Genomic DNA, 114,385 nt, shown 5'->3' with positions numbered 1-114,385 from the left:
AGGGTTTTCAAATGAGTAAACAATATTGTCATAGAGGAAAATGTGGCAAACTTAATATGAGTTAGAGTTCAAATTTGAGTTTAATTTGTTCGAGTCTAGATGTAACCACAAACCATTCTAGGCCTCGACGCACAGCCCATACCCCTTGGGTTGTGCCTTTGTGGGTTTTTAAGGTGACTCACGTGCTTTTTGGATTAACTTGCCAAAAATTTTTTTTATATATTTTAAAAATTTTTTATGGGTCAACAGGCCTTTTTCTCAGGTCTTGACATGACATATTACTATATTTATTCAAATCAAATAATAAATTTTATTTAAATCGATTCGGATTGAATTCATTTCTAACCCAATTTGACTCGTTTGATCAAAGCTTAAGAAACTCAAATCGAATGCAAGTTTAGTTATAAGTATAATCGGTTTTAATAAAAAGTTTTAAGTCTGAATATGTAGATATTGTTCACTTTATACCTATCTCAGGAAATTGATTCAAAAACTTTTGTTTGATAATTACCATTGATTTTAAAACCAGATCAAACCAATCGGTTCAATTGGTTAAACAGGAAACTGGCTCCAACCAAGTTCGGTTCAGTTAATATAAAAAATAATTATTTATTTTGAAATTTTAATTATTTTTTAGTAATTTGATTATTTTTTATTAGATTTGATGAATTTCTAAATGTTTGTGAGGAAAAATAAGTTCAAAAAAAAAAATATCTCATATCCATTGAAATGTTTTTTATAGACAATAATTTATAGAATTATTTTTTTCTATATAATGAGATTGAGACGCTTTTTATTTTAATTGTTTCATTAAAATCAAATGAATAATTATTATTCCTAAAAAAAGATATGTTCTAATCTTCATAGGTGTAAGTATCTTAATTCATTTTATTTCATATAAAATTTTAAGTAAAATTTATTTATTATAATTTAATAATAAGTTGAACCGGTCAATTTTTTAGTTAAATTGATCGAATAGATTAAACTATGAATCAGTAAAATGATCAATTTGATTATCGATCTAGTTTTAAAAATATTGATAATTACAATCAATGTGACAAATTTGAATAAAAATTGATTTATTGTACTTATTATACGATGTAACCTAATTTCGTGTCAAATAATGTTATGGAATCAAAATTATACGATAGAAAACTGTCCAACCGGCGATGATTTGGTGGGATGTTGATTTTATAATGCGAAAGAAAATTGAACCCCACAAACTTGTTTGAGCTCACGTTTGAGGAGGGCCACAAAGCAGAGATGTGGAGCACTAAGAGAGAGGCACTAGTGTGAAGAATTGTTCAAACGAAAAGGACTTTTTGAGCGGTCAATTCACGTTTATAGGACGAATTCATTTCATCTATTTTTGCGTTACAACATTTAATTTGAATATAAATTGAATTAAATTCATATTGAAAATATTTAATCTGAATACGATCCATTTGGCTTGTTTCGAAAACGGGTTCTAATGTAACATCATTTATTTTAATAAAAAACAATATATTTTATTTTTTTTCACTTATATATAAACTTATGGCTAAAAGATTATTTCTCACTTAAGTTTAAATACGTTTTTAAAGTCACATTCATAGGGTTTGAAAAACTAAAAGTCTCATTCATCCATTTAAAATCTTAATTAGAGTTAGAAGTAAAATTGTCATTTAATAAAAAAAATTAAAAAAACTATAATTTTATTACGTTTACTCTCTTAGTTTGGAAATTTCACAATTTCTCTCATCCAAAGTTTCAAAAATCAATATTTTTCCCCTAAGGTTTGTAAACCGTCACTAAAGACAACGAACTTCACTGTCTCTGACAACAATTTGTAAACCCTAGAGAAAAAAAATTGATTTTTCAAAATTTGGGGTGAAGGAATTGTAAGATTTTCGAACGGAGGAGGGTAAAAATAATACAATTTTAATTTTTTAAATTTTTTTATTAAATAACGATTTTACCTTTAATCATAACAGAGATTTTAAATAGATGAATGAAACTTTTAGCTTTTCAAACCTCACAGGTGTGATTTTGAAAATGCACTTAAACTTGGATGGAAAATAGACTTTTGGCCATAAACTTATTGATGAAATCTATCATGTATTGACACTAAACAAACAGTACAACTAGAACATAACATGATATTTATGGGTTGTGTTCTGGTTATAAAGGGTTTATCTGAACACGATTTGTTTTACAAACTGGTTGACATAAATATGATTAGTTTATTATTATTGTAAAAAATACTCAATTCAAATCCTTTTTTAATGTGTCGTGCCACAAATTGGATAATTTGTTCAAATGAGTTGAAATTATTTGATGATTATATGTTGTACTAACCTTTATTTTTTATGTGTGCCCTTATGAGATTAAGGTTGATCCCATATGGACAAAAAATTGAACTACCTTCCAATGATTTATCAATAATATGATTATGAACTTCCTAACACATTTGAAATGTTTTCAATGTAAATTGCTTTTGAAAAAAAGCAAATGACAAAAACTAAATCACTTCTAATGTGAAAAGCGCTTTGGAGAATCCAACACAAAAAAACATTGAAATTGTTTGGATTGGCAACTTGTAACAATGTCAAAGGCTGCCACAAACGTACTCAAATTTATGTTGAAAAATTATAAATCCTCTCAATGGACCCATTATGGTGGTAATAAGGGTAAATTTGTCATAGGTTGATTGCTCATTCAGTGCTATATGCCAACAACTTTTTGAGAGTCACTTGAAAAAATCTGTTGTTTCTAGAGTTTAGATTGGCTGCAGTGCCTCTTCGGCTTTGACTTGTGGGTTCAACACGCGGAATTGAGACTGGACACAAGACTATGCTATTGCATCTATTTTAGATGGGTGCAGGTTATATGCATTAGACAACTTGTGTCTAGTTCAAAACTGGTGGTGGAGGAGCTTAACATAATGTAAAAATATATACAAATAAATTAACATAACATCATATGATTAGATGATTTAATTATTTGTTTTGATCTCTTATTTTACTTTTTGGATACTTGACAGTTTGTACATTAAGTATTACGGATAAAAATATTGTATATTCATATTATTGAATTGTCAATTTTGTCCTCCTAACCAAAAAAAGGGGAACTCAAGCATGTGGTAGGGCATCTTGGCCAAAATCATAATTCAAGCCACTCAGGCCACGGCACATGCAGTTATTAATATTTATTATTTCACCAAGAATCTGCCATAAATGAAGAAATTACACAGCCTCTTAATTTAGTCTTTATTATACATTTCCCTACTTTATTATATTTCGTTTTACCCCCTCTGCTGTGTTAATTATGGTATGGGTCCTGGGTAATTAATAATCCATGCTTAAAAGAGAAGCTAGCAGATTATTATCGGCATTAGTTCCCAGTGCCCTTTTGGTAATACCAACATTATCATCGATTTAGCTAAATAATATAAATAATAATATAAATAATTTAGATCAAATTTAGCGTGATCTTTTATTATAGTTGAATCGTGCAATAATGTTTAGTTGGTAAAAAGTAGGATTAATTTGATGTTCCAGCTAAAAATGGCTAGGATAAGATGAGTTAGGTTATTGAGAATGTGACTTCTGCATGTGATTTGGCTGAAAAAGGCAGAAAAAAAGTGGTTGATTCATAAAAATTCCCCAAACAAAATTACATTATTATTTCTTGTTATTTAATATTTACATTTTTGTATTTCTATAATTATCAAGAAACTTATTTATATATATAATAATAAGTATCACATGTATACTTAATTTAAAAAATCTAATTGGGTATTTAAAATATATTATCATATAAATAAATAAATTTAAATTTAAAATAATATTCAATTATATAATAAAATATTATTATAACATCAATTAAATATTTAAAATAGAATATACTCAATTTTATTGATATATAAAAGAAGTAAAACAATTGATTATTTGAGTATAAATGAGTTTTATGATTTATGTTAGACCTAATTTGAGTTTATTTAAATTAATACAAAGTATTGTTGAGAGGATGAATAATACTATCGTAAATATAAATAAGCTGAATTCGAATCGAGTTATTAATTGGAACTCCAACTCAAATCTACATCTTATACACATCAATTATTCAATTTGTTTATTTCCATTAATAATGATGGTTTGAAAGGCTAATTAGGAGTGTTTTAATATTAATATTATTTTGAATTGACAGATAATTTGCGCATGGAGTTTCGGCAAACTTTGTTTAAAGAATTCGCATCAGAAGAAAGAAGCCAACCATTTTGGAATTTGGTGGGTGTAACTTCCGTACCTCAGAAAGCTGTATTCACATTGTCTTGAGATCTAGTTTCAAGAACTGGGCCAAGCAAAGGCCTATTTATGAACTGGGCCTCATTGAGGCCTTTATATGAGCCCACTCATCAAGTCGAGTTCACCAAAACATCAATCTCACGTCGAGTTCGAAGATTTGAAACTCCTAGCTAATAACACAATGACAACATTAATGCAGCAGCAACATGACGGTAACAATGCCTCGCCAGTAACGTAACGGCAATAAAATTGACATGACAAAGTGCCAAAAGAGACATGCTTCCTGTGACTCTCTTCTCTACCTCTGCGACTGCGAGGCAGAGATGAAACTCTTAAGTCCCAAGCCCACATCAATGAAGGTCGACATGTGGCATCCTCGTGTGCAAGTGATTCCCACGTGTCACTTCTGTTTTTAAACACTCGAGCTCCCATGTTTCCCGGGCAAATTTTATTTCTTGTGTGGATGTATATCAAACAAAAACAGAGATAAATACACCAAGAATTTTATATTTTCCATGTTAGATTGTGTACATCTTAGACATAAAATGAAGTAAAAAGGTGAGGTAAATGATGAATAAATTGATGGAAGTTGGAAGAAACTTATCGCATGACCATGCCCAAGTGGTGCCCATATCGGTGTTTGTGGCCATTCTTTGTCTTTGTTTGATCGTTGGTCACTTGCTTGAAGAGAGCCACTGGGTTAATGTGTCCATCACTGCCATCTTGATTGTAACTTCTTACTTCTTTGTTTTTGTTTTTGCTAATTTTGTATTGGGTCGTATGAAGGAGGCCTGTTTTGGAGTGTTTTTTTTTTTGATATGTGTGTGGTCATAAAAGACACAGCAGTTTATGATTTCTTACTTCTGGCTTGAATGCAATTTCATTTTGTGCAGCTGTTAGAGCTAAGCGGCATTCTCACTGTTTTCTTCTGCGGGATTTTTATGTCGCACTATGCATGGCATAATGTGACTGACAGTTCAAGAGTTACAACCAGGCATGTATTTCAGGATTAGCATAACTTGAGCTAACTTAGCTTGCTTAACTTGATTTATATATGATGGCTTGACTTCTCACTTCTCTTCTGTAGGCATATGTTTTCAATGATGTCATTTGTAGCTGAAACTTTTTATTTCTATATGTGGGAATGGACGCACTTGACATTGAGAAGTGGAAGATGAATAAGCTGGGGTAGTAGTTTTATTATTTAGAAGATGAATAAGCTGGGGTAGTAATTTTATTATTTAAAATTCTGTCCACTTTTCTCCTAGAAACTTATTCCTCAAAATTCAAGTGCAATGGACCATTGAACATGCCCTTTGTTGATGTTTTGTCATGTGCACTGTTACACCATTTGTGCCCTGTCCATCCAGTTTTGGTACACTTTTAGTTAAGCCAGCATGTCGTTTGAAATCCCTATTTGCAAAAGGAAAATTTTCAAACAGAAAGTCATTTTCTAATGAAGATCGTCCAGTAAATTTATTAGTACAAACTGAGAGGTGAAGTCTTTCTCTAGTTAATTTCCATTGACATAAAAATCATGACACAACTATGATATGTTATCAGATTATCAGTTTCAGGCCTTGTTCTTGCCAATTGTATTGCTAATATATTTATCGACTGGAGTCTTCTAAGATTATCAATATGCTATAACTTTTTATTGGCTGCAATTTTGGCACTTCTTTGGTCATCTATGGTTTCTTAGTCTTATTGATATTGCTTGGACATGTGGCATTTGTGTTTCCACTCTCTGCATTGTCCAATTATATTAAAGGACGCAGGACACCTTCAGTTACATTCAGGCACCAGATTAGGCAGTTTAAGCATTTATTATGGTAATCCATTATGCAATTATGACAAAAAATATTCCATTCTTTGTTAGTCACACGCTTCTGAAGTTGCTATTTATCTAGATAGTCATCTGGTGAGCTGGCCTCATGAGAGGTGCAGTTTCTATGGCTTAGGCTTTTAAGCAGGTATGTTTTTCTTCTCCTAGAAGTTTGTCTTTAGTTCAAGATAGTTTACTGAAGTGATCTTGCTAATTGGTTTATGACTAATAACATGATTACTGTAAACACTTCGCTTCCTGGCTTAATACCTCTCTTTGCTTGTGAAGTTCACATACACCGGTGTTATGTGGGATCCAGCTAGCGCTACAATGATTACCTGCACCATAATTGTCGTTCTCTTCACTATGCTAGTACACTTTTGCGAAATGATTTTTTTTTTCTTTTACCATTTAGGTATTCCTAATACTGAAAATACCAATCATAATTCCATTCTGGGGTAGAATTTAGTAGTTCTGCTGTCTTATATATTACAACTGTTTATAGAGTTTGACTGCACTGCTTCAACAATGCAGCATATAATTAGAATTTTAATCTATGTTCAAATGCCTCTAAGTGGGAAAGCATTAGTAATATCATCAATTTGATTACAGGAGTTTGGTTTTCTGACAAGGCTGCTTATACAATATCTGCTTCCTCACCGTGAGACTAACAACAGTAGTAGGTGTGAACTGATGTCCCCAAAAGAAGACATGACCCTGCCTTCTCTCTCCCTGGAGGAATCGACTACAACCAACCTTCTTTGTGCTAAGAATAGTTTGTCTATGCTTCTAGATCGTCCTGTATATACCAATCATTCATATTGGACGAGGTTTGATGATAACTATGTGAGACCAATATTTGGGGGATCTCTCAGAGATCAGCTGGAATGTTAGACAGGTAATCTTATGTCAACTTCATTAAAATGGTGTAATACTCCCCATCTCTATCAATTTAAGTTAATGTTGAGATTCAGGTAGTTGCTAAAATTCTCCTGAGATAAGGTTAAGGGGCTTATATGGCGTACAAGTAAGTTGGGGCTGTTTCTGTATATGGTTTCAAATTAGATCAGATGTCTTCGATAATACTTCAATGAAAAGAGTAGCTGAACATTGCATGGTTCAAGCACACACCAGTCATTTTCTTGCTATATCCTCACCTCTCATTAATCTTGTTCTATTTATGAGACTTTCAATAGAGTTGCTACACAGCTTCTTTATAATGCTTATCTATATATATACGACTAGACAAGGCTTGTAGAATCCTTGAATATGTTGATATAAAGCAGATCTGCTGCCTCAATGCACTGCAAACAAAAAGAAAGAAAAGTATTACAGAATAAATTTTGACATAAGACTTAAGCAAAACAAGCAAATAAGATTACTTGCATTTGCATTCAGGTGATGTTTTAAGGTCGCATTTCTTAGGCATAGCCAAGGCAAAGATATTCTTGGGAATAATCCCAATAGCAGGAAGAACATTCTTGTTGCTACAAAGACAAGTCAAATTAGCCTTGCTAACCACCTTGCAAAGTTTCTTGCTTGGTGGTTGAGGTGATATTATGATCCCAAATGTAAGGTAGGTATAAAATTTGAATCTCACATTGGAAAATATGTGTTTCTGGTGTGAGATTTTATGATAAGTTTTTTTAATTTCAATAACTAATCTTTAGAGTGTGGTTCTTGTGTTAGAATATTTAGCTGCGTCACGGGAAGAATAGTGTGGTTTTGGTCACAAAAGAGTTGAAGAAAACTAAAATAGATTGATGCTTTCATTATGTAATGTGGAATTACCAGTGCTAGTTTGGTAATCTAGTTGAGAATGAATCCTTTTGATAAAAGGGAGAATAATTGTTCACAGAAAGTTTGGAGTTCACAGGCGGGCTGGTTGTAGCTGTACAAACTGATTAAAGTTTGGAGTTTGAGCCTCAACTCTATGATCTTGGGTTGAGTTTTGTTTGAGTTCAGTTCAGATTGAATCCAACACTAGCTGATCTTGAGTTAGGAATTGTTTGAGTTTGACTCAGATAAAATCTAGCATTGGTGTGCATTTAGTTGAGTGCTTTTTCATTAAAAAATATGTGATAAATGATTTTTGAGATTAAGATATTTGAGATGTTTTCCACTAAATACTGTTGATTAATTTTTGTCCGTTTAAATGTGTAAGAGGAACATTCTTCTAGGCTGACCCGATTCGTTCTTCTGCTTCTTTTCCTACTCTTCCAAGTGTTTCTTTGAGTGCTCAGGACAAATCAAATCATAGCATGTGATGGAAGAGATCATATACCAGAAAACTGGTGTGAAAGCGAATTTTAATGGCTTTAGGCATGTGAGAATCATATGAAAAAGCTTCATTATTCATAATGTTATCCAACACATACTAGTTTGGTTCTTCTAAACTCAGTCTTAATAAAACATTTGAGCTGTTCTATAGTGATGATTCAAATTTTGTAAGGGGTTTTTCAAATTCATGAAATATGAATTTTGAAAAGTGAAGACAATATAAACCTTTCCGAAAATACTTAAGTGAATGTAATGATTAGGACTTTATCCTAGTTTAGTTGAATATAGTAGATACAACCTATAAACTGAAACGACTTATTGTAATGTGGGTATGACTTGTTTTAAAAATGTGACCAACAAATATCCTATAAGAGAATGTATATAAAATAAGTGAGAGGATGTCACAAAATAAAGATAATTAAAATTAAGAGTTGACACAAAGAGACAAATAAATCTTTTTTTCTTTATCTTTATAATATTATTCAGTTATAATGAATTTTTTCCTCATTGTTTGTCAATAGTTTTTCTCATATAGGGGTTTTTCATGTAAATTTTTGTTTGTCTGTATTACGTATTTGGTGTATTTTTTTTTTTGTTTTTTCGGGTTTCCTGACATGAGCAATCTACTTAGAAGATACATATGTAAAGGTTCTGAGTTGCAGTGTACGAATTGGGGTTTAAATCTTCATATTTGCAACAGATTTCTGAATCTTAATTAGGATTTTAACTGGTTCAGAGGGCTTTCACTTTTAGGGGTTAATTGATGCGTATAGAAGAGAGAAATGACTCCCTACAACATAAGGCAAGTTCATTTGGATTTATTTGGTTTATCAGCTTGGTTTAGAACCTAATCAAATTGAATTTGGTTCTTTTTTACCTTGAAATTCTATCCACCTTGAATATTCAATTTGATTTCTAAAAATTTAGATCTACTTTGATTATCTGGATTTGAACACCCCTAATTTCCCACATGCAACCCCGTCTTCTTCTTCTTTGACCACCCACCGTGACCAAAGCCTTTTTCATATTTTTGGAACAACAATGAAATTATAGAATTTGTAAAAGTAAAAGGTTATGCCAAAAGCCAAAATGTAGTTATTTGTTCAAAACCCACGTGGAGGAAGCCAAATTTGGTCGGTTAGGTCGGTGGGGCTAGGGGGTTGAATATGTGACCAAAGATTTGTTGCCCATTAAGGCCATTTTTTAATGCAATAAAGCTACAAATCTTGTCATTTGAATGCAATATTCTAAAGCCATCATCTTTTCTTGGACGCATGAAAATGACAATCTTTTCAATCTTTTGCCCTAGATTTCCCACAATCACAATTGGGATTGGATTGGCATGAAAGAAGCTTGTCATAAAGAGGTGTGAATTCAATAAAGAATTCTTTTTGGGATTCATTGGGCCATTATTAGGAGAGCCCCACCTTATTATAGATTAGATTTATTTGTGACCATGGGTTTTGTTTTTCAATAATATTACACCTACTCTTTTTTTTTTATTGATTTGTCTTGTATTTGATTCAAGCTATTCAAACTTGAATTTGAGTAATGAGTGATTGAATTTGATTTTATAAAAAATTTAAGTTCAAATCGATTATAAAATTTGAGTTTGAATTAATTTAAATTAAATTAAAAATTAAATTATTTTTGAATCAAGAATTTATTTATCTCGAACTAGTTTTTTGGATTCAAATTGATCTTACTTTATTTATATTCAATTGTTGGAATCCGACTCTAAGTTCAAACAATATAAATATTGATGATTTTGGGTAATTTCTATAATTTCCTTTATATATATAAAATTTATTTATTGAAGTGTTAAGAAAGCATGAATACTACCACCTTTGAAGCTTAATGATATTCATATAGGTACAATGCATTAACACATACTTGAAAATTAATGGTGAAGCAATTACATTAGTACACATATCTAACCACCGTATAATATTCTTCTTAATTAATTTCTCCAATCTATTTAATAAAAAATAATTAATTTTACTTCAACAATTATCTCTGCTTATTACAAAAATTTTTAGGAGACGTTTAGTTTGAGAGATATTTTATTATCAAAATTAAAAAATTATCTTAAAGATAAGTTATGCTGAAGATTATTGTGTATAAATTATTATTATATTTAATAAAATTTGATAAAATTAGATAGATATAAATAATTATTATATTTAATTAAAAATAATAAAAAAATATTAGTATATTATTTTACTTAAATACTTTTAAGTGTAATTATTTTAAAATATCTTTATGTTATTTATTATATTAATTGAAAATAAAAAATTTTTTGCCCATAATTATTAATAATAAAAAATTATCAAAATATTTTATTATTTATTTAAAAGTAATATAAGTAATTGTCCTTTATTCAGACTTCCCTTTAACGATATTATAATAATATAAATATATAAACTATAAAAATCAATAATTAATAATAGCAATGTGTATTATATCATAAAATTATTTTTTAAAAATAAAACAATAAAATAATAAAAAAATTAATTATATTAATAATATATTTAATATTTTATAATATACATCATATTATAAAATATATATATTATAATATTAATTTAATATATTTTATAATATAATAATATTATTTTAAGTACCATTCCATTTATGTCATAAGTTATCTCTTTGGATAAGAATTCACGAATTCAGGCGGTTTTCCTTGTTAACCGATTCGGCAATTACAGTTTTCGGTTGGGTGAATCAGAATTAACCTCCCCTGAAACCGGAGAGGTGGTGAGACTGGTAAGTACAAAAGAAACGCAAGTGGTTCGGCAAAAATCCCAAGCTTTAACTACGTGTAAACCCAAATCTACTTATGTGTCACACAGAGATAGCGAGTCTTCTGTAAATGTACACTCGCAACTACCCTAATTATCATCAAATGAGTTTCAAAGCCAGTATACTCTTGGCTGTCTCTTACGCTGTTGTACGGGAATAAACCCGGTTTCGTCTCTTTCTCTCACTTTGCTCTTTCGCGAAGTAAAATTGATCCTTTCGCGTTCATATTACTTGTCTCATAAGATTCATCGAAGAAAAATAGTCAAACCTTGAAACACACTTAATATGAAATCTTGGTTCTAACTTTTATCAGGTCTGCTCATCTGGTTCTGTTTGTTTTCTGTTTTCCTTGATGGGTTTGGTTCTAGTTTTTGTTGTATTGAAGAGTAAATGCTCGTGTAGCAATGCGATAAATGTGTTTTTATAGGTGAAAGTTTGTTCCTTTATCGTTGTTCTGAATATATGTGTTGTAAATGTGATTGAACAGTGTTTTCATTGCTGTTTTCTTGTTGCTTAACAGTTTTGGTTGATTTGGTTATTGTGAAAGTGGGCTCTTTTTTGTTTTGGAATCGGTATTTTGTTCTGTATTTTGATTGAATATCAGTTTTTTTGTTTTTGGGCCCTCTGTGATTTTATGTGCTTGTTAACCAGTTCTGATAACTAAGAATTATTTAGTCATTGTTTTGTGGTTTATATTTGTGTTCATTTTGGGCCTTATTTCATATTATTTTTTCCTTTTATGTTTTTCATATTTTTGCGTTGGATTTTGGTGTTCATGCAAGCTAAGCCACATAAAAGGGTGATTTGATAGTGGGTTATTGTCTTTTTCCTATCAGCATAGGATCTGAGCCTGAGTTCTTCATTGTGAAATTGGTTTTCGGAATCTGGGATTAAAGATTCCTGCAAAATTTTGTCGAGTTTTCTGTTGTTTGAAGAAGTTAAGCGTATAGTTACTGGTCTCCGTGTTATCAATTCTAGAGGATGTCAAGCTATGTTGGAGTTCTTGTTTCAGATCAATGGCTTCAAAGCCAGTTCACACAAGTTGAGCTTCGCAGCCTCAAGTCAAAAGTAAGATTTTCTTGTTTAATTTGGTAGCTGTTTATTGCTTGAATTTAGGAATGTAGTCAAATTTGTTCTGAATTATATTTCGGAAACTTTTCTGGTGATTCTTTTGTAGTTTATATCGGCAAAGAATCAAAATGGGAAAGTTACAGTGGAAGACTTGCCACCTTTCATGGTGAAATTGAAGGCCTTTAGTACGATGTTCACTGAGGAGGATATCAAGGGGATCTTGGCAGAGTCATATTCTGACTCAAGTGATGAGATTGATTTTGAAGCTTTTCTGAGGGTAAGTTATGATACTGCATTTACATAGTTTCATTTGTTCATTCTGTGTCAACTTTGACGTTATGGAACGGGCAGGCATATCTCAATTTGCAAGGTCGAGCTAGCACAAAATTGGGCAATGCAAAGAACTCTTCATCGTTTCTTAAGGCTTCCACAACCACACTTCTTCACACAATAAGTGAATCAGAGAAAGCATCTTATGTTGCTCACATAAATAGCTATCTTGGGGATGATCCTTTTCTGAAGCAGTTTCTTCCCTTAAACCCAGCTACAAATGATTTATTTGAGCTTGCAAAAGATGGAGTTCTCCTATGGTATTTTAGCAGGGTCTGCTTATTTACACAATGCTTTGTCAGCTAAAGCTGATACTCCGTAGTGTCAGTGTTGATGTTATCTTGTCATTTTCTGCAGTAAGCTAATCAATGTAGCTGTGCCCGGAACGATAGATGAACGAGCTATCAACACAAAACGGATACTCAACCCATGGGAGAGGAATGAGAATCACACTCTGTGCCTCAACTCTGCTAAGGCTATTGGCTGTACAGTCGTTAACATTGGTACACAAGATCTGGTTGAAGGAAGAGTACGTTTAGCTTATTCAGTTTTTTTGGACAAATTCAAATTTAATTGTCGTGTTTAGTAGGCTGAGGTTTTTTCCGGTTTTCATTTGTTTTTTTGTAGTCTCATCTGGTGCTTGGATTGATTTCCCAAATTATAAAGGTATGCTGATAAACTTCACTCTTATTTTCACTCACATAGAGTTGTGTAATTTTTGAAACTGGAAAATTCTGTTTAAGGTCCAAGTGTTGGGACGTGTTTTCTCACATATTTGTTTGCTCTTGCTTACTTATTGTGGCATCTTCAGATCCAATTGTTAGCCGATCTCAACCTTAAGAAGACACCTCAACTTGTGGAATTGGTGGAAGACAGCACTGTAATGAAATTTTCTTTATTGATGTCAATATGCCCAATAAAATTTATTCAAGGAGACGTTATGTGTCCATCTCTGATCATGCAACTTATATTATGCAGGATGTTGAGGAGCTTATGGGATTAGCCCCTGAGAAAGTCTTACTAAAATGGATGAATTTCCATCTGAAAAAGGCAGGATACAAGAAGCCTGTCACAAATTTTTCTTCTGATTTGAAGGTAATTTTCTTCCTAAGCTGTGCACCTGGTAGCACTCTTGATCAGTTATGACTCATACATTTGTTACCATTTCTCCGCATAATTTTTTTATTATTTTTCCCTTTTTCTACTACAATTGGAATGATGATTAATCATCTTTGTGATACAAAAATAGTTAAATGTTAACCTAGGATGCTAATATTGATTTCTTCTGCTTATGAACTTGCAGGATGGTGAGGCTTATGCTTACCTGCTTAATGTCCTTGCACCGGAACACTGTAGTCCAGCCACATTAGATGCTAAGGATGCCAGTGAAAGGGCTAAACTGGTACTTGACCATGCTGAGAAAATGGACTGCAAACGATATTTAACCCCAAAAGACATAGTTGAGGGATCGACAAACTTGAACCTTGCATTTGTGGCACAAATATTTCATCAAAGGTGAAAATGAACTAAACCATAGCATATTTCATTCCTTTCATTTTTTCCCCTTTCTGATTTGGCTGGAAACATATGCAGAAGTAATTTTTACTTTGAGCATGATTTGTTGTGGACGTTCTTAGACTAGACTTTAAGCATGTAGTTCATACCTTTGTCATTAGCAATGTAGATGGTAAAGGATTTCTGCACTGTTGCAGGAGTGGCCTGACTACAGACAGCAAAAAGGTTTCATTTGCCGAGATGATGACAGATGATGCGCTTACATCTAGAGAAGAGAGATGCTTTCGACTGTGGATTAACAGTCTTGGAGTTGCTACTTACTGTAATAATGTGTTTGAGGATGTCCGGACTGGGTAAGTGTTTGTTTGTTAGCGATTGTCACTATTGTGCCTTTCACAGATAGAATATAGCATAATTCTCATGAGGACTGGATTAGTTTTTTGTTTTCTTGTTGTGGGTAGGATCACGTGACGGATCATTTATGGTTGATTTTCTTATAAACTCATCAGTGAACAGTTTGTATACCATTTTTGTGCATTCAGATGGATTCTTCTGGAAGTGCTGGACAAAGTTTCCCCTGGATCGGTTAACTGGAAGCATGCATCAAAGCCACCAATTAAGATGCCGTTTAGAAAAGTAGAGAATTGCAATCAAGTTGTAAAGATTGGAAAGCAGCTGAAATTTTCTCTTGTGAATGTTGCTGGAAATGATATTGTACAAGGAAATAAGAAGCTCATTCTTGGTAATGCATCCATCTTGTCTTTATTGCTGTATTACTTCAGATATTGCTTGCCCTGCCTGATGTTTCTGTGCCTTGTGAACTTGCTACAGCTTTCCTATGGCAATTGATGAGATTCAACATGCTTCAACTGTTGAGAAACCTCCGGTCCCGCTCGCAAGGGAAGGAGATTACTGATGCCGATATCCTTAATTGGGCAAACAACAAAGTCAAAAGTACAGGCAGAACTTTGCAAATGGAGAGCTTCAAGGTTAAACAAAGTTTGGCATTGTTTCTTTAGTATTCAACTTTCGTTTAAAACTTTGATTTATTTGTGCTTATTGGGATTCTTCAGGATAAGAGCCTGTCTAGTGGACTATTCTTCCTTGAGCTTCTAAGCTCTGTGGAGCCGCGAGTGGTGAACTGGAACCTTGTCACCAAGGGTGAAAGTGGTATGATATTTGTTGATGATATTTAATGCTCTATTATTATTATTGTTTTTTTGTAGAGTATTTTTTTTTGCACATCAGGATAGAAATCCCTTTTCTTAACTGAGAAAAATACAGTATAAGCTCATCAGAACATTTCATTTTCACTATGATTGATATGGTAGACGAGGAAAAGAGGTTGAATGCTACATACATTATTAGCGTGGCGCGAAAACTTGGCTGTTCCATTTTCTTGTTACCTGAGGACATCATGGAGGTACGGATGCTAGTCTGACCTAATGGTGTTGTTATCATGTTGCTTTGAACAAAACAATGATAGTTCTAGGAAATTTATCAACTTATCAACAGAGCAAGAAAAATGAGCTTATGACTCTATTTGCTCATAATGTTTTGGCAGGTAAACCAGAAGATGATCCTCACATTAACTGCCAGCATAATGTACTGGAGCTTACAACAGCAAGTGGAAGAGGCAGATTCGTCTCCCTTCTCCTCGCCTGTGCCTTCCCCAACCACGGCTAATGGTCACAGTATGGCTACTCCCAAGGCATCCTCCACTAATGGCCACAGTATAGCTACTTCTGAGGCTTCCCCAGGAACATCTATCAGTGGTGAAGATGAAACATCATCTCTGGGTGGTGAAGTTTCAAACTTGACTGTTGAGGATACTGCCTCCTCTTTGTGTGGTGAAGTTTCAAATGTGACCATCGATGATACTGCCTCCTCTCTGGCTGGTGAAGTTTCAAACTTGACCAACGACGATGCTGTCTCTGACTCCACAGTTGAGAACGAGGAGGCTCTGGTTGGATAATGAACACAGGATACTTCCATGGGATTGGACATGATAAAAGCAAGAAAAAAGAGTGAAATGAAACATATTTACAGTTAGGTAAAACCTACATCACTTAACACTATCTGGAGAAAGCAGGGGAAAGAATTTTGTGAAGTTTGGTATACTTTCAGAAAGAAAGAGATGCTGCCAATATATGTTTTGGTAGACTAGTTTAGATGTATTCTTTAACAATAATGGCATTTGATGATGTTGAATACTGTAAATTAGTAAACATAATTTTGTATGAACAAGAGTTACTTCATAAATTCTTGAGATTTCTTTGCATCAACTGCTATGTTCATCTCAGGATCAACAAAAGTTTTTATTTATACAAGTCATGTGCCAAATTGAACATCAATAGAGGTAAATTCGAATTGAATCGAATTTGAACAAGAGTTAGTTTGGATCTAGAACAACCAGGTTGAAATCAAGCTTGATTTGTTCGAATCGCCGGAAAAGAAGAAGAATTGCTGAATAGTAATAAGAAGAAGAAAACCCAATATAGGGGACTAAAATGACAGTAACAATAATTGTGTTACGAGTTTTAGTTATAATGGTGTTAATTATTTACTTTCATGTATGTCCCCAGGGGTGACATTTTTCTGGTTTTGAAACTGAAACCAAACAGGATGGTCAACAGCGTTGATGTTCAAGATGACAAGGTTAACAGGGAAACCCAACCACTAACCGCCGTTGGGACAAAACTAACTGAACACCATCATTTAATTACGAAAAGTCTTTTTTGCCCTTAAACTGTAAAATTAAATTTAAATTAAAAGTAATTATTAAATAAATGTTAAAGAGTAAAAATTTTTTTCTTGTACAATTACTTTGTTACCCTTGGTCTTCTCAAAGTCTGAAATGCACGTCCACGTCGCCCATCTGATAAATTAGCGGTCGAATTTCTTTTTATACTGTTTCCTACTCGATTCAAATTTTTAATTGCTTTCTTCCAGGCGCCCTACTCGAAGTCTCTTTCTGGCGATTTTGGTTTCAATTACTAAGAATAATAATTCGAGTTGTTAATCATCAGGTAAGTGCAAAATTTACTGCATGATTACTGATTTTTTAAATTTTTATTATTGATTTTATTTTCGTCTTTGGGTTATCAATCGTAGGGTTTCTGTTTGGTTGCTCAGAAAATTTCGGAAAGGGAAAAGAAGTGAAGGAAAGAAAGTTCGAGGGTTATTTAGCCTCCGTCACGTAAGTCTTCCTGTATAACCGCGAAATAAAAGTATTGCGAAATTGGGAGAAGAAAAAAATAGGGTGGAAGTATTGGCGAGGTGACACCCTAATTCGTCAAATGTTTAGTTTAGTTTGTTATGTAGAATGTATGTGATTGAAATAACGATTTTTAGTATTATCGAATTTTGATTATTATTCATTGTTTCAATGTTCCTTAACTTGCTTGTGAAATTTGAAGTTTGGCATGTGTTGGTTAGGTGCATTGAGAAGTAAAGGGTGATGATGGCATCTTCAGATGATGAGAGTGAGGTTGGGCCAGTCTCAAATTACCATTTTCTAGACGAGAAAGACGAGCCTGTATCATTCTCTGTGTTGCCAGTTCAGTGGGATGAAGGTGAGAATGCTACTGGTAACAGAATGCATATATTCTTGGACGGAACTGCTGATAATGGGCTCCGGAAGATTTATAAGACCGTAGTAGGTTGGAGATTTGATCTTACTAATGCAAATCCTGAAATATGTGTGCTTTCTAAAGAGAAAAGTTGGATAAAACTTCAGAAACCTAGGAAAAGCTTTGAGGAAATTATTAGGACAATATTGATTACAGTGCATTGCCTTTCTTATGCAAAAAGAAATCCAGAAGCAACTGGGAAATCTATTTGGGACCGTTTGTCTAAGGTCTTCAGGTATAATTCTAACTTGTGAAAAATTTGGGTTTCATCTCATTTGACCTTTTTCTATATTTTGCTGATAGTTTCATTTGGTTTGCAGCTTGCATGAGGTGAGACCTTCACAAAATGATTTGGTGGACCACATGGATTTAGTCAGTGAAGCGCTTAAAAGGGATGTGACCTTAGGAAAGTCTAAGGTTTGTGTGTCTTTTCTGACTCATTGTCATTTGAATTGTATTGTGTAACTAGTATCTTATCAAGCGTATGATGGTAATTATATGGTATGAACAGTTTCTGCTCAAATTTTTAGAAGAGAAACCGAGGAAGAGGAGACTATCTGATGAGGTTTTACTTTGTGCTTCTGTTTAGTTATTCTTTGTGCATTTGCCTCTCTGAACCTTTTTTACTCTTTTCCTTTAGTATTTATTTTCAAAATTTAATATTGTTGAGTAAGCCCTCTAACTGATTTTTCAGGAACTTCAGTCTAAGACGACATCTAGTTTCATAGTTGATGATCAAGATGATATGATCGATGATACAGGGGATGATGACTCGAGTGAAGAGGAAGACTTATTTGATACTGTTTGTTCGATTTGTGATAATGGAGGTGAACTTTTGTGGTATGAGATTTTGATTAGTTAATCATCTATTTATATTTTATTACCTGTGCTTTACAACTCATCATCTTGTATTTTTATTGGTCTCCTAAGTTTGATTGATATTTTGCGCTCCTCGGGGTATCCTTTCTTGATGTTTTCATCATTATTATCATTATTGTGGCCTCATCAATATCGATGTTGTTGTGAAACTTATTGGCATCATTCTCATTGTCATCATCAATGATGATGCTGTCACCACTGACAATGAGAATGATGCTGTCATCACTGTAAGGGTTTATCAGCTTGTTTATTAAATTATGTTTCTACTTGGTTCATGTTGGTATGTGTTCTGTACATTATAATTGTGATGTAGAACCTATTTTAGTTCTATCCGATCTTCCTTCTGGAAAATGTTAACATGGTTAAAAAATTAGATACAAGCTTCTCTCTACATTTTAGTTGTTTTTTTTTCTTTTGTTTTGTTTTGTTTTTTGGTGGTATGTTACTGCATAATTTGATGAATTTGATTTTGATATCTTACAGTTGTGAAGGGAGGTGCATGAGGTCATTTCATGCAACTATAGAGGATGGTGAAGAATCGGAGTGTGTATCTCTTGGCCTTACTAAGGATGAAGTGGAAGTATGCTTTTGTTTCATATTTTGAATGTCATTTCTTTGTTTTCTAGAAGATGTAGGAGTGTATTTTTCAACTTGTTTTCTCCCTCAATGTGGCAGGCAATTCAGAACTTTTACTGTAAGAATTGTGAATATAAGCAACATCAGTGCTTTATTTGTGGAAAGTTAGGTTCCTCTGATAAGGCTTCTGGTGCAGAGGTATGAGTTATGTTTTTGTGACTATTAATTTCTATTTCACATTGGTTTGTTCATGGATTTACAAAATATTGGCTTTTTCTTTTTTCTTTTTTATGTTGTTAGCATTATGATTAAATGTTATTTGTCCGCACGTCAATTTCATGTGTATGGTTCCTTTTACTTCCATGTTCAAAAGAACTAGGTTTAATAGGCCTCTCCAGGGTGGCAATTTTAGTTAATTTGGTGAAAAGAAAGTTTTGTTGGTAATCAACCACCTCCCTCTCTCAACAAAAAGAGAAAAAAATGAAAACCATAAATCAGATAACTTCTTGATTTAGGCATTTTGCATGGTGTTTTTTATTTGCTTATTGCTTTTGCAATGTTGTTGTATTGGGGATTCTTTCTACCATACATGTCTTAATCCATAGGATGCCTTTCCATGCTTTTTTTCTCTGGCTTTTTTTTTTTTTCACAATTTGTTGCTGAGTGGCGATTCTCTTGTTCTTATCACTTGGCGAGGAATGTGCTTCTCAATATATCTGTCCCTGGTTTTCCTGCTCCATTTTTTCTGTATATCATTGATATTATGGGAGCCTTGCTGACCTGCTATCCTTTATTACTTCATTTCTGGCTTCAATTTTCCATAGTATTTCATATACTCATAAAATAATACTAGTATTTTATCTCTGGCTTTACTTTAAAGAAGTGAGAGTTTGTGTCCTTTTCTTTGCTTTCCCAAATAGTTTTCTGTAGAAAAAGTTTTGCGTGTTTTGATTAGCCTCTGTTACCCTGAACATCTTGTTCATGCTTGAGTCACTAGCTTTACAGTTTCAAGACAATCAACCTTTTTTTAATTTTTTGATCCTCTATCCTTGATAAGAAATGAATTATGATTGTTTAGATTTATCTTTCAGGTCTTTCCTTGTGTTTCTGCGACCTGTGGTCGCTTTTATCACCCCCATTGTGTCTCAAAATGGCTTTTGGGAAGTGATGAAGTTGCTGTGGAACAGCTTTGGAAAAGCATTTTTTCCGGAGAATCCTTTACATGTCCCATTCACAAATGCTGTGTTTGTAAACAAGGAGAGAATAAGAAGGACAGAGATCTGCAGTTTGCTTTGTGCAGGCGGTGCCCCAAGGCATACCACAGGAAATGCTTACCAAGGTACTACTGATTTTTTAAAAACTTCTTTCCCATTAGTTAACAGCATATTTTGTTTCACGGGTATTGAGATGCTTTATATTTGAATGTTTTTGTCAGGGACATTGTATTTGAGGATGAAGAAGAAGATGGTGTAATAGCCAGAGCTTGGGAGGGTCTATTGCCTAATCGCATTCTAATATATTGCACGTAAGTATTTACATTTGTTGCTTTTCTTCTTCCTTTAGTTGGCTTTAAACTTGCTAAATCTTTTACTCCCTATTTTGGGACAGAAAACATGAGATTGAAGAAGAAATGGGGACTCCAATTCGAGATCATATTAGTTTTCCCGGTATGGAATTAAAGAAGACAATTGTTGAGGGACTGAAGCAGAAACAGACGTTAGCAACACCTGCAAACAAGGAGAAATTTGTGTCAATGAAAAGCACTCTCAACTCAAAAGCAGGCACCTCAGCAAAACCTGCTGTGAATGTGCTTAAACGTTTACCTTCTATTCTTGAGCAGGGTGAATCTACTAGAAAAATTCAGAAGCTATCTGGTGGATCAGACCGATCAATGAAAATTAATGCAAAAGATGCTCACAGAAAGACTGTGAAGGAAACTATAAAGTCTGTCGCACTGGAGGTAGATAGGTCCTACATGCCTGATGCAAAGAAAACCTCCCTGTCTCCTGTCAATGAAATTCAGAAGAGTGTAACTGTTAAACCTACCAAAATGAAGTTGAATGAGCTGCCTTCGTTAGATGCTGAAACCGAGAGGAGGTGACCCTATTGTGTTACTGCCTTCATTTACAATAATTACAACACTTGCATTTAACTTGTGTTTAACTTTATTTCAAAAGCACTAGGCACATACAGTGGCTGACTGACCGAGTTTTAAGTATGATCCTCATGCTGTTTTGTGTCTTATTGTTTATGTATTTATGGCAATGTAGGTTACTTTCCTTGATGAAAGATGCTGCTTCCAAAATAACTTTGAAAGACATTCAAAAAAAGCACAGAATTCCATCTACACATACAAACTCCTTAAAAGCAGTTGTTGATAAGGCCATCTCGATGGGAAAGGTGGAGGGCTCAGTTGAGGTATATATACTGATTTTTAAAGTGTGGCCCATTGTATAGCAGTCCTTCCCTTTTTGAACTTGTATATTTTGTAACTTTATATGCATATGCAGGCTGTTCGAACTGCTTTAAAGAAACTAGAGGAAGAAGGAAGCAGTATTGAAGATGCAAAAGCTGTTTGTGAACCTGAGGTTATCAATCAGATCTTTAAGTGGAAGGTGGTGTACAATTCTTATTTTTATTATCCTACACCAATAAGGATTTATTGGGTTTTCTAGCATAGTTTGTAGAGGATTTTTTTTTTTTTTTTCCGTTTTGGCATTTATTTGAATTTATTAATCTTTTCTCTGTACTAATTCATTCAATGTTTCATTTTTTTACTTTATTGTATTTGATTCTTTCTCAATGTGTTTTTGTTACTTTTTGTTCTTTGTAATTTAGAGCAAACTTAAAGTGTATCTTGCTCCCTTTTTCCATGCTGCACGATATACATCATTTGGTCGCCATTTTACTAAACCGGAGAAACTTCAAGAGGTGAGTTAATCTTGTCAATTCCTCTAGGATATTTTGTATTTATATTTTCTTTAGTATCTCTTTAATCTATTAGATGTTTGCTTATAAGTTAAACTGGCCCTTTATAGATTCTGCGCATATCTTGTTTACATGGCTACTTTCAGACATGTAAATTCTGTTTCAAACCAGAGAAATAAAACATGCCTCTTAATGATAAAATTATTGTAGCTTAGTTGTTTTTTATGATATAGTTATGAAAGCAAATGTTGACCCTTGAAATAGTTTTCAGATTCAATATAACAAAAAGGTTCCTTTATTTAAAAAAAAAAAATTCCTCGTATCTTGTTGACTGTTTCAATAAGTGTTACATTTTTTATGTTTTATTCTAAGTTGTGGGTAAAGAGAATAGACTATGAAGGACAATATTTGTGGCAGAGGGAAATCAATGCGATAGCTTTTAGAATACAATACCTTGTGGGCCAGGAACAAGGAAAGGACAGGAGAGTGTAGTCTTGGTGGGATGCATGCAGTATGTTCATGCAGGCTTTTGCAGTTTAGATTATCAATTTCCCATCGTCAGTATATGTTGAATATTTTACCTTATGCTGACTTTATATTTCGTAAGCTATTCTGTAATTGTTGTTTCTATTATGAGTCTTGCTATTTTTTCTATTATTATTATTAAGATTGAAGAATGCTGAAGTATGACATCTGATTCGCAGATTGTTGATAAGCTTCATTGGTATGTACAAGATAGAGATATGGTAAGAATTTGTAACGCACTTATTGTCCTTTTACAGATGAAAACTAGAACTTGTTTACAGGAATGTAATAGATTATAAGGCAATTACATAGCAGTAGCATTTTAGTTTGTACATGATATTTTTTAGTATTTCTTGTCTTTGAAAATTCCAGCTGTAATCACATAAGAAATTTCAGTGTTTTACGATTCAATCTGCTCCCAATCTAAGTAACATCTAGTAATTCTCATGTAGTTTTATCAACATTTATATTTGCATCAATATTTTTATGTGAATTGCTTGTTTATTAGTTCTCCTTTGAGCAGATTGTTGACTTCTGTTGCGGTGCTAATGAGTTTAGTATCCTATTGAAAAAGAAGCTTGAAGAAACTGGGAAGAGATGCTTGTACAAAAATTTTGACATTTTGCAGGCTAAGGTAACCTTCAGTTTGCTGACTTATCTATATTTGTAGCCAGTGTTTATATGTGGAGCCATTTTTAATACAGATTAACAGTGCTGTTCCAATCTATAATTTCCCCCTTCCTTTTTTATTTTTTGTAATTTACAAATATAAACAAACCCTGGTGTGAGTAGGATTTGATCCAAAGACCTTTTGTGTAGCCAAGAGATTCAACCCGCTAATCTAACATGTTTTGACAATGTTTATTGATCAGTCCTTGTATTTGTTGGGGTGATTTGGAAGAGGTAGAATGGGTTTTTAGCACAAAAGAATGAGTTGCGTTCTTATTTTGTGCATACTGGCAACACAGGCCTTAAGAATTTTCTGGTTAAAAAGCTTGCATTTAAAATAATTGGAATTATAATATTATTGGCATACTTCTTGAAATGTGCCCACATATTTTTATTCTGTATGATTCATTCGCCTAATACAAAATTTTGCAAAGAAATAGGTTTCTTTCAGATTAGGTATTAAATTTAATTTTTTCTTTGAACTTTTAGTTTTTGAGACAATGAAACAGTCAATAAGCATCGAGTCTCTGCTCCTGATTCTTGGCTTCCTTCTTTTGTTTTATAATAATTTAATTTTTGCTTGGTTAATGGTTGTAGTTAATCATTTTTGTATTTGATTATATTCATTACTTTGTTTTATGTGCTCTTCTTCTCTTTATTGTGTGTATGGGCATGTGCTTGTTCACTTAAATTGTTAATTTGTTGTTTATATCTTCTTTTCTGGCAGAACGACTTCAATTTTGAGAAGAGAGACTGGATGACAGTTAAACCACAGGAGTTAGCTCCAGGGTCCCAATTGGTAAGGAAAGATAATATATCTTTTCCAGGAATCAGAATTCAATCATTAGTTCCAGAAACTTGTTGCAGACTGCTTCACAATTTCTTATTTGTGCTTTTTCAATAGATTATGGGACTAAATCCTCCTTTTGGAGTTAAAGCAGCTTTGGCAAACAAATTTATTAATAAAGCTCTGGAGTTTAACCCGAAGCTCCTTATTCTGATTGTTCCACCAGAGACAGAAAGGTATTGATATGTTGTCTTGCATCTCTTTCTTTGTGTGTCAGTGATTGTCTGAGTCTCATATGCACGCATTTGATTCCTTCAACCAGGCTGGACAAAAAGAAAACACCTTACGATCTGGTTTGGGAAGATGATCAGTTTCTCACAGGAAAGGTAAACTAGGATGCTTTGTGAACTTCCTTTTGGTATACTTCTGACAATTATTTTCTTTAACACTGGAGTTTTTATGGTGGCTTATTGTGGCACCTTCCTTTTTCAGTCGTTCTATCTTCCAGGATCTGTTGATGAGAAAGACAAGCAAATGGATCAGTGGAACTTAACAGTGCCACCGCTCTATCTTTGGAGTCACCCTGATTGGGCTTCCAGACACAAGGTTATAGCTGAAAAGCATGGCCACATATCCAGGCAACAGGAAGCATCAGATTTGGGAAGAAACTGCAATGTGTCTAATATCCTTTATCATCCGATGGCGGATGGTCATGGTGACAATGGTGATGCCTCTATGGTGACAGATCTTCCTTCACAAAATGTTCATGGTGATTATGTTGAAACCTCCATGCCGGGAGAACTCCCTTTGGAAAATATTCTTGGTCATTTTGAGGGTACTACCAAGCTGGCAGATTTTTCTCAAAACATTGAAATGGAGGTACCCATGCAAATATCAGATACTGATGAAGGAAATTCCCCTGACAAAATCAGTGGGGGAGAAAGCAATGGCAGTGGCTCTGGGGAGAATCAGTCTAGGAAGGCTTCAATGAAGAGGGAGCTGGATAAGAAGGCTGGAAGAGGAATGAGTGAAAAATCTCCTTTGGACAGACATACTGTTGGAAGGAATCTGGGAAGTGAGACATGCAAGGAAATTCCTCAAAGTCCCCCAGCCAGCATGATTGATGGAAGATCCTCTATGGAACAACACACGTCCAAATGTGCTGAGATACCTTCACATGTCGGATTGCCTCACTGTTCTCCAGCCAATGTGTTTGACAGAATATCAATGCTTGAGGGTCACTCTTCCAAATCTATTGAGGGGCCTTCTCATGCTGGACTTGGCGATGATAGTTATCAACATTTTGGTGACAAGGGAATGTCTTACCATTCATCCCTCAACATGATCCATGGAATGCCTTCATTGGACAGCCATCCATCCAAATCCATTGACATACCATCACGTACTGGATTTGGCAACAATAGTTATCGACATTTTGAGCCTACCACCTCTGGTTCACATATGCAGTTTGGAACACTATACCATGGAAACACCCTGCGTGATGATATGGGTTGGAGATATGGATTGAACAATAATGAGCCGTATTCAAGTCATAGATTTCCAGATCTAGCCACATCTCCTCCTCATTACGGTCAGAGGGGAGCATTTCCGCCTCCTACTTTTGGACACTTAGGTTCAGTACCTGAGTCATCTTACAGGATGAACATGTCAACCATGGATCAATACAATTCTCGACTGGGTGGTGCAAACCACCAAAGTGTAACTCATTTACGATCAGAACCACCCATGTTGCCTAGAGCAAGCTTTAATGATCTTAGAGCACCACCCGATACCAGATTTCCTTCGGGCATGGGTTTCGCTTCTGGTCCTTATGAACCAGGTACCCGAGGTTGGTTGGATCCATAATTCAGATCTTTTGCTGGTGGACTCTTTAGAGGTACGATCTAGTAGAATTTAAGAATTTGTAGAGAAATGCTATATGCTCTTTTACCTAGAATAATTATCATGATGATGCTTGCCCAAAATGATTAAATTGCTGTGCCTAGATTGTGAGAAAAAGAAGTATATTGAATAGTGTTGAAATGTTTCGTTATTTGTGAAATTTTTTGAAATCATTAAGCATTGTGCATTGATGCCCTGGAAGTGCTATTGGGTGATTTTTTTATTGAAGCCATCACATGCAAATAGAATAACTTATAAAGGAAAAGTAAGAGTAAGAATAAAAGAATTCGCACAAAGTTGAATGGACTTTTTGGAGTTTGAACTATGACAACACCAGCTAGGCCAATTTAGTCGATCGCAGAGACGAGCTTTCCCATGGATGGTGAGATCAAGAACTTCATTCAGGTATGGACCTTGGCCATAACTTGTCTCTGCTATTGCTTTTACGTAACACCTAGAATCCCTTCTGGTCTATCGAGACTCCTTTCTCTCCTCCCCATCTTTTAGCTCTTCATAATCCTTCCCTTGAATCTCACTTCTACAAATCTCGGCGGCTTCACTGCCTTCCTCCTAGTTTGGCTTGCCAACTTCAAGCTTCTCCTATTCGCCTTTGACCAAGGCCCTCTGTCTCCAGCCCCATCTAAGCTCTTCCACTTCATCTCCATCACATGTCTTCCCATAAAGATCAAACGAGAAGATGAAGAGAAATCTCATCAAACTCCCAAGTCAACCACCATAAGTCCGCCACTCTCTAAGCCTGTTTTGTTGGGCATCAAGTTAGTACTTTTGAGTTTCATCATTTATGCATATAACTACAAAAGGTATTTGCACCAAAATGTTCTCTTGGTGCTTTACTGTTGCCATGTTTACCTTCAACTTGAGATCACTTTAGCCATATGTGCGGCTCCCATTAGAGCCATTTTTGGGTTTGAGCTTGAACCACAATTTGATGAGCCTTACCTTGCAACCTCACTCCAAGACTTTTGGAGTTGCAGGTGGAATCTCGTGGTTACAAGTATTTTACGCTCCACTGTGTACACTCCTATACGACGGGTTTCTAATCACCTGATTGGGCGCACATTGGCTCCTCTTCCAGCTGTTATTGCGGCATTTGTGGTGTTGGGTTTGATGCACGAGATACTATTCTATTATCTAACACGTGCACCTCCCACGTGGGAGGTGACCTCATTTTTTATCCTACACGGTATGTGTGTGATCATGGAGGTGGCAGTAAAGAGGGTATTGACAGACAAGTGGCAGTTACACCCTGTGGTTACAGGGCCTCTGGTGGTGTTTGTGGCCGTGACTAGCGTTTGGCTGTTTTGGCCGCAACTATTGAGGAACGGTGTGGATGGCAGAGCCATAAGGGAGTTCTTCTGTACAATAGACTTCGTTAAGAACAAATTCTATCGATGATGCGGCATTAATTAAAATTAAAACTAGGACAGGAACCATTTCTTTTTCATTATTATTTTCTCTATTTTTATTTTTATTTTTTTAAGGAAATGGGAATGACTCCATTGATATTTAATTCATATTGAATGCTCCAAATTTGCATGTGATGCATCTTGTCTCATTATTATCAATAAAACTATGTAAGCTTAGTTTTAAGTATTTGAGTATTCAAATAATATCTTATTATGTAATTATATAATTTTAAATTAAGAATAAAGTAATATTTAATCACATACTAATATATAATATAAATACTTAATTGGATATTAAAAAATAAGCAAATAACAATTAAATCATCAAACTATATAATAATATGTATGTTTGTTTATAAAATATGACCTCTATTCTTATGGCCATATGCACACAATGATTTATCAAATATTAGTAGTTCGAGATAAATCATCAAGGGTTTGTCTTTAGTAGAAGTATATCGGAAAACTTGTTTTAACTATTTGATTAGATTAAATCAGTATTAAATTATGGTTCAACAATCAAACCAATTCGATTATTATTTTAATGTCAGTAACAGTATGATGACATTATGACTAAAATTTGTTTTAAACCTTCAATTTTGTTATGTTAGTGTCATAGGTTTGATGACCAATCCACGAAGAAACCCTTTGATCAATTCAACTGCTGTTTTCATCTCCATCAACAGAATTTTTGATATTTCTCTTCAACTGCGGTTTTCATCTCTGTCAACAGTTTTTTTTTATACATGATTTGTGGTAAACCGAAGAAGTGATGTGATAGATTGAGCATCAAGCTGAATTGAATTTAAACCAGGGTAAGTTAAAGTTGAATTTGACTTTATAATGGTTAGCTTGAAATCATGTTTGACTCATTTAAATTTTTAGTTAGACGGGAAGAAGAAGAATCATAAAGTGAGTCAAGTTGAACAATAATTCAAACAATGATCAATCTAAGTTACTCGAGTTTGGAGCAAATTCACCATAAACATTAAACATGCAATTTAAGCCCATTATTCAAGAATAGATACCATTTTAATTGAAAGAGGGCATCATTAAAGAACTACTAATTGAAGTAGTTTGTTTGGTAAGGATGGATTCGATTTGAGTTGACGCGATTGATTTGAAATAAGCTAGCCTTGAATAATCTCAATTTAGTAAACTCAAGTCTAAATATTTTATATTGTCAGATTTGAGTTTAAAAGTGTTTGGTTTGTTAAACTTACAAGTCTTAAAAAGTTTGGTTTGAAAAAGTTAAATGTTACTTTGATTAATACATGTCAAAATAACGTTGTTTTGATTAATTTTAACTTAATTATAATATCGAATTAAATATTGAGTTTAGTTTGAATTTAACTTGACATTATAATTGAACTTAAGTTTGACTTTTTTAAATTAAGTTAAACTTGAGTTGGTTTAAATTTGATCCCTGAGTTTACTTGGCTCAAATTAGCTCCAAAAGCCTAGTTGACCTATAATGATGATGTCAACAATTATTTGTTGGATTTAAACCCAAGCAATGGCACACGGCTAACTTAAAATTGATTTTTATGATATGTAACCCGAATTTTGTACTTTACCATTAAATAACAAAATTATTTCGCAAAATTTTGTTTTTGACGATATTCTAACTCTATCGTCAGGCCTCTACTCTCTGATTTAAATATTGATATAATTTTTGTTCAATTTATTTTAACTGATTGATACATATTTATAACATTTTCGATTCAATTGTTAGATGGACCTAGGGTTAGATTCAAATCAAGTCAGTTCAAACTCGATTTGGTAGAGTCCGAAAAGAGCCGGCCTTAGCCGAGTTCGGTCGAGTTCGAGCTCGAACTCGAGATAATTATATATGAACCGAATCGAGCTCGACTCAGTTCGAATCCAGCCCTAGGTGGACCGACGTTAACCTAATCTTGGTTAAATCCCAATTTGGCATAGAAACTAGGGTTAAAACAGAGTCGAACCGAGCTCAAATAAGGGATGACTTGTATTGGATTGGACTCACTGATCTCACTTAATCAAATGTTTGTGATTGAGTTCGTGTTCATTGTTTCGGATTCGTCTAAGTTAAACTTATTTTGAGCCTAAACAAACCCACCTTGAATTTAATCCTATTTTTAGATAAGATTAAAAACAATATCGTTTGTTAAGATTTCAAGTAAACTGTGTTTAACTCGTGAGCCAAATACGATTTGAGTTCAAATTTAGATTTCGATTCATTTCTAGTTTTACTTTTCAACTCGTACTTAGGTTTGTATTCATTATCTCGAGCTTATGTTTGGATTCATTTAAACTAAATTTGTTTCAAATTTAAACAAACTTTTCAAAATCATCCCTAACAAAAATTGTGTGAGATGAACATGATAAGGTTAACATGCCCCAAGTATTAGCCGCCATTAGACAAAACCAACTGAACACCATCATATGACTACAGAAAGTCTATTTTGCCCTTAAACTTTAAAATTAAATTTTAATTTTAATGAATTAATAAATAAATGTTTAAGAGAAAGAGGGGAAAAATCCTTTAAAATTACTTGATTACCCTTGGAATTCTCAAAGGCTGAAAGGGGTCCTCACGTGTCCACGTCCGCCTTCCAATAAATTAGCGGTTGAATTTCTCTTTATCAACTTCCTATTCGATTCAAAATTTTAATTGCTTTCTTCCAGAAGCCCTACTCGAAGTCTCTCTCTGGCGATTTTGGTTTTAATTACTTAGAATAATAATTCGAGTTGTTTATCATCAGGTAAGTGTAAAATTTCCTTTATGATTACTGACTTTTTTATTTTTATTATTGATTTTATTTTCCTCTTTGGGTTAATCGTGGTAGGCATTCTGTTTGGTTACTCAGAAAATTTCGGAAAGGGAAAATAAGTGAAGGAAAGAAAGTTCGAGGGCTTATTTCGCCTTCGCCACGTAACTCTTACTGTATAACCGCGAAATAATATTGCAAAATTGGGAGAAGAAAAATATAGAGTGGAAGCACCGGTGAGGTGACTCCCTAATTCGTCAAATGTTTAGTTTAGTTTGTTATGTAGAATGTATGTGATTGAAATAATGATTTTTAAATGTTTTAATTTTCAAGTGTTTGGTTGGTGAAACCCTTGAGGTGGCTTTTTTTTTTTTTTTTCCTTTAAATACGGTGTTAGTGGATGCTTTTTGTTTAGTGTTAGCTAATTTTGATTTTTACTCATTGTTTCAATGTTTCTTAACTTGCTTGTGAAATTTAAAGTTTGGCATGTGTTGTTTAGGTACAATTGAGAAGTCAAGGGTGATGATGGCATCTTCAGATGATGAGAGTGAGGTTGGGCCAGTTTCAAATTACAATTTTGTAGATGAGAAAGATGAGCCTGTTTCATTTTCTGTGTTGCCAGTTCAGTGGGATGAAGATGAGAATGCTACTGGTAACAAAATGCATATATTCTTGGACGGAACTGCTGATAATGGGCTCCAGAAGATTTATAAGCGCGTAGTAGGTTGGAGATTTGATCTTACTAATGAAAATCCTGAAATATATGTGCTTTCTAAAGAAAAAAGTTGGATAAAACTTCAGAAACCTAGGAAAAGCTTTGAGAAAATTATTAGGACAATATTGATCACAGTGCATTGCCTTTCTTATGCAAAAAGAAATCCAGAAGCAACTGGGAAATCTATTTGGGACCACTTGTCTAAGGTCTTCAGGTATACTTCTAACTCGTGAAAAATTTGGGTTTCATCTCATGTGACCTTTTTCTATATTTTGCTGATAGTTTCATTGGTTTGCAGCTTGCATGAGGTGAGACCTTCACAAAATGATTTGGTGGACCACATGGATTTAGTCAGTGAAGCGCTTAAAAGGGATGTGACCTTAGCAAAGTCTAAGGTTTGTGTGTCTGTTCTGACTCATTGTCATTTGAATTGTAATGTGTAATGAGCATCTTATCAAGTATATGAAGGCAATTATATGGTATGAACAGTTTCTGCTCAAATTTTTAGAAGAGAAGCCGAGGAAGAGGAGACTATCTGATGAGGTTTTGCTTTGTGCTTCTCTTTAGCTATTCTTTGTGCATTTGCCTCTCTGAACCATTTTTACTCTCTTCTTTTTGTATTTATTTTCAAAATTTAATATTGTAGAGTAACCCCTCTGACTGATTTTTCAGGATCTTCAATCTGTGATGAGATCTAGTTTCATAGTTGATGATCAAGATGATATGATCGATGATGGAGGGGATGATGACTCCAATAAAGAGGAAGACTTATTTGATACTGTTTGTTCGATTTGTGATAATGGTGGTGAACTCTTGTGGTATGAGATTTTGATTAGTTAATCATCTATTTATATTTTATTACCTGTGCTTTACAACTCATCATCTTGTATTTTTATTGGTCTCCTAAGTTTGATTGATATTTTGCGCTCCTTGGGGTATACTTTCTAGATGTTTTCATCATTATTATCACCATGGTGGCCTTATCAATATTGATGTTGTTGTGAAACTTATTGGCATCATTCTCATTGTCATCATCAATGATGATGCTTCCACTACTGTAAGGGTTTATCAGCTTGTTTATTAAGTTATGTTTCTACTCAGCTCATGTCGTTATGTGTTCTGTACATTATAATTGTGATGTAGAACCTATTTTAGTTCTATCCGATCTTCCCCCTGGAAAGTGTTAACATGGTTAAAAAATTAGATACAAGCTTCTCTTTACATTTTAGTTGTTTATTTTCTTTTGTTTTGTTTTTTGGTGGTATGTTACTGCATAATTTGATGAATTTGATTTTGATATCTTACAGTTGTGAAAAGGGGTGCAAGAGGTCATTTCATGCAACTGTAGAGGATGGTGAAGAATCGCAGTGTGTATCTCTTGGCCTTACTAAGGATGAAGTGGACGTATGCTTTTGTTTCATATTTTGAATGTCATTTCTTTGTTTTCTAGAACATGTAGGAGTGTATCTTTTAACGTGCTTTCCCCCTCAATATGGCAGGCAATTCGGAAATTTTCCTGTAAGAATTGTGAATATAAGCAACATCAGTGCTTTATTTGTGGAAAGTTAGGTTCCTCTGAAAAGGCTTCTGGTGCAGAGGTATGAGTTATGTTAGTATGACTTTTAATTTCTATTTCACATTGGTTTGTTCATGGATTTACAAAATAATGGCTTTTTCCTATATTTTTTTTATGGTTATTCGCATTATGATTAAATTTTATTTGTCCGCACATCAATTTCAGAAGTATGGTTCCTTCTGCTTCCATGTTCAAAAGAACTAGGTTTAATAGGCCTCTCTGGGGTGGTAATTTTAGTTAATTTGGTGAAAAGAAAGTTTTGTTGGTAATCAACCACCTCCTTCTCTTCACAAATGGAGAAAAAATGCAAACCAAAAATCAGATAACTTCTTGATTTAGGCATTTTGCATGGTGTTTTTTTATTTGCTTTTGTAATCTTGTTATATTGGGGGTTCTTTCTACCATACATGTTGTAATCCATAGGATGCCCTTCCACGCTTTTTTCCTCTGGCTATTTTTTTTTCACAATTTGTTACCAGTGGCGATTCTCTTGTTCTTATCACTTGGTGAGGAATGTGCTTCTCAATATTTTTCCTGCTCCATTTTTTCTGTATGTCATTGTTATTATGGGAGCCTTGCTGACCTGCTTTCCTTTTTTGCTTCATTTCTTGTTTCAATTTTCCATAGTATTTCAACACTTTTAAAATAATATTAGTATTTTATTGCTAGCTTTACTTTAAAGAAGTGAGAGTTTGTGTCTTTTTCTTTGTTTTCCAAAATAGTTTTCTCAGTAAAAAAAGTTTTGAATGGTTTGATTATCCTCTGTTACCCTGAGTCACTGGCTTTCATGCTTGAGTCACTAGCTTTACAGTTGCGAGACAGTCAACCTTTTGTATATTTTTTAATCCTCTATCCTTGATAAAAAATGCATTATGATTGTTTAGATGTTATCTTTCAGGTTTTTCGTTGTGATTCTGCGAGCTGTGGTCGCTTTTATCATCCCCATTGTGTCTCAAAATGGCTTTTGGGAGGTGATGAAGTTGCTGTGAAACAGTTTCAGGAAAGCATTTTTTCTGGAGAATCCTTTATATGTCCCATTCACAAATGCTATGTTTGTAAACAATTTGAGATTGAGAAGGACATAGATCTGCAGTTTGCTTTGTGCAGGCGGTGCCCCAAGGCTTACCACAGGAAATGCTTGCCAAGGTGCTACTGATTTTTTTAAACTTATTTCCAAGGTGCTACTGATTTTTTTAAACTTATTTCACTATAGTTACGAGATGCTTGATATTTGAATGTTTTTGTCAGGGACATTGTATTTGAGGGTGAAGAAGAAGATGGTGTAATAGCCAGAGCTTGGGAGGGTCTATTGCCTAATCGCATTTTGATATATTGTACGTAAGTATTTGCCTTAGTTGCTTTTCTTCTTCCTTTAGTTGGTCTAAACTTGCCAAATCTTTGACTCCCTATTTTTGGACAGAAAACATGAGATTGATGAAGACATGGGGACTCCAATTCGAGATCATATTAGTTTTCCTGGTATGGAATTAAAGAAGACTATTTTTGAGGGACTGAAACAAAAACAGACATCAGCAATACCTGCAACCAAGGAGAAATTTGTGTCAATGAAAAGCACTCTCAACTCAATAGCATGCACTTCAGCAAAACCTGCTGTGAATGTGCTTAAACGTTTTCCTTCTGTTGTGAAGCAGAGTGAATCTACTAGAAAAATTCAGAAGCTATCTGGTGGTTCAGACCAATCAATGAAAATTAAAGCAAAGGATGCTCACAGAAAGAATGTGAAGGAAACTGTAAAGTCTGTCTTACTGGAGGTAGATAGGTCCTACATGCCTGATGCAAAGAAAACCTCCCTGTCTCTTGTCAGTGAACTTCAGAAGAGTGTATCTGTTAAACCTACCAAAATGAAGTTGAGTGAGCTACCTTCGTTAGATGCTGAAACCGAGAGGAGGTGATCCTATTCTGTTACTGCCTTCTTTTACAATAATCACATCACTTGTGTTAGACTTTATATCGAATGCACTAGGCAGATACAGTGGCAGACTGACTGAGTTTTAAGTATGATCCTCATGCTGTATTGTGTCTTATTGTTTGATTTATTTACCGCAACGTAGGTTACTTTCTTTGATGAAAGATGCTGCTTCCAAAATAACTTTGAAAGACATTCAAAAAAGGCTCAGAATTCCATCTACGCATACAAATTCCTTAAAAGCAGTTGTTGACAAGGCCATCTCAATGGAAAAAGTGGAGGGCTCAGTTGAGGTATATATACTGATTTTTAAAGTGTGGCCCATTGCTGTAGATGGGTATAACAGTCCTTCCCTTTTTGAACTTGTATATTTGGTAATTTTACTTCATATGCATATGCAGGCTGTTCGAACTGCTTTAAAGAAACTAGAGGAAGAAGGAAGCAGTATTGAAGATTCAAAAGCTGTTTGTGAACCTGAGGTTGTCAATCAGATCTTTAAGTGGAAGGTGGTTTCCAATGCTTAATTTTATTACCCTACACCAAGAAGGATTTATTGGGATTTCTAGCATAGTTTGTACAGGATTTTGTTTTTTGTTTTGGCATTTATTTGAATTTATTAATTTTGTCTCTGTACTAATTCATTCAATGTTTCCTTTTTATTATATTGTATTTGATTATTTCTCAAGTTGTTTTTGTTCTTTATAATTTAGAGCAAACTTAAGGTGTATCTTGCTCCCTTTTTCCATGCTGCACGATATACATCATTTGGTCGCCATTTTACTAAAACAGAGAAACTTCAAGAGGTGACTTAATCTTATCAATTTCTCTTGGACATTTTGTATTTATATTTTTTTTGGTATCTCTTTAATCTATTAGATGTTTGCTTATAAGTTAAACCGGCCCTTTATAGATTCTGTGTATATCTTGTTTACATGTCTAATTACAGACATGTAAATTATGTTTTCCAACCACAGAAATAAAGCATTCCTCTTAATAATAAAATTATTGTACCTTAGTTGTTTTTTATGGTTTAGTTATGAAAGCAAATGTTGACTCTTGAGAAAGTTTTCAGATTCAACATAACAAAAAGGTTCGTTTATTGAAAAATAAATATTCTTAGTATCTTGTTGACTGTTTCAATGAATGTTACCTTTTTTATGTTTTATTCTAAGTTGTGGGTAACGAGAATAGACTATGAAGGACAATATTTGTGGCAGAGGGAAATCAATGCCATAGCTTTTAGAATGCAATACCTTGTGGGCCAAGAGCAAGGTCGGGAGAGTGCAGTCTTGGTAGGATGCATGCAGTATGTTCATGTAGTCCTTTGCAGTTTAGGTTATCGACTTCCCATCGTCAGTATACGTTGAATATGTTACCTCATGTTGACTTTATATTTCATTAGCTATTCTGTAATTGTTGTTTCCATTATGAGTCTTGTTATTATTATTATTATTATTTTTGATATCTATAGAATCACTGCCATTTAGATTAAAGAATGCTGAAGTATGAAATCTGATTCGCAGATTGTTGATAAGCTCCATTGGTATGTACAAGATGGAGATATGGTAAGAATTTGTAGCACACTTATTGTTTTTTACAGATGAAAACCAGAACATGTTTACAGAATTGTAATAGACTATGAGGCAATTACATAGCAGTAGAATTTTAGTTTGTACATGATAGTTTTTAGTATTTATTGTCTTTGGTAATTCCAGCTGTACTCACATAAGAATTTTCAGTGTTTTATGATTCAATCTGCTCCCAGTTTAAGTAACATCTAGTGATTCTGATGTAGTTTTATCATCAAGTCTAACATTTATTTTTGCATCAATATTTGTATGTGAATTGCTTGATTATTAGTTCTCCTTTGAGCAGATTGTTGATTTCTGTTGTGGCGCTAATGAGTTTAGTAGCCTATTGAAAAAGAAGCTTGAAGAAACTGGGAAGAGATGCTTTTACAAAAATTTTGACATCTTGCAGGCTAAGGTAACCTTCAATTTGCTGACTTGTCTATATTCGTACCCGGTGTTTTTATGTGGAGCCATTTTAAATGCAGATTAACAGTGCTGTTCCAATCCATAATTCCCCCTCCCTCTTTTATTTTTGTAATTTACAAATATAAACCAAACCCTGGTGTGAGTAGGATTTGATCCAAAGAACTTTTGTGTAGCCAAGAGATTCAAGCCGCTAATTTAACTAGTACCCATGTTTTGACAGTGTTTATTGATCAGTCCTTGTATTTGTTGGGTTGGGTGATTTGGAAGAGGGGAGAATGGGTATTTGATTATATTCAATACCTTGTTGTATGTGCTCTTCTTCTCTTTATTGTGTGTATGGGCATGTGCTTGTTCACTTAAATTGTTAATTTGTTTATATCTTCTCTTCTGGCAGAACAACTTCAATTTTGAGAAGAGAGACTGGATGACAGTTAAACCTCAAGAATTAGCTCCAGGGTCCCAATTGGTAAGGAAAGATGATATATCTTTTTCAGGAATCAGAATTCAATCATTAGTTCCAGAAACTTGTTGGAGACTGCTTCACAATTTCTTATTTGTGCTTTTTCAATAGATTATGGGACTAAATCCTCCTTTTGGAGTTAAAGCAGCTTTGGCAAACAAATTTATTAATAAAGCTCTGGAGTTTAACCCGAAGCTCCTTATTCTGATTGTTCCACCAGAGGCAGAAAGGTATTGATATGCTGTCTTGCATCTCTCTCTTTGTGTTTCTGTGAATGTCTGTCTGTCTCATTTGCTTGCATTTGCTTCCTTCAACCAGGCTGGACAAAAAGACAACACCTTATGTTCTGGTTTGGGAGGACGATCTGTTTCTCACTGGAAAGGTAAACTTGGATGCTTTGTGAACTTCCTTTTGGTATGCTTGTAACTATTCTTTTCTTTTAAACTGGAGTTTTTATGGTGGCTTCTTGTGGCACCTTCCTTTTTTAGTCATTCTATCTTCCTGGATCTGTTGATGAGAAGGACAAGCAAATGGATCAGTGGAACTTAACAGTGCCACCGCTCTATCTTTGGAGTCACCCTGATTGGGCTGCTGGACACAAGGTTATAGCTGAAAAGCATGGTCACATATCCAGGCAACAGGAAGCATCAGATTTGGGAAGAAACTGCAATGAGACTCATATCCTTGATCATCCAATGGAAGATGTTCACTGTGACGATGGTGATGCCTTTATGGCGACAGATCTTCTGTCACAAAATGTTCGTGGTGATTATGTTGAAACCTCCATGTGGGGAGATCTCTCTTTGGAAAATATTCTTGGTCATTTTGATGGTACTACCATGATGACAGGTCTTCCTCAAAACATTGAAATGGAGGTACCCATGCAAATATCAGATACTGATGAAGGAAATTCACCTGACAAAACTAGTGGGGGAGAAAGCAATGGCGGTGGCTCTGGGGAGAATCAGTCTAGGAAGGCTTCAATGAAGAGGGAGCGGGATAAGAAGGCTGGAAGAGGAATGAGTGAAAAATCTTCTTTGGACAGACATAATGTTGGGAGGAATCTGGGAAGTGAGACATACAAGGGAATTCCTCAAAGTCCACCAGCCAGCATGATTGATGGAAGATCCTCTGTGGAACAACACATGTCCAAATGTGCTGAGATACCTTCACATGTCGGATTTGGCGAAAATGGTCATCAACATTTTGATGAGCAGAGGTTGCCTCACTGTTCTCCAGCCAATGTGTTTGATAGAATATCAATGCTGGAGGGTCACTCTTCCAGATCTACTGAGGTGCCTCCACATGCTGGACTTGGCAATGATGGTTATCATCATTTTGGTGACAAGGGAATGTCTTACCATTCATCCCTCAACATGATCCAAGGAATGCCTTCATTGGACAGCCATCCATCCAAATCCATTGACATACCATCATGTACTGGTTTTGGCAACAATAGTTATCGACATTTTGAGCCTACCACCTCTGGTTCACATATGCAGTTTGGAACAGCATATCACGGAAACACCCAGCCTAGCTTCCCTGATGGTACGGGTTGGAGATACGGGATGAACAACAATGAGTCAGATCTAGCCACATCTCCTCCTCGTTATGGTCAGATGGGAGCATTTCTGCCTCCTACGTTTGGACACTTAGGTTCAATACCTGAGTCATCTTACAGGATGAACATGTCAACCATGGATCAGTACAATTCTCAACTGGGTGGTGCAAACCACCAGAGCGTAACTCATTTGCGATCAGAGCCACCCATGTTGCCTAGAACAAGCTTTAATGATCTTAGAGCACCCCCCGATACCGGATTCCCATCTGGCATGGGCTTTGCTTCTGGTCCTTATGAACCAGGTACCCAAGGTTGGTTGGACCCGTAATTCAGATTTTTTGTTGACTGACTCTTCGAAGGTACAATCTAGTCAAATTTAACAATTTGTGGAGAAATTTTATGTGCTCTCTTACCTAGAATAATTATCATGATTATGCTTACCCAACGATTGTGAGAAAAAGAAATATATTGAGTAGTGTTGAAATTTTTGTTTTTTTCGAAATATTTGACATCATTAAGCATTGTGCATTGATGCCCTCGAAGTGCTATTGGGTGATTTTATTATTGAAGCCATCACATGCGAATAGAATAACTTAAAAGCAAAAGGAAGAGTACGAATAAAAGAGTTCCCACAAAGTTCAATGGACTCTTTGGAGTATGAACCGTGACAACACCACCCAGGCTGATTCAGATGATAACAGAGACGAGCTTACCCATGGATGGTGAGATCAAGAGCTTCATTCAGGTATGGAACTTGGCCAGAACTTGTCTCTGCTATTGCTTTTACATAACACCTTGAATCCCTTCTGGTCTATTGAGGCTTCTTTCTCTCCACCCGATCTTTTTCCTCTTCATAATCTTTCCCTTGAATCTCAATTCCACCAGTCTTGGCAGTCTTGCTCACCAACTTCAAGCTGCTCCTCTGTGCCTTCGAACAAGGCCCTCTCTCCACCCCCATCTAAGCTCTTCTACCTCATATCTCTCGCATGTCTTCCCATCAAGATCAAACAAGAAGATGAAGAGAAATCTCAAGAAACTCCCAAGTCAACCACTATTAGCCCGCCGCTTCCGAGGCCAGTTTTGTTGGGCATCAATTTAGCGCTTTTGGATTTCATCACTTGTGTGTATAGCTATAAAAATTATTTGCACCAAAATGTTCTCTTGGTGCTCTACTGTTGCCATGTTTACCGTCAACTTGAGATCACTTTAGCCATATGTGCAGCCCCCATTAGAGCCATTTTTGGGTTTGAGCTTGAACCACAATTCGATGGGCCTCACCGTGCAGCCTCACTCCAAGACTTTTGGAGTTGCAGGTGGAATCTCATGGTTACGAGTATTCTACGCTCCACTATATACACTGTTACACGACGGGTTTCTACTCACCTGATCGGGCGCACATGGGCTCCTCTTCCCACTGTTATTGCGGTATTTGTGGTGTCGGCCTAATGCACGAGATACTTAAATATTATATAACACGAGCATCTCTCAGGTGGGAGGTGACTTCATTTTTTAATCCTACATGGAATGTGTGTGATCATGGAGGTGGCAGTAAAGAGGGTATCAAGTGGCTGTTACACCCAATGGTTATGAGGCCTCTGGTGGTGGTGTTTGTGGCAGTGACCATCGTTTGACTGTTTTGGCCGCAACTATTGAGGAATGGTAACCATAAGGGAGTTCTTAAATACAACAGACTTTGTTAAGAACAGATTTTATCGATAAAGCAACATTCATTAACATTAAAACTAAGACATGAATTTATTCTTTTCCGTTATCCTTTTCTCTAATTTTAATTTTTTTTACAAAATGTGAATGACTCCATCGATATTTAACTCATGTTGAATGTTCAACTGTGCATGTGATTCATCTTGTTCCATTATTATCAATAAAATACATAAGCCGGATTTTAAGTATTTGGGTATTCAAATGATATTTGATTATATAGTTAGATGATTTTAAATTAAAAATAAAATAATACTTAAATCATTTAAGTATTCAACCGGATATTAAAAAATAGATCATCAAATTATATAATGATATGTATGTTTGTTTATAAAATGTAACGTGTTAAAATGTGACCTCTCTTCTTGTAGCCATATTCACACAATAATTTATCAAATATGAGTGGTTTCAAGGATAAATCACCAATGGTCTGTTTTTTTAATATAAGCATATAAAAAAATTTATTTTAACAATTTGATCAAATTAAATCAGGATTGAATTAGGTAAATAATATTAAATTATAGTTTGATAATCAGATCAATTCGACTATAATATTAATGTCATGTTAACATCATGATGACATTACATAACTAAAGTTTGTGTGAAATCTTTAGTTTTGTTATGTTGATGTTATCAGCCCGATTGACTAGTCAACGAACAAACCCTTTGGTCAACCCAACATTTGATATATATTCATAAATATTGGTTGTGATTATTAATTTGATAAATAATATCCACTTTTATTAACTACATCAATTAAAACATAAGGCTGAAGATTATCCTTTTTCAAGTGTCATATTATTATTAAAATTTATTTTGCTCTTTAGGGTTTATCAATTAATACATAATTTTTCACCAAAATTATAGACTTTCATAGATATGATGTAATTTCCAAACTGAATTGATAAGAACAATATTGAACACACAAAATCCTTGTTTGCAAACAAAATGGCAATTATATGAATTTGAATAAATATAAAAGTAATGTTATATGTATATATTTTTTAGTATACAAATAAGTATATAAATTATGTATCATTATGTGATTTTATATTACTTGATCTTTATTTTAAAATCAATCAATCATATTATAATATATTTTTTATCACTCAATGCAACCCTCTGTCAATTTTGAGTTGATGTCGAATTAGGGCTTGTTTAGGCTCCACCTGATTGAATCCAACCTTACCTAAACTCTGTTGTTTATTCCAAATCAGGCTATTGGGCTCTTAGGTGCAACGGGTGGAGGCCCAAAGGCTCAAAACCATATCAGAAAACCAGGCCCAGCCCCATTTATTTGCCCCAAATTAATCCATTAGGGCTAGAAGTTCTGGCTTCTATCATCTGAACCACCACAAAGGACAGAGAGCGAGCGAGAGCGATATAGAGATATTGAAGGAGAGGATTTGATCTACTCAATCACCTGCTCGATCTGTTCTTTGAAAGGTTCCATTTTTATTTCGTTTTTGCCTTATAATTTCTTATTGACAAATCATCAGCTTTTTTTCCGGTTTAATGCTGTAACATTTAGCTTAGTTTTGGATTTTTTTTTTTAAAGTTTTTGCAGCTTTTCCTAATCTGAGTTTATCCCTAAAATTGTTTTTTCTCTGTAATAAACTATTACTCCTAGCTTCAGCTTCTGGATATGCTTATTTACGTTCATTTGTGAAAGTTCTCTTTGCATAGGTTCTCTAATTTATTTTTTCCGTATCTTGTTGTATTGTATTGGTTGTTTACAGCTAGTAGTTCCAAAGACAGAATACAGATTGGCCCATAAGCTTATTTCTAATGCTGCCCCTGATATGTTCAGCTTAGTGTAATTTTAATTGGATAAATTGAACCAAATTTAAACCTCTTGTTTGTCTCTTCATTTCTTTGCTGAGGGAGCTATCTTGTTGCATTCGGATTTTACCAAGTAGAGTGTTGTTTGCTCTTGTCGGTAATGGAATTAGTTATCAATTTATGGGTTGAATCTTGAATCAGTTATGGTTTGTACTTGTTGTCTTTTGAAACTTTTGGTGTAATATATAATAGCGGCTATTTGTTTGTAGTGGTATACAATGTCTAAACTGCTTTACATTGGTTTTAATTGTAATATTGGTATTTTATTTTAATCAGAACTGAGACATACATGCCAACAAATTGTGTACTGGGATAATGGCTATTGAGGCTTCTACTAAACCAAACATAGTCAGTGATTTTGACGACGATGACGATGATGGTCCAGTAGTTTTCAAAAGGAGTAACACAGCTGCTAAGCAGAACCAAGTGAATTCTGAAGGTAAGAAACCGTCATCATCCACAGCCAATGGTCAAAATGCCAATACTCAGAAGGGTAAGACAACGGTTCCATTTTCCAAGGCATCTCCTATGAGATCTCCCCCGCCTAGTCTAAAAGCATCATCTTCATCTGCCAAGGGGTCACCAGCGAAGTCACCTGTGCTCACTTCAAAGACACCAAGTCCTTTGGATGATCGGTTAAAGCAATCACCACAACCAAATGCATCAAGTTTGGACAAGAAGGAAGATGGTTCAGTTAGTAATGGCCTTGAAAATGATGATGAGGATTTTGAAGACCACAAGCCCTTGAGTGCTAGACTTAAGGGAAACAACAACAATGCTAATAGAGGGCCCAGTGCTCCTAAAGCTGATACATCACCAATTTCTAGGATCAATGTTAAAAGTGCTTTTGATGATTCTGATGATGAAGCTCCATTATCGTCAAGGTTCCCAAAGTCCTGTGGTGGAACATCGGGTGGAAAGCATAGTGATCCTGATGAGAAGAAACCTCTGACATCAAAACTTCAGCAGAATGGTTCAACCACATTGGACAAGCGGCAAAAGTCTTCCTTTGGGTCAATTAAGAGACCCTTAGATAAGGTGAGTTCAACAGGCACATCATCAGCTAAAAAGCCAAAGGTTTCCAATACTTACACAGAAATGAAAGTTAAACAAGTATCGGTAAAAGCAGAACAGAAAGCAGACGATGACGACCATATTCCCATAGCCCAGAGAATGAAGAAATCAATATCATCAGATATAAAAGCAAATTCTACAAAGATAACAAAAGTAACAAAAGTTGATTCGTCTTCATCAAAGAAAATTAACAAGAAGTCCAAGAAAATAATAAAAAATTCAAAATATTCAAAATCAACCAAAATGCTCCCTAGCTCTGGTGATGGGCAGAAAAAATGGACTACTCTTGTTCATAATGGTGTCATTTTTCCACCTCCATACACACCTCATGGAGTTAAGATGCTCTACAAGGGGAAGACAGTTGATTTGACTCCTGAACAGGAAGAGGTTTCACATTCTCTCAAAGACTTCATTTGCATGCTTGAATTTTATGTTCATTCCTGCCCACAATTACATTTGTGAGAAGATATCTACATTGCTACATCATACTTGCTTCAAGTTCATTGTTTTACATATGATGTCTTAAATCTGCAGGTTGCAACAATGTATGCGGTGATGCTAGAAACAGATTACATGCAGAAACCAAAATTCAAAGAGAACTTTTGGACTGATTGGCGTAAATTGCTGGGGAAAAACCATGTAATTCAGAACTTGACGGATTGTGATTTTAAGCCAATTTATGATTGGCATCAGCAGCAGAAGGAGATAAAGAAACAGATGAATTCTGAAGTAAGTTTGTTGCACTGTAAACTTGGTGGTTTGACATGCAAAATGACAAAATGTTGAGTTACTATTAGGTTCCTCATCCCTTGCCTCTGTAAACATTTCCTTTTTTCCCTAGTTTTTAATTTCTTGCCTGTGTCTCTGATACGAACCTTAGGAGAATTACACCTCAAAAGCTAGCTATTGAGATGGGAGAACCCAAGACCATATAAACCCCACACTAGTTGCCCATATTTTCCAATGTGGGATCCAAATCCCATACCTTGCACTTGGGATCCTAACATACCACCACGCTCCGTAGCCCCGGCACCTATGCGGGCTGGCTGTGCGCTAGCTCCCTGCTAGCCCCGGGCGAACACTACAATGCCGGCGTCACCACCTGCGCCGCACGATTGCAACTGAGAGACATGGTGATGACTTTGATACCAAATGATACGAACCTTAGGAGAACCACACCTCAAAAGCTATCTATTGAGATGGGAGAGCCCAAGACCATATAAACCCCACACTAGTTGCCCATACTTTCCAATGTGGGATCCAAGTCCCATACCTTGCACTTGGGATCCTAACAGTCTCATTAGTTGTTTTTTATCTTGTTGACTAGTTTACTTACAGGGCATTGACCAATGACCTTGACCCACCAATACAGCACTTAATTTTTCATTTTATTAGAACATTTTTGCATTTGTTTATCCAGTTCAAAGCATTGGAGTAAATGGTTGTTTACTTTGGTATGTTTATTGGTTCATGAGGAACTATGCCTTTTGTTAGAATAATGGAACTATGCATACCCATTTTGAGTACATATTTATGTATGTCAACATGTGATCGAGTGATTTTGAATTAATGAGAAAGTAACATCTAATCACATAATGACACATATAAGTGTGTACTAATTTGTGTACTCAAAGTGGGTACACATAGTATTACTCCTGTTAGAAATCAAGCATTTTCAATGGAGTTTGCAGGCTTCCAATTGCCACAATGGAAGACACTTCCCTTAAAATGAAGCATGTTTGCATATTACTAAGCTAAAGACTGTAAATCAGTTCGGGGGTACATCATAAAATTCTTCGTTGCTTTAAGTAGGAATTTGCGAAATTGCTTATCTAAGCTTTTGACCCTTTTTAGATAGGTTATGTTTGTGGATAATGGACTAAATTTTTTTTTCTCTAAATAATTTTAATGCCATAATCTCGGATTCTATCTCTTATTTCTGGGTTACCTGCTTTTGGGCTCTGAAACCATCTATCTTGCTCCATACTTGAATGGAATCTGATTCCTTTCCCTGATCTTCCTGATTTGCATTGCAATGGTAATTATAAATGTTTTTAGATTTGGTTACATGTCAGTTTTCACTTTATGACTGCTGTTAGTAGTCCTGTATTAAAACCAAGATTTGTGCTTTAATCTTCTTATTCCGGCAGAATTTATATAATCGTTCAGTTTGATAATAATTAATGTAAAAGCTTCTGTTCTTGTAGGAGAAGAAGGCTGTGAGAGAAGAGAAAATGAAACAAGAGGAGAAGTATATGTGGGCTATTGTTGATGGTGTCAAAGAGAAGGTTACCATTTATCTTGCTTTTTTTTTTTTTTCCTGAAGTCTCAGTTTCTGACTGTAGAGTGATTTATCTATGGACTATTTGTTGTGTTAGCCATTTCCACTTCTAGTTTGTGTAATTAACTTACTCTAGTAGTAGTAGATGATGAGCCCTATTCAGAATACAGCCTTAAGAAATTTCTTCTGTGTTTGATTGATTTTTTCTTTTTTGAGGTAGACTGAAGCCCATTAGACTCCTTTTTGTGATATTAGCAACATTCTCTTTGGGCTAACAGGTGATGCCATTCTACCATGACAGCTGCTCGGTGAAGTCTATCTTTGTGAATCCCTTCATCCTATATCTTTCAACATTTACTGTTTTTTTACACGGTGCCTTTCTTTTTAAGGAGGCTTACTGTGTTTAAGGTTGTCTTTTTTAATCGTTACTTCTTAAATATGTTAGGATTGAGATGAAATGGTTCTTTGGCTATCTTCTTTAGTTTATATGATCTTTTTTGCTGTCACTTTTGTCATGGTCTAGTGCCCTTGCCCATGTGTTTTGATTGCTACTTACTACTACTACTACTAATAGTTAGCTAATGTATGTGCTGTTGTCTGAAGTGTATGAATTTATGTTTGAGTAGTTAATTTTTCTTATTTCTAGAGGATTGGTGCTGATTGATAATGTATATCAGGTTGGGAATTTCAGAGTTGAACCACCTGGGCTATTTCGAGGCAGGGGAGAGCACCCAAAGGTTCTGCTGACATCTTTTGATAAATGATTGAAAATTAAGAACTGTTTACCGAAAGAGTGATGGTATTTATACTTTTAATGAGTACCAATTTGTGTACCAATGATGATATGTTATTACATGATTGAATGATTTTGAATTAAGAATAAAGTAATATCCAATCATATAGTGATATATCATTATAAGTATCCAAATTGGTATTCATTATAAGTGTATATAATATTGCTCTTACTGAAATATCATGGGTATCAATTAAATTTGCACTAGTCCTTACTGCTTCTGAAGGAAATTGATTTTTTTTCTTTGTTTGTTTTTTTGTTCTTAATAGATGGGGAAGCTGAAAAAACGTATCCGTCCAAGTGACATTACCATAAATATTGGGGAGGATGCCCCGATTCCTGAATGTCCGATCCCTGGTGAAAGGTTTATTTCTCAATATTTTTCATGGGGGAAGGGAAGGGATAGGCTTTTTCTATTTCAGATATTTAGGAACTCTTATTCTTTAGGTTTTTGTAACTCCTGAGTTTACCTTGGCAGCTGGAAGGAAGTAAAGCATGATAACACTGTCACATGGTTAGCTTTCTGGAATGATCCAATTAATCCAAAGGAATTCAAGTATGTGTTCCTGGCAGCTAGCAGTTCCTTGAAGGGACAAAGTGACAAAGAAAAATATGAGAAAGCAAGAAAGCTGAAGGTATTCACCTGCGTGCTTCTTTTCTTGGATAGCCAAGTTTTTTCTCTATGCTATTTTTCTTTTGGTAATATGTAACAAGTTTTCTGTAGCTAACCCTATGCTTAATTGCAGGATTACATAGAGAGCATTAGAGCATCTTACACTAAGGATTTTACTAGCAAAGATGTTTCAAGGAGGCAAATAGCAGTTGCGACCTATCTTATTGATAAATTAGCACTTAGGGCGGGTAACGAGAAGGTATTCTATGTGTGTGTATCGTATATATAATTCTGTTGATAGTTTTGAGTATGACAGCTCTTCTGTTACATTGAATTGTGTGGTATAGAGGTGTGGTTCTTTTCCTGGGTGCAAAGATGTTATGAGCAGCTCCAAGTTTTATGACTAGTACCATTCACATCTTGATTTATTTTTTCTTTTCCTCTTCACATTGCAAGAAGCTTTTCCAAATTAAGTTCTATTTATATCGTTTCAACTAGATAAAAGTTTGAACTATTTTAACCTTGTTTTGTTTCTGTGCTTTTGGATTGTATTGAGTTATATTCAATATTTTGTCATTGTTAGGATCAAATGTGTATTTATTTTCTGTCTGAAGTGTCATATACCTTGGGCTTTTCTATTTTTGGCTGTTTCTTTTTCTTGTTTCCTTGTGTGTTATTGGAACATGTGCCACCATTCTATATGTGGTGCTTACATTTACCTTCTGCATTTTGGGCTGCCAAAATTCTGATAGCTGTTGCACTGTTTATAAGAAATTTATGAAGGTTTCTTTGTTTTTTGGTTGACTTCAACAGGATGATGATGAAGCTGATACTGTTGGTTGCTGTACATTGAAAGTGGGGAATGTAGAGTGTATCCCTCCAAATAAGTTAAAGGTATTGTTGCTAATGTCTGACAAGATTCAACATTAGTGCATTTTATTTTATAAATACAAGATTGGAAAAGTTATGAGAAGAATGATTGAGAGCAATTGGTACCCGTGCTGGGAAACTTAACAAAGTTTATAGAAGTTCAATTTTTCACCTCCTAGCTAATAATATTCCACACCCTTTGGTTTTAGCCTTCTAGCTGGAAGTGTTAATATGTCTATTCCTGTTTGATCAATCAGTTTGACTTCCTTGGTAAAGATTCAATTCAATATGTAAACACAGTTGAAGTTGAGCTTCCTGTGTACAAGGCAATTGGGCAGTTTCAAACTGGTGAGTAAATGACCAATTACATTGGGTTACATGGATTTTTTTTATCATTATTGTGTCTTATGCGTGTTTTTTCTTTTGTCCAGGAAAGAAGCAAAATGATGATCTGTTCGACAAGCTGGATACAGCTAAACTGAATGCTCATCTGAAGGAACTCATGCCTGGTCTGACGGCTAAAGTTTTCCGTACATATAATGCCTCAATTACATTGGATGAGATGGTAAGTTGTTAGACAGAGAATGGAATCATCTTTCTGCCTTCATTGAGTAAATATCTATGGTTTTTTAATTTGTGGGAAAGAAGTTATAGGAAAACGTGATTACTGTGGGCATATAATTGTGTTTTGGAAATTTCCAAATATTTTTGTGGATAAGTAAAATAGCGTTAAAAACTATTAAGTTGGGCCTTATGTTTTGTTTTGCCCTTAACTATTTCATTGAAAGATTTGTTTGATCATTTTATAATTTTACACGGACATTATTTAGTATTTCTATCTAGCTTGATCTTTATTGGGTTTTGTTTTTCAATTTCCTGCTATGATATAAATCCTTCTGAATATTGTTTTGCCTTTTACAGTTGAGTAAGGAAACTAAAGAAGGTGATGTTGCAGAAAAGATTGTTGTTTACCAGACTGCTAACAAAGAGGTAAAGACGGGTACTAAAACAAAATTACTTGGCAAATGATGATGCTTATCATGATTTACATTATGACATTGATAAATATGGCTTTTTCTTTGCTGTAGGTTGCAATTATTTGTAACCATCAGCGGTCTGTTTCGAAATCACATGGTGCGCAGATGACAAGATTGACTGAGAAAATAGAAGAGCTCAAGGTAATACCACGTCTGGATCAGTGGGAAATTTAGAGCTCTCATGGTTGAGAAATATCATTGGTGGAAAATATTTATTTTTTGGTTGACTGTTCATAAATTTTCTGATGAAAAATAGGGATGTGTTTGTATACTTGGTGTTGGATTGGTGCTTGATGCTTCCATGTTTCAAGCCCCTTCTAAACATGCTCTTTGGAACTTCATTGATTCCACTCAGAACTTGTCGTGGTGGAACTGACTTTGTAATTTTGCTTGTAGGGTGTTCTGAAAGACCTGAAAATTGATTTGGACAGGGCTAGAAAAGGGAAGCCCCCATTGAAGGATTCTGATGGAAAGCGAAAGAGGAATCTGACCCCTGAAGCGTAATATAACTTTGCTACCGTATTTTTGGGCTCTTAATGCATTTTCATATGATGTTAAATTATTGTTTATGATTTAATGAACAGGATAGAGAGGAAGATAGCTCAAACCGATGTGAAGATTGAAAAAATGGAACGAGATATGAAGACTAAAGAGGATTTAAAAACTGTGGCTTTGGGCACATCCAAGATCAATTACCTTGACCCTAGAATCACAGTCGCATGGTGCAAGCGACATGAAGTTCCTATTGAGAAGGTAAATTACTTCCACAATTGGATTCAGGTTTAAGTAAATTTTCTTTTCCAACAATATCAGCTCTCGACTATCTGGACACAATTATGAAATTGCATCTAGTTTCAACCATGGTAATGTATTACAGCATGTTGCCCTTTAATCGGTTTGTCATCGGTTATCTGTTATCTTGCAGATTTTCAACAAGTCTCTTCTAGCAAAGTTTGCTTGGGCAATGGATGTCGATCCTGAGTTCAGATTCTGAAATTTCAGAGCGGTGCTTGCCTCTACACCCTCTCTTGACCAACCCAAAGGACCCAAAAAAGAAAAAGAAAAAAGAAAAAAGTAAAAAAGAAAAATAGGCCAGCTCCTTACCGGCTTCTTCACTTTCTTATTACAGTTACTCAATTTTTTTATCTCTGTTCAACCAGAAAATTCATGTTGTATGGTCATCTAATCTAATGAGTTAAAGTTCTTCCTTCATAGATTTTTCTTTTTAGACTATTACTGAAATTGTTGTTATAAACTTTCTAACACCTGCTACTAACAGTAAATGTCAAAAGTACATTCTAAAGTGCTTGAAAACAAAATCTTCTGTGTATTCTTCAATATCAGAGATTTCTGAACATTCTTTGTAAAGCATTTCTGGTAGACCAGTTGTTCTCTACTGCAGTTGCTTAGAAGCATGGAGATATGACTGCTGATACTGATACAATGGAATTTATGGTAACATTGAAATTATTCTAGGAGTGAAGGAAGCCATTCAAATTTATTCACGCCCAGATTTGGCTACGGAAACCTTATTTGTGACGCACTGTTGTAGGCTTGCGGCACACAAAAGAACCCGACAGGGGGGAATTAGGGATCAGTCTAGTCATATCTATCATCATCATTCTTATTGTTGTCATCATCGACATCAATGTCACGGTCACCTCCATGGCCGTAATTGTCGTGATCTTTTCTGCCGTTTCCGATTTTCTGGTTGTTCTGGGTGTCGCGGTCTCCACAACTGGATTCAGTTCCACCATTCAACACCAAAATTGGACTCTTTCACATTAGTTTCTCCAGTGCTCTTCTCTGCAAAAGAGATCAAATAACATAGAAAACATTAGTACTAGAAATCAGAAGCTAAATAATTAAGCTTGATGTATTATCAATGGGTACAAACCCCTCGCCGGTTTCTATAAGTATCATATTTCTCAGATACCGTACCCCTCGGAGGGAAATAATAAATGTGAAAGACGAGTTATACTACACTATGCTTGTCTTCTAAATTGTCATCATCTGGTGTCGTGGTGTAGTTGGTTATCACGTCAGTCTAACACACTGAAGGTCTCCGGTTCAAGTCCGGGCCACGCCACTTTTTCAATTTGAAAATGTTTTTGCATGCCATATATCTTTTCCTGGACTCTTCTCTGCGAAAAGACTACATCGTCTGCTTGTGTATGAAAAATTTAGGACGTCTACATAATGTAATCTCCTACATTCATATTTCTTCGAGTGAAAATTAGAGAATTAGAGGAATTGATAGGAGGGTTAATAATCTTTGTTTGATTACAATGAAATGTCTTAAGATGAAATATATAAATAAACTAAATATAGAAGTGAAGAGTGTTCTTTTAAAACCCGGCTCAGATTAATAGATTGGATCCAAAATCAAGATCATATCAAATTTAATTTAGGTCATGACTAAATTAAATCAAATTGAAATCAAAAAAATAGTTTCGAATTGTAGTTTAACTATTTAATCATATCAATCTTACCGTCATATTGATATTATGATAATATCATATGATAACCATATTATACTAATATCATTGATTCAATCAATCGATTAGATTAATCAACCCAGTAAATTTATTATTTAATTAAGTCATTTTCCGATCTAGCGGTCTAGCCAGGGAGATCTAATTATATTTTTTTTATTTTAAACACGGAAAGAAGCGAATGAGTCTTATCGACTCTCTTAGCGAATCACTTGCATTAATTTATTACCACAAAATTGATTGCAGGTGAAGTTTCCATTTAAGCAAACTAATCTTGTTTGTATGCTATTTCATGGTCAAATATATCAATATCTATGCATATATATATATATATTTAGATTTTGTAATATTTTTGGAGTAATAATCTGATTAACTATTAAGGTATTATCTATTTTGGATAGACAATTCAAGGTGATTTTGTTTCTAGGTTTTGTAACCCAAAAATTATCTTGATAATTTTAAGAAGTTCATAAAGTATTTAATCAATCAAATTATTTCATCCCTAACTGATGTGTGATATACAAATATAGTACAAATATACTTAAGATCTTTTTGATATATAAGATTTGTTTAAGGGTATCACATATACCATCTTTTATAGGACTCAACGGTTGAGTCTCATAAAAGGGGTGTATGTGATATCTTTAGACAAATTCTATATCAGTAAAACATGTAAAAGATGTTGAGTCTATCTGTACTCTACTTGCGTATCTCACATTAGTTAAGGATGAGACGATTTGATTGGTTAAATAATTTGTGAGCTCTTTAAAACTGTCAAAACATGTTTTGAGTTGTAAAACTCAGAAGTAAAACTATTCTGAACTATATGTTCAAAGTGGACAATATCTTGATAATGAATCAAATTATTACAAAGACCCTTATGATGGATTATTGGACTATTCTCTCAACAGTTTACTAGCTTCAGTATAAACATCAGAAATAAGAAATCAATTTAGTGATAAATTGATCAAATGTAAGCTATCAATCACAGTGATAGAAGGATGAATTACGAATTTATCAATTAAACCGATTTACCACGTACGTTGTCCAGTTTATGTCTTTATCATAACCAATCTTTCAAAGATAAACTCTTGAATCTTCTTAAGCACCACCGCAAGTCTTCTCTACAAACAATAGGCTATTAATTAACTTCACATACATATTGAAAAAATACATAAAGTAATATAAGGACCCCTCTTGCTTGATAGATCTTTGACACTTGGAATAGGGTTCTAATATTTTATCACAATCAGAAAAAACCTATGCAACCTTTTCTTTCCAAGTGCCTTCTATAAATAGAGGTTGTTCCTTGCACATTCTTCACCAAGTTACCAAGCTATCTTTTATATTTTGTTTTGCAATTGCAGCTTGAAAAATATTTGCATCGTCAAAAATGGCTTTCTCCAAGACCTTCCTTCTTCTTGGCCTCGCCTTTGCAGTTGTCCTTCTCATCTCCTCCGAGGTGACTGCTCGTGAGCTTGCTGAGACCACCCGTAAGTTCATTTTGGTAAAAGAGTTGCATATATATGTTCATAGTTTTTCTTTGCTTGTATATAATAGCTTTATTTAACGATCTTTTTTGCAGAAGAAACCAACGTGGAGCAGTCTGACCACAAATTCGGCCACGGACATGGCCACAGTCACAAACACGGCCACAAACATCGCCACAAACACCATGGAGGGCACCCTGCCGATGAGACAAAGGAGGTCGAAAATTGAAGCTGGAGGGAACTAGAGAATCTTTGGTTTCTTACTTGGTCGAATAAGTTTGTACGTATGTGTGTGTCAATAATAAGTGTTCGAGGATGTGGACTTTAATGTATTACATAATAAGGAAAACATGTATACAGGTTTTGTCATGAGATGTGTTCTCCTATTTGCAATAACCTAATTGTTAAGTTGCCTCGGTTAGGCCAAACCAATTTTGAATTTGATTTTCAATTTAATAACTCAGTTTAAAATTATTTATTTTATTGATAATATTATTCATTCTTTCAATGATATTATTTATTTATTTTTGATAATTTTATAATAATATTATATATCAATTTAAATAAGTTTAAATTAGAAATTAGAAATTTAACTTAAACTTAGTCGTTAGAAGCAATAACACGACTACTTACTTTGCCTGTCGTCTAAATGAGCTCAACTGGTTGATTACGCAATGATGGAGCCATAATCACACACCCTAATTGCAAGGTATACACTAAAACTTGAGGGTGGACAGATAAAACAAAGGTAATAGAGGGGGCTATTTGTAATTACTGCTTCTCTGAAGCTTTCATGTAGAACTTGTAAATGCCAACCACGGCAAAATGGTTGACTTATGCTGTCAGGAGTCGGCGAAGGAAGGGCTGGGATTAAAAAACCAGCAGCACCTAAACCCCCACAAATATAAAGAAAGCGTTAATTTGATTTTCTCTATGTTTACTCCAAAACTTGGGGTATTGATTAAAATAACCCATTTTTTCCTCTTTCGTGTATATATATATATATATATATATATATATATATATATATATATATATATATTTAGAGTCACTTTTTTTTTCTTATTATACATATATAGTTTAAAATATAAAATATCTGCAATGTTCTTATGTTTTGTACTCATCCAGCCAAAACTCATTCAACCAAACACAAACTCATCCAGTTGAGACATAAAACCTCACTCACTCACCCAACCAAGACTGAAATATAAAATGAAATGAGATGAAAATATGAAAGAAAAGTTAGCCGGGTGGTTGGTCGAATGGCTGGCCAAGTGGTTGGTTGGTCGGTCGGTCAAACACCCATCTAATTAATTTATTTTTAAAAAATTGATTGATCAACCAATTTATTTTTAAAAATTGGTTGGTCGGATGTTTGGTTGGCCAACCAACTCATCCAGCCAACCCTAAAATCTTATTCTTTTAAAAGTAAATTCAATTTAAAAAAATGACTATATTTATATAATAGAAAAAAAAAGTAGTCATATATGTATAAAAAACAAAAGAAGATGACTATTTTAATTAATATTCCCCATAAACTCAATTCACTATATTGTGTCTTTGAAGAAACTGTTACAAAATTTTTTACAATTGTGTGACTTATGAAATAAAAAAATCACAAAACATTTTTTGAACTATTTAATTCTTATAAGAGTCCCCTAACCCTAATAGTCTCTCGCTATTCTATAAGTATCTTTCACAATTTGAGATTATTTCTTCTAATAAAAGGTAATATATTTATAAAGGAAAGACACTTACAAATCTTCTAAACAAATAATCTAAAATTTTCATATGGAATAATAGCAAGATTCAAGTTATAATCAACAGGAAGAGCATTAAATAATGTATTTAACTTGTGTGCTTTTTTTTTTTTTTTAAAAACTTGTACAAGGCATTTTGAATTGAAAAAAGGCCAAAGGACTATTTCCCACCCAAAGTATGTTATACTATCAACTTTTCACCTATTAACTATGAAAATCTTATTTACCCAGCTATGAACTTGTTAAAATTAAAGGTTTAAAGGGTAAAATCTTTATTTTATTTATAATATTAAAAATAAATTAAAATTTAATCTAGTATTCCCTCCTAACCCCTAAAAACTAACAATTTTTCCCTAGACCAAGTTTTAAAAAATAGCATTCTCCTCCTAGGGTTTAGCTTTCAATCCCCGATGCCAAATCCAATGTCATCGTCGACGACAAAGCTTTCCAGAGGCATTACCATGCTCTGACGGTTTTTCTTTTCTCCTTTGGAACATCGGTCGATCGAGATCTGACCTGACAAATCGAAAAGCTTCTTCGGGAGATGAAGTTATTTGTTTTTCACGGCTCCTCTAACGTCAATCGGGAGTCCAAATAGGTGGAGAAAGACTGTCAGAGGAAGAGCCAACGATAAAGGAGCCGGAGATGACATCAGAGATTTCGAAATGAAACCCTAGGGGGAAATTGTCATTTTTTAAAACTTAGGCTGGAGAAAATTTTTAGTTTTTAAAGTTTAAGGGGGTAAAAAGAGATTATATTTTAGTTTTTTTTTTAATATTATAGATAAAATGATGATTTTACCCTTATTACTGTTAATTTTAACTACTTATGAGTAGGTATTTTGGATTATCAAAGTTAAAGAGGAGAAACTTGGGAATACAGTATACCTTGGGTGGGAAATAGTCCTGTGACTTTTTATAATGAAAAAAAATCATTATAATGCTCACAACACTAGTTAAGTATCCACCATTTCTTAGAGCTGGTTTGACCTAAGGATATTAATGTGTTGAACTCAAACTTGAATTGAGATATTATCACACTGATGAGCCTGAACTCTCTATTAACCTATTTATGGAGATATAACTGTAACTAAGGGTATATAGGTTGAAGAAGATTCATTTTTAATCTATTAGATTTTAGGTTAAAAAGAGAAAAATAATGTTATTTACACTAGTTTTAAGTAACAATTGAGCGTAATTATCATATGATTAAATATTATTTTACTTTTAATTCAAAATCATTTAATTACATGAAAACATATTATTTAAGTGCCTAATTAAATAAGATTAAAATTGAATACACATAATTTGATTGAAAGAGAAACAACCTAGTTTTGTCCAACAAACTATGGACCTAAACATGCAAATGAAACCGTGTGAGGAAAGTAGAGTATAAGCCTTCTTGGTCAAGGTGGGGGGCTCCCATTGAAGTTGCCAGTGAGGCAAGCAATAACGCAATTAATTATTTTTTTTAATTTTATTAATATATTTTCTAATGATTTTTTACATACATATAATGATATTAATATTCTTTCACCTATGTGTATATACACACACACACACACGATTTAAAGTACAAGCATCCATGCAAACTTCTTTGCGACCTTCTTTTTAATTACCTTTCGAAGGATTATCAACCTTTATTATTGTACGCTCAAATCTATATGCAAGAGTATAGGGCCAAAGTTAGGTTTGCTAACTTTAAACTTAAAATTTAATTTCTTAACCAATAGTTCTACTTGTAATAAATTAATTTTTGGGCTTTATTAAAGAGTTTGTAGCTTTTGGGTGAGAAAATCTTGTTAGTCCATCATATAATATTAATCTTATGTTAATCTATTAGCAATAAAGTACTGGGATTTAATTTCATGAAATATACAACGATATTTCATGTTCAAAAAAAAAATTATTATATGATTAATTAGATTATTTAAAATTAAATATAAAATGAATAATTAGATTATTCAATTATACGATAAAACAATTTGTTTATATCATTATTATTCACTGTTTTTATATATAGTTTTACTCATTTTAATTCTAAGAAGTTAAATAGAATAGTATATTATTCTTGATGTAAGAAAAATTTTTCTTTTTAATATAAGACTTTCTTGATCTATTTAGGATATTAATATTTGCTATATATGATTTGAAATACATATGGAATGAAATCAAAATATTCTTGACACATCCATGCATTACGAGTAGATCAGTTAGCTAAGATGTAGCTTCTTAGGTATGAGACAAAGGATTCAAATTTGATTTTACACTTTCACAAATAGACTGAGTGTACACGTTAATATCTTCTAATAAATCAATGTTGAAGTGTGAGACTGTGGTATCTTTAGGTAAATCTTATATTGATAAAATATGAGAAAAATATTGGGTCTATCTATTCTTATATGTATATCTTATATCAATTAAAGATATAAGAATTTAGGTGGTTAAATAATCTATAAACTCTTTAAAACTGTCAATAAATGTTTTAGGTTGTAAAACTACTCTGGATTGTGTATTTAAAATAGATAATATCTTAATAATAGATCAGACTATTAGATTAAAAATGTTATAAATTTGATCCAAATGGAGTAATAAATCCATTTTATGGTCAATTCAAGACAGATGAGTTAAGCATCCTCAACTTAGAAAATAATATAATTTTAAATTTGATGGAAGTCTAAAATTTGGCATTTGACTTGGATGGGACCAAACCACGTACAAATTCCTGATGAAAATGTAATTAGCTTTCTCTTAGATATGTAAAATAATGTTGGCAATTACCTCGAGCAAAGACAGTTTGGCCGAGTGGTCTAAGGCGCCAGATTTAGGCTCTGGTCCGAAAGGGCGTGGGTTCAAATCCCACAGCTGTCATTTTTTAATCAATGACTTAATGACTTGCTTCTAACTTTGTTTTAAAAACTAATAATCTAACCCAAATAACTTTTTGTTGACTTTATGTGTTATAACACCTTAATTTTAGGATTTAAGACTCTTACCCCTACTTTGTATTTGTCCTGCTTTTAGGTTCACACTAAAACTAGATTTATCCCAACAAAATAATCCTAAGGTTTTAAAAATAACTAAAATCTCCTTGCATCAAAATAAGTTAATCCCTGGCAAACTAATTATACGTAGTACACATTCTCTTTTCATAAAAGAAGTTTCAAAGACATATAATAATTATAATACGGAGTCGATAGAACGTACAAATACTACCATGCATGCTTCCTTAATATAAAACATTCCACCCACATCCTCCACCACACTTATTTATTCACACACACTCTGAAAGCTTAGCAACACTATTTGAGCTTGTAATTAAGAAACTAAAATTTCTCTAGTTCCCTCCGCCTTTAGTTTCATCGGCAGGGTATCCTCCATGTCCGCCACGTCCGCCATGTCCATGTCCGCCATGTCCTCCATGTCCGCCATGTCCTCCATGTCCTCCATGTCCGCCATGTCCTCCATGTCCACCATGTCTACCATGTCCACCATGTCCCTTCCCGAATCCATGGTCCACCTCGCTGGTTCCATCTGCAAAAGAAATCATGTATGAATGAATGTACCGTCTAATTTCACAAGGGCTAGGATATATATATCGTCATGCAATAAAGCAACGCCTTTAAGAGCGTGAGAAAGAAACTTACAGGCTAGGGCGCTTTCACGAGCAGAGATGACCTCAGAGGAGACGAGGAGAACAGCAAAAGCGAGGGTAAGAAGGAGGAAAGTCTTGGAGAAAGCCATTCTTGTTAATGTATTATGTTTTTTAAGCTTTTTTCTAATGTGCTCAAGAGAGTGCAAGAAATGCCCTCTATTTATAGAACTTAATTTCTCTGAAAGAGAAGGGTCCACTAATTTTGTTTGATTGTGATAAAATAAAATAATAGAATCCTAGTTTTAGAATCAAAGATCAAGAGGGACCTCCTATAATTTTTTATTTATTTCTTTTGCTGCTTGCTACCGACGTGGATTCTACTCAAGTAATATAAATAGGGTTAACTCAAATTCAGAGTAGTTAAATTGAGCTAGAGCTTGATTTAATCAGTTGGCGAACGCTGATATTCAGGAAAAGATGGTAAATTGTTGAATGAGAAGAAGAAAAATAGTTTAAAAAAAAAAGTTAGAACTCTAATACAGTGACATTGATGAGTCTTGAAACTCAAATTCAATTTTTGAATTGAATTTTTATCTCACATTTTATTTATTTAAGTCAAATATATATACAAATCTGAATCGGCTCAAATTAAATTCACCCGTATTAGTGAATTGGGTTATTGTAACTAAGATGCATGGTAAAATAAATACTTGTCTTGGGGTGGCAAATCGGTTTTAATTTACAATTAAGTACCTAAACAATTTAATTATCACACTGATTGCTAAGTAAAATTCACATGACTCTCAGCCTTTCCCTTCAAAATTTCACCAAATTCATTAGAATATAATAGACACATATTGCCTTGTGTATATATCTCAATTTACATCCTTGTATGTCTTTCAAGCACGTATACAGACTACCCAAATGTTATTAACATCGTAATCTTGGAATCCTAATCACCCCATTACTTAATCATTCCTAGGCTGATTGACATAGCCAAATGAAAAACGAAATACAAGTTGCTGAGAATTAAAAATTATAAAGAGATATGTTACAATCTAATAATCTAATGAACTACCAAAATTTTCTCACCCGAAAGCTACAGCCTCTTTCATAAAGTTGAAATTATTTATTATATCTTGTTCGATAAATATTGGAAATGGATCCATGTTTATCCTTGCACGTCAAAAAAGATGGCCGCAAAGAAGTTTGCATAGACGAGAACCATGAATGCTTGTATTTTAAGTCATATATATATATATGTAGAATAGGTGAAAGAATATTTATATTATTATATGTACGTAGAAAATGGTTAGTAAATATATATTAATAAAATTTAGAAAAATAATTAATTACATTATTGCTTGCCTCACTGGTAACTTCAGTGGGAGCCCCCATCTTGACCTTGAAGGCTTAAACTCATACTTTCCTCACTTGGTTTCATTTGCATGCTTAGGTCCATAGTTTGTTGATCGAAACTAGGTAGTTTCTCTTTTAATCAAATTATGTGTATTCAATTTTAATTATATTTAATTGGATACTCAAATAAAAGATTATCATGTGATTAAATGATTTTGAATTATAAATAAAATAACGTATAATCATATGATAACATATCATTTAATATTAAATTGATGCTCAAAACTAGTATAGATAACATTATTTTTCTCTTTTTAACCTAAAAATATAATAAATTAAAAATGAAGCTTCTTCGACCTATATATCCTTAGTTACAAATATATCCTCATAAATAAGTTAACTGAGAGCTCAAGTTTGTCAATATGATAATATCTTAATTCGGATTTGAGTTTGACACGTTAATATCTTTAAGCCAAACTAGCTCTAAGAAAGGGTGGGTACTTAGCTAGCATAGTGAGCGTTATCATGATTTTTTTAATTATAAAAGTCATGTATTAATTGATTATTTGAGGCTAGGAGGACATCGCGTTGAATTGGCCTAAACCAAATATTTGTTTTGTTGAAATTTTTGGATTTTGGGGGGCAGGTTTTTTTAATCCGGTCTTCCCGCAATGATGCGGGTTTCTTGCCCATGGTTGCAAGTCTTACATTTATTTTTAACAAAACTGCGTACTCATATTATTAAATATTTAATTAGATATTTAGGTAATATATTATTATATAATAAAATATAATTTAAATATTTAATTATATACTTAAATCAATATTGCTCAATTAGTGCCGGCAACCTCAACTAAACACACTCATGATAAGGGTTGAATTTAAAACGAATCGAGTTCAAACTTAGCTTGATTTGTATCTAGTAAAACTTGAGTTCGAGTTTGAACTCATGAAAACCAAGCTCGAACTCAGTTTGACTTGTTTCGAGCTCAAGTTTTTAACTATTTCGTTATTAAAACGATATCGTTTTAATACATATTGATTGAAACAACGTCATTTTATATCGTAATTTTTAATTGATAAAATTTAACGAATAGCTCGAGCTCGAACGAGCTTGTATAAGACTAGCATATTTCAAACTCATTTGAACTGAATTCGAGCTCGAGCTTGAACAGACTCAGTTCAAATCCAATCCTACTCATGATATTACAACGTCTACCATTCTTACCAGTTCTTTCTAGAAGCTTAAGAGAAATAACAATATCAAGTAGCCCCTTTTATTCTCTTTTCTGCATTATCACCCTCAAGTTTTTACTATTTATCTAATCGGGGAATGAGATTATGTTTTATACTATATAGATGGTTCATCAACCACTTAAGCTCATTCAGCCCACAAGCATGTTCTTCCCCGTAACAATTAGAGATGAATTCAATTAAAACTAAATCAAGTGTGTTTTGGATTTGTTTAAACTCAAATTAAATCCATAATACTGAGAACTAAAATTCAACTTCATTCGAATTGATATATAATATTATTAAAAAATTATCAATAAAATGAATAATATTATTGAATAGATAAATAATATTATCAATGAATAAAAAAACTGATCTCTAACCAAGTTGCTAGGTTGAAACATTAGTTCGAGAGTGGTTTATTCGAATCAAATCAGTTCCGAATGAACACAACTCTACTACCAATAAGATAATTGCGACAGGAGAACACTTCTTATGAAACACAATTACATATGACAATATATGTATAAATATGCATGCTTCCTTATCATATGAAACATTAAAGCCCACATCCTCACACTCTTATTATTGAAACACACACACACGTACAATCTTATTCGAGCTAGTAATAAACCAAACTTCCTCTAGTTTCCTCAGGCTTCAGATTCCAGCGCCTGTGTTTCATCGGCAGGGTGCCCTCCATGGTGTTTATGGCCACCATGGTGGTGTTTGTGGTGGTGGCCGTGACCGTGGCCATGTTCGTGTCCGTGTCCGATTCCATGGTCAGCATAATTGGACTGCTCCGTGTTGGTTTCCTCTACAAAAGAAATCATACATAGGAATTATAACGCTGTTATAACAAGCAAAGAAAAGTTATAAACATATATATGCAACTATTTTACCAAAATGAACTTACGGGTGGTCTCAGCAAGCTCACGAGCAGACACCTCAGACGAGATAAGAAGGACAACTGCAAAAGCGAGGCCAAGAAGAAGGAAAGTCCTGGAGAAAGCCATTCTTGACAATGCAAATATTTTTTAAGCTGCAACTGCAAAAGACAAAATATGAAAGATAGCTTGGTAATTTGGTGAAGAAAGTTGCAAGAAACGGCCTCTATTTATAGAAAGACACATGGAAAGAGAAGGGTCCAAAGGTTTTATCTGATTGTGATAAAATATTAAAACCCCAGTGCAAGAGTCAAAGGTTTATCAGGCAAGATGGGCCCCTAGATCTTTTATTTTATGTATTTTTCAATGTGTATGCATGTGAAGTTAACTAATTGCCTAATTTTTGTAGTGAAGGCTTGCGGTGGTGCTTAAAAAAGATTCAAGAGTTTATCATTGAGAGATTGATTATGTAAAGACATAACAAACTGGACGTGGCAAATCGGTTTAATTCGTGAGTTGGTGATTCATCCTTCTATTACTGTGATTGATCAATTCATCGCGAAATTAATTGTTACTTCAAGTATTAATGCTCAAGAATATCCCCTTTGGTGACAAGATCTCTTCGTCGCACCACCGTGCGACGAAGAGGCCTCTTCGCTCCACCTAGACGACAAATGTCGACGCTTCGTAGTCTTTTGTCACTCGTCACGTCGTCCAGATGCGACGACAAAACGTCGTCCTTCGTCTGTTCTTTCAGATCTAGATGACGCTTCGCCGTCTAAATCTGAGCTACGAAGGGTCATCTTTCATCGTCCTTTGTATTTCATCGTCCTTTGTAGTTAGAGATGTGAGATCGATGGAATGCGTCGGCCGTTGGTGGTGGCCGAAGAAGGAAGCAAATCCTAGGGGTGAAATCTAAATTTTTTAAACTTTGAGGATGGGTTGAGTTGTTAGTTTTTAAAACCTGAAGGAGGGAAATGATGAAATTTTAAAGTTTTAATGTTTTAAATAGTAAAATATTGATTTTGCCTCTGCCCCTAACTGAGAAATTGAATGACAGTTTGGTCATTGGTGAAAAAAAATGTTTTTCATCTCCTGTGAGTATGAGTTTAAGATTGACCTAAAAAATGGATGAAAAATAGTCTTTTTCCCAACTAATATCTATAGAGAGACTATTTCAATAACCTATTGATTGGGCTTCCCACTTCATGCAATACTGATTTATTAAAAGGTGCTAGCCTGTATATTTAAATCTTTTTGTAGAAGTATAAAGTTTGAATCTGAATTTTTACCATACTCTTGAGATTTTACATCTTAACCAATTGTTCAACCTGTGATGAATATACTCAATAATATTCTTATTACAATCCGTATATATTTTAAAGGCCAAAGGACTATTTCCCACCCAAAGTATCCTCTTATCTCAAGTTTTCACTCTTTAATTTTGAAAATCTTATTTACTTACCCATGACGGTTAAATTAACAAAACTCTAACTCTTTAAAATTTTATTTCTCCCCCCCCCCCCCCCCTCTCAAAATCCTAAAAACTAATCATTTCTCTCATAGGTAAAGTTTTAAAAAATAACATTCTCCTCCTAGGGTTTAGTTTTCAAACTTTGACACCATTGTCAGTAGTTTCTCTCTCCCGAAGTTTTCTATCCCTCCGGTGATCTTTCTTCTCTCAGTTGGATGCTCGATCAACATCGAGCTTCATCAGGAAAACCATTATCTTTCCAGACGAAAATAAGCTCTTCGTCTTAGTCTTTCTAGACTAGATCTTCATCAACCAACGTTCCAAAAAATGAGAGAGAGACCGTTACAGTATGGTGATGTGTCAAAGAATCTTCATCGTTGGCAATGGCGTTGAGAATTAAAAACTAAATCTTAGGAGGAGAATGCCCTTTTTTTAAACTTGACATGAGGGTAAACTTTTAGTTTTTAAAGTTTTGGAAAGGGGGAAAAGAGATTTAATTTTAATTTATTTTAAATATTACAGATAAAAAAATAATTTTTCCCTTTTAAAATAACAAACTTAGCTCTCTATAAGTGAGTGTTTGAGATTTTTATCGTTAAGAAATGAAAATTTGGGATAAAAAGATACTTTGGTAGGAAATATTATTTTGGCCCTATTTTAAATAATTAACAACAGATATGCATGCACTAGATAACATTTTCTTTCAATTTATCAACTTATCCTCGCCAGGCTCATGTAATTCGAAAGGTAAGGTTGCAAAGAAGCTTGGATTGGCTGGTTTTGCATGTGATGACGTGCTTAATTTCAAATTTAGTTGAATAGATTATGCAGACGCTTGTTCTTATTATCAACAGCTGAATCGGCAAGCTCTCCAACCAATTTGACCTAAAATAATTTAGAAAACAATTAACTATGAATAACATTATTACTTACCTCACTGGTGACTTCAGTCTTAACATAAAAAAATTGATTGTTCTCGTTCAAACCCATCTTGATTTTGAAGGCTTAAAGACAGGGTGGGTTCTTAACCATTTGTAGATGTCAACTAATTGGTCTAGTAGAAAAAGAGTGTCAACAAATTATAACAGGTGATTCTGTGGGAAGTTTTATACGAGGAGTTTGTATCATATCTGGGGGAGCATTGTTACATCATGTGTATTTCTTTATTAAGGTTTTTACATGTGACACCATGGAAGTAAGACAAGTGATTACGCATATGTCCTAACAATAGCATAGAATAATATTATGTGCATATATTTTTAAGCATATAGTTGGATACATATATAATATGTCATAATTTAATTGAATATTATTTTATCTTTAAAATAAAACTATACTTATAAATAAATTGTACAACATTTTTTGTACAACCTGAGATAGTAGACTATGATTGGATAATGTGAATGTATACTTTTTCCCTTATTTTTAAATCACTCACTCAGATATTAACACATCAAGTTGTATATAAAAGGTTGTATAATAAATATATTTGTTTATGTATGTTATATTACTCTTATTTTTTATATAAAATCATATTTTATATATATATATATATATATATATTCAATTATATATTAAAAAATGTGTACACATAGTTGTATCAGTTAACATATACTTTGTAAATTCTACGTTTTCTTTGAATAATTGAGTGCTTCAGTGGAGTTTATGCACTACATATAACAATCAAATCTACAAAGTCATTAGATATAGTTTTGTCTTTTAAAATTTTCAATTCAAAATGCCTTGTACAAGTTAAAAAAAAAAAGCACACAAATTAAATACATTATTTAATACTTTTTCTATTGATTATACCTTGAATCTTGCTCTTTTATAGGAAAATTTTACAATGTTTGTTCAGAAGATTAGATGAAATAATCTTAAATGGTGAAAGACACCTACAAAATAGCCTGAGACTATTAGGGGACTCTTATAAGAATTAAATAGTTAGAAATTTTTTTTTTGTAATTTTTTTATTTCATAGGTCACACAATTGTAAAGAATTTTATAACAGTTTCTCAATAGACACATAATAGTGAATTGAGTTTTGGAGTAAACCTCAAGCAAATCAAATTAACACTTTCGCTATATTTGTAGGGGTTTAGGTGCTGCTGGCTTTTTAATCCCAACACTTACTTCAACGATATGGGACTCTTGCACATGGTTTGAACTCATACATCTAGTGCCAAGGGGCCTCAACTAAATAGAGTCGTGACAATTAGTGTTGGATCTGAACCGAGTTAGATTGAGTTTAAAAGTCGGTTCTCTTGATTCAATTTGATTTGAATTTATTTAATTTGAATTTGAATTGAGTTTAAGTTTGGAGATTCAATTCGTTTTCAAATTGAATCAAATTCGAGCTAGAGAGAGTTCAATTTGATTTGACTCGTAAGCTAGATAAATGACTTTATTAGATTCGAATTTGGCTTATGACTTGATTTGAATTATGTTAAATAATTGTTAAAAAAAATCATTTTGTTAATGAGTCACAAATTCAAATAATAAATCTGAGCTACATATTTGAATCATAGATTTAAACTAGAAACTCAAGTCAAATTCGAATCGAACTGAAACTAAATCATTTTTATTTGAACTGAACTCAAATTACCCTTAATATTAGCTCGATAAACTCAAATCGAATTATATTTCATTTAAACCAAACTCAAACTAAAAAGTGTTCAGATTCAACTCAGCTCATATCCATCCTAATGCCTAATGACAGCATAAGTCAATCATTTTGCAGTGGTTGGCATTTACAAGTTCTTTCTAAAAGCTTAAGAGAAGAGGTTTATTGCCTTTATTGTTTTTATTCACCCCCAAGTTTTTATATATATTATCATTAGGGTGTGAGATTATGGTTACATCTATGGGCAATCAACTAGTCAAACTCGTTTAAACGACAAGTAAAGTAAGTAATTGAGTTCTTATTCATAACAATTAAGGATGAATTTGATCTAAATTAGGTTAATTTTATGACTAACTCAAGTTTAAAGTAAATTTATAATGTTTAATTTAAAGTTATTCGAATTGATATACAATATTATCAGAGTACTGTTAAAAGAATAAACACTAATGTTAAAAAGATAAACAATATCATCAGTAAAATAAATAATTTTGAATTAAAATATTAGATTAGAAATCAAACTTAAGATCAGTTTGTTCTAACAGAGATAACTTAACAATTAGGTAATTGCAAATTGTAGAACACATCTCATGACAAAATATGAATTTATATGCATGCTTTCCTCATTATATGAAACATTGAAGTCCACATCCTCGCGCGCTTATTATTCACACACACACACACACACACACACACACACACACACACGCACACACGCACGCACACACACACATATACACACACACACACGTAAAAAGTTATTCGACCTAGTAAGAAACCAAAGGTTCTCTAGTTCCCTCCAGCTTCAGTTTTTGACCTCCTTTGTCTCATCGGCAGGGTGCCCTCCATGGTGTCCTTCATGATGTCTTTCATGGTGTCCATGGCCGTGTTTGTGGCCGTGGCCAAGACTGTGGCCATGTCCGTGACCGTGTCCGAATTTATGGTCAGAGTGCTCCACGTTGGTTTCTTCTACAAAAGAGATCATTGAATAAAGCTATTATATACAAGCAAAGAAAAACTATAAACATATGTATGCAACTCCTTTAACCAAAATGAACTTACGGGTGGTCTCAGCAAGCTCACCAGCAGTCACCTCGGAGGAGATGAGAAGGACAACTGCAAAGGCGAGGCCAAGGAGAAGGAAAGTCTTGGAGAAAGCCATTCTTGACAATGCAAATATTTTTCAAGCTACAACTGCAAAACAAAATATAAAAGATAGCTTGGTAATTTGGTGAAGAAAGTGCAAGGAACGGCCTCTATTTATAGAAGGCACTTGGAAAGAGAAGGTTGCAGAGGTTTTATCTTATTGTGATAAAATATTAGAACCCTAATCCAAGAGTCAAAGATCCATGAAGCAAACAGGGTCCTTATTTGAGCTTCTCACTTTAATACTGATATATTAAAATGTGGTAGTGAATGCATTCAAATATTTTAGTAAAAGTATAAAGTCGAATATATACTTGAAGATAATAAAGTCACAACCTACTAGAAGCTTTCACCAAAAGGTTAACAACTCAAATTATTAATTTGCCAGAGGTTGAACAACTGCTTAAAGTTTGAAGTTGTCGAGAAAAATAGGACATAGGATTGATTCTACACTCCACAAAAATATATACTTGAATATACATGTTAGCACATTCTGATATACTCATTTACCGAGTTGGTGCTCAGGTTTGTCAAGTAAGATTCTTCATTAGAAAAAAGAAAAACTCAAACTATTTAACATTTTCTTTCAGTTTATCTCTATATATCAACTTATCCTTGCCATGCTCATGTAATTCAAAAGGTAAGGTTGCCAAGAAGCTTGGATTGGCTGGTTTTGCATGTGATGACGTGCTTAATTTCAAATTTAGTTGAATAAATTATGCAGACGCTTGTTCTTATTATCAAAATCTGAATCGGCAAGCTCTCCAACCAATTAGCAAAACATTTAGTTAATGAATAACATTATTGCTTACCTCACTGCTGACTTCGGTCTTAACCTAAAAAATTGATTGTTCTTTTCCAAACCCATCTTGACTTTGAAGGCTTAAACTCTATTTTCCTCAAAACTAGCTCTAACAAAGGGTGGGCACTTAGTTCTAAATCATTTGTGGATGTGAAGAAATTAATTGGTCCAGTGATAAAAAGAGTGCCAACAAATTATAACAGATGACTTCCTGGGAAAATTTATACGAGTTTGTATTATATGTGGGAAGCATTATTACATTATGTGAATGTATTTCTTTGTTAAGGTTTTTACATGTGACAAGATGGGAAGTAGTACAAGTGACCAAACATGTCTTAATATTAGCATAAAACAACATTATGTATATACACTTTTAAATACATAATTATGTATATATATAATGTATTGTCATGTGATTGAATGTTATTTTATCTTTAATTCAAAATTATATTAATACTCTTTCTATTGATTGTATGTTGAATTTTGTTTTTTCGTATGAAAATTTTACATTATATGTTTAGAAGATTCATAAAAGTCTTTCTTTTATAAATAGGTTACTTTGTATTAGATGAAGTAATCTCAAATGGGGAAAAATACTTATAAAATGGCTAGAGATGATTAGGGGACTCTTATAAGAATTAAGTAGTTATAAAAAAATTTTTGTGATTATTTTATCTCATAAGTCACACAATTGTGAAAAATTTTGTAACAGTTTCTCAATATACACATAATAGTGAATTGAGTTTTGGAGTAAACCTCGAGCAAATCAAATTAACACTTTCTCTATATTTTTAGGGTTTTGGTGCTGCTGGTTTTTTAATCCCGGCACTTAACTTCAACGATGTGGGTCTCTTGCACATCGTTTGAACTCTTTTTTATATATATAGTGCTCAGCGACCTCAACTAACTACGACTCTAATGTTTATAAATATGTATAGTGCCCAGCGACCTCAACTAACTACGACTCATAACAGTTAGTGTTGAGTTTGAACCAAGTTAGCGTAAGTTAAAAGATGGTTTGTTCGATTCAATTTAGTTTAAATTTGTTTAGTTTTAATTTGAATCGAGTTTGAATTAAAAGATTTTATTTGTTTTGAAATTGAGTCAAATTTAAACTAGAGAGTTCAGTTTAATTTGACTTATAACTTGAGTAGATAGTTTGATTCGATTCGAATTTAACTTATGACTTAATTCAAATTATGTTAAGTAATTGTTAAATAACATCATTTTGTCAATAAGTCTCAAATTTGAACTATAAGTTTGAGTTAAACTTGAATTGAATTTAAATCGAATTATTTTCATTCAAACTGAGTTTAAATCACCCCTAAATGATATTGAAGGGATAAACAATACCACCAGCGAAATAATCAATTTTGAATTAAGTTATTAAATTAGAAATCAAAGTCAATATTGGTTTGTTCTAATTGAGTTAACTTAACAATAGGTAATTGCAAATAGGAGAACACATCTCATGACAAAATATATATTTATATGCATGCTTTCTTTGTTATATGAAACATTGAAGTCCACATCCTCGCACGCTTATTATTCACACACACGCACACACGTAAAAACTTGTTCGACCTAGTAAGAAACCAGAGATTCTCCAGTTCCCTCTAGCTTCAGTTTTCGACCTCCTTTGTCTCATCAGCAGGGTGCCCTCCATGGTGTCCTCCATGGTGTTTGTGGCCGTGTTTGTGGCCATGTTTGTGACCGTGGCCATGTTCGTGTCCATATTTATGGTCAGACAGCTCCACGTTGGTTTCTTCTGCAAAAGAGATCATTAAATAAAGCTATTATATACAAGCAAAGAAAAACTATAAACATATATATGCAACTCTTTTACCAAAATGAACTTACGGGTGGTCTCAGCAAGCTCACGAGCAGTCACCTCGGAGGAGATGAGAAGGACAACTGCAAAGGCGAGGCCAAGAAGAAGGAAAGTCTTGGAGAAAGCCATTCTTGACAATGCAAATATTTTTCAAGCTGCAACTGCAAAACAAAATATAAAAGATAGCTTGGTAACTTGGTGATGAAAGTGCAAGGAAAGGCCTCTATTTATAGAAGGCACTTGGAAAGAGAAGGTTGCAGAGGTTTTATCTGATTGTGATAAAATATTAGAACCCTATTCCAAGAGTCAAAGATCTATCAAGCAAGAGAGGTCCTTATATTACTTTACGTATTTTTTCAATATGTATGTGAAGTTAACTAATAGCCTATTGTTTGTAGTAAAGACTTTCGGTGATGCTTGAAGAATATTCAAGAGTTTATCTTTGAGAGATTGATTGTGATAAAGACATGAATTGGACGATGTGGCAATTGGTTTAATTGATAAACTGGTGATTCATCCTTCTATCACTGTGATTGCTAGCTTACATTTGATCATTTTATCAATAAATTGAATTTTTACTTCCCAAGTGTTTATATTCAAGCTAGTAAACTCCCGAGAGAATATTCCAATGATCCATAAGGAGGATTTCATACTTCAATGCTGACCTATTAGAAAATACTAACATGCTCACTCAATCTATATATGCACTTAGTCTATCTGTGAAAATGTAAAATCAAATTTGAATCTTTTGACTCATACTTGAGATTCTACATCTTAACTAACTGATCTACCCATAATTTATGGATATGCTCAAAAATATTCTGATTTCATTTCATATGTATTTCAAATCATGTATAACAAATATGCGTACCCTAGATAGATCAAGAAAGTCTTATATTAAAAAGAAAAAATTTCCCTGCATGAAGAATAATAAATGAGTAAGACTATAGGTACAAATAGTAAATAATAATAGGTACAAATAAATTGATATTTTAATCATATAATTGAATAATATAATTTTTTTATTTTATTTTTATTTTCAAATAATCTGATTAATCATATAATAATATATCAATTTTTTTTTGCGGGCATAAAATATCATTGTATATTCAACAAAATCAAAATCCAGGACTTTTCTACCAATACATTAACATGAGATTAATATTATCTGATGGACTGACAAGATTTTCTCACCCAAAAGCTACAAACTCTTTAATAAAGCTCAACTAACTTTGACTCTATACTTTCACGTATAGACTTGAGTGTACACTAATAAATGTTATCCTTCGAAAGGTATGTCCAAAGAAGGTCGGATTTGGTGGCGTTGCATGCGATGCAGTGCTTAATTTCATAGTTTGTTGAATAAATTATGCAGACGCTTGTTTTATTATGAACAGCTAAATCGGCAAGCTCTCCAACAGATTTGACGTAAAATAATTTAGAAAAACAATTAGTTAATGAATTGCATTTTTGCTTACCTCACTGGTGACTTCACTCTTGACCAATAAAATGATTGCTCTTGTCCAAACTCCATCAATGGCTTTGTCGGTGCATACTGGCTCTTCTTCCTCATGTGATTATCTTTGCTGGCTCAGGTCTTACCTTGCATCAGATATCAAAATAAGTAAAATTCTCTCTTTTATTTTTTGGTATTTAATGATCATGTGCTCACCATGAACCCTAAATTTTTTTATAATAGCTCTCTTGCTCGTCTTAATTTGTTCTTCAAAGGCATCAACACAGTAATAAACGTGGCTCAAAACCCACACCACAATTTTCTTTTACTTTACATAATTATCAGCCTTTCGAATTTGAAGAAAAAATTATATATAAACGGATAATTTATATCATTATATATATGGATATATAAATAAGAGAAAATGACTATTTTCCACCTAAGTTTTTATTGGAATTCAAAATCATACCTGCAATAAATGAAAAACTCAAAACCTCACTTATAACCCAACTTCTATTAACTTTTTCTGTTATAAGTAAGGTTAAAATGATTATTTTATTGTTTCTATTTAAAGTTTGAAAACTTTAGGCAGAGGTGAGATTGTTAGTTTGAAATTGTTAGTTTTTAAAACTTAAGGGAAAAAAAGTAATAAGTTTTATATCTTTTTAATATAAACAGTAAAATGACTATTTTACCTTTACTTATAACGGAAAAACTTAACAAAAATTGGATAATAAGTAGCAGTTTAAGTTTTTTAACTGTCATGATTGTAATTTTGAATTTTAATGAAAACTTGGTAGGAAAGTAGTCCTTTGTCCTATAAATAAGAATATTTGTATAGGTTAAGATGAATATCATAATTGTATATTACAAGGGCACGTCACTACACCCTTCTTCATAATTGATGAGAGTAGTTGAAGAGTTCAAATGTAATATTCTGCAAATGCATCCAAATACAAACGTAAAGTAGGGCATACAAGTAATACAGAATAGAAATGGATATATACGAGACTTCAAGATATGAAAATGACTTGACTCACACGGATTATATCATGCATATGCATTCTTTTATCTACACAAAAAGTTTTTTGAAATTATCTGATAATTGTTCATGTGCTTATCCTACGGCGAAACACATAAACTAATGATATAAAATATTGTGGTCCAAGATGTCAGGATTAACGAAAAATTGATTCTCTATTTATGTTTATCTTGATTATTAAATATGTGATTAGGGTTTGATTTAATCAAAACTGAGAATGAACAATTCCAACTCAAAATCCACTCCAAAATAATTAAACCTATGTATGTTACCTTTACTTATGTTATGTACTCACACAATTGTTATTCCTAAAAATAATTTTTTTTCATAATTAAATTACATTTTAGAAAAAAATATAAAACTAAAAAATCCTTAGAAATAATCCCAATGACGTAATACAATTCAAAGGAAAACAAATCATGTTGTTTGAATAGTTATCAAAACCTTGAAAAAAGAAAACCCTAAAATTATGAGCAATACTATGTATACCTAATTTTGGTATATAATTCGTATACATAGTGATGTGTCATCATGTAATTATGTGATTTTAAAATATGTATCATCATATGATAAAAAAATATTCAATCACATAATGACACATCATCTGTGTACACAAATTGTATATCAAAAATAGATACACATAATTTTATTGTAAAATTATATATGAACGGATAGAAACTAACAATTTTGTGCTCTTTATAATCTCAAAAATCTTATTTCAAATTTTCATTAAATTATTGATTTGCTCTATGAGTGATTTGGATAATATAGAAAAAGAGAGAATATAAGATAATGACAAGATGTCAAAATTATTTATAGATAATAGAAACAAAATTAATTTTAATAATTAATATAAGGATAATGTTGTTATTATAGTACTTGCACAAGGTACCAAATTATCATAATTACTCTATTAAAAAAAATAAACTTTATTTATTTTAATTAAAGAGTCCGAATTTTTAAATTTTTTATTAAAATAATTAAATTAAGCATCTTGTTTATAATACAAAACATAAAAATAATACTAATTATATTCATTTGATATTTTTAATAAAAAATAATAAAAGTTTAATCCATTAATAAAATAATCTGATGATTGAATTCTTTCAATAGAAAAAACCTACAAATTCAATCAATTTAATAGAAAACTCTAAATGTCTAATCATTTTAATAAAAAAAGAAATAAAAAGATAATTTGATACCTTTACATGTCCAAAAATAAGTGTATTTATAATGTTTAGTTTATGCTAGGTGGACTAAAATGGGAGATTTCAAATCCAAATTATCCTTATTTTTTAGGTCCATAATTTTGAAAATGGGATCCCAAAAAGTTATGTACGAGGTTAACATATGCATGTGGCAAACGTGCTTAGAAAAGGTCTTACATGGTCCTATAGGCCTAACTTCTAATGTTTGTTACTATAGTATTTGTGATATGCACATGACATAAATGCTTCTTGGTTTGGATGAAGAATAACTAGGTTTGAATTTAGTTTGGATGAAAATTATTTGATTTAAGTTCGAATCTAGTTTGATTTGAGTTAATGGTTCAATTCTAATTTTGTGGATTTGATTCATGACTCATTGATCAAATGATATTATTTTATCTAATAATAGATAAAATAATATCAATTTAACAGTTTCTTAACATAATTTCACAAGCCAAATTTGAACCAAATTAAGCAATCTACCCAACTTGCAATTCAGATCAAATTAAACTCTCTTTAACTTTATTTTGTCTTGGGTTTAAAACGAGACAAATCTCTTAATACAAATTTGATTTGAATTCATTTAGTTCAAATTCAAATTAAATTAAACCAAGTCAAACCAATTTGGTTTGAATCTAGCTTTAATCTAATTAGATACTCAAATAATATATTATTATATAATTAAATATTTTTTAATCATATAATGATGTTGAGGGCTTAAACTATACTTTCCTCACATGGTTTCATTCGCGTGGAGAGACACCTAAACAGTGAGAGACTCTTAAGAATTAAATAGTTGATGATTTTTTTTTTTATTTTAGAGGCACACGTTATAAAAAATTTTTGTAACTTTTCCCTGTTAAAAGTGACACTTCCTTTAATGAAGAAACAAATATATAATTAATATTTTATTATCGATAGATTAAATAGTATTATCAAATAAAAAAATAGATTAATTTGTTGAATTAAAACTTTAATTCAAAATCTACTCATTTAAATCGAATCAAATAAGATCAAATTACTCCATTAACAATTAGATTATAACAGGATAAGGTATCTCATGACACACAAATTAGGTACAATAATATATTTATTCATATGTGTGCTTTCCTTATAATATGAAACATTTGAGCCTACATCCTCACACACTTATTATCAACACGCACACGTACATTCTTATTCGAGCTGGTAAGAAACCATACTTTCTCTAGTTCTTTCCAGCTTCAGTTTCCACCTCCTGTGTCTCATCGGCAGGGTGCCCTCCATGGTGTCCACCATGATGGCCTCCATGGTGTCCATGGCCACCATGGCCATGGCCATGGCCGTGACCGTGGCCATGTCCGTATCCATGCCCGAATCCATGGTGAACATAATTGGACTGCTCCATGTTGGTTTCCTCTGTAAAAGAAAACATATAATAAAGCTATTGTTAACAATCAAAGAAGAAACAAAAACGTATGTGTGCAACTCTTTACCAAAATGAACTTACGTGTGGTCTCAGCAAGCTCACGAGCAGACGCCTCGGAGGAGATGAGAAGGACAACTGCAAAAGCGAGGCCCAGAAGAAGGAAAGTCTTGGAGAAAGCCATTCGTGACAATGCAAATATTTTTAAAGCTGCAACTGCAAAACACAAAATATGAAAAATGGCTTGGTAACTTAGTGAAGAAAGTACAAGAAACGGCCTCTATTTATAGAAGGCACTTGGAAAGAGAAGGGCCCAGAGTTTTTGTCTGATTGTGATAAAATAATAGAACCCTAGTCCAAGAGTCAAAGATTTATCAAGCAAGAGGCGTCCCTATATCTTTTGTTTTGTGCATGTGAAATTAATTAATGCTTGTCGATTGGGTGACTGTTTTTAGGCGTCCCTATATCTAATGGACTATCAACTTTTCCTCAGAAGAAAGCTACAAGCTTTTTAATAAACCTCAAATTATTAATTTACCACGAGTAAATAGCTAGTTATAAAGTTTGGAATGTCAACTATGAAGTTAGAAGACTTAGGTATAACTCTATATCACATCCCACAAATATATTTTGCAATGTACATTCTCATATCTTTTGATATGCTTGTATATCGGCTTGGTAATAGAAATTTTCCAAATGGGTTCCTCATTGAAAAAAAAAAAAAACCCTCAAACTAGCTATTTAACACATCCCTTCAATTTACCTCCATAAATTTAACTTATCCCGGCATGCTAATGTAATTCAAAAGGTAATTACAAAGAAGGTCGCAAAGAAGCTTGAATTCTTATTATCAACAGCTAAACATCCAACTGATTTGAGGTAAAATAATTTAGAAAAACGATTAGTTAATGAATTACATTATTGCTTACCTCACTGCTGACTTCAGTCTTGACCTAAAAAATTTATTATTCTTGTCCATATTCCAACAACACTTATCACAAGCATCAATGAGAGTCGGCCTTGGTTGGTGCACACTTAAGACCTTTTGGCCCTCTGCATTTTGCAGGGTACCGACAGCCCCTGTATATTTAGTTTTTGCAGGGGACGTCCCTGCATAATTGTACAATTTCATTTCCCCACCCTTTTTTTATTTTTTCAAAATTTCCCTTATAAATATTCCCTCAATCTCTCAACTCTCTCACTCAGTCTTTTAAACTCTCTCGTTTATTTTCATTTCTTTTTCTCTCAATTCTCAATACTATCTTAATCTTTCAAACTCTTTTTCTCAAATTCAATTTTTTTCTCAATTAGATACGTAAGAAGCTTAATTTAAAAATTAAGTCTAAGTTTTTTTTAATTTTTAATTATTATAATTAATAATTTAAAAAATAAATCAGAATAATGTATTAGAATTGATGGTTTAATATTGGTTTCAAACAGGGGTCATGAACTGAAACTGTCGGTTCTGAACCGATTACAAATCGTCCTGTAATGGTTTCGATTCAGGGTTCTTATTTTTTTGAATCATGAACCGGCGGTTTCAAACTGAAATCACCGATTCATGAACCGTGGCCAAGACTACAATAAGTAAAATTTTTTCTCTTATTTTTTGGTCTTTAATGATTAAATGTTCATTATGAACCCTAGAAGTTTTGAGAACTTATAGCTATCTTGCTCGTTTTAATTTGTTTTTTTACTTCAAATAATTATCAACTTTTCAAATTTGAAGAAAAAACTTATATATAAACCTATTATATCATTTTATATATGGATAAATAATTGATGAGAGTAGTTGAGGAGTTCAAATGTATTATTCTGCAAATGGGTCCAAATACAACTGTAAAGTAGGGCACACAAGTAATACAGAATAGAAATGGATATGTATGACAGTTCAAGATATGAAAATGACTTGACTCACGTGGATCATATCATATATCTGCATTCTTTTATTAGACATTAATACTATCACAAAAAGTTTTTTGAAATTATCTGATAAATTGTTCATGTGTTTATTATCCTATATGAAACACATGAACCAATGATATAAAATTTTATGGTTGAAGATGTCAAGATTGACAAAAGATTGATTCTTTATTTATGTTCATCTTGATTATTGAATATGCGGTTAGGGTTTGATCTGATCCGAATTGAGAATGAACAATTTCAACTCAAAATTAATTTCAAAATAATTTAATCTATATACGTTATCTTCACTTATGTTAGGTACTCACGTTACTTTCATTTATGAAAATGACTTGACTCACATGAAGTATATCATATATCTGCATTCTTTTATTAGACATTAATACTATCATGTCATTGTTAATTCTAAAAATAATTTTTATTTTTATAATTAAATTACATTTTAGGAAAAAAAAATATAAAGCTAAAAAATCCTTAGAAATAATCCCAATGACATAATACAATTAAAAAGGCAAACAAATTATGAAGATTGAATAGTTATCAAAACTTCGAAAAAAGAAAACCCTAAAATTAAATATGAAGTGATGGAAACTTACAATTTTGTGTTCTTCGTAATCTCAAATATCTTATTTCAAATCTTCTTCATTTGTTAAATTATTGATTTGCTCTATGAGTAATTTGGATAATATAGAGAAAGAGAGTTTATAAGATAATGACGAGGGGTCAAAAGTATTTATAAAAATAGAAACAAAATTAATTTTAATAATAATATAAGGATAAAGTTGTTGTTGTTGTTGTTATGGTATTTGGATAAGGTACTGAATTATCATAATTAATCTATTGAAACAACTAAACTCTATTTTTTTTAATTAAAGAGATCAAATTTTTGGATTTTTTTATTAAAATTAAAAAAAATTAAACATCTTACTTTTAAAAAGCAAAAATATAATATTAATTATATCTCTTCAATATCTCCGATAATAAATTATGAAAGTTTGGTCCTTTGTTAGGATGATTTGAAATTTGAATTCCTTTAATAAGAAAAAAAACTAAAAGTTTGATTTATTTAATAAAAAAACTCTGAATATTCAATACTTCAATAGAAAAAAAAAAATCAATTTATTCTATCAGAAAAATAATAATAGTTTGACACCTTTAAATGTCCTTGTCCATTACTACTTCATAATAATAGGTGCATTTGATGTTCAGCGTAAGGAAAGTAGACTAAAATGGGGGATTTCAACTTAATTAGCCATTTTTTTAGGCCCATACTTTTGAAAATGGCCTCCATTAGGCCCAAAAAATTATGTGTGAGGTTAACATATGCACATGACACGTGTCTAGAAAAAAGGTCCTACATGGTTCAATAGACCTAAATTGTAGATTTAACTTATGTGATACTGATGTTTGTTACTATAGTAATTGTGTTAGGCAAGGTTTTTAAAACTAGATCGGAGTAAAAATTATTTTAAATACTGGTTTTAATTGAATCGGTTGGACCATTTAGATCAATCAATTCGATTAAAATTTTAATTTTATTATATAATAACGTATAAAAATTATAACAACTTATATATGTTTTACATATTAAATTTTATGTTATGCAAAATATCAGTGAACAAACTTTGAATTTCTGAAAAACAAAGTAAATTGTCGCTTGCAACAAATCTCCCTCTACGTTTGGAGCAAGGAAGAAGAAACAATATGAAAGGTTTATTAAATAACCCTTTAACCCAAAGAAAAACTTTGTTGATGTAATTTAATGCTTGATTTGACGGGACGAAGACTTCAGATTACCTGGACAAATAAAATAAACTTTATTTTGTATGAAACTTTGAACCGGGAACCTAACAAACATAGTTGGATCACAAATATAAATCGATGGTTTGATCGCGGTTCAATCCAATTTTAAATCTAAAGCGGTTTTACCTTTTAAAATATCTATCTACAATGCTGGTTCATGGTCTAACCGAATGAACCAATTGATTTAGTCTGATTTTTCAATCCATGGTGTTAAGTGTAAGACATGATCAACATATCTAATTAAGGTTATATTTGATTGGATTTAAAATTGATTTTTTTTATATTTTTTGTTTTTATTGATGATTCATCTTTCTTTTTAACGACTTTTTTTCTTTTTTGATATTAATGTTTATTGGTTTGCGTAAAGCAAGCTTAAATTTGAAATGACCGTTTTAGACTTGAGCTGTCTTTTCTCCTCTTTTAACTAAATTACAAAATTTTGTTCTGAATTTTTAATCACGTTGCCAAAGGGCCCAAGAATCAGCCCCGGCCCATGATTTTCGCCCCCAAATTAAACTGTTGTTGCTCTAAGCTCTGGCTTCTATTTTCTGGAACACGACGAAGGGACGGAGAGCGAGTGTGCAAACGAACGAAAGAGAGCGTTTACAGAGAGATTGAAGGGGGCGATTTGATCTACTCCATAACCAGCTGGATCTGTTCCCTCAGAGGTACACTTTTTTATGGTTTTTACATTATAATTTATTGTTTACAAGTACCAACTTCTTAAATTTTCCCCTGTTCAAATCGGTAATGTTTCTGCTTGCTCCCGGTCTTTCCTCATATGGGTGTCTCTTCTTAATTGTTATCTGCGATGACGTTTGAATTTTAAGGTGATCGAACCTAATAAACGTTAAAATCTCGAGATGGGGTTTATTGTTACAACGCTCATCTTTGTGGTGATTGGAATCATTGCGTCGCTTTGTACCAGAATTTGCTGCAACAGAGGACCCTCTACTAATTTGTATGTTTTTTTTGTTTGATCGTTACTATTTGGATTAAACATTTGAATCTTTGTAAATGTATTTGGTTTATATGTTTGTGACGTTATGGATGAGTAGTTAAAAGTTTTTTTTAGTAATGTGATAATATGTTGATCATTGTAAATCTGTGCATCAAAGAAAAGTAGAAAACTGGATTTAAGATCAAATTAATAGGTCAGGATCAAATTAGTGTTTGACATTGAGGGATTAGTCTGTGTGCTCAAGCCTGTGGTTTGCTCCCACAAGTTTTCTAGTTTGATTATTGTGGAATCTCTCTTTTGAGGGATTGGGGGCTACTTTTCAAAATATTTTAGGTTTTGGCATTGGCTGCAGTTTCAGACTTGAGTTTGCTGAGTGGATTAATTGGATTTTCAGTTTAGAGAAAATAGTCATCAGATTAGTGATTTACGGAAATGGTAGATTCTCACTTTTGTTTAGCTGCTTGTTCCAGGTATTTTGCCATGAATATGCTAGAATGGATGAAAATTTTCATAAGTTTATAGGGTGACTTTTCATAAGGGGTCAAATGTTTTGTATCTTAGTGTGAGGGGACTGTTTAATTAGCAATTTTACTTCATGCAGCCATTTTAACTGTTATTCTATATCTCTTTGCTTTGGCAGTATATTTTTTGTTTAGGCAGTGCTTCTTCTCATCTTTATTGAACAATATAATTTTCTTTCGTAGATTATAGAACCTTGGATGCAACACTTATTTGTATTATATATAGGAGCCTCTACATTATGGAATGGTATTAGTCTTGTGCTGATAAGTGCTAAGCAACCAATTTATTTTTCTATTGATGACTTCATGCTTATAGTATTAGAAAGTCATTTTTAGATATGCATATTTATACATACATGCTCAAATTTTGGATATGTGTACTTGAGTTGTAATTTTGTTGAAAAGATCATCCTCAAATGTATCATCTATAATTTTGTATGTGAAAACATGCATGCCAATGATGCCATGCTTGTCTGCTAGACGTTTATGCATCACTTATTATCATCGTATAAAGAATATAAATGCATAGAAACTGTTATCATAGATTACTGTGGTTCAATTTCTGGTTTAGAATTGCCAACCATACAAGATTTCCTTTGGTCATTTGTGGTTTTGTCTTTATCTTTTAGAACAATATTTATTCTTTATGCAAAATGGCTAATATATATTTTTTACTGATGCAGGCTCCACTTAACATTGGTTATTACAGCAACAGTATGCTGTTGGATGATGTAAGTTTATGTTTTAGATTTATTTGTTCTATCTCAGACATTAACTAGTTTTGAACATCTAAGGTCTCTGAACTCAATGTTGTATTCTAGAAACTAACATGTGATTGTCTTAGTATAGTTTTTTTATCATTTTCTCTTAATCTCTTTGTTCTTTCACTTTATTTAGGTGGGCGATTGTATACCTTGCCCAGATGAAACCACTCATAGTCCCCATTCTGAGTGAAGGCGAATGAAATCCTTTATGGAGAAGTGTGGTGTCCAAATTCTTTACGGAGAAACATAGTATATTGTCGGTAATCCAGTGGTACCTATTGGATCTGTGTTAACTCAAATTGGAGTGCATGAACTTTCAGTTTGAGTTGTGTTTGTGTTTGATGCTGGTTGCCCTTGAATTTTTACATTCCTTCTCTCTTCCATTTCCAAGACTGTTAGTAGGCATTCAGCTCAACTTGTAATTTGAATGAAATAATTGCTTAGAAACAGTTTCTTGTTTGATTGATTATATAGAAATAAAATCTAATCCTAGTTTTGGGAAGTGAAAATCGTTTGCTGCAAGTTTTATCAAGTCAATTTATCATTCTTGAGAATGGGGCCTTTGGCTGCTTAACTGAACTTTATGTTCTTGTTTTAGTCAATGTTTTTTAGACTTGGATGAGTGTTGATCGATCTGTTTACTTGGTGATATGATTAAAATTTTAAATAGGCTTAGTCATATGATATCAACATAATAGTCGGGTTGACTTAGTATGACAATTAAATTGCGGTTTGGTACTATTTATCATATTAAACTTTGGGGTAATCTGATTCAATCATTAGAACGGGTTTTAGTTATAACTCGAACTGGGTTTAACATTGGTTCACAATTTGATATCGGGTTTTATGGATCCAAATTATCTATTTGGCTTTATCAAGAATATAGCTTATTACTCCAAACCTTAAGAAGTAGAACATGAGAGGGAATCATTTTTAATTTTTTCATCATTTTTCACAAATTTTTTGAGGTACTATTTGAGAAATGAGGATTATTCTATGTATTAATATGACTGTATAAAATCCAGTATCCAATTCGAAAATCAAGATGACAGTAAGGGTGTTATCAAACGACGTCGTTTGAAAAAGAAATTTGAGGAAAGGGTACACCCAATCTTTCTCAAAAGTCCATGTCTCCATGAACTCGACTCAACTCACTCGCAGGCGTCGGCAGGTGATGTAAAGCTGAAACTTGTTACTTCTTCTATAACCCTAATCTTCATTTCATTTTCATTTTCAAAAACAATTTTGCCATTAAAATGAAAACTTTTCAACTGACAAACCCAAATGAGTTACTTTCATCATCCTCGCCTTCATTTGCCCATTCATTTCACCTCGAGAAAAGAGTCTCACATAATCACAAAATAGTGCGTAGAAGCCTCTGGAAACGACCCCATAAAGGGAGTGTAAGCTGCTCATATTCTCCAATTGAGACTGCCAAAATTAAGGTTGTGGGTGTTGGTGGAGGTGGCAATAATGCTGTTAATCGCATGATTGGCAGTGGTTTACAGGTGGGTGTATCATAAAGTTTTCATTTTTATTATTTTTTAAATGATGAATTTTGAGTTTAATTTCTTGGGTTTGGCTCTACATGTGGTAAAATTGAAACTTGATTATTCAGTTTTTATGGTTTATGCAGTCTGTGTTTCTTATTTGAAGCCTATTGTCCATAGCTCTTTGAATTAAGATGGCAATTTGAGTTATAAGAAGAAAGAGGACTTGAGAATTTAGTTATTTGTATTGATACTTATGGCGCTCAATTTTGCTTTAATAGGGAGTTGATTTTTATGCCATAAACACGGATTCTCAAGCTCTTTTACAGTCAGCTGCACAGAATCCACTTCAAATTGGAGAGCTTTTGACGCGTGGGCTAGGTTTGCTACTCTTAATGAACATTAATGATTGTTTTGGGTGATTGTTTGTAGTCCAAATCGTTTCCTCTGTGTCTTCTTAGATTCTATGACTTGCTTCAAATTCAGGCACTGGTGGAAATCCGGTTTTGGGGGAGCAGGCTGCCGAGGAGTCAAAAGAAGCCATTGCGAGTGCTCTTAAGGGCTCAGATCTTGTGTTTATTACAGCTGGTATGGGTGGAGGCACAGGCTCGGGTGCTGCACCAGTTGTTGCACAGATATCAAAAGAGGCTGGTTACTTGACTGTTGGTGTGGTTACTTATCCTTTCAGCTTTGAAGGACGTAAAAGATCTTTGCAGGCAGGTGTAACTTTGGTTTTTGTTTAAGACCAAGAAATTAGCTTTACAATGTGTTTATATTATGCTATGTACAAACAATCAGATACACAAGTTACTGTTTTGAGAAAACGTATATTCTCATCCAAGCAATGTTTGAAAACTAGGGAGAAAGTGAGTGGAGTTCTTTGCTAGAATGCATAGGAGAAATAATTCCCTGTTCTTTCTTCATTGTGTAACTGTTATTTCAACCATTTTTGATGATTTAACTTAGTCGTTTCAGTTTTGAGTGTGATTTTTAATATTATACTTGCTTTACAATAAGACATGGAATTCTAAGGAATGAATTTTCATTAGTACCGAATCTACTTTACCGAACGACATGGCTTCTTTCCTCCACTTAGTCTTCAGATTGTGGGGTTTGTAGCTGTGTTTTGATGATTCACATGTCTTTTTCTTTTCCTAAGTAGTATTTAGTGATATCTTAGTGGAAATCAGTTGCTTTCCTTGCCATTTGTATTCTGGGTTGAAGTCATTACTTGTTCAGGATTAAGCTTACTGTTTACATTTTTTTTGCTGTATTCAGAGTATACAAAATCTTTTATTGTTCAAAGTTCTTCAAACAAATTTCTCATGTTTGCATCTTTGCAGGCCCTGGAGGCCATCGAGAAGTTGCAGAAGAATGTTGATACTCTTATTGTGATTCCCAATGATCGTCTGCTTGATATTGCGGATGAGCAGACACCGCTTCAGGATGCTTTCCTCCTTGCTGATGATGTTCTACGTCAAGGGGTGCAAGGAATTTCTGACATAATAACAGTGAGTTGTTTTTCGGATTGCTGAACTGTATTTTCCACACTTTGGCCACTGGGGCATTCAGTTTTTATTAATCATGGAAGGCCTGTTTTGAATATTTCTATCTACCTGAAGCTTTCATGGTCAACCTGGAGGCATTCTTTCTGCCATGGTTGAAAATGAAATTGCAATTGTGCATTTCTTTCAAAGTTTTGCTTAAAAATAATTTGTAAATCCTATGTTTGTTTGTATTGTCTTCTTCTTTTGCAGATACCTGGACTGGTGAATGTGGATTTTGCGGATGTAAAGGCAGTCATGAAAGATTCTGGAACTGCGATGCTTGGAGTGGGTGTTTCTTCCAGCAAAAATCGTGCTGAAGAAGCTGCTGAACAAGCAACTTTAGCTCCTTTGATTGGATCATCAATCCAGTCAGCAACTGGTGTGGTATATAATATTACTGGAGGAAAGGACATAACCTTGCAGGAAGTTAATAGAGTCTCTCAGGTACTGAATTTTTTAAGCTCTGCAGTGTGTGATTCTTGTAATTGAAGCTAATGGCTAGACAAATAATTCTCTATCTGAACTTCCAGGTTGTAACTAGTTTAGCAGACCCTTCTGCTAACATAATTTTTGGGGCTGTTGTGGACGAACGATACAACGGGGAGATACACGTAACTATTATTGCGACTGGCTTCTCACAATCCTTTCAGAAGATGCTTCTAATGGACCCAAAGGCAGCAAAACTGGTTGACAAAGTGGCTGGAGGCCAAGAGAGCAATGGAATACCTCCTCTCCCCAGGTCACCAACCTCACCTTCACCTGTTAACTCCAGACGGTCGCCAAAGCTCTTCTTTTAATTCTTTTGCACAGTTGACCTATGGTTGTACCTGGTGTTTTAAAATCTAGACCTGACCAGCCAGTCGAATTGTAATTTCCGAGACTCGAATCTGAATCTGTTTGTATGGTGGTAGATCTATCATCAAACCAAAATTGTTTCTTTTGTTGGATTAATTCAATTTAATAAATATGCAAAACCCACATGGCTCTTTTAACCATAAACATAATCTAAGTTTGGACGTGTATCTTTCCGGACTGTTAAATCATTTCATTCAAATATAGAAACACCCACAAAAACAACTTACCTCAATCGAATTTGACGTACCTCTCATACCATAATCATTTAAATCCCCGATAAAATTTCGCCCCTAATTCATTGCCGACGTTTCGCATATAAGGATTGCTGGAAAACAAATATTTTACCAATATAACCCAGGTTAAACCAATGGCCAAAGTCGTTGCCGATCTGGGATGTGAAAAAAAAGTTGAAGTATTGATTCAAGTTTTGAGAAAGTTGATATTTTGGTCTTCGGTTGCAGGAGTGTTACTGCTGTGTGGTGCAGTGAATTCAGGGTTTGAGATAGTTAAAGTTTAAAGAGCAAGTTGTTGTTTTTACTGCACTCTTGGGGTTGCTGCGTTCTTTTCAGTGGCAGAGACTGCTATCACCATGCTTCAGCCTTGTAAGCTATAATTTTCCATATGGGTTTAATTTGGGTCCGTTTAATGCCTGAGTAACTGCATCACTACAGCTTATACATTTAAATGTTTATTATTACTCAGCTCTTTGAAATTTATCAGTTTAGTTTGGATTCCTTTCTTGGTCAAAATGTTGAGAGATAAACCCAGAAAGAAAGAAGAAGAAGAAAAAGTCGCAAAACACAATCAAATACATATCGCAGAAGTATAAAATAAAAGAGACACGAGTTTTATCTGGTTTGGGAAATTCCCTATGTCCACATAGTGCACCGGCACTTCTTCCACTATCAAATTGATGACTACAAACTCAAGTCTCAGCTTCTCTCACTCTCAATCACGAATCTCTCTCACATTCTTAAACTTGTCAATCCAAGTCTAAAGCTCTTGGAGATCTCTTGATACATCACACATCTACTTTATGAGACGTTGAGCATGTGTATTTATAGTATAAGAGCAATTCATAACTGGTTTGGACTAAAAAACTAAAAAGAACACAAATTTGAAAAATCCGTGTAAACTTGACCATAGAACCTTGTTAAGGCGTGTGAGAGCTCTTTTTGCCGCAATTTTTAAGGCATTGGATTTATATTGAAATAAGTTTTCCAACAATATCTTATTCGAGTAAAACAAATTTCGTTTGACCTACTTACATATCAAAGTTTGACACTGTTTTAAATCTAAATTCTTTCAAAAATCCAAATTTTTTCAAGAGTCCAAATTCTTTCAGGAATCTAAATTCTTTTAGGTTTCATAATTCTAACACAAAAAGCCAAAAGTACAGTTTTAAAAAAATCTGGATTCATGAACCTTACACTTTTTGACAACCACCGAGGGCATTGTTATTGAATAAAATATGATAGTGTTCATAGACAAATCGTACAAGAAAAAGACAGGGTGGAAAAAGGAAAAAAATAATAAAGTAAAGAACTATTCTCCATTTGCTAGTGCATGACCAAGGCTCTGATGGAGTGGCTCTCACTAGTAGATGACCACTAAGACTTGGTTTTTTTAACTGAATCACTGGTGGATGAACAAGACTTGGTTTTTCTCTATTTATAATGCTATATCTGTTCTTGTGATTTCATCACAGAGAAAGATGGGTTGTCTATCACGGTCTTATCAACATCTCTTGCTCCTATTTTCGCTCTTCCATTCTCAAACTTCTGCAACACTCTGTCTTCATCACCAGAGTTTTGCTTCACTTCAATTCAAGCAACTCTTTTCCTTCCAAAACACTTATTCTTGGAAAGAGAATGTTGATTGTTGCTCATGGGATGGTGTCAAATGTGGTCAATTCTATCCAAAAATGATGTCTAGGAAAGAGGATATAGATTGTTGCTCATAGGATGGGGTAACATGTGACACAATATTGGGATTAGCCTCGACCTTAGTTATAGTTGGCTTTAAGGAAACATCTCTTTCAATATTAGCCTCTTTTCACTTTCTCTATTAAAAAGATTTAATCTAGTTTTCAATGAATTCAATCTTTCCTAAATTCTTCTAATTTTAGTCAATTGTCTAGTTTGACATACTTTAATCTCTTTGTCTTAAACTTTATTGATAATATTCCATTTGAAATCTCTCATCTGTCTAATTTGTTTTCACTTAACCTCTTATGTAATTATGACTACACAAAGAATGACAAAATTGGTGTGAGAATTGAAAAACCTGTTTTGTAAAGGCTAGTTTTAAATTTAACAGTGTTAAAAGATCTTGCTCTTGACTATGTGGACATGTCTATCATCTCACCTAGTTCATTGATGAATCTATCTTCGTTCTCTTTGCCTTAAACTTTATTGGTAATATTCCATTTGAAATCCCCTATTAGGCTAATTTGTTTTCATTTGACCTCTCATGCAATTATGACTATGCAAAGAATGACAAAATTGGTGTGAGAATTGAAAAACCTGTTTTGCAAAGGCTAGCATTGAATTTAACCGTGTTAAAAGATCTTGCTCTTGACTGTGTGGACATGTCTGCCATCTCACCTAGTTCATTGATGAATCTATCTTCGTTTTCTCTGCCTTAAACTTTGTTGGTAATATTCCATTTGAAATCCTTCATTTGTCTAATTTGTTTTCACTTGACCTTTTATGCAATTATGACTGCACAAAGAATGACAAAATTGGTGTGAGAATTGAAAAACCTGTTTTGCAAAGGTTAGTTTTGAATTTAACAGTGTTAAAAAATCTTGCTCTTGACTATGTAAACATGTCTGTCATCTCACCTAGTTCATTGATGAATCTATCTTCATTCTCTCTGCCTTAAACTTTGTTGGTAATATTTCATTTGAAATCCCTCATTTGTCTAATTTGTTTTCACTTGACCTCTCATGCAATTATGACTACACAAAGAATGACAAAATTGGTGTTTGAATTGAAAAACCTGTTTTACAAAGGCTAGTTTTGAATTTAACAGTGTTAAAAGATCTTGCTCTTGACTATGTTGACATGTCTGCCATCTCACCTAGTTCATTGATGAATCTATCTTCGTCTTTGATTTCTCTGAGTCTTCAAGGCTGTCAATTGCAAAGGAACTTCCCTGAACACATTTTCTACCTACCAAATCTACAAATACTTAGATTGGCAGGTAACTCTAGCTAGCCCCCTTAAGGTTTTAGACATCTATGGCATGAGTTTACCTAGAGAATTACCTAATTCATTTGGCAATATCACGTCATTGAACCGGTTGTTTCTTCGTAACTGTGCTTTTCTTGGGTTAGTTCCTGCCTCACTTGGCATCTTACACAACTAAGTCATTTAGACCTTTCATTTAACAATCTTCATGATCACATTCCATCTTTTCTTTCAAATCTTGACCATCTCAGTTATTTAGTTCTTTCACAAAATTATTTCAATGGTGCAATTCCATATTCTTTCCTTAACCTTACACAACTTTCTTTTTTAGATTTCTAATATAATCAATTAATTGGTCCAATTCATGATACTCTCTTCAACCTAAAACAACTGTCTTATTTAGATTTATCGTATAATCAACTACCTGGTTCAATTCCAGATACTCTTTTCAATCTAAAACAATTTTCCTTTTTAGATTTCTCATTTAATTAACTAGCTGGTCCAATTCCTTGTCAAGTGAGTGGGCTTCCAAATTTAGAATTTCTTATTTTATTTAATAACTCACTCAATGGGACTGTACCATCTTGGATATTCACTTCACCATTATTGAAAGTCATGTATCTAGGTTCTATCCAATTAAGTGCCTAAATTGATGAGTTTCGGAGTTACTCATTACAAGATATTCAATTAGATGGTAATAGATTGCAAGGTACACTTCCAGGCTTAATCTTTAAACTTGTAAATCTATTAGGTCTTGAACTTTCTTCAAACAATTTAAGTGGTATCATAGAACTTCATATGTTTTCAAAGCTCAAAAAACTTGAATCCCTTGATCTTTCTCATAACAATCTTTCAGTGAGCACTACATTCAAATTCAACTCATCCTTCCCCCAACTATGGTTTTTAGGCTTGCAATATCAGTGAATTCCAAGTTATCTTAAAAGGTTTAGATTGATTAGATATTTTGGATCTTTCTAAAAATAATATCCACTGTCAAATTCCTGATTGGATGTGGAACATTAGTCAGGATTCTGTCTTGGTTAAATCTTTCCCATTATTACCTAACGAACATAGAGCAACTTCCATGGAAAAATCTTCGATATCTAGACCTTTATTGCAACATGCTTTAAGGATCACTTCCAACTCAATTTCCTTATTTGAGATTATTTTTGTTGTCAAATAACAAATTGAATGGAGTGATACCTCACTTGATTTGTAATATGAGCTTCATTGAAATTTTAGATCTTTCTAATAACAGTTTAAATGGTATAATTCCAAAATGCATGGGAAACTTTAGCTATCTTCGTGCGTTGGATTTACGGAGGAATAGATTAGATGGCTCCATTCCTCGAACATTTTCAAAGGGCAACCATTTTAGGACTCTTAATTTCAACAACAATGAAATGGAGGGGCAAGTACCATGATTTTAATCAGTTGTTTAAAACTTGAAGTTCTAGATCTTGGAAGCAACAATATAAAAGATACATTCCTGTACTAGTTAGGGAATCTTCCAAAGCTTAAAGTTTTGATTCTTCGTTCCAATAAATTTTATGGTTCAAATTGGAATTGTTCTAAGATGAATAATTGTTTTTCAAAATTGAAAATCTTTGATCTCTCCAACAAGTTCAATGGTGTTTTGCCAATAAAATATTTCAAAAACCTCAATTCTATGATGTCTTTTGGTGAAGTTGAGAGGAAGTTGTAATATATGGATGAAGATTATTATCAAGGTTCTGTGATGGTGATATTAAAAGGGTTTGAGATTGAACTAGTGAAAATTATTATTTTTTTCACTACAATTAATTTCTCAAATAACAGTTTTCATCGAGAGTTTCCAAAAGTTATTGGGAAGTTTTATACACTTTGTCTTTTCAATTTTTCTCATAACAATCTATCAAGTTGGATCTCATCATCTTTTGGAAATTTGACCAATCTTGAATCCTTAGATCTTTCTTCAAATAAGCTTGTTGGGAAAATTTCATGGCAGTTGACAAGATTGAATTTTCTTCAAATTCTAAATTTGTCACAAATTTGTTGGGAAAATAAATCTGTCACAAAATCAACTCAAGGGACCGACACCTCAGGACAATCACTTTGATACCTTCCCAAATAATTCATATGATGGGAATTTGGCCTTGTGTGGATTTCCTTTGTCAAAAAAATGTGGTAATGATGATCTGACGCCTCAACCACCATCAACATTAGAAGATGATGAAGAGTCTTCAAATGGATTCAGTTGGAAAGTGGTGTTGATAGGGTATGGATGCGGAGTGGTATTAGGAGTGATGATGGGATATTTGGTTTTCTCAACAGGAAAGCCTCAGTGGCTTGTAAGGATAGTTGAAGGAGGAAAGCCAAGAAAGCAGAGAGTGCTGAACAACAGACATGGAGGAAGAAGTTAGTTCATCCAGGAAGTTCCTTTGGCTGAGCATTGTTGAAGCAATACTGGTCTTTATTTTCTTGCTTTCAATCTTGTGTTTTCTGTCACTACAAACTCTCAATTGCACTATGTAATGCATTCTTCAATAAAATGTCATACTCTTTAAAATAGCTAATCTCATCCAGTCAATTTTAACACTAAATTGTTTAAATGGTGACTATCAATCCTGGTTCAACATACTACCTTCAATATTTGCACTAATAAAAACACACAAACCACTTGTTTACAGGAACCATGGTATAACCAATAGCCAAAGTCACTGCTGAACTGAGACGTGAAAAAAAAATTGAAAGTACTGGATTCATGTTCTGAGAAGGTTAGGATTTAGATGAAAGGTAGAATGGCTTTTAAAAAGCAATTATTTGCAGGGTTGTGATCTTCAGATGCAGTAGTGTTGCAGTGAATTCAGGCATGGAGTTATTGAGGAGAGTATATTTCTCTGTAGATGATTTGAAGTGCCTAGAACAATCCATGGTACATTTTTTTATTGTTGTGAAGAGCACACTGTTAGAAAGAGTCGAGATTTTGTGTATTATATATATATATATATATATATATATATATATATATATATATATATATATATATATATATATATATATATATATATAAGACCATGCTAGACGATCCATCTTTCTTTACTATGAAATCTCAAGAACAGATGTGTTTTATAAATGGAAGAGAAACGGAGGGTCACTACTTCTAGAACTTAAAGCCTACAAATGTCATTTTCTAGGTGGTGCATAAGAAATTAAATATGGAATCTTATCATAGACTAGACTAAAATGAAGGTGATGGAGATATCTTATGCAGGAATAAGTGAAGTTTAATGTTATTTGTTTTAAGTTGGTTTTCTCAAACGAATTAACATACTGGTTACTCGGTTTAGATGACAAATTCCATGACTTCTATATTTGCTACTGTAAAGAGGCTTATTCACAGATCAGCACAGTGAATATTAATTAAGCACAGTGATAATCTGGTAAATGTTACACTTGTTGTGCAGTGTGGAACTTCTGGGTAGGCTAAAATTGGGGTAGAGGACGACTCCAATAATTTAATTAGCATAATGTCTTGGTTTCTCACTATAAGAAAACAAAAATGTCTGCATTTAATCAATTCTGTCACTTTCATCCTCATTCAATTTATAAGTAGTCCTTTTAGGTCTTTTCCTTGGTTGCAATATCTTATATCTAGTGTATGGTTTCCATTAACATTATTGGTTTTATTGCATATTTTCTTTATCTAAGAAAAATATCGTTGTAGTCAAACAAGACAAGTATTTCGAAAAGTCACCTTCTTGGTTGCAATCTTAGTCTACTGCTATTAATAATTCTGGCCACCATGTTGATTATTCATTGGCAAAGACAAACTTACAGTATACGTTCCTCGACTGCAATTATCATAGTTTGTTCTTCAGTTCATGCCGTGACGAATGGGCCAGAAGAGTTATTCCATAATTTAATTAGCGCAAATCTTGGTCAACTTGTTAGTAAATAATTGTAATCTTTTATATCTCTAGTATAAGGTTTATATCTGCACCAAGTTAAATTATTCGGTAAGTTAATTTTGTAATTGATACAAGAAGCAGGGAAAGGTTGATGAGGTAGAGGGCATATGTTCTTGCTATATATATTTGCATGGCTCATCAATTAACTTTCTAAAATACTCTTTAACATATACTCTACATTAGTAATTATTGAAACATCACATATATTGAAGTCCAAGAGCAACATAGCATAATGTACCAATTCTAACTTTTCCATTGGGGTTTCTGCTCGATCCATCGTGCTCTTGCACAGAAATTCCAATCATGAACATGTGAAAAGGAGAAAGGAAACTGATGAGTAAACTACATTGAAATTTGTTATGCTTCCGCGAATTCCTAACATTTTCAGAAGGCCAGTTTTTTAGAAAGATTACAATAACCCTTCAACATAAGTCTTCAATAGCTTGAGCCAACAAGGGAACTCTTCGGCAACTTTGTGTGAAACCAAAAACCCCACTTATTGTTTCTTTTGCCTCAACGGGGGACCTCTTCAACGGAAATTTGCGTTTAAATCCCTGAGTAAAAGCAACTCTTGGCCAGCCGCCGTGAGATCCTGGAAAAGTCTGAATGATATAAATGGAGTAGTCCTCACTGGATAAGATTGAAATCAACCTATATCTGTTTCATAATTAATACCACAACCCCAGGTTTAAATTCTAACAATTCTGAACCATAGGAAGTTGTAAATGATGTACCATCACAATCTTGTATCAATATCCATGTCGCCATGTTTGTTTGATTAGAAGCTTTTGGATCCCACTTCTTAATTGCTCTGGAGCCGCTTGATAAATGGTATTTGGACTCTGTAACGTTGACCAAGACTTATTAGGTGTAAATAACTAGAGTTCTCTTGATCTATTTATACTGTTATCTATTCTTGTTATTTCATACCAGAACTTAATGATGAATTGCTTAACAAGGTTTTATTATCTTATCTGTGCTTTCCTCTTATTGTTCTTGTTTTCCTTATCTTATGCAGAACTGTGCTCACCTGACCAAAGTTCTGCATTGCTCCAATTCAAGCAGCTCTTTTCTTTCACAAATGGTTCTTCCTTCAATTGCGAGTATTTCCCAGACCAACCTGTTTGTCAAGGAGCATGTCCTTCTTCTCCAAAAATAAAGTCCTGGAAGAAGGATACTGATTGTTGCTTATGGGATGGCATCACTTGTGATAACGTGACTGGTCACGTAATTGGTCTTGACCTTAGTTGCAACTGGCTTCTCGGTAACATCCCTTCCAACAGTAGCCTTTTTCTTCTCTCTCATCTGCAAAGCCTCAACCTTGCTTTCAATGATTTCAATTACTCTCAAGTTTCTTCAAGTTTCAATTGCTTCCCGAATTTGACACACCTTAACCTATCCAACTCAAACTTTTTTGATCAAGTTCCATCCGAAATCTCTCATTTGTCCAAGTTAGTTTCACTTGACCTCTCTTACAACTATTTAATCATCAAAACACCAGCCTTGAAAGGAATAGTTCATAATTTGACCAACATAAGAGAGTTTATCTTTGATCAGGTAGACCTGTCTACCATATCACCTCGTTCCTTGTCAAATCTATCTTCTTCTTTGACATCTTTGAGTCTTGGATCTTGTTTTTTGATTGGGCGTTTTCCAGATAACATCTTCCACCAACCAAACCTGCAAAAACTCAATTTAGGATTCAACAGCAATTTGACTGGCATTTTTCCAAAGAGTAACTGGAGCAGCCCACTCAGCTTTGTGAATGTCTCGTTCACAAACTTCCAAGGAGAATTATCCAATAATGCAATCAGCTCTCTCAAGTTCTTGAACACTTTGGATCTCTACTACTGTCATTTCAATGGTTCGATTCCTGCTTCACTTGGTAATCTTACCAAACTTGTTTATTTGGACCTAGCATACAACCATTTCACAGGTTCTATCCCGTCATCACTTTCCAATCTTGTGCAGCTGCGTCACCTAACTTTTAGAGACAACAGTCTCACTGGTGAAATTCCTGATATATTTTTCAACTTAACCCAACTTTCTTTATTTGAAGGGTCCTTTAATCTACTATCTGGTCCAATTCCTACTGATGTAAGTCGGCTAAAAAGTTTGGTCACTCTCACTTTAAGTTCCAACTTACTCAATGGGACAATACCATCCGGGCTGTATACTCTCCCATTATTAAAGAACATTGACCTCAGTTGCAACCATCTGATAGGTAACATCAAAAATTTTCAGAACTCATTGCGAGTCATCCAGTTAAATAATAATGGGCTGAATGGTTCAATTCCAAATTCAATTTTTGAGCTTGAGAATCTAACCGATCTTGTACTTTGTTCAAACAATTTGAGTGGTGCTCTAGAGCTTTACATGTTTACAAAGCTTAAAAACCTTCAAATTCTTAATCTTTCTCACAATAATCTGTCATTGAGCACCACATACAAAGTCAATTCTTCCTTTCCTAACCTCTATTGGTTAGGATTATCTTGTTGCAACATGAGAGAGCTCCCCTACATCTTGAGAAATCATAACCAATTGATGATTTTGGAACTTTCTGAGAACAAAATCCACGGTGACCTTCCCATTTGGTTATGGGAATTGGGAATGGAAAACTTGACTTTTCTAAATCTTTCCCACAACTCTTTGGAAGGTCTCGGACAGTTTCCAAGCGTAGGGCAGCTTCCATGGAAGCTTCAGTATCTTGACGTAAGTTCCAACTCCATTGAAGGATCCTTTCCAATTCCACCACTTGGCACGACGGTCTTTTTGATCTCAAACAATAATCTGTCAGGAGAGATACCTCAGTCAATTTGTGATACCAACACCATTGAAGTTCTTGATCTTTCTTACAACAATTTGAGTGGCAGAATTCCTGAATGTATGGGAAATTTCAGCATCAATCTTCAGGTTTTGGATTTGCGGAAGAACAAATTTTATGGCAAAATTCCTGGAACATTTACAGAGGGAAGTAATTTGAGAACACTTAACCTGAATAACAATGGATTAGAAGGACCAGTCCCACGATCTCTAATCAATTGTGCAATGCTCGAAGTTCTAGATCTGGGAAACAACAAAATAAATGATATTTTCCCATTTTGGTTGAAAAGTCTTACAAACTTGCAGGTACTTGTTCTTCGTTCTAATTACTTTCATGGTTCTGTATGGCATTCTTCTGATCATGATAATAGTTATTTCCCTATGTTGAGAATCTTTGATCTCTCAAGCAATCGATTTAGCGGTTCTTTGCCAACAAGGTACTTCGAAAATCTAAATGCTATGATGATCAATGGTGAATCTGCGAAGAAGTTGAAATACATGGGTGGGTTGTATTATCTAGATTCTGTGGAGGTGGTAATGAAAGGCAGGGATATGTTACTGGTGAAAATTATGACCAGTTTCACAAGTATTGATTTTTCACACAATTACTTTGACGGAGAGATTCCAATAGTAATTGGAGAGCTTCAGGGTCTTCGACTCCTCAACCTTTCCCAAAACAGTCTAGGAGGTCATATCCCTTCATCTTTAGGAAATTTGATCCTCCTAGAATCCTTAGACCTATCGTCAAACAAGCTTTCTGGGCAAATTCCATCACAGTTGGTAGGCTTGACATTTCTTTCAAAGTTAAATTTGTCACAAAACCAACTTGTGGGGCTTATTCCTCAAGGAAACCAGTTTAATACCTTCTCAAGTGATTCATACAATGGCAACTTGGGATTATGCGGACCTCCATTGACGAAAAAATGTGAAGAACCAACATCATCAACATTCCATGACGATGAAGACCACAACATGTCAAACTGGTTCGATTGGAAAGTCATTATGATGGGTTATGGATGCGGTCTATTGCTGGGCTTGCTTATTGGATATGCTGTTTTCTCAACAGGAAAGCCGCAGTGGTTTCTAAGGATAATTGAGAAAAGGACTCTGGGAAAATCTCATTAGAAGATGCAATGGAATGTTTGGAAGAGACCAAGCAAAAATGGTGCTCTAATTAAGGTGAGAATACCAATCTTCACTATAAGCTCGAAAACTACCAAAAACATCCTCATGTATAATTTACTCATCAGTTTCCTTTCTCCTTTTCAGATGTTCACAGCTGATTCTGCGGTTTCTGTGTGAGAGCATGATTGAGGAGAAGCCCTTATGGAAGACTTAGAATAGGTGCATTATACGATGTTGCTCTTAGAGTTCTATCTATATCTATGATGTCAGAGTATCCTACAAGAAGTTAAGTAATTGCTGCAATATATGTTAAAAGAGTATTTTACAAAGTTAATTTGATGAGCCATTGAATGAGTTGAATGATTTTTAGAAAATAACATTAAGTTTTCAGGATATATATATAAACATTAAGTTTGTCATAGTGTAAGAAGACGGAGACTAAAGCAAAAGATGAATTTATAATGTAATCAAAACACACTCAGAAATTAGTTCTTGGCATGCGTTAAAGCCCATGGACGAGATGGTTACCATTTAGAGAAAAAGATAATTGCATGTAATTCTCAGCTATTGCAGGAGCTCTGTCCTGTTTCTTTGTAATTTGGAAAAGTAAAAATCTTATTCATTCGTTTAGTTACTAAACTTTGGTCAGGCTGGTTGAATGGGGAAACTAGAATGTGTAAAGCATAGTACTCAATTCTAGTGCCTACTAGTTTAAATTTGTGATACTCCAAGAAAATCTCACATCAACAAAGTATGTGAGAGATATTGGAGGTGTATATGCATCTTACATTATTTAGAGATACTAAAAGAATACTGGTTAAATAGTTCTTAAGTTGATAAAATGCGTTTTAAATTATAAAATCAAAAAATAAAACCATTATGGAATGTGTATCCGAAGTAGACAAAATTTTGACAATAAACTAAATATTTAGACTAGAATGTCACAAAATTATATACCAAATGACAACCAAGAATGTAACTTTAAAAATTTTTTTTCCATTACGGCATAAAAAAAAATTTTTCACCTAAAGGCTAACTTTGTTAATGGAAAAGTTATAATAACACAGGTGTTGAGTCCACAATTATTATATTGCCTTTAATGTTTGACTTTGGATGATATTAATTTTAATATACATAAAATGATTGAAATACCCTTATTATATATCATCCTCAGCGATCTTGACTTTTAATTTAGCCGGTGGCCACTATCTATGTATTAAACCAAATTTCTTCAAAGTAAATTAGTTCAGTGACTTCTGAGGCAGTCCTAGCAAAGCCTTACTATCCCGTTTGCCAATTGTGGTTTTTTTTATTGTAAATGTTGAAGGTAATGAGTTGAACAAAGATTGATTGTCACCATAGTACGATAGAGTAGAATTTTTCATTTCTCAGCTCTCTTGTCTCAAATCCATGTTGATTGATCTTGCAAATGTGCTCCATTTTTTCACTTTTTCTTTCCTGTTTCATGGTAGAAGGTTGGTTTCTCAGTGAGTTCTGGGGCACACCAAGCAGACTGAGTAGCATGCTTTTCACATAAAGGTAGTGAGTTCAGCAGAAGCTGCTTTCACATGGGATCAGCTAGGAATTTGTAATTCGATGAGATTGGTAAAATTACAAAATTCATGAAGAGGATAAGGAACCAGAATTAACACACATTTTTTTTTAATAATTTACTACATAACAATTGATTGCTTATGTGGACAGAGAGCACAAGATTGAAAGCAAAGAGAGACACGGATTGTGAACGAGCTAACTAACAAGATTTGCAGATGATGAAGCATAGACCACCATTGCTTTATTTGCAGGAATACTCAGCCAAGTGAACTTCTTAGATGCACTAACTTCTTCCTCCACATCTGCTGTTCAACCTTCTCCTCCTTTGTGGGTGTCCTCCTTCAACTATCCTCACAAGCCACTGAGGTTTTCCTGTTGAGAACACAAGATATCCCATCATCACTCCTAATACCACTCCACATCCATTCCCTATCAACACCACTTTCCAGTTGAATCCATTTGAAGACTCTTCATCATCTTCTAATGTTGATGGTGGTTGGGGTGTCAAATCATCATTACCACATTTTTTTGGCAAAGGAAATCCACACAAGGCTAAATTCCCACTATATGAATTATTTGGAAAGGTATTAAAGTGACTATCTCGAGATCGGTCCGTTGAGTTGATTTTGTGATAAATTTAGAACTTGAAAAAAATTCAGTCTTGTCAACTACTATGGAATCCTCTCAGTTTCACCAAAAGACATCATGGAATTGAGGTTTTTGAAGTATTTGATTGGCAAAACACTATTGAACTTGTTGTTGGAGAGAAAAGATTTTGAACTTTAAAAATCAATTTCTCATCTTTTTTAATCATAAAATTTATTGGAACGAAGAAGTAAAACTAGTAGCTCTGGAAGATTTCCTAACTAGTGTTGGAATGTTTCTTTTATGTTGTTGTTTCTAAGATCTAGAATTTCAAGTTCTGAACAATTGATTAAAGATCGTGCTACTAACCCTTTCAATTCATTGTTGTGGAAATTAAGAGTCCCAAATGGTTGCCTTTGCAAATGTTCGAGGAATGGAACCATTAAATCTATTCTTTCACAGATCCAACACACAAAGATAGATAAAGTTTCCCATGAATTTGGGAATGATACCACTTGAACTATTATGAAAAAGATCTAAAATTTCTATTATTATTTACAAATTTTACCTGCACTGGAGAAACATGAAATGGCTCAAGAGCTAGAGGCCCCGGGAGTTACTGTTCTAAACTAATATCACAAATTTACAACATTTAAGGAACTGATGCTCAATAAAAAATGATATGAAAGCTTACATTATAGCTGGTAATTCCAACTCCAAAATTTTTCAGAAATCCTATGATAGGAACATGCAAAGAATCTACAGATTGATTTCTACTGCATACCAAATTCTTCAATTCCATGCAATCGAATTCTGAAACATTACAAGATAATTGAAAGCAAAAAATAAAAACAAAAACAAAAACAAAAAAAGAAATAACATTATTTGCGGAAGGTAAATATTCATCCTTCATCAATACTCAGCACGGCAAACATCATGGAAGTTCTAAGAAGATTGGAATTCCCACCTCAATAAGAGCACCATTTTCGCTTGGTCTCTTTCAAATATTCCATTGCATCTTTTAATCAGATTTTCCAAGAGTGCTTTTCTCAATCATCCTTAGAACCCACTGTGGCTTTCCTGTCGAGAAAACAGCATACCCAATAAGCAAGCCGAGCAATAGACCGCATCCATAACCCATCATAATGACTTTCCAATCAAACCAGGTTGACTTATTGTGGTCTTCATAATCATGGAATGTCGATGATGGTGGTTCTTGACATTTTTTCGTCAATGGAGGTCCGCATAATCCCAAGTTGCCATAGTATGAGTCATTTGAGAAAGTATTAAACTGGTCTCCTTGAGGAATAAGTCCCACAAGCTGGTTTTGTGACAAATTTAACTTTGAAAGAAATGTCAAGCTTACCAACTGTGAGGGAATTTGCCCAAAAAGCTTGTTTGACGATAGGTCCAAGGATTCTAGAAGGCTTAAATTTCCTAAAGATGCAGGAATATGACCTCCTAGACTGTTGTGAGACAGGTTGAGGAGTCGAAGTGCCCGAAGCTTTCCAATTACTGTTGGAATCTCTCCATCGAAGTAATTGTGAGAGAAATCAATACTTGTCAAAGTGGTAATAATTTTCACCAGTAACACATCCCTGCCTTTTATTACCACCTCCACAGAATCTTGATAATACTTTGTACCCTGCATGTACTTCAACTTCTTCTTATATTCACGATTAGTCATCATATCGGTTAGATTTTCAAAGTACCTTGTTGGTAAAGAACCACTAAATCTGTTCCTTGAGAGATCAAAGATTCTCAACTTAGGGAAATAACTACTATCACGATCAAAAGAACGCCATACTGAACCATGAAAGTAATTGGAACGAAGAACAAGCACCTGCAAGTTTTCAAGACTTTTCAACCAAAATGGGAAAGTATAATTTATTTTGTTGTTCCCAAGATCTAGAACTTCGAGCATTGTACAGTAGATCAAAGATTGTGGGAGTGGTCCCTCTAATCCATTGTAATTCAAGTTAAGCGTTCTCAAATTACTTCCCTCTGTAAATGTTCCAGGAATTTTTCCATACAATTTGTTCTTCCGCAAATCCAATACCTGAAGATTGATGCTAAAGTTCCCCATACATTCTGGAATTTTGCCACTCAAATTGTTGTAAGAAAGATCAAGAACTTCAATGGTGCTGCTATCACAAATTGACTGAGGTATCTCTCCTGATACATTATTGTTTGAGATCAAAAAGACCGTCAAGCCAGGTGGTGGAATTGGAAGGGATCCTTCAATGGAGTTGGAATGTAAGTCAAGATACTGAAGCTTCCATTGAAGTTGTCCTACGCCTGGAAACTGCGCAACACCTTTCAGAGAGTTGTGGGAAAGATTTAGAAAAGTCAAGTTTTCCATTCCCAATTCCCATAACCAAATGGGAAGGTCACCGTGGATTTTGTTCTCAGAAAGTTCCAAAATCATCAATTGGTTCTGATTTCTCTAGATGTATGGGAGCTCTCTCATGTTGCAGTGAGATAGTCCTAACCAATAAAGGTTAGGAAAGGAAGAATTGACTTTGAATCTGGTGCTCAATGACAGATTGTTGTGGGAAAGATTAAGAATCTGAAGGTTTTTGAGCTTTGCAAACATGTAAAGCCCTAGAACACCACTCAGTTTGTTTGAGGAAAGTACAAGATCAGTCAGATTCTCAAGCTCAAAGATTGAATTTGGAATTGAACCGTTCAGCCCATTATTATTTAACCGAATGACTCGCAATGAGTTATGAAATTTGTCAATGTTACCCATTAGCTGGTTGTGACTCAAGTCGATGCTGTTTAATAATGGAAGAGTAAATAGCCCAGATGGTATCGTCCCATTGAGTAAGTTGGCACCTAAAGATAGAGTGACCAATTTTTTTAGCCGAATTACATGAATAGGAATTGGACCAGAGAGTCGATTAGAGGACCCTTCAAATAAAGAAAGTTGGGTTAAGTTGAAAAATATATCAGGAATTTCACCAGTGAGACTATTGTATGTAAAACTTAGATGACGCAGCTGCTTAAGATTTGAAAGTGAGGAAGGGATAGAACCTGTGAAATGGTTAAATGCTAGGTCCAAATAAGCAAGTTTGGAAAGATTACCAAGTGAAGCGGGAATTGACCCATTGAAATGACAATGATAGAGATCCAGAGTGTTCAAGAATTTGAGAGAGCTGATTGCATGATCAGACAATTCTCCTTGAAAGTTTGTGAAGGAGACATTCACAAAGCTGAGTGGGCTGCTCCAGTTACTCCTTGGAAAAACACCTGTCAAATTGGGGTTGAATTCTAAATTGAGTTTTTGCAGGTTTGGTTGGTGGAAGATGTTATCTGGAAAACGCCCTACCAAAAAACAAGCTCCAAGACTCAAAGATGTCAAAGAAGAAGATAGGTTTGACAAGGAACGAGGTGATACTTGAGACATGTCTACCTGATCAAGGATAAACTCTCTCAAATTGGTAAAATTTTGAACTAGTCCTCTCAAGGCTGGTGTTTCAAGAATTAAATAATTGTAAGAGAGGTCAAGTGAAACTAACTTAGACAAATGAGAGATTTCGGACGGAACTTGATCAACAAAGCTTGAGGTGGATAGGTTAAGGTGTGTTAAATTTGGGAAGCGATTAAAACTTTAAGAAATTTGAGAGGAATTGAAATCATTGAAAGCAAGGTTTAGGCTTTGCAGATGAGAGAGAAGAAAAAGGCTACTGTTTGAAGGGATGTTACCCAAAAGCCAATTGCAACTAAGGTCGAGACCAATTACGTGACCAGTCACCTTATCACAAGTGACACCATCCCATGAGCAACAATCAGTATACTCTTTCCAAGACTTTATTTTTGGAGAAGTAGGACACGCTCCTTGACAAATGGGTTGGTTTGGGAAAGAATCACAATTGAAGGAAGAACCATCTGTGAAAGAAAACAGTTGCTTGAATTGGAGCAATGCAGCACTCTGTTCAGGTGAGCACAGTTCTGCATAAGATGAGGAAACCAAGAACAGTAAGAGGAAGGCACAGAAAAGTTCATAAAACCTTGTTAAGCAACCCATCATTAATTTCTAGTATGAAATAAAAAGAACAGGCATCAGTATAAATAGATAAAGGAGTGAAGTATAAGCTAGTAATTTACACCTAGAAAGTCTTGGTTGACGTTACAGGGTCAACTAATCATTTATCAAGTGGCTCCAGAGTAATTAAGAAGTGGGATCCTGCAGCTCGTCATCAAACTAACATGGGGACATGGTAATTGATGCAGGATTGAGATGCTAAGATGATAAGTTCTGCGGAATATCATTTGCAACTTGCTGTGGTTCAGAATTGTTTAAATTTAAAAGAGGGATTGTGGTATTAATTATGAAACAGTTATAGATTGGGTTCAATCTTCCTCAGTGAGGACTACTCCAATAATATCATTCAGAATTTTCCGGTATCTCACGGCAGCTGACCAAGGCTGTTGATTTTTTCAACAAAGTACCAACATCAACATTGCTATTCACACAAGATCTTAGAAATTCTAAAGTTAAAAAGTAATATTATATGTATAAATGGAGAGTATTAACAATATAGATATATCGTCAAGTAATTAAATGATCTAATTGTTTACTCTATTTTTAATTTAAAATTACTCAATACATGATAACATTAGTTTATTTAGCATTTGTTAATGTTTATTGTTTGTATGAAGTATTGTTGAAAATAAAATAGGATAATGAATGATACAAGTCAGCTAACATATTACTAATACATACACAATTGATTGCTTATGCTGACAGAGAACACAAGATTGAAAGCAAAGTAAGACACATGGGTTGTGAACAAGCTACTAATAAGATTTCCAGATGATGAAGCATAGACCACCATAGCTTTATTTGCAGGAATACTCAGCCAAGTGAACTTCTTAGATGCACTAACTTCTTCCTCCACATCTGTTGTTTACCCTTCTCCTCCTTCGTGGGTGTCCTCCTTCAACTATCCTCACAAGCAACTGAGGTTTTCCTATTGAGAACACAAGATATCCCAGCATCACTCCTAACACCATTCCACATCCACACCATATCAACACCACTTTCCAACCGAACCCATTTGAAGGCTCTTCATTATCTTCTAATGTTGAGGATGGTTGTCATGTCTCATTATCAATTCAGCATTCAGTTGTCAGAGGAAATCCACACAAAGCCATGTTCCCATCATATAAATTATTTGGGAAGGTATTGAAGTAATTGTCCCGAGGTATGGATTTACTCAGATGGTTTTGAGACAAATTTAGAACTTGATGAAAATTTAGTTTTGTCAACTGTCAAGAAATTTTTCCAATGAGCTTATTTGAAAAGAGATTCAAGGGTTCAAGGGTAGTTAAATTTCTTAAGGAAGATAGGATACAATCTGAGAAATTGTTATGAGAAAAATTAAGAAGACAAAGTGCATGAAGATTCCCAATCACTTTTGAAATCTCTTCATAGATATAAATGTTTGAAAAAGCGATGGTGGTGAAAGTGGTGATAATTCTCACAAGATCCATTTCAAACCTTTTTAGTGTCACCACCATAGAATCTTGATAATAATTTTCACCCATATATTGCAACTTCATTTCATCTTCAACAACATTCATCATGACATTAAGATTTTTGAAATATATGGCTGGCAATAAACCGCTAAAGTTGTTGTTTGAGATATCAAAGATTTTCAACTTTAGAAAACAATTATCCATCTAAGAAAATTCTCAATTTGAACCGTAAAGGTTATTGCAATGAAGAACTAGAACTTGTAGTTTTAAAAGATTTCCTAACCAATATGGGAATGTACCACTAATTTTTTTGTTTCCAAGATTTAGAACTTCGAGTTTTGAACAATTGAGCAATGATTGCGAAACTGGTCCATCCAATCCATTGTCGTAGAAATTAAGGCTCTTGAAATGGTTTCTCTCTGCAAATGTACTAGGAATTGAGCCATAAAACCTATTATTCTGCAAATCCAACACATGAAGATGGTTAAGGTTTCCTATGCATCTGGGAATTATACCACTTAAACTATTATTTGAACGAACCAAAATTTCTAAGATACTATTATTGCAAATCAAATGAGGTATCTTTCCCGTCAATTTGTTGTTTGACAGCAAAAATACTTTAACATAAGGTGGTGGAGTTGGAAGTGGTCCTTAGAGCATATTGGAGCGAAAGTCCAGATATGATACCCTTAGGTGAATCTCACATCGACAAAGCATGGGAGAGATGCTGGGTTTATTTGTATATCTCACATCAGTTAATGGTGGGAGAATTTGACTGGTTAAATAGTCTGTGAATTCCTTAAACTATTAAGACGCGTTTTGGGTTACAAAACTCCGAAGCAAAACCATGATAGACTGTGTGTCCAAAGTGGATAATATCTTGACAGTGGACCGGGTTATTAGACCAGGGATATTATAAATAGTATCAGAGTGGTTCCGTGTGTCATCTTGAACGATGGTGAGGCAAACCTCAGTGAGAACGCTGAGTCCTATAAGGGGGCGTGTGTGATACTCTTAGACGAATCTCACATCGACAAAGCATGAGAGAGATGTTGGGTCTATCTGTACTCTGTCTATGTATCCCACATCAGTTAGTGGTGGAAGCATTTGAGTGGTTAAATAGTTTGTGAGCTCCTTAAACTGTTAGGACACGTTTTGAGTTGCAAAGCCCAAAAGCAAAACCATGATGGACTGTATGTCCAAAGTGGACAATATCTTAACAGTGGGTCAGGTTATTGGATTAGGGATGTTACACCAGAGTTTCAAGATTTCTCCATGGAAGTTGTTGTATGTTAGGTAATTGTGGGAAAGATTCAAAAAATAAAAAGTGTCCTTACTAGTGTTTAACAACCAATTCGGAATTCAACCGTGAATGTTATTTTCAGAAAGATCTAGCACAATCAAAAAGTCTAGACTTCTTACGATACCTGGGAATTCACTTATGTTGCAAGAGGATAACCACAGAAACATAAGTTGTGGGAAAAATGAATTGGCTATGAAAATAGTGCTCACAGATAAACTGTTGTGAGACAGACCAAGGGATACCAAGTTTTTGAACTTTGAAAACATGTGAAGATCTACATTGCCACTCAAATTATTTGAAGAAAGTGAAAGATAACTAGATTCACAAGTTTAAAAATTGAGCTTGGAACTAAGCCTTGCAATCTATTAATCTCTAAATTAATGGTAACCACTAACCAACGCATCACTCCGAAACTCATCAATGAAGCCACTTAATTGGTTACAACTGAGGTCAATGGACTCCAATAATGGTAGACTGAACAACCAACTGGGTATTGTCCAATTGAGAAAATTATTGTTTAAATGAATTGCATCTAAATTAAGAAATCCGCCTACATGACAGGGAATTGGACCAACTAGTTTGATTGTGTGGAACAACTAGTTGATTGTGCCAATGAAATTGTTAAAAGAAAGATCTAAATGATGGAGTTGGTTAACATTTGGGAGAAGTGAAAGAATGTGACCACTAATATTGTTCTGGGAAAGTTCCGAATGAGAAAGTTTTGTGAGGTTGGCAAATGATGCAGGAATTGAGCTGATAAGACTGCATTGAGAGATACCAAAATACCTCAAGAGTTTCAGATTGCTGATTGAATCAGGCAAATTGCCCGACAAACTTGTATAAGAAACATCCAAATACTCTAGGGGGCTGCTCCAGTTAACTATGAGAAAATTACCTGCCAAGTTGAAGTTTTCTCTTAATATAAGCAACTTCAGATTTGGTAGGTGGAAGATGCCATCTGATAAGTTCCCTTGTAATCCGCAATATTGGAGACTCAAAGTAATCAGAGACGAAGGCAGATTCATGAATGAAGTATCTACTATGGCACGCATGTCAACAGTATCAAGAAGAAGTTGTGTAAACATAGTCAGATTTTGCACTATTCCTTCCAAAACAGGCCTTTTGATTCTCAAAAGATTACTAGGTGTTTGGTAATTGTATGAGAGGTCAAGAGAAACCAGCTTAGACAAATGGGAGATTTCAGATGGAATATAACCTCTAAAGTTTGAGCAAGAAAGATTTTTAAACTGGTTAATTGACCAAAATCAAAAGAAATTGGAGAGAAATTGAAATTATTGGAAGGGATGTTGCCATAAAGCCAACTGCGGCTAAGATAGAGACCAATTACATGACTAGTCACAGAATCACATGTGAACCCATCTCATGAGCAACAATATGTATCTTCTTTCCAAGACATCATTTTTGGATAAAAATGAACGTTATGATCTATAGCAAAACTGGAAGAAGAATCACGGTTTTTGAAGGCAAAGAGTTGCTTAAACCAGAGTAATGCAGACCTCTGGTCATGAGAGCAAAGAGTTAAGAGAGTTAAGAGAATAGAAGAGCAATAATAGGAGGAATAGAAGTTGAAAAGAAAACATTAGGCAACGGCGATCCATTCTGTTTGCTTGTGAAATATAGCAAATTGATGCAGCTATAAATATATAAGAGAAACGAAGGGTCAGTACAATGAGTTGCATATTGGCTAATGGTTTACAGACAAAACAAAGATTAAAGTCTGTATTGATTAGTTCAATTAAACAGCAAGTCTTGGTCGTAAAGTGAGTACTCCAAGTCTTGGCCATCCACAAGCTTGGTACTGTAGTGAGGCCTAGTATTTCATAGTTTCCACAATCACATATCGGGAATTCATGTCAGAAATTTCGCTAAAAAATAATAGTATTGCCTTCTTTTGCCCCATTTTACAATATCTTCATTATTCAATTCAATGAATTGCAGTACAAGAATTTCTTGAACTGTCGGATGAAATCACAAAATGTCATCTCTAAGATCGATGATCTAGAGATGGATTCAACCCGGGCAAAGCTTGAATAAGGTTTATCTCAAACTTAGTTCGAATCCAAACAAGTCAACTCAAAATTGGTCAATGAGCTAAAGCTTGAACCCACAGGTAAAAACACCTCATTTTCCATGCCAGCACCATGATCTCCCGCAAGGACACTAGATGAGTTCAATAACACAAAAATGTGTTAAAATTTGACATCCTTTCTGGCCTTGTTACAACAACTTCAGATCTAAGTCCTCCATCATAACTACCACTTCATGTTCATTTAGAAACCTCCTTGTCTTTACACTGGATATCATCATCCAAAACTGGCTTTTCTCTCTTTAAACATTTCTGTGTTTCAGATTATATGTTTCTGCCAGAAAGTGCTTCAAGTCTAAACACAAAGTGCCCTCCTGGAATGCCAGTTCTATTGAGGGATAAAAGGCCCCGGAATTTGAGTCCTATAACAGCTCCAGGAAAGCAGTGGACACTACCGTTTACTGCAGACTTCAAACGATGTAACATTTGAAGAGAAAACTGTGGCATAAGGCCAAGCAAGAAGAAGAGGGAAAGCCATTGAAGTGCTGCACAAAACGGAATCCTATTTTGCTCCTTTCCCATTATTGATTATTGTAACTCCAATCCAAATTAATCAAATTTGGTAGCCTTTATTAAGCACAAATAAATTGAATTAGCTCTTGTGTGTGTCGAGCATTCTGTAAATTATTCTTTCAATTTATTCTAGATTTTGATATGGACAACCCCACTGCGTTGGTGAAGTCATTTTCTGAAGAGTTTTCAAGAGATTATTTTATGAATTTTTTATTTTTCTTTGATTGTTAAAGATTAGATTTGTAATAGCCTAACAATTCAATTCAACCTATTCAGAAGCCTTCTTCTACTGCTTCTTCTGCTTCTTCTGGTTGGCTTATTATAAGCCTTCAGACACTTTTTTTATATGGACTTTCTTCGATGCATGAGCATATGGAGACTGGTTGTTCAGTTCAGAGTCAAAATCACAAATTTTTTTAATATTCATTTCTGTTCAGCCAGAACATGAATTTTGGGTTTTCCATGATATCAGAAGGATCAGAGGACCTGTTCTGCAACAATATAAAAAGGCCCAGTGGAGCCAATTCAAATGCTTTGGGCTCACAGGAGACTTGTATTCAACTTCAACCCTACATTTTGTATCATCGAGTAGCACAAATGGTGAATAAGTTACAAACAGAGGTGAAATGGCCTGAGCCTAATTGGGCTTAGATCCCTGTTTGACTCAAGATTGTCATCTCATTAGTGTCATTGCACAAAAGCTCACCTTGTTGGCGGGCTAATTCTTTTTTCTCTTTCACAATTTTTTTTTTATTCAAGTGATTCTTTTTCTTTTTTTAACATTATTATTCATCATTTGAACAATTTGAGCTGACCATTCTAGTCGCAATCTGATCTCAAGCTGCCCTCTACTTAAATCGTGTTCAACCTCAGGACAAATACTATTCTTAAAATGAAATAAGTTTATTTTCGTGTACTCATGTGAGATCTTGAAATATTAAGCATTCCAATGATTTTAAAATTTATTGAAGAGTTTTGGATCTGAAAGGATTTTAATTATTCTAAATATCATAAGAGAGTTTGATATTGAATTAATCCAATAAAATTAACTCTGATAATATATGAAAATGAAAAAAAGAAATAACCCTGTTAATATTCTGAACTTTATAAAAGAAAAATCAACGAACGGTATTGACAAACAATCTAGCCATTTTGATTTCAAACTGAACTCATTGGCCCTTATTCAAGTTTAATGCAGCTCGAACCTACCCTCAACCAACATTATAAAATGGCAAGCTTTTCAAATAAAAAGAAATAGATGATGTCATGGGTGGTCACATAGTTAAAAGCAAAACCAAGGACGGATCTGTCCTTTACTTTGGAGGTTCAAATGGGTGACCTCTATATCAAAATGCCACGAGGATATTGACGGGACCAAAATAAAAAGGTCAAGAAATTCATTCCCATCCAAGGTTTATTGTAAACTCAAATTTATACTTATTAACTTTTAAAAACTCAAATATTCATATATATATTAATCTTGTTTATTATTGCCAGAGATAAAATCATCATTAGAAAATTTATTTTAAAAATATAAAAATTATCTCCTTTTTCAACCTTAGTTTTGAAAACTAACAATTCATCTCTTTTTTTTTTTTTAAGGTTTAAAAAACTAACTTTTTTCCCCAAGTCTAGGGTTTCACTTTCTGCCTTTAATATTTTTGCTACTTAAGCCACTCCCCCAACCTTTTGAAAATTTTCATTTTCACCCATCTTCAGCTTCAACTTTCAGATCATTGTCGATGTCCCTCTCCCTCCGTCTCCAACATTCGAAACCAAGCTACCATGGCATGCCCTTCACCTTCTTCCTATTTATCTCTTGTCTGATGCAAACTCTAAACAAAATTAAGCGAGAGACCCTTGCTTGATTTTGGCCACCAACACTTCAAGGCCGAATTGTTACTTGATTTCTCCCTTCAATTTGACGAATCAAAGGAAGGAAATGTTGCACCGTCATCAACCACAAAAGGAGAGGTTGATGACGACGCAAAACTTGTTGACGAATCCAAGAAGAAAGAAACCCTAAGTTGTCTCTTTCACGCAGATTCAGTTGACAACGGCTCTATGTTCGACCTTCATCGACCGTCCATTGATTCTAGAGTAAGAAGGCACCGAGGAAACGAAAAACAATATTGGAAAGTGAAGGGCAACCGGAGAAGAGGAAGGAAAGTAAAGGTTTCAATGTATGGGGTGGTGGTGTAAGAGTAAAAAACATGGGGGGGGGGGGGGTTTAGTAGGGTTTCCAAAGTATGAAACCTAAAATGGGGGCAAATGTGAATTTTGTAAACCTAAAAAAGAACCTTTTAAAACTAAATTGGACGGCGAATTATTACTTTTCAAAATTAAGATAGGAAAAATTGGATAAATTTATAAATTTTTAAATGATGATTTTACCTTTGACTATGACAACCCAAATTAACAGACAGATGAATATTTGAGCTTTTAAAAATTAATAGGTATAAGTTTGAATTTGCACTAAACCTTGGGTGGGAACAGCTTTTTTGGCCTAACAAAAAAAGCAAGATAAGGATCTTTATTCCCTGTCAATGAAAGCTGAAAGGCCTTATGGATCCCCACAAGCCACAAGACACATTGGAATTTTCTAACTTCAAAGAGGAATGTGCTATTTATATGCAGATGCAAGTCAATTTGCACCATACATAGAAATGAGAAAAAGGCATCAACTTTATGTCAACAGAAAAAGAAGAAGAAGAAGATCAAATCTAAGATAAGCTTGTGTACATTTAACAAGCATAATCTATGCAACTATTCCAAGCTCATCAGTGCGACTTTATGAGAGTGGTTGTTCTGACTAGACCTCAAAGTTTCTTGTCAGTATCTGTAAAGGTAAGATTATAAATCCATAATTCTCAAAATGTTATTTGTTTATGGGGTTTTATACCCAAGATTAATGCTCCTCAGTTGAAACAGATTGTTGTAAACCAGTGTAGGTTCTTTATCACATCTTACAAATAGATTAAATAAAAGTTTGAGTCACTTTATAAATTTTGAATTCCTCTAACAAAATCTTGAGTCAAACGGGAAAACAAAATCATCAGTGATAGGGTTGCAACCAACCAAACCGCAATGGGTTGCTCATACCTCAACTTGATTATTATTAGGTTGAGTTTGATTTTGGATCTCAAACTTATTGTTAGTCAGATCAACGAGATTGTGAACTTGCGTTGTCTTGAGTAATATATCAATAAATCCTAAAAGTTTAAAATCTTACATTTATACCTTTAAAATCTTATCCCTGATTTTGAATATTTTTTAAGTTGAACTCAAATCAAGCACTTCTATCTCGAGCTTGAACTTTACCTAAAAGTAATCAAACTGAACTCAAGTAAAGCAATACTTGACTCGATTCAATTATAGCCTAGTATGTGGGTTAGGCCTAAAACAAACACTTGCTAGCTGGTGATGCAAGTATAACTGGAGTGGTTAGTAATTGTTTTCTTAGGTGAAAGCTCTATTGATACAATGTATATAAGTTACCATCAATGATAGACAAGCCAAAGCTTAAAAAGGGGAGGAGGCAAAGAATCATAGGCTAAAATGATAGCTGGCTATCAAGAATATACACTACAAATTTAGTGTGAAGCTAACTTAGATATGTTGCTTGAGATGATGAGATTGATGTATACGTTCAGTGTATCTTCTTCAGATCCTTATAATAGTAAACCTCAGCCTGAAAGGCCTTTTGTTAGCAAAGGTAAAATAGACAGAAAATATGGTGTCTTTACAGGCCAAAAGTTCCATTGGAAGTTACCATTCTTGAATGATTCTCCTGATTCTTCTATGACCAGCAAAATATCTAAGTATATTTTGGCCAATGTTAAATGAATCATAATGCATATATATGCTGATCCTCTGTGCCTTTCTTCTTCAAGATTATGAAGAATCAAAACTGAGCTGGCTCCATGCAAAAATGTAGTGTAAACGATCATTATCAAACCTGTCCATCAACTTAATATGTAAAAGCATCAGGATGAATCTGTCCCATATAAGCATCAAATACTGATAAGTTTACCCTTCCCAAAATAATCTAGCTGTCCACCATTTTCTAGCTTTTAACCATGGGATTGAAAGCTTTTTTTTTTTTTTTTGTCAATGTTTACTTGTATAATTACTTGCCATTTTGTTCTCATGCAATCGAGATCTGTTAGTTACTTTTCTGGTGACACTTTTTAACAGTTTGAAATCTCAGTGTCTTAGGCATCTATATAGAAAATTTCATTTAGAAAAATTTGTTGACGTGGAAAGAGTTACAATTTCAGTTTAATAAAACTGAATAATCAGATACTCTAATAATAGCTTATGAATGGGTTTAACATGACCAACAAAGATAAACTAATACATTTTATAGATTATGATATAAATAGATAACATTAGTATAGATTTTAAGATTTATTAAATTTTTGAGAAAGGTCCAATAACTCATTCTATATTACTAGCTTCCCTCTTGAAACTCTAACATAACAGTTTTATATTTGAAAGTAGTTATTTAGGAAGGTGTCAGGTGAGAAAGACTTATCATTTCAATGCAAATGATTTTTTAAAAAAGTCCACGAATTCAAATTAAAGATATGACTCATCAAATATTCTTATAACCCTAATTCACTATATTATAGTTTATGCAATGATTATATTTACCGTACACAACACGAGATATTATATTATATGATTATTACCCAGGCATTGAGATGTCTAGGAGTAAAATAGGTGTAAAACTGCCATGCAAAAGTAAATTGAAGAATGGGGCATAAAACTAGAAGGATATAATTAATATATATGTCTATATTCATAGAGAAAGTGCTGATAACAAAGAGCTCTAAACTGGCTGCTACAGAAGCAGTAAAATAAGAGAAAATCAAACTACCATAACTTGATTATCTCTGTTCAGTATTAATAATAAACCCCAATAAAGGGATGAATCATGAATGAAATTGTCTGATCATTCCCCTCTTCAAGTAACTTAAATAACCCCAGAACCAATGATCCTATATATAGCTAGACTGACTTGACTTGTATCTCATTTGATTATAACTGACTGATAAATTTGCTTAAAGGGCTTTCTGATAGAACCCATGAATCCTCTTCCAAGACTCCTCTCTTTGCATCTTCAATTGCTTGTAAAAGTTGCCAATAAAACTCTCAGCTTTATTAAACAACTCTTGCCCACTGAGCCCACCACCAACTTCCTCTTCTTCTGCTTCTTCTTCATTAAACTTCTCATAATCCACCTGCTCTTCAGCTTGATGGTCAGTCTCCCCACTTCCAATGAAGAAAAGACTGGGAGTTGAGGGACATTTTCTCACCCTTTCAACCTTACCCCCTCTTGGGATTTTCTCAGAAGCAGCTTTCTCAACAACTCTACCCTTCTTTTCCTTACCCTCAGAAGGATTATCATTAGCAGAAGCCTCCGGAGTTGTTACCACAACTGCAGGTTTCTTATCTTCTGGAGGCTTGGAGAAGAACACAGAGAGAAGGCCAGCCTCAACTCCAAGAGCTACAATGAGAAGATTGGTGATGAAGTAGAGATAAGTAGGCCTCAAAGAGGAAGACAAGAGAGGAGTAATGAAGAGAAGTGCAGCCAAGAGAGAGAGCATCAGGATTTGAGACTTCTTGTACTTGTTGTTCATCATGTTGGGGCTAGAACTGAGCTTAAAGAAATGATGATGTTTGGAGAGATTGAGGAGAGAATTTGTGGTAGTAAAGATCAAGTGGAGGGTTGTGGGAACATTTATAGAGAGAATAATTAATGAAATTAGTTGCATGGGATAATAACAATAAAATATTTTTTATATTTTTTATCAACAAATAAAAGGTACCAAAGATATTATCTATAAGAACAAGACAAAGAGTATGAAAAGTTTTGGTGTCATGAGAGCTATCTTAATTAGGCCAAAAGAATTATTTCCACTTAAGATATGGTATAGTGTCAAACTATCGTTTAATAAATTTAAAAAATTTAAATATTTATTTATTAATTAATTTTGTTAAAAAAAAATTATTAGTTCTAATAATATAATTATTATTTAACGTGTATATTAAAAAAAATTATTCTATTTTCGTACTTTAGTTTTGAAAATTGATAATTTCTCTCTGTTTAGTTTTAAAAACTTATATTTTTCCTCATAGGTTTTATTTTTTTTCCCACATTTTCCAATGACCTTTTCCATCTATGGTTGTCTTCTTTAGCTCAATTTCTTTTTCTCCGATGCTCTCTCCCCCTCTTGATACTCTCAGTCGAAAACGAGCGAAGAGACAGAGTGAGATCATCTCTTTCTAGATCTTGAAAGATCAGCCGAATGGGCACAACAAAGACATGATTGGAACCGTCTTTGTCATTGTTCCGCAAGAAACAGATCAACACGAAGAGCAAAAGAGAGTGTAGGAGAGAAAGAGACAATCTCACTCCATCTCTTTGCTCATTTTTGACAGAGAGCATCGAGAGAAGGAGAGAGCATTGGAGAAAAAGGAATCCAGAGACAAAGAAGGTCATCAAAATATGTAGGATAAAAATAAAACCCTAAGGAATAAATTGTCAGTTTTCAAAACTAATATGAAAAATGGGATAATTTTCTTTTTTTTTAGGATTACATGTTAAATGACAGTTATATCTTTTAATACTAATAGATTTTTCTAATAATAACAGTGGAAGAGTGAGTATTAAGATTTTCAAAATTTAACAAATGAAAGTTTGATAATGAATTAAACTTTGGGTGGGAATAAGTCTTTTGGCTTTTTAATTATATTATTCTTGGGCGATTATTATTTTCCCTCTTTTGTAGAGATTATTTCTTTTCTTCAATATTTTTTATCATCAATTTGAACATGTCATTCCGATAGTTTTGATTTCAAACTAAGTTTGAGAATAATTAATGAAAATAGTTGCATAGATAACAACAATATAAGATTTATTATGTTTTTGGTTAACAAGGAAAAGAGTGAGTAGAAAAGAAATTTTCTATACAAATGTGACAAGAGTATGAAAGTTTTAGTGAAATCATTTTCCCCTTATACCTCTAATCTTCCTTTTTTTCTTCTGTATTTTTTTTTTCCCTTTTTTGTTTGACGATTATTTTCATTCTTTAATATTACCATTTACCTTCAATAATAATATTATTGATTATCAATCTGAATAAATTAAACTCAAATTGATTTACATAATTTAAATGTGAATTAACTTTTGTTTTAATTTGACTGAATTTAAATCTACTCTTAAATACATCTTATTTATCCAGGAATAAATTAATTCAAAAGCTTAAATCTAAATATGATCGGGCAGAAATCGATAAGGTCGGTGAAATATTCGTTTTCACTTTTCTGGATTTTGTTTTTTGCCTCCAACATTTTTGAAGGCACCTCTTGCCCTGTTCACAAGGCAATTAATCGTATGGCGTCTGTCGAAAATATTTGG

At 33.8% G+C, this 114,385-nt stretch overlaps 16 protein-coding genes and 2 non-coding genes across 28 annotated transcripts; 12 read left to right on the top strand and 6 right to left on the bottom strand.

The window, feature by feature from the left end:
• Positions 1-11,323: 11,323 nt before the first annotated feature.
• On the top strand, positions 11,324-16,397 carry LOC123218037 (fimbrin-1-like). 4 transcript variants are annotated; one of them, XM_044639247.1, is made up of 15 exons: positions 11,324-11,509; positions 12,038-12,264; positions 12,374-12,544; positions 12,619-12,857; positions 12,955-13,126; positions 13,225-13,263; positions 13,409-13,477; positions 13,576-13,692; positions 13,901-14,112; positions 14,310-14,465; positions 14,655-14,854; positions 14,944-15,101; positions 15,186-15,282; positions 15,444-15,535; positions 15,677-16,397. In XM_044639247.1, the coding sequence occupies exons 2-15, from the start codon at positions 12,178-12,180 to the stop codon at positions 16,085-16,087; spliced, it is 2,220 nt and encodes a 739-aa protein (XP_044495182.1). In that variant the 5' UTR covers positions 11,324-11,509; positions 12,038-12,177; the 3' UTR covers positions 16,088-16,397. The 4 variants fall into 4 exon arrangements, with proteins under 4 accessions (XP_044495182.1, XP_044495154.1, XP_044495164.1 ...); XM_044639219.1 differs by having other exon boundaries at positions 12,033-12,264; XM_044639229.1 differs by having other exon boundaries at positions 11,324-11,623; positions 12,033-12,264.
• Positions 16,398-17,034: 637 nt separating this feature from the next.
• Positions 17,035-27,126, top strand: LOC123218026 (protein ENHANCED DOWNY MILDEW 2). 2 transcript variants are annotated; one of them, XM_044639205.1, is made up of 21 exons: positions 17,035-17,141; positions 17,227-17,391; positions 17,551-17,979; positions 18,065-18,161; positions 18,256-18,309; positions 18,439-18,584; positions 19,107-19,203; positions 19,299-19,397; positions 20,291-20,538; positions 20,635-20,724; positions 20,808-21,296; positions 21,470-21,617; positions 21,710-21,814; positions 22,038-22,130; positions 22,832-22,873; positions 23,176-23,286; positions 24,049-24,120; positions 24,226-24,344; positions 24,431-24,494; positions 24,601-26,005; positions 26,990-27,126. In XM_044639205.1, the coding sequence occupies exons 3-20, from the start codon at positions 17,573-17,575 to the stop codon at positions 25,972-25,974; spliced, it is 3,855 nt and encodes a 1,284-aa protein (XP_044495140.1). In that variant the 5' UTR covers positions 17,035-17,141; positions 17,227-17,391; positions 17,551-17,572; the 3' UTR covers positions 25,975-26,005; positions 26,990-27,126. The 2 variants fall into 2 exon arrangements, with proteins under 2 accessions (XP_044495140.1, XP_044495132.1); XM_044639197.1 differs by lacking the exon at positions 26,990-27,126 and having other exon boundaries at positions 24,601-26,187.
• On the top strand, positions 26,240-27,572 carry LOC123218062 (probable long-chain-alcohol O-fatty-acyltransferase 7). The gene is made up of 2 exons (XM_044639269.1): positions 26,240-26,415; positions 27,006-27,572. The coding sequence occupies exons 1-2, from the start codon at positions 26,390-26,392 to the stop codon at positions 27,424-27,426; spliced, it is 447 nt and encodes a 148-aa protein (XP_044495204.1). The 5' UTR covers positions 26,240-26,389; the 3' UTR covers positions 27,427-27,572.
• Positions 27,573-30,031: 2,459 nt separating this feature from the next.
• On the top strand, positions 30,032-38,910 carry LOC123217998 (protein ENHANCED DOWNY MILDEW 2-like). Of its 6 annotated transcripts, none has more exons than XM_044639176.1 (20): positions 30,032-30,184; positions 30,269-30,426; positions 30,690-31,119; positions 31,204-31,300; positions 31,395-31,448; positions 31,578-31,723; positions 32,213-32,309; positions 32,405-32,503; positions 33,380-33,627; positions 33,730-33,819; positions 33,902-34,390; positions 34,554-34,701; positions 34,810-34,914; positions 35,119-35,211; positions 35,932-35,973; positions 36,284-36,394; positions 36,800-36,871; positions 36,977-37,095; positions 37,184-37,247; positions 37,354-38,910. In XM_044639176.1, the coding sequence occupies exons 3-20, from the start codon at positions 30,713-30,715 to the stop codon at positions 38,752-38,754; spliced, it is 3,882 nt and encodes a 1,293-aa protein (XP_044495111.1). In that variant the 5' UTR covers positions 30,032-30,184; positions 30,269-30,426; positions 30,690-30,712; the 3' UTR covers positions 38,755-38,910. The 6 variants fall into 6 exon arrangements, with proteins under 6 accessions (XP_044495111.1, XP_044495087.1, XP_044495102.1 ...); XM_044639152.1 differs by having other exon boundaries at positions 30,671-31,119; XM_044639167.1 differs by having other exon boundaries at positions 30,269-30,431.
• Positions 38,911-39,029: 119 nt separating this feature from the next.
• Positions 39,030-40,197, top strand: LOC123218054 (probable long-chain-alcohol O-fatty-acyltransferase 1). Its single transcript, XM_044639259.1, has 2 exons — positions 39,030-39,171; positions 39,312-40,197. Exons 1-2 carry the CDS (start codon positions 39,118-39,120, stop codon positions 39,870-39,872), a joined length of 615 nt encoding a protein of 204 aa, XP_044495194.1. The 5' UTR covers positions 39,030-39,117; the 3' UTR covers positions 39,873-40,197.
• Positions 40,198-41,451: 1,254 nt separating this feature from the next.
• On the top strand, positions 41,452-50,010 carry LOC123222256 (DNA topoisomerase 1 alpha-like). Of its 2 annotated transcripts, none has more exons than XM_044644982.1 (16): positions 41,452-41,591; positions 42,264-43,448; positions 43,596-43,790; positions 45,269-45,349; positions 46,020-46,079; positions 46,405-46,499; positions 46,614-46,770; positions 46,882-47,007; positions 47,562-47,642; positions 47,876-47,966; positions 48,050-48,183; positions 48,540-48,608; positions 48,707-48,796; positions 49,052-49,155; positions 49,240-49,408; positions 49,581-50,010. In XM_044644982.1, the coding sequence occupies exons 2-16, from the start codon at positions 42,303-42,305 to the stop codon at positions 49,647-49,649; spliced, it is 2,667 nt and encodes an 888-aa protein (XP_044500917.1). In that variant the 5' UTR covers positions 41,452-41,591; positions 42,264-42,302; the 3' UTR covers positions 49,650-50,010. The 2 variants fall into 2 exon arrangements, with proteins under 2 accessions (XP_044500917.1, XP_044500918.1); XM_044644983.1 differs by having other exon boundaries at positions 41,489-41,591; positions 42,246-43,448.
• Positions 50,011-50,670: 660 nt separating this feature from the next.
• On the top strand, positions 50,671-50,744 carry TRNAV-AAC. The gene has a single exon. It is a non-coding gene; the product is annotated as a tRNA-Val (tRNA).
• A 1,677-nt stretch (positions 50,745-52,421) lies between these two features.
• LOC123195961 (glycine-rich protein DC7.1-like) lies at positions 52,422-53,033 on the top strand. Its single transcript, XM_044609841.1, has 2 exons — positions 52,422-52,643; positions 52,736-53,033. The coding sequence occupies exons 1-2, from the start codon at positions 52,544-52,546 to the stop codon at positions 52,867-52,869; spliced, it is 234 nt and encodes a 77-aa protein (XP_044465776.1). The 5' UTR covers positions 52,422-52,543; the 3' UTR covers positions 52,870-53,033.
• Positions 53,034-57,190: 4,157 nt separating this feature from the next.
• TRNAL-UAG lies at positions 57,191-57,270 on the top strand. Its single transcript has one exon. It is a non-coding gene; the product is annotated as a tRNA-Leu (tRNA).
• Positions 57,271-57,527: 257 nt separating this feature from the next.
• On the bottom strand, positions 57,528-61,660 carry LOC123196393 (zinc transporter zipt-7.2-like). Its single transcript, XM_044610445.1, has 4 exons — positions 61,503-61,660; positions 61,246-61,403; positions 58,047-58,290; positions 57,528-57,933 (listed from the first exon to the last, which is right to left on the bottom strand). Exons 1-4 carry the CDS (start codon positions 61,600-61,602, stop codon positions 57,737-57,739), a joined length of 699 nt encoding a protein of 232 aa, XP_044466380.1. The 5' UTR covers positions 61,603-61,660; the 3' UTR covers positions 57,528-57,736.
• A 4,649-nt stretch (positions 61,661-66,309) lies between these two features.
• LOC123210031 (glycine-rich protein DC7.1-like) lies at positions 66,310-66,802 on the bottom strand. Its single transcript, XM_044628191.1, has 2 exons — positions 66,630-66,802; positions 66,310-66,536 (listed from the first exon to the last, which is right to left on the bottom strand). The coding sequence occupies exons 1-2, from the start codon at positions 66,727-66,729 to the stop codon at positions 66,373-66,375; spliced, it is 264 nt and encodes an 87-aa protein (XP_044484126.1). The 5' UTR covers positions 66,730-66,802; the 3' UTR covers positions 66,310-66,372.
• A 2,182-nt stretch (positions 66,803-68,984) lies between these two features.
• On the bottom strand, positions 68,985-69,569 carry LOC123210038 (glycine-rich protein DC7.1-like). Its single transcript, XM_044628202.1, has 2 exons — positions 69,376-69,569; positions 68,985-69,283 (listed from the first exon to the last, which is right to left on the bottom strand). The coding sequence occupies exons 1-2, from the start codon at positions 69,473-69,475 to the stop codon at positions 69,138-69,140; spliced, it is 246 nt and encodes an 81-aa protein (XP_044484137.1). The 5' UTR covers positions 69,476-69,569; the 3' UTR covers positions 68,985-69,137.
• Positions 69,570-74,124: 4,555 nt separating this feature from the next.
• Positions 74,125-74,733, bottom strand: LOC123210023 (cold and drought-regulated protein CORA-like). Its single transcript, XM_044628181.1, has 2 exons — positions 74,542-74,733; positions 74,125-74,450 (listed from the first exon to the last, which is right to left on the bottom strand). Exons 1-2 carry the CDS (start codon positions 74,639-74,641, stop codon positions 74,260-74,262), a joined length of 291 nt encoding a protein of 96 aa, XP_044484116.1. The 5' UTR covers positions 74,642-74,733; the 3' UTR covers positions 74,125-74,259.
• A 4,280-nt stretch (positions 74,734-79,013) lies between these two features.
• On the top strand, positions 79,014-80,938 carry LOC123223739 (V-type proton ATPase subunit e1). The gene is made up of 3 exons (XM_044647083.1): positions 79,014-79,144; positions 80,349-80,396; positions 80,563-80,938. The coding sequence occupies exons 1-3, from the start codon at positions 79,047-79,049 to the stop codon at positions 80,627-80,629; spliced, it is 213 nt and encodes a 70-aa protein (XP_044503018.1). The 5' UTR covers positions 79,014-79,046; the 3' UTR covers positions 80,630-80,938.
• A 131-nt stretch (positions 80,939-81,069) lies between these two features.
• LOC123223733 (cell division protein FtsZ homolog 1, chloroplastic-like) lies at positions 81,070-84,465 on the top strand. Its single transcript, XM_044647069.1, has 6 exons — positions 81,070-81,937; positions 82,201-82,300; positions 82,406-82,635; positions 83,263-83,430; positions 83,677-83,910; positions 83,997-84,465. Exons 1-6 carry the CDS (start codon positions 81,686-81,688, stop codon positions 84,261-84,263), a joined length of 1,251 nt encoding a protein of 416 aa, XP_044503004.1. The 5' UTR covers positions 81,070-81,685; the 3' UTR covers positions 84,264-84,465.
• A 7,922-nt stretch (positions 84,466-92,387) lies between these two features.
• Positions 92,388-95,767, top strand: LOC123210590 (receptor-like protein 7). The gene is made up of 2 exons (XM_044629049.1): positions 92,388-95,467; positions 95,558-95,767. Exon 1 carries the CDS (start codon positions 92,405-92,407, stop codon positions 95,411-95,413), a length of 3,009 nt encoding a protein of 1,002 aa, XP_044484984.1. The 5' UTR covers positions 92,388-92,404; the 3' UTR covers positions 95,414-95,467; positions 95,558-95,767.
• Positions 95,768-98,245: 2,478 nt separating this feature from the next.
• LOC123196243 (receptor-like protein Cf-9) lies at positions 98,246-105,424 on the bottom strand. The gene is made up of 2 exons (XM_044610220.1): positions 105,126-105,424; positions 98,246-101,163 (listed from the first exon to the last, which is right to left on the bottom strand). Exons 1-2 carry the CDS (start codon positions 105,422-105,424, stop codon positions 99,999-100,001), a joined length of 1,464 nt encoding a protein of 487 aa, XP_044466155.1. The 3' UTR covers positions 98,246-99,998.
• On the bottom strand, positions 98,574-99,914 carry LOC123196316 (receptor-like protein 33). The gene has a single exon (XM_044610331.1). It carries the CDS (start codon positions 99,912-99,914, stop codon positions 98,574-98,576), a length of 1,341 nt encoding a protein of 446 aa, XP_044466266.1.
• Positions 105,425-114,385: the final 8,961 nt, after the last annotated feature.

Source organism: Mangifera indica, chromosome 1 (assembly GCF_011075055.1).
Source record: "Mangifera indica cultivar Alphonso chromosome 1, CATAS_Mindica_2.1, whole genome shotgun sequence".
Lineage (NCBI taxonomy): Eukaryota > Viridiplantae > Streptophyta > Magnoliopsida > Sapindales > Anacardiaceae > Mangifera > Mangifera indica.
The sequence above is the reverse complement of the archived record's forward strand: the minus strand, read 5'-3'. Positions and strand labels throughout refer to the sequence as shown.

What these genes read in the sequence shown, in the direction of transcription:
- LOC123218037 (XM_044639247.1), top strand. Translation starts at nt 12,178, where the DNA reads ATGTCAAGCTATGTTGGAGTTCTTGTTTCAGATCAATGGCTTCAAAGC. An exon ending in AATTGGTGGAAGACAGCACT is followed by an intron (nt 13,478 to 13,575) that starts GTAATGAAATTT and finishes TATATTATGCAG; the next exon opens with GATGTTGAGGAGCTTATGGG. An exon ending in GCACAAATATTTCATCAAAG is followed by an intron (nt 14,113 to 14,309) that starts GTGAAAATGAAC and finishes GCACTGTTGCAG; the next exon opens with GAGTGGCCTGACTACAGACA.
- LOC123218026 (XM_044639205.1), top strand. Translation starts at nt 17,573, where the DNA reads ATGATGGCATCTTCAGATGATGAGAGTGAGGTTGGGCCAGTCTCAAAT. An exon ending in ATAAGGCTTCTGGTGCAGAG is followed by an intron (nt 19,398 to 20,290) that starts GTATGAGTTATG and finishes TTTATCTTTCAG; the next exon opens with GTCTTTCCTTGTGTTTCTGC. An exon ending in CACAGGAAATGCTTACCAAG is followed by an intron (nt 20,539 to 20,634) that starts GTACTACTGATT and finishes TGTTTTTGTCAG; the next exon opens with GGACATTGTATTTGAGGATG.
- LOC123218062 (XM_044639269.1), top strand. Translation starts at nt 26,390, where the DNA reads ATGGTGAGATCAAGAACTTCATTCAG. An exon ending in AGATCAAGAACTTCATTCAG is followed by an intron (nt 26,416 to 27,005) that starts GTATGGACCTTG and finishes TTGGAGTTGCAG; the next exon opens with GTGGAATCTCGTGGTTACAA.
- LOC123217998 (XM_044639152.1), top strand. Translation starts at nt 30,677, where the DNA reads ATGTGTTGTTTAGGTACAATTGAGAAGTCAAGGGTGATGATGGCATCT. An exon ending in AAGTGGAGGGCTCAGTTGAG is followed by an intron (nt 34,702 to 34,809) that starts GTATATATACTG and finishes ATGCATATGCAG; the next exon opens with GCTGTTCGAACTGCTTTAAA. An exon ending in GTTCCACCAGAGGCAGAAAG is followed by an intron (nt 37,096 to 37,183) that starts GTATTGATATGC and finishes TCCTTCAACCAG; the next exon opens with GCTGGACAAAAAGACAACAC.
- LOC123218054 (XM_044639259.1), top strand. Translation starts at nt 39,118, where the DNA reads ATGATAACAGAGACGAGCTTACCCATGGATGGTGAGATCAAGAGCTTC. An exon ending in AGATCAAGAGCTTCATTCAG is followed by an intron (nt 39,172 to 39,311) that starts GTATGGAACTTG and finishes CAATTCCACCAG; the next exon opens with TCTTGGCAGTCTTGCTCACC.
- LOC123222256 (XM_044644982.1), top strand. Translation starts at nt 42,303, where the DNA reads ATGGCTATTGAGGCTTCTACTAAACCAAACATAGTCAGTGATTTTGAC. An exon ending in AGGAATCTGACCCCTGAAGC is followed by an intron (nt 49,156 to 49,239) that starts GTAATATAACTT and finishes TTTAATGAACAG; the next exon opens with GATAGAGAGGAAGATAGCTC. An exon ending in ATGAAGTTCCTATTGAGAAG is followed by an intron (nt 49,409 to 49,580) that starts GTAAATTACTTC and finishes GTTATCTTGCAG; the next exon opens with ATTTTCAACAAGTCTCTTCT.
- LOC123195961 (XM_044609841.1), top strand. Translation starts at nt 52,544, where the DNA reads ATGGCTTTCTCCAAGACCTTCCTTCTTCTTGGCCTCGCCTTTGCAGTT. An exon ending in TGAGCTTGCTGAGACCACCC is followed by an intron (nt 52,644 to 52,735) that starts GTAAGTTCATTT and finishes TCTTTTTTGCAG; the next exon opens with AAGAAACCAACGTGGAGCAG.
- LOC123196393 (XM_044610445.1), bottom strand. Translation starts at nt 61,602, where the DNA reads ATGGCTTTCTCCAGGACTTTCCTTCTTCTTGGCCTCGCTTTTGCAGTT. An exon ending in TGAGCTTGCTGAGACCACCC is followed by an intron (nt 61,404 to 61,502) that starts GTAAGTTCATTT and finishes TTTCTTTTGTAG; the next exon opens with AGGAAACCAACACGGAGCAG. An exon ending in TCGTGAAAGCGCCCTAGCCT is followed by an intron (nt 57,934 to 58,046) that starts GTAAGTTTCTTT and finishes TTTCTTTTGCAG; the next exon opens with ATGGAACCAGCGAGGTGGAC.
- LOC123210031 (XM_044628191.1), bottom strand. Translation starts at nt 66,729, where the DNA reads ATGGCTTTCTCCAAGACTTTCCTTCTCCTTGGCCTCGCCTTTGCAGTT. An exon ending in TGAGCTTGCTGAGACCACCC is followed by an intron (nt 66,537 to 66,629) that starts GTAAGTTCATTT and finishes TCTCTTTTGTAG; the next exon opens with AAGAAACCAACGTGGAGCAC.
- LOC123210038 (XM_044628202.1), bottom strand. Translation starts at nt 69,475, where the DNA reads ATGGCTTTCTCCAAGACTTTCCTTCTTCTTGGCCTCGCCTTTGCAGTT. An exon ending in TGAGCTTGCTGAGACCACCC is followed by an intron (nt 69,284 to 69,375) that starts GTAAGTTCATTT and finishes TCTCTTTTGCAG; the next exon opens with AAGAAACCAACGTGGAGCTG.
- LOC123210023 (XM_044628181.1), bottom strand. Translation starts at nt 74,641, where the DNA reads ATGGCTTTCTCCAAGACTTTCCTTCTTCTGGGCCTCGCTTTTGCAGTT. An exon ending in TGAGCTTGCTGAGACCACAC is followed by an intron (nt 74,451 to 74,541) that starts GTAAGTTCATTT and finishes TTTCTTTTACAG; the next exon opens with AGGAAACCAACATGGAGCAG.
- LOC123223739 (XM_044647083.1), top strand. Translation starts at nt 79,047, where the DNA reads ATGGGGTTTATTGTTACAACGCTCATCTTTGTGGTGATTGGAATCATT. An exon ending in AGAGGACCCTCTACTAATTT is followed by an intron (nt 79,145 to 80,348) that starts GTATGTTTTTTT and finishes TTACTGATGCAG; the next exon opens with GCTCCACTTAACATTGGTTA. An exon ending in ACAGTATGCTGTTGGATGAT is followed by an intron (nt 80,397 to 80,562) that starts GTAAGTTTATGT and finishes CACTTTATTTAG; the next exon opens with GTGGGCGATTGTATACCTTG.
- LOC123223733 (XM_044647069.1), top strand. Translation starts at nt 81,686, where the DNA reads ATGAAAACTTTTCAACTGACAAACCCAAATGAGTTACTTTCATCATCC. An exon ending in GCTTTTGACGCGTGGGCTAG is followed by an intron (nt 82,301 to 82,405) that starts GTTTGCTACTCT and finishes CTTCAAATTCAG; the next exon opens with GCACTGGTGGAAATCCGGTT. An exon ending in GAATTTCTGACATAATAACA is followed by an intron (nt 83,431 to 83,676) that starts GTGAGTTGTTTT and finishes CTTCTTTTGCAG; the next exon opens with ATACCTGGACTGGTGAATGT.
- LOC123210590 (XM_044629049.1), top strand. Translation starts at nt 92,405, where the DNA reads ATGATGAATTGCTTAACAAGGTTTTATTATCTTATCTGTGCTTTCCTC.
- LOC123196316 (XM_044610331.1), bottom strand. Translation starts at nt 99,914, where the DNA reads ATGGAAAACTTGACTTTTCTAAATCTTTCCCACAACTCTCTGAAAGGT.
- LOC123196243 (XM_044610220.1), bottom strand. Translation starts at nt 105,424, where the DNA reads ATGTTTACACAACTTCTTCTTGATACTGTTGACATGCGTGCCATAGTA. An exon ending in AGCAATCTGAAACTCTTGAG is followed by an intron (nt 101,164 to 105,125) that starts GTATTTTGGTAT and finishes AATTTCTTAAAG; the next exon opens with TTTTAATCGCTTCCCAAATT.